Source organism: Oreochromis niloticus, linkage group LG20 (assembly GCF_001858045.2).
Source record: "Oreochromis niloticus isolate F11D_XX linkage group LG20, O_niloticus_UMD_NMBU, whole genome shotgun sequence".
Taxonomy (NCBI): Eukaryota; Metazoa; Chordata; class Actinopteri; order Cichliformes; family Cichlidae; genus Oreochromis; species Oreochromis niloticus.
The window spans coordinates 7075663-7186433 of NC_031984.2; the positions used below are offsets into that span (position 1 = coordinate 7075663).

Consider the following 110771-nt stretch of genomic DNA (forward strand, 5'->3'; position numbering starts at 1 on the left):
TTTAATCTCGCAATACTTCACATATTCTCTGAATAACATGATAATTACTAACAGATGTGCTTGTGGCTTGCTGTTTCTAGTCATTTTGGAAAACATTTATTTGCTTCTTTAGTTCAGTACAAACTGTTTCTGTTTAAATTGATTTTTTTTAAACATCTGGTGGTTAAATCTTATCCTATGTCCAGAACAGAAAATGGAAGAGAAACTGACAAATCAGCAGTGAACATTCACAGCTGGGCGTCACTTGGAAACACCTGCTTGGCCTTCAGAGTTGTCACAAGTAACAAGAAAATAAAGACAGGATATATACACTCATTGAGTGTATCGGCTTCAGTTAATTCAAAATGCAGCTGCGCGTCTTTTAACAGGTACAAGAATCCATGAACACATAACTCCAATTTTAGCCAAACTACATTGGCTCCCTGTTAAATATCGCATAGATTTTAAAATTCTTTTGTTCACTTTTCAAATTCTGAATAATTTAGCGCCCACCTATCTCTCTGACCTACTCCACCTATATAATCCCAACAGAGCGCTTAGATCATCCAATCACTTGCTCCTTGCACAACCTAGGTCTCGAATGAAGTCGAGAAGAGACCGGGCCTTTGCGATCGTGGCACCTAGACTCTGGAATAACCTCCCTGTACATATTCGTATGGCCAAGTCTATCCAGTCTTTTAGATCTCGTCTTAAAACTTATCTGTTTACTTTGGCCTTTGATTCTAACTAGTTGGCTGATTTTAGCTTATTGTGTTGTTACCTATTGTTTGTTGTCCTATTTTATTGTTTGTTTTAATTGTCTTGTGTTTTGACTGACTGTGAAGCACTATGGTCAACACTGTTGTTTTAATATGTGCTATATAAATAAACTTTGATTTGATTTGATTTGATTGAGTGCACTGCCAAAATCATTATGACTGGACATGATTGCAAAGTCTGTGCAGCAGAGACTGGACAGATGTTATAGCTGCTAATAGAAATCCCAGCAAATTTCCAACAGGTGGCAGTGAAACATAACTTAAACTGTCTACTCAAACCGAAGGTAGATTTACTTTCTACCATGTGGTGTTATATGCTTTTGTATGTACTGGACACAAACTACGCAAACTACTTGGTAAATTATCAAAAGGTCTTGTTCATTTGTGACGTTTTAGTCCTGCCATCATGAAGCCCAAATCAAGTCCCTGACCAATGAAAGATCAGCCTCCATCACATCAAAGCAGCGATTCTCTCCGTCCTTTCACCTAGACCACAGCTTTGATCTTTTTAATTAGTGGTGCTGCTTCTCATCTTGGTGATCTTTGGTTTTCAAAACTACACCAACCCAAACAAAGCAGCACCAATAGCACTGTGTGAGGGAGAAGGAGGGTGGGTGTTGTCTTTGGCACACTTTTGATTTGCTGTTTGGGTTTCTCCTCCTACACATATTCTCACATTCACAAATCTCAGATGTTGTTATGCAAAGGAAAGTTGCAAACATGACCACATTCCTCAGTGTGACAAGATATACTGATGAAAGCATAAATTTGCTAATTTCATCTCCATATCTTATGTTGCAGATGTTCAAAAGTATCACAAAAAATACAACCCTGATCGCAAAGAAATTGGAATACTGCGTAAATAAACACAGAGTTCAACGATCTGCAAAGATCATAAACCCATATTTTATTCACAATAAAGTGAAACACAACGTTAAATGTTTAAACTGAAAAAATTAGAAGAACATTTTACTCATTTTGAAGTTTGATGTCGGCAAAAAGGCAGGTCCATGTTTGCCACTGTGTTGATCACACATGGCTTCTGTAAACTTTGTTCATAGACATTGATGTCTGGAAATGTCCCTGATGCCATGCAGAGATTTCCATGACAGAATCATGTCTGTTTTTAATGCAGTGCAACTGGAGGACCCACTGATCATGGGCATGTGATACAGATTTTTGACCTTTTCCCTTGCACACAGAGATTTCCCCAGATTCTCTAAATCTTTTGATGATATTATGTACTGTAGATTATTTGATATTTAAAGTCTTTGCAAGTTTACATTGAGGAACATTATTCTGAAACAATTTCCATCTTCAGATCGTAGCTGCACGAACCTCTGTCTACAAGGAGTGCAGAATTATTAGGCAAATGAGTATTTTGTCCACATCATCCTCTTCATGCATGTTGTCTTACTCCAAGCTGTATAGGCTCGAAAGCCTACTACCAATTAAGCATATTAGGTGATGTGCATCTCTGTAATGAGAAGGGGTGTGGTCTAATGACATCAACACCCTATATCAGGTGTGCATAATTATTAGGCAACTTCCTTTCCTTTGGCAAAATGGGTCAAAAGAAGGACTTGACAGGCTCAGAAAAGTCAAAAATAGTGAGATATCTTGCAGAGGGATGCAGCAGTCTTAAAATTGCAAAGCTTCTGAAGCGTGATCATCGAACAATCAAGCGTTTCATTCAAAATAGTCAACAGGGTCGCAAGAAGCGTGTGGAAAAACCAAGGCGCAAAATAACTGCCCATGAACTGAGAAAAGTCAAGCGTGCAGCTGCCAAGATGCCACTTGCCACCAGTTTGGCCATATTTCAGAGCTGCAACATCACTGGAGTGCCCAAAAGCACAAGGTGTGCAATACTCAGAGACATGGCCAAGGTAAGAAAGGCTGAAAGACGACCACCACTGAACAAGACACACAAGCTGAAACGTCAAGACTGGGCCAAGAAATAAGACAAGACTGATTTTTCTAAGGTTTTATGGACTGATGAAATGAGAGTGAGTCTTGATGGGCCAGATGGATGGGCCCGTGGCTGGATTGGTAAAGGGCAGAGAGCTCCAGTCCGACTCAGACGCCAGCAAGGTGGAGGTGGAGTACTGGTTTGGGCTGGTATCATCAAAGATGAGCTTGTGGGGCCTTTTCGGGTTGAGGATGGAGTCAAGCTCAACTCCCAGTCCTACTGCCAGTTTCTGGAAGACACCTTCTTCAAGCAGTGGTACAGGAAGAAGTCTGCATCCTTCAAGAAAAACATGATTTTCATGCAGGACAATGCTCCATCACACGCGTCCAAGTACTCCACAGCGTGGCTGGCAAGAAAGGGTATAAAAGAAGAAAAACTAATGACACGGCCTCCTTGTTCACCTGATCTGAACCCCATTGAGAACCTGTGGTCCATCATCAAATGTGAGATTTACAAGGAGGGAAAACAGTACACCTCTCTGAACAGTGTCTGGGAGGCTGTGGTTGCTGCTGCACGCAATGTTGATGGTGAACAGATCAAAACACTGACAGAATCCATGGATGGCAGGCTTTTGAGTGTCCTTGCAAAGAAAGGTGGCTATATTGGTCGCTGATTTGTTTTTGTTTGTTTTGAATGTCAGAAATGTATATTTGTGAATGTGGAGATGTTATATTGGTTTCACTGGTAAAAATAAATAATTGAAATGGGTATATATTTGTTTTTTGTTAAGTTGCCTAATAATTATGCACAGTAATAGTCACCTGCACACACAGATATCCCCCTAAAATAGCTAAAACTAAAAACAAACTAAAAACTACTTCCAAAAACATTCAGCTTTGATATTAATGAGTTTTTTGGGTTCAATGAGAACATGGTTGTTGTTCAATAATAAAATTATTCCCCAAAAATACAACTTGCCTAATAATTCTGCACTCCCTGTATTGTTACATCTGAGAACCTTTGATGCTGCCATCAAATTCAAAATAAGCTGTTTTCAATACGATGTCACAGTTTAAACACTTCATAAGTTTTCTATGTTCCACTGTGAAAAGATGTGGGTTCATCAGATTTGTAAATCATTGCCTTCTGCTTTCCCAGGACTGGATGTTCCAAAGAAATTCATCCCACATGCAGACCAAGTAATAAAATGCCCCCCACAGCCCACACTCCTACAGAGAAGACCTACAGAGTCAAGTTCGTGACACTGAAACGACAAAAAGACAGAACAAGAATGGCTTGTTTTGGAAGCGTCTGCTAGTATCGTAGCAGAGACTTCATCTTGTCCTTACCATTGGGTGACATGGACAGACTTGTGGCTTTAGTCACTTCTGGCCATGCCTCAGCTCTGCCTGTGAATAAGGGAAATACCAGAACCCTGAAACTGAAATCTGTAAACTGAACTTAGCCATGTATTTAATTCAGTTAAGTTACAGCTTAATTAACTGCAATTGTCCCAGTGTGATTTATATTGTAAGATAAAGACCTTTCAGTATTAAGAAAGAACCTCACTGATAAGACAGTCAGCTAACATTTTGGTGACTGTAAGAAGGAAAAGCTATTTTTTAACAGAAACCCTAAAAGCAAAATGTGCTATGGACATGACATTACTTGCATGCTGTATTTTACCGTATGTCTGCTTAATATTTCAGAGTTTAAAAAAGGGGGGGAAGGGTTAATATTTATATGTCCATTTTCATCATTGTTTTTTCAGCATCACAAAAATGTCTCTATGTGATCCGATTATTTTTCTGCCATAAAGCAAAGATGTTACATTGTCACTAGTTGGTGTTGTTGCAAATGACCAAATTATGACAAAATTACATAATGTTTTTCTTGAGAAGAGTCTTTGGGCTGAACCAGGCTCAGGGAGGGGCAGCCATCTGCAGTGCAGGGTGAGGGGAAAGTGCAGAGAGGAAAGATAAGTACAAAGAAACCACAAACAACACAGAGACCAAACCCAGTATAGTGATTAACATCAGCTTTATCAGAAAGAAAAGTTTTACGCCTGAGCTTCAAAGTAGAGACAATTTAATGCTGATGAGTGTGTGGTTTGTGCATTTATCTCTGCATGTCAGGATGAGAAAGCTGATTTTTATCAGAGTAAAAAGATAAAAGGCAAACTGCATTGTATACTCACTCTGGCCACTAGAGGTCTCTCTTGCCTTATAGTGGTTCAAGAGCATGTGCGACAGAACGCTTCACAAAAGAAAAAATAAAGAAATCCTCTAATTTTAAAACGCATATTAAAGAAATCAAAGCTGTTTTTAGATGGATTTTTTATAATAATTTTCAGGGTCCAATTTTCAGATGTATTTTCTGGAAATAACTGACAGAAACTTTGATTACTCCTTTGACCGCTAGTGCAGCACAAACTAAGTGCAGGTAAGATATAATGATATAATAAGATATAATTTATAACAAACAGAGAAGTGAAAAAAGTATTCCAAAGAACTGTCAAGACTTTAAAGCATTCAAAACCAGTCTTTCAGGTTTAGAAGCCAGATTACTCATGCATTGCCCTCTCTGTAAATCAAAATATTTTTTAATCGCATTGTGATAAGGAAATGTGACACCGGCTTCTGAACTACCACAATGAAAACAACTCAGTCTGACTACTCCCACGCACCGAGAAAGGTGCGTGCCTGCTATCCGTGAAAGATCTTACTGTCGATGCAGTTCTAGAGAAGACTAGACTGTTTATCTTTCAACTGAAGTCTAACTGAAAAGTAAATTAAACATTTCATTGGAAATGTGTCCTGAACTCCTGCTAAATGTTCATCCAACTGTTCCTCAGTATTGTTTGCTTTAATTACCATTATATTACGTAACATGAGATAAATCCACAGCTCTAAATTATGCTTTACATACAACATACAATCTTTCTGTGTTTCAGACTTCTGCAGCTGCAGCAGATTGTATCTTTCCTCTGACTGAAGTTAGCAACAATTTCAACTAAAAATACGGACTCTGAGTTCCATGCTAGGATGTGGTTGCCTTCATGAATTGAGACCTTGTTCCGTATTTATTTGTTCTGATTTATTTTTAGTAAATGAAACCAGAAATGGATATGCTGTTGGTTTAGGTGAGTCAACAAATGCAGCAGAATATTTTTATTCCATGTTGCTGCAATCAGCTCTCCAAAAACACCCTTCTGAACCCAGGGTCAGATGAAAAAAGTAAGCAGACACAAGGATGATGAGATAGCAGTATATGTAAGTGGTCTTTGTGGAAAAGAGGGAAAATCTAACACCTAAAAATAGGACATAAGACTAAGTCTACAGCCATCCTAGCAACTCTGTGGTGCTTTGAGTGTAATCTGTACATCAGCAACAAAGTGCTAGTGTACTGATGCTGGGTAGACATGTACCTAGCTGCTAGTTTATGTGGTAATTGAATTGGTCATTTAATTCATAGCCGCTGCTATAAATCCTGCCTTACTGAAACTAACCCAGCCACAGTGGGGCCACAAGCCAGTGTACTCCTACTGCCATTCCCAAGATACACAGGTAAGTATGTGTCATGAAGGGTATCCAGCATAAAATCTTTGCTAAATCAAACATGCAAACATCAAATATTTGATTTCAATGCAGGTCGCGAGTTAACAGTGACCATCTCTGGTGCTTTTGGCCGTCAGGGTTTTAATGTTGGCTTAAGACAAAGAAATATGAAAGGCGGAAGGCATGTTAGAGGCATCAAGAGATAAAGAAAGGCGAAAAGCAAGCATCTGGAGATGAGAGTTTATATATATGTAGGCTGGGGAAATAAAACCAGGAAAAGGCGGATTCAGAATATTCAGTTGGCATAGGCAAGAAGAGAACTTGAGTAGAGGTCATCTTGAAAGAAGAGCAGGTGAATAGTGTTGTGGATGAAAAGTCAGACAGTATGAGGAGATTCTGAAGCTGGGGTGACGTTGAATACCTACCAAAAGCTGGATTTCAGGGCAGTTTGAAGAGAGAGAGAGAGAGGAATTTTAGGGTTAGTTTGATGGAGTGGTAGAGACCGTCTTCAGGGGGGAGAGTGGTAATTGGAGCTGATTAACTGGACATGTGTTTGCTGAGGAGGTGGTGAGTAGGTATGATTTAAAGAAAAGAAATGTGGATGGGCAGAGAGAAGTGGATTTTGCAAATAGGATGGAAATGGCTGTGGTGACGAGTTCATGAAGAGTGAGGAACATAAGGTGACGTATAAGAGTGAAGGAATGTACACACAGGCGGATTATATTCTATACCAGAGGTGCAATATGAAAGAGGCAGAAGATTGCAAGGTGGTGTCAGGGGAAGAAAAATGTTTATGCTGGGAAACTAACAGTTAGGCAGGCACAAGTTCTTACGTTTTTAAAAGTTCTTTGGCAACACTAATCACAGAGTACAGAGCTGTGGTTGATGGGAAGCTGGTGGGTCATCTTGAAAGGAACATGAAAGAGGGCAAAAATAATTTTAGGGAACTCAAGCACTAGTTTTAGACATTGCTTTAATATCTCTAACTGATCAAGACGTGTGTCTGTGTCCACCTGTTCTTTGCTTTTCTCAATTTATTTGACAGACTTCAGCCCTTACATGTATAGATTTTCTTCCATGCTTTCTCTGCCTAGGTTCAATATTTTATTCTTATGGGTTGCTTGCTCAACCAGATGAGCTGTAAGGGCATCCTGGTTGTTTAATTTAAGGTCAGTCTTATGGTCTTACTACAGAAAAATTCAGAATCCTGTAAAATGTACCTGGCACATTTTTGGATATATGAGTAAAACTGCTTGGGTGAATTCATTAAAATCTTGAACATGTGCAGAAACGTAACAGAAATCCCTCATTTTTTCCAGAGTAGGGATAGCCCTGAGTCTACACGTGATTCCTGCCATTATATTACTTAACATAGAGCGTTATAATTTCACAAGGAACTGACACACGGAGCTGTGCAGGGCTGTGATTTGTCATTGCACAGACAGTTGTTTCCACCTCTACCCACGCAGTGAAGCAGTCATGATGAGTGGGTGTGGATGTGTGTCTAGACGAGCTGTGCTTTTCTTTTTCCGCTGTGGACACGGCAGTGACCTCGGCCCTGTGTACGTCAGGAAGTGACCTTAGGACCTGACGATGTCCTTATCGTCTGCTATGGGCGTTCCTGTGGCAACTCTGTTCGACTTTCACACATTGTGCTGGAATGCCTGGAATTCAGGTATAATTTTAAGCAAAACCAGCAGCATGAGAAATTCATGTTGGAAGAGTACTGACTATAAGTGTGCGTCTGTGTCCTACGGTGCCTCCTGACATCTGGACTGAATTTATCATATTATCATGTTAAATCATACATCAAAATTCTTTCTCACTGGTATGGTTTTCATTTTGTGGTTTTCAGTTCTGTCTTAGGACATTTTTAGATACTGGTGTGTGGAACTTTGGTAATTACTCTATTTAGTGTCTGGCTAAGTGTCTTGGCAGAATTTAACCATGTGTCAGTTGTTTATTTTGAATAAATGTAGACCCCTTTATTCAATCTAAGTTGTACATTACATCATGTAATAGCTGTGCACGGCACCTGTGGCACTTCCTCTGCAGTTTCACAGAAGGTATTTCAGAGGAAACACATGGACTTGAGGGGTGAAAGGACTTTTATTGCTCTTCACTTCAATAAATGTTTGGGAACATTTTCCATCTGCTTAAATGTTCACCCCTTCATCTTGTCTGTTTCTTTCCTATTGAAAGTTTTATGAAAATACTTTTTCAAGCTGCGCTTTTTGGCTGCTTCTGAGATTCGTACCAGTTAGGCAGTCGTGGCTGGTGGGAACAACTTATGTGGTCTGGAAGTACAACTAGGAAAGAAATCAGGTCTGTGTATTTCATTCATCCATAGTTTATGTGATAGAAAGAGAGCACACACATCTTTCATTTCACCTTCTTCTTTTGTAGCCATAATAGTACACTAAATCTTCCCAATGCTAACCAGAACAGCTGAGTGTCAAGAAAGGTAATAGCCACCTAAAAAACTATTAACGAACCATAAACCAAAAAAAAGGCATTCACTGAAATAAACCACCATCTTCTGAACAAACATATTAGAAACATGTTTTTGACAAATTTATTTTTCACGAGCCCCTGCTCTACATCCTTGAGTTCTCATTCAGTAAATTCGAAATGTGTCCAGAAGTTTTTCAGCATCACTGAAAGACGGTGTTATTGACAATCTGAGGGGAGGTGCACCAGAGCCGAAGGAATCAGACATAACAGAAAAGGCAGTTTGAGGTTTTATTTTGTTTTGGATGGAGGACTGCTCAGTCTGTGACCTCTGCTGGGTGTGGTGGCGATCCTGGAATAATGACTCAGTATAGCTTAGTAAAGTCAACCATGACTAGACAGCAAGTCGGATGTTTTTGCTATTTGTGGAAGTTCCAGCAGTCGAGGCTGATTTGCCCACCTTGTTGAAAGAGTACCTGCAGATCTGGCAGAGCCAAACCTGCCAGTGCAAACTTTCAGTGACTCTAAGAGCCAAAACCTTAGACACCAATTGAAGTGCTCTGCATTTCATTGAATACGTGTCAAATGTTGTTCTGGGAGAAGATTTTAGTATTATTCAGGGCTTTTACAGCACAACCCATGTTTATTCTGAGACACTTAAATCAGTCAGAGGCAGCTAGTTGGCACCACCCAAACCCACAAACTGGCAGAGCTAAATATTGTCTCGGTCAACTGTTGATGGTACAAAAACTTATTTTTGGAAGAAGAACAAATTCAGTGTGCAGTTTATTTACATACACATTTGTTTATTTTAAAACTTGATATTAACATATACATATGTTATTATATTTCCTGATGCTGAATGCTATGTTTTAAGTAAGAAAGAAGACAAAGCGTACATTTGTTCAGAGAGCAAATAAACCTTTTCCACCACATGTTTTCTGAGCTGTTAATTTAGTTATTTAATGGAAATAAACACGTGTAACAGGTTCTATGATGTGTCGTCTACATGGAAAAAGCTGCCAATCAGATATTTAAATTGATTAATTTTCAAGTAAGAATAAAAAAGAATAATGTGGAAGCACTTTTTAACCTTAATGAGTGCAGGGTACTGTCTGATTTCAGACAAATCATGCCCATTGGCTTTCACATGTGTAAATATGATCAAAGAACTTCACAATGTTACAGTATCAGCACAGAGTATCTGCACCACAGACTGAACCTGCCTTGTATTTTGCATTACTTGTATGCTGAGGAATTTTGGGGTTGTTGGACAACTCTCCCTGAACATGTGTTAGACATTTCTGGTTCACAGTGACAGATTTGGTAGAGTGACCGGACTTTCTTTCAGCACACAGATCAATGAATTCTTTAGTAACATTTATAGGACAAATAATATTTTCATTACTTTGCCCTGTAGGTTTTGCATTCATAAATCAACAAGGAATCCAAAAGACTTTCCTGCATACCGTCACATACCAAAACAATATTCACCCAAACTGAATGGGGGTTATTGTGCAGGATTTGGATTTAGGGGTTTCTTCAAAGGAGTTCACTGCGACTGAGAGTGATACTTCACTGTCTGGGACATTTCCAACATCTGTAGGCTTTAGCAAAAAAGGCTCGACAGATTTTTCCAGTCTCAGTTTGAACTGGCAGATATGATTTCACTGTGTCTGATACTGGCTGACTACATCCCTTTCATACATGTTTGATCAAAGAACAAGAATAATGAAGCTTGACCGACAGTCTGTGAACTTGCTGCCCATATTCAGCTTAAACCTCATAATTTTCCTCTACGTTTTATACATGTGTTTATGGCTTCAATATCCACTCTTTTAAAAAATCTCCATTCGCCACAATAACTTATTATACTATCTCAGTATCTGGGATTCACTGAAGAAAACCTCTACTTTTATCTGAGATCTTTGAAGTTGTTCCTTAAACTTGCTGCATGTTACATTCATGCTAGCAGCTATTACAATGCAGTCCTTCCAGGTTTGGTCATTCTTGGAGGGTATGGAAAACACATGGTAGCAGCCAGGAAAGCATAGTTTCAGAGAAAGCTCAGTTTGAGCCCCAGCAGTATGTCCATACTGGCAGGCCACCTGGAGTCCACCTGTAAGCTACACACATTCTTTCCTCTTCTCTATCTTTCTGTCTGTCTCCTTTTATTTATAAGTCATGACTGGATGTCTTTCTTGCCCACCCATATAATGTGAGAAAAAGCTGATGTTGAATCTTAGGAATCCATTCCTAGTGTTCCTCTGACTGAAATGTTTTCTAATGAAAGGCTTGCTTTCTATTTAAGTCATTGGCTTCAGTATTTTTGTTTAGGTCAAGGGACGCTGTGGCTTTGACTGTATTGTTGTTATATTTATGTAACAGTGCGATAAAAGCGAATTATATTTGTAGAATGAAAACAAAACTTCTTGATTCAGACTTAACATTTCAACATCCTAATGAAATTTGGCACACATAGCGATTTCATCCTGATGAATCACTGATTTTCATCTAGCATAACCGTCCAGGCATGTGAGAAATGGGTACTGCTGAATCTTAGTCATCTGTTCCTAGTTTACTTAGACTGAATTCTTTTATAATGATGAATTACTTTCTATTGAAGACTGTCTGGAATCTTTTTGCTATAATTTTACAAATGTGGGCACAACATGAATAATTGTTATAATTTGTGTATTTAATAGTGATAAAAATGTTTATTTATTTAATGTCACTTTTGTAAGATATGTTCTTAACGTTGCTGTAGAAACAGGTCAAAGCCTCTGCTTATCCAGGGAAATATCACCACATCGGCATGAAGCATCAGAGAAAAAAAACTGAAACCAACTTGGTTACTAAACAGTTTTTTAATTGCTTTGGTAATCTGCTGATTTTACTTTTGCTGACATCATGATGTAAAGATTGTGGTTACGAATCATGTCTAACCAGTAACTTGGTGGTTTTGCTTGCTCATGTCCTCTCAGAGTGAATTGTAACACAAGTTATAACCCTAATTAATGGGGAAGTGCCTTAAACCTGGATTCTTTCTAATGGTTTAAAGGGGCAAAACTTCCAGTTTCAAAATAAAATCTTGTTGTACAGATATCTGGAAGGTTCCTAATGAGTTCATGGTCTAAGTCTTATCAGAAATCTTGATGTTTATTTTGTGAATGATAGTACTGTTTAGAGTTAGCAAGGGTGATAAAGGGCTTACCCTGTGATACAGCTTCACTTTAGAGGTCACCATGATGGATCATCTGCCTCCAGCTCTATCTAATCCTCTGCATGGCCTCCTGAATTTTATAAACCTTCTCTGGGATCTTCCTCTTTTCCTCCTGCTTAGCAGCTCTGTAGTCAACATCCTTTGCCTAGTATATCCAGTGTACGTCCTCTGCATATGTCCAAAGCAACTCTTCTTTATCTCTAAACCGCTCGACCTGAGCTGTGCAGCTAAAATGCAAAATGGCTTTTCGTGTTAGGCTGTAAACATATTTATTTCTGCTGAGAGGCTGGGTGTTCTAAAATGGGTGTTTCTAAATATTGGCTCACTGCAGTTTTTATGCAATTCCATATTCATTCATTTGTTAAACTCTGTTATGACCATGTTGGTGTCATTCCTGGAACATGAGACTTAAAATTGCTCAAGTCTCACAGGTGAATCTGACCAAAAGGTTGTTGTGATGTCACAGCTTTGTAAATGAGGAAAAATACTTCATCTAAAACTAGTCTTAAAACTTGTGTTGTGTGTGAGCTGACTTTCCAACACATTTGGGATTTGTTAAAATGTTTATTTTAGTTCAAATCTCTGTGTTTTGTTTGCTTGAATGTAACGAAACTGCAACTGAAAATGAAAATAATATTGAAGAAGAGGAAGTCAACAGCAATCACCGCTGACCTTTTGGTTTGACACAAAGTCCAGTTTCCCAAATGAAATGGAATTGTTTATCCACCACATTCTGACTCTTACACTAACTTTGTTGCTCTTTATATCGCCTCACTAGACATCAGAAAGGTTTTTGGATTTAAAGTGTTTCTGCCCAAAAGTTTTCCAGCTGCTGTGTTTTTCCACAGGTCACAAAGGTATTACATCACATCAACATGATTGCAGTGATGGTCCTGTCCTGACTTTAATTATGATGTTTAAGAACAACACCAACATAGTGATTTCAAATATGCCTCACGTTTCAAGTTCCTGGTTAGTACTTCATGTACTTCGTATTCAACCTAAACTGAATTAGTCTCATCTGCCTCACTTTTCTTTCTGCTGTTTGCCTTCAGGTTCCCATTCATTTTCTCTCACAAGAGATCACAATGATTCAAATTCATGCAAACCTCAGACATGCCACCTTTACACCATGGAAACCACAGCTAAGAGAAGGATTAAGTCTCTTTTAAGTCTGACCCCTCAACATATTTGGGCTTCACAAGCATTTGAGGGATCTGGGAATGAAAAACCGTGAAAATATCTGCTCCATATTCATCCTGTGAAAAGATGAACTATATCTGACTGACCAGCAGATTATGTAAACATAAGCTACATAAATTCTTCTCCACTTAAATCAGAATTGTTACCACAAAAGCCCTGGAAGTTGTTTGACTTGTTGACAACCTTGCTAATGTATTTTTCTCTCCTTAGCTTATGTGAAGCTGTGCAAACTTAGAACCCCGCAAGACTGGAAAGAGAGGGAGGAGAGGAAAAAGAGTGTGTGTATGGAAGTGGAAATGGGCAGCAGGGAGGAGGAATGTAAAACATTTGATACTAGTCCAGTGGCTGTTTACACAGTAGTCAGCCCGTGACATCAGAGTCCAGACTTTATAAATGTCAGGAGGCGCAAGAAGGAGCAGTTAGCAAACAGCTGCACTGGTCACACCACACCGTCACACAGTTCAGTGAGACAGACCGAGCTCCATCAGCAACACAAGCCCCCATGGACCGACAACTGTGTGACTGTGTGATTGCTTTGGCTGTACTGCTGTGTGTGGCTACACAGGTGAGGCCTCCTCCAGCTTATTTACAGTAATTGATTCTGAATGAGACTTTTATCAGAGTATTGTAGGTATGTATTGCTGAATTGTTTGTTTTCTCCCTTCATTGATCAATACATTTCCTTTTTAGAGTATTTGTTAATGTTTTCTGAAAGAAAGAAGGTATTTGGCTTGATTTTATTACAATGATTTGAAATAAAGATGAGATGATTAAAGTCATCCATCAAAAAAAGGTGATTTATTAGACAAGCAAGACTGTTGTTAATATTTTTATTTTTACCTAATTGTTAATGTCTTTTTTGTTTTATCAAATGCCAGAAATTGAAGTGAAATCACAGTTTACTTGTCACCAACTTACTCGTTTTGTCTAGCCAACTGTTAGAAACCAGCAGACATTCAGTGTTATGGTAACATCACAAATACAGACAGAAAACTCTTACAACATAAAAGGTGGGACTACATTTTTTTCCTTGAATATTATGTAAAATATTAATAAAAAGTCCCACCTGTGTGTTTTTTGCAGTTATGTATTAGAAAAGTTGTTGACTGTATTTCTTTACAGTAACTTTGTTGTAAAACCTTGAAGGCTTCTCTTGTAAAGTGAAAGTGGACTTGGCCAGACCTCGCCTGTGTTTTGGCTCCATCAGACACATGTAATTGGAAGCAGTGGTTTGGCTTTACTGTGTTGGATACCGATTCAGCTTCTGAGAATGCTTATAATATTTTCTTTGCTTCTTTTCATAAGGAATGAGAGTAATAATTTTGGTACTGAAATGATCTCAGCATCAGAAGACTGATTTATGATGATTTTCTCTCATCTTTTCAGGTTTTGTCATATTGTCATACCTTCTAACTTATTTTTCTTGCTCCTCCAGGTGCTGTGCCAGTTGTGTGACAGGCCATGCCTTTGCCCCAATCCTGTCGCTCAGTGCCCCACAGGAGTGTCCGTGGTGCTGGATGGCTGCCGGTGTTGCCAGGTGTGTGCCCGGCAACTAGGCGAGTCCTGTACTGAGATGTTTCCCTGTGACAACCTGCGAGGGCTTCAGTGCGACTACAGCGCCAGCCTTCCCGGGTTCCCTGGAGAGTGTGTCAGTGAGTGTCACTTCTAACAAGCAAACACCCAGGCCCATGTCTGTGTGGTTAGGTTATTAGGGTGGAGGACACATAGGGAGGGAGTAGATAGAGCCTCAGCCAGTTTGCATGACTGGGACACACAGACTGACACTTAATGTAAGAGTCTGCTTAGCTGAGTGGATTCAGGACTCCTGCTGACACATTTCCTGTAATGATTACCTATGAGCATGATAAATTGCAGAGACAACACTCCAAATGAAAAACAACTTCACAGTGTCTCACTGAAGAGACTTACTTTCCATAAAGTGATGCAACCACTTGCAGGGACAGCAGCTCCTGTGTCCTCACCTCTCTCTTGTTTTCTTCTGCTTCTTTCACCTAACGTAATCTGTCCATTTCCTGATTAAGTTTCCCACATAAATGTGTAAGCAAAGATGGCTTCTGTGTTTCTAACAGGTCAGAAGGATCTGGGCTGTGAGGTCAATGGGATCTTTTACCAGGAGGGGCAGTCGTTCCAGCCCTCCTGTGACACTTACTGCCACTGCAGGGGGGGCGGGGTGACCTGCGTGCCAGCTTGTCCACTGAATGCTCGTCTTCCCACTCCAGACTGTCCCAACCCACAACACATCCGACTACCTGGGAAATGCTGCAAGGAATGGGTGTGTGAAAACCTTGAAAACACAGTCATTCAGGATGCAATTACAGGTAATGGCTGCATGACTCTCTGATACAGATGTATTTTGATGTTTTACAGGTGGGGAAAAGAGCTAGCCTGACATGTTTAATGATTCCTTTAAATTTTCCTGACATCAGAGCTGGATGTCTACAACATATTTTCCAGTGTCTGGATACTAGTGCCAAACGTATGTTCATGTAGCGCATGAGTCTTAGTTACTCCTCACTGATGATCAATCCATATGTAATATAATCCTTCATTCCTTTTAATGAGCTCTGTTACTGGCGGTCATGTCTGGAAGTTTTTACTGGAGCATTTGTGCATTAAACGGGGTGTGTCAAGCCAAAGGAAAACTCCCAAAATCCAAATATAAACCACATTTTTCTTGGTGAAAACATCCTTTTTCCCCTCAGTCACCATGCTTCCCAGTTTCATAACAACAACCAAAGCTGTGTGACAATTAAACATATGAAGCCATGTCAAGACCTCATTACTTCATTAATGGAGGAGTGTGTGAGCACATGAGATGGGTGTTAGGGAAATGAAGCCAGTCTAAAAACATCTGGAATCCAAACACTGTCTGACTCAAACTAAGTTATGAGAACAGCAAAGGAACATTTTGTTCTTCGATACAAAACCTACTGTGTCATCGTTGAAAATTAGCTGGTTAGACTTCTACATGTTAGTTTTGTGGGCTTTATTTGCACAAAAATGCACTAAATGTAGCTTTAAAATTTAATGTGAGTAAAAAAAGAACCAGAGAGGTGAAAAAGTCCAAACAGCATCTATTTCACTTTACTTTAAAGTAAAGGTTTTCAAACTCTGTTCGGAAGCTGGATTAAGAGGAAGCTATATAAGCAGACTGTTCACCATAAATATGTAAGTACTGAGGTAATGAGAGGAGTGAGCTGCTCAGATTATGAACAGGGAGCGTGATTATTCAGAGCGTGATTATTCAGAAGTTATGAAAAGATCTCCATGAACGTTTTGGCAAACGTGGGGATTTGCCCAACTTAGAAGTAACTTTTGAGTTGGAAGGATTATTGGTCATGGTAAGATTTGACACAAATTTAAATACAAACTTAGAGAGATGGTTTTGATTTTCCCTAAAATATGCCAAACTCATTTGCATCCAGATATCCTGGTTTCAGGACTAAATTCCTGTATGGTGGGCAGGGAATTTTCAGCATTGATGAAGGGATGCAGTCTCAGATTGTTGTTGTTTTAGTTTCGGTGCATTTAGACTTTGATTGTTCTAAAGGTTTGATGCATTTCCAGTATTTGTGTAGCTCAGACTTAAGGTAGTTAGCAATAGGCCACCTCAACGCAGGATCCCACAGTGATTAATCACTTCAGCAAGAGCAGGGATATTCAATTGAAATTTTAAGGAGGTCCACTGAGAAAATTTCCTCAAACAAGGGCCCACAACATCATAAAGTCCCACACTCTAAGTAAGTGCAATATATTTTGAATTATGCTTACAGTTGTACCAATTCCAGTATATAGTCAGAAACTGTCAAACAAAAGAATACAATTCAACAGTATTTCAACAATCTTTATTATTATTTTATTCTAATAATCATATAATACTAAAAAGTTATTTGCTAATTTCAAGCATAATAAGGTTTGCATTCAATAATGAAAAAGAGCTTTTGATAAAGTTGTCTACAAATAAACTGATTTAAAAATAATGAAAGGTGTAGTTTGAGTCCCCGTTCTCTTTTTTCTTCTTAGCTACATTCTACATGTAAATCATCTCTGCTTTACCACTTCTACTCTCAGTTTCCTGTTCTGAGTCACATGTACTCAGGGAGTTGTGTTTTTCCCGTGCTCTGACTAAATGATTTGATTTGCTGAGCAGCATCATGTGATAATTGACTACCGTAAAGGAAAAAGCTCCTCATTGTAATACACTTACTATAAATGGAAAAAAAAGTTGCCCAGAGTAAAATAACAGTGGATTTTGATGGGCACACGAAGAACGGCATCTGTGTCCGTGGTCCACCCACTGGTAAGGCCTTAGGCTCGTGGTGTAATTGTGCAGACTTAGAGTGTGACATACTATGACTATGCATAGATAATTGCAATACTTCATATAGTTTATATGCTAAGAAAACAGGTAATAAGTTTTATTAAAGTAAATGAATAAATAAATACATTTATTGAGGTATTTAAACTTTCATTAAGAAGGTTAATAAGTGCTAAATTTTCACAAAAAGTAGAATTGCATTTGTGTACTTAATGCAACATGAACTTGTACATGAATTTTCCTCTGACTGTACTCATTGGTTTGTGTGGTTTCCCTCCCCACCCAGCAATGAAACCAGATCAATTATGGCCATCTTTGCAGAGGCATCGCCTTCAAGACAGCAAGTTTTCACCTGCCTCCTCTTGTGTAGAGCAGAGCACCCAGTGGAGTGCCTGTTCCCAGAGCTGTGGGGCGGGTGTCTCCACACGGGTTTCTAACCAGAATCCTGCATGCAAACTGCAAATAGAAACTCGCCTGTGTAAGGTGCGACCTTGCCCCACTTTCCAGCCAGCCCCAAGGAAGCCCATGGTGAGTGCTAACAAAAACCACATCCTGTAAATGTGTACGTTTACACGTACTCTCAGGTTTTACCTTTGATTGCAGTTTCACATATTGCTTCTTTCAAAACTGTAACGAGAAAGTTCACTGGGTCACACAAAGTATGTTAAGTTTTCAGAGACATGTCTTCATTTTTAACACAATATCACAAAAGGTAAAAAGACATTTTAAGGCAACTATGAAAACAATGATAAGAACCTGTCTAGTGAAGCGAGATCGATCAACTGCAGATCAGACAACAAACGACGGAGGCTCCAGAAAAGTGCAATCAAACGATGAGTTTATTAACACCGGAGAACAACCATCAGCATATGGCCTGTTTTGCTCTGACAAAAATACACTGGGTTCTGGTTTTATAGCATAGAGGATCACACCCCCACATACACGTCAAATACAGATCAAAAATACATTGTGTACAGTCATTGTTTACAGACAAGGGTACATCTTGTACATCTCTAATAACTATAAACAGACATATAACTTCTCTTTTTAATAACACCTTCCTTTTAAGGTAATAACTTCAAGCTTCAGGGCCTCTAAGGGCTAATAATTGACCCTCGTCCTCAATCACTAAGTAGACAGAATTACAGCAAGTCTCAAATAAGAAGCAGAAGACACTTGGGCCTTCGCTCAGGCCTGCTACTAGATTTATGTGTATTGTAAGCATGCATGCAATTAACCTGCTATGTTCTCATCTTCCCTCAACATGTATCACCTGGACACTCTCACCAGTGAAGCTTAAAACCCTCTTGGATAGAACATCAACACCAAACAAGCACAGATATGCAATGTGTATAAACTGATCATAACTACACCTGTAAATAGAAAGGTCAATGTGATGACAAACATATTCAATGCAATATGAACCCTGTAAACAATATTACTGATAAAATAATACTGTAGAACATGTTATTAATGCATTTATCATAAGGCAGATTATATGATAGCAATAAAGGAATCTCTAAATCCCAACACTAGTTAGACACCCCAACGAAGCAGTGACAGAACAATTCCACTTTTTGTTTCGTTTCTGCAGTCTGCCTTTTGACACACAACGATACTGAAACAGATTTCATCAATCAGATGGGGGAGGGGTTCCTCTAAACGCAGACTACATTAAAAAAATTAAACATTTCAGCGTTAAAAGTACTAAAAGTGACTTTATAAAGTAGTTCCCACTAGTCACTGAAAAACTGTGGGTCCCACTTTCATGCAGCAGAGTGGAGTCGGCCTTCCTGTAAATCTGCAGTCAATGTTTATACTCGTTAACTAAGTGAACTACAACCTTTCACTGACCTTTTTTTTAACCACTGTTTTTACCATCAATTATTTTTAGAGACTTTGAGGCTCTAGAGATTTTTTAGAGGCTTGGTAGGCCTATGTCACTGATGTGCAGATAAAATATAAAAAGAAAGTCATATTGTCATGAAGGTTACCCAAACATCTTGAATCTTTAGCCTTACTGAATCATTACACTGATTACCTGCTTTTTCCTCTTCTCACTGTTGTTTCAGTGGGGACAGAAAGGAAAGTGCAAGGCCAGCTACACGTCACCGGGACCCATTCGGCTAGTTCACCAGGGCTGCTACAGCACTCATGCTTACCGAGTCCGTTACTGCGGTCAGTGCACTGACTCGCGATGCTGCACACCTTACCAAACCAGCACTGCTGAGGTGACCTTCCGATGTCCCACTGGCAGACTGCTGCAACGAGCTGTAATGATGATCCAGTCATGCGCCTGTCATAATAACTGCCCCTATGCACCTTTTACAAATCCTGCTCTGTGGGGATATAGACCCTGATCAGTGTGTAAGAGCACGGACTCACTAAAAATATAGACTTCAGTGACTGTTTCAAGGGCTGCACAAAAAAAGTATCCCCAGGTGGATTGACGTAAACAACGAATGGACACTGAAAGAGAATATTATCATTTTAGAAAACTGTGACTGATTTTGGATGAATATGCCTGCACTTATTTACAGCTTACAACTTCTGGAAAGCATCATTCTGCCAGTTTGTGACTTCATCCGAGAGTCAAAGGAAAGCAAGTAGAAGTGTACAAGAAAGGCAGAAAAGAAACATAAATGTAGGAGAGATAGGGACTGTAATATACATGTATAACTCACAAAGTAAGTTCTAGAAATACTTTTACAAATAACTTTCAGATGTGCACTGATTTGGTTTCTTTTTTCCTCCCAGAATTGTTCAGTACAGTGATTCCCAATAATGTTTCACCTTGGATATGAAAAGTAATTTTTTAAAATGAAAACATCTTGACTTTTCTCAAATCTATAGGCTGAAGTTCAACACTACGTAGATATACTATTATTCAGTTTTGGGTAAATGGGTCAAATTAAACTTACAACTTGAAGACAGTTGACCATGATGTCAACTGGTCATAAAGATACTTTAAAAGACTGATTTTTTATTTCTAACTTGTAACTTATGTCTATAAATTCAACTTTCAGTGATGTAGAAATATGTATTTGTTAAAGACATAACCCAAAGAACGATTACAACTTTTGTAATGACAATTTCTAGATATTCTCTGACGTGAGCAATGCAGCTTTTAACTTTTGAAAGTTTTGTATGTGTGTGTGTGTGTGTGTGACATAATGGGATGACATTGCACTTTCATGTATTAGCCTGATGTAAATAACTGTAAAAAGATGTCTCATGTACAGTGATTTTTTTAAAGTGTGCCCTGTATTTTTACTCCCACTGGATTTTGTGCTTTTTTTTTTGTTTATTTTTTTTTTGTATAAATAGTTACATTGTTCAAACTGTAGCTTTTATTTCTGTCACTTCATCTGTCATGACTTTCTGCTGCTGATAAGCTGTTAAAACTTGCTTGTAGCACACCAAAATACACACTGATATCAACAAGAAAATCATTTTGCAGATTTGTGGATAAATTTAACTTTTAATAACTCTTATTATGATACTGGCTTAATGTGTTACATTCCTTTATTGTTCCTTTAAAGATTTTTTTTCAGTCTCACTTAAAAATACATTCTGACATCTTGTATGCTTAGAAATCTACAGTGTTGTTGTGGGTTCATGAGCAGCACGAGCTGAACATAAAGATACATTTTGAAATGAAAAAAGTGAATGTGATCTCTATTAAAAGTCCAATTATATATATTAATTTGCGGTCTGTGGAGCAGGAGGTACAGTGTTAGTATCTGAAACTAATATTGTATTTGGTTTTGGCATCACTAAGCAAAACAATCTATGGACATGTTTGGCTCAGTATAACTTATAATAGAAAACATGAACCAAACATGAAAATGAAATCACTGAAGATGTTTTATTACACTGCTAGAAATCTAAAATTGAGAAAAGGGTTAAAACTTAAAAAAAAGAAAAAGAATGTTAAACTGGATCATTTTGACGTGCTGCAAAATAACTTAAAAACTGAAAGATTTCAGACTTTATTACATTACAGTTATTACAGTGAATTATTCTTTCTTTGACAGCAAGAGCCTCCGTAATGTAGTGCCAAATCAAACGTGTGGTGGCGCCTTGTAAACAAGAAAGTGACAAAAGTATAATTTTAAAAAGCGTGGTAACTTTCTGGTCCACACTTCCTAACAACTGGTGGCTGTAATGTACCATGGAGTACATGTGGGCCCTGCACTGTGGGGCCCAAATAGATCACCCACTGGACCCTTGATACTGGCTTCAAATGTGGGAATGCATGCTATACTGCGGTTACACTGTGGGCCTCTCTCTGCTTAGTAGGTCTGCCCACAGTGCTACCACACAGGTCCCAAAGGCGATGGGGGAGCACTGTGCTGCTGGGGGAACCCACTACCATTGGGGTAAGGCTGCAACAGTATTAATATGGGCAGTATGTGTTAGAGTAACATCCATGCGAATGATTTTCTGGTTTGTTAATGTAAGTTTTGAAATCTCTTTTACAAGCTAATTGTGTTGTTGTTTTCTGTTCCATAGCAGGCTCATTGTTGCTAAACAGGCAGGACAGAACCACACTGTAGAACAGGCATAAGATAAATGTTGAAAACTCACAGATTCAGACTGTGGAAGCATAGGCTAGAAAACTAGAGCTGAACTTATTTCATTTTTCACTTCTCATATGGCTTTGTCAGGATGAGAGCAAACAAAAGAGTGTTTAAACTTGTGAATACTGTTGCTTCTGCACAGCATGGTTACATTTTCCTGTTTCAGTGAAAGAAGTTACAGCCCACAGATGCAACTCAGGAAGTGTATAAATGTGTGTGTGCTTTGAGCTGTGCAGTGACGGCTCTCACTCATCGAGGAGGAGGAATTGTACCGACTGCTATCAAGGACACAATGAACAACTCTTCTTGCATCAGCTTTGACTTTACAGGAAAATTCCTGCCACCTGTCTACATTTTAGTTTTCATCACTGGCATGGTGGCTAACGGACTGGGATTGAGGTCAGTGCTGCAGAAATGGGAGAAACTGGGGAATGTCTCTGTCTTTGTTTTCAGCCTTGGACTTGCAGACATTTTGTATTTGCTCACACTCCCTTTTCTGATGGTGTACTACTTCAAGGATGATCAATGGATCTTTGGAGAAGCCTTTTGCAAGACAACAAGATTCTTCTTCAACCTGAATTTATACGGCAGCATTGGATTCCTCACCTGTATAAGTGTGTACAGGTACTTGGCTATTGTCCATCCAATGAGGATGATGGGGAGAATAACTGTGACTCATTCTGTGGCTATCTCAGTCATGGTCTGGCTGTTGGTGAGTGTTCAAAGTCTTCCAGACATGTTCTTCCCCAAATCACCCACAAACAATACTAAGAGGTGCTTTGATACAACCTCTGATGAATACGTTGGAGATTACCTGAAATACAGCTTGGGATGGACACTCACTGGTTTTTGCATCCCCCTGTTCATCACCCTCAGCTGCTATGGACATATGATTGCTGTTCTCTGCCGCAATGATAACATTGATGAAGTACTGAAACAAAGAAGCTTAAAGTTGTTATTCATCTTGATTCTTCTGTTCTCTGTTTGTTACATCCCCTATCATATATTAAAAAATCTCAACCTCTTGTCAAGACTAAGCGTAATCAAGGGGACATGTCATAAATGGTCTAATGGAGTCTATATTGGTCATCAGATAAGCCGCGGCCTTGTGTGTCTGAACAGTGCGCTCAATCCTCTAGTTTACCTGCATGTAAGTGAAGATATTTGTTCTCAGCTCAGACAGCTACTCCAACAAGCTCGCCAAGCTATCAGTAGTCTGTACACCTCTAACCAAACTTCAGTCACGGATACTTGAAATGTGCCGATGAACATGATGAGTACGCATCATCTGAGACTCATCTGAGACTTGTGTAAGAAACACAAAACATGGTACTTTTTACTTTCTGGAAAATGCTTGAAAGACGAGTCATTGCATTTGTGATGTAGTAGCATGGTGCCGTGCATGGGAGGTTTGCAGCTGGAATGTGTGAAAAAAAACAGGATATGATACTGCATGCTTCACTGCTGATAGAAGGTTAATGTTAACAGCATGTCACATGTATGTACACATGCTGAAAGTAAAGGTCAGTTTTGATTATGCTGTATTTATTGTATATCTATACTTTGAGCATTTGAATTCAAGCCTCCTCGTTCTTGTTCTGCTGTCTAACTATAATTAAAGATTTTGTCTTTCAAATTTCCCTTATTTTTGATAGTAAGGGCATAGTGGATGCTTTTTTTTGTCTTTTTATTTATTTTTCAGTAACATAAACAGCTTTGTCTAGATCTCATTTTTGTTTTTAATGTACTAACCCTAAACAACACATTTCCAGCAATTGAAGATAAATGTTCCAAATATTTGAGGAAAATCAGCTTTACAAATATTTTTAAAGGTGGTAAATCAATTCAAGAATACAATTCAAGATTGCAAGAATACACAGGATGAGTTTTTGTGAAACAGTGAACCGTAATGTAGACGATTATGATATCCTCTGTAAATGCCACAGGATATCTCATGTAGAATTATTCTAACACCTATATTTATTTTCCTCTCTAAGAAGTGAACGGACAGTTTTTCCGCTGTCACCATGCGAGTATATGTTACGCAGATGTTCGTTTACCACACATAGCCAAGTAAATGCACTCCTAATAAAGGTTTAAAGCCTCTGAGGTTGTTATCAGAAGCACTACTGACATTATACTTTGTCATTAAAGTTGAGATATTCGCAAATGTATTGTAATGTATGGTCATTTGCTTTAAAATAGCAGCATCATGTTTGGAATAAAGAAAATGCTACATTCCAGCAAAGGAACCTCATCAAACATCAGTGGTAAGTAAAAGTGGCAGAATTATGTCTTTCTCAGTCAAAAAGACTCACTATTGATAAAACTATGGCTTTTAGACAAATTTATTAAGGAGATATGGCAACTGAGGCACATAGGAGCATGTAACACCCTGTATAAAAGTGAGTTTAGCATATGAAATGCAGATGCATATTATTATTTATCAGTAAACACTTTGGTTGACAGCAGAGCTACGTTTGTGGTAGTTTTGCACACAATAGTAGCTGCATTTTAAACCATTTATGACCAAAAACATCATTTAACATGAGTCCTAAATATGTCATTGCCTGTGAGTCTTGATGGGTTATTTTGTGATTTCTATTAATGAAATAATGAAATGACATTCTGACTGTTATTGAAAGTTATCAATTTGCTTTTAATTATTATTCGACAGCTTTAGTTTTAATTACTATTGTAGGTTGAGTTTTACTATTCTTTTTATTAATGTTCTTCCTTTTTGAGTTGTGTTAGAATTATTATTCTACTTTGAATTCATTCATATTTTTGTTTTCATGTAGTCTCCATAGTTTTTCTTGTCACTTGGTTTAGCTGTTGTCTCTGTGTTTTTCTACTGTTGCCTGTATTCCCCTGTTGTGTTCATTCCTGTTTTACTTTTGTAGTCATTTATCTCTTGTGTTTGCTGTTTTTGTTGTTGTTTTTCAGTCCATGCAATGGGCATTATTAGCAGATATCAGCCTCATAGATACGGGCCAGTAGGGACCATCTCCACCAGCTAGTTTGTTCTGAAGGTTGTTATCATCCATCCAGATGGAGGATCACTAACAGGATGATGGGAAGACTCCAGAATGAACACTCGCTGGAATCTGGTGGATACGGAAGTGTTTACAGGTAAGACCATTTAAATGGACAGTATTTATAGACTATAAAAAGAGTCAGCAGTGTCAATAGTGTTAATGTGGTTGTGCAGAGTAATAGAGCAAATGCTAATATAATAGCTTTGGGATGCTTATACAGAAAAGCATCTGGACTTCTTTAATTTGCTTGAAGATGTTTCACCTCTCATCCGAGAAGCTTCTTCAGTTCTAGGGTCAAATGGTGGAGAGTCCCAGAGTCCCAGTCCAGCATTTGACCCTAGAACTGAAGAAGCCTCTCGGATGAGAGGTGAAACATCTTCAAGCAAATTAAAGAAGTCCAGATGTTTTTTTTCCCAAGCTCCTTAGACCTTGATGACGGAGAACCTTCACAGACAGCTTTGAGATGCATTTGTAGATAAAAGGTATGTCCCAATTCATAGGCTGCATCATTCGGAGGCCGTGTTTGAAGGCCAATTATGTCACAGCCAGGCGACGAAGGCTGTCCCATTTCAAAGATTCCGACAAATGTGGCCGACAAATGCGTCCTTCATTTCCCTGAATTTGAAGGATGGGTCGAGTGTATCCTTCATGGCTCAACCTATCCCAGAATTCATAGCGCGGCCCAGCAAATTCCAGTCTCCAAAAATAGCGGCAGCTACTTAGTTTCAGCATTACTCTTATTACTGTTTCTGGGTCACAAAATACACTTTTAACATATTTTCAGGCGAGAATGTAGCTGTGTAAACTTCAAATATCTTCTCGATTTATTAAGACATCACATATTTGCAAAAGTGCTTGAACGTTTTCTGAGACGTCTGTTACCGACCAGCTCGATAGCTGGTTATAGTTATAGTTTTCACACAGCTGAATAAATGTCAAACAGAAAACTGAATTAACAGAAGTTTGCTACAGAAGTTTACTAAACTTACTAAACTCCACCGAGACAGCTGGTGATGCAAATCTGAAGGCTAAACTGTCCCATTTCACAGCCTCGCACTTCCAGCCTTCTTGGTCTTCGAAGGACCCGGCCCTCCGACCTATGAATTGGGACATACCTATTATTACGTGTTTTACCATCTTTATGGTGCTAGCTTAACGTTACAGTGTAAACGTTACCTTATATTGTAGTAAAGGAGTTACTGTTTAAACAATGTTAGGACAGAAATATTAACCTCTGTCATGACTAGTTAAGTTACTAGTTAATAAAGTTACCAGTAAAATGATTAATCACTGCCACAGATTCACAGTAAATTTCCCAATTAGCTTCAATGCATCAATAATAAATATGTGCTAGTTCCTGTGCTTCATTTAAACTGTGTGATACTCATGCTGACCCAGGGTCAGTGTAAAGTACAATCCTAGCTGTCTGAATTAAGTCTGGCTCCTTCAATCCTGCATGAGAAAGCATGAGGATGCAGGTTTATTGAGCCTCTTTCCTGCTGGCACACCTGAGAGTCAGCTAGAAACCTACAGTAATGTTTACATCATGCAAAGACTGCCAGACTCTGTAATACTGTAAATGATCAGTGACTTAAGTTAACTCTAAACTTTAAACAGGACCTCTCTATCTGTGTGTGTTTCCTTATAATCAGGATTTCAGTCAAGTTGCATTGAATGTGGGACTTTTCTCTGCTGAAAACAGGTTGAAGATGTCAAGGAGAGTTTTGAAAATGCAAATTTAGCATCATGGTTGATGGTGGTGTGTAAATCCTCTAGTTACCTTCTACACTATGCTTTTGTGACTAATTTATGTTTGTGGTTGTTTAACACAGATTTCAGAAGAGCAAAGAGAAGTACTGTTGCTTCATCTTTAATCCTTTAATGCAGAACTGGATTGGAAATCAAAAGGTCCTCAAAAGCTTTTTCTCCTCCCTGACATTTTCCAGGACAGTATCTGGCAGTTTCATCATCCACAGACGTTTCAGTTATCAGTGTGGGACTGCTGAGTCACTGATTTCATTCATCGGGGAACTCCAGTAAGTAAGAATTCTAAAAATGGGAACCCAGACAGACAAATGCAGAATTGTGACATAAATGTCAATGTGTTAGCTGACATAGGAGGACAGCTACATATACTGTATATGGGGCGCCGTTTGTAAAGTGAAACATGCTGAAATTAACGGCAACATTTTTCCACATTTAGCTCAAAACCTTACAAAAACATGTTTTTTTCAAGTCATTTTTTTTTACAACATTTAGTAAAATATTTGTAACTTTTTATGTTTAAAACACAATTTTAAAACCCCTTGATAATTTAGATCCCAAATTTCTGAGAGAAATAACTGAATTAAAAAAACATGGCAGACCTCAGGTCAGATTTGATTGATAGAGATATATGCATACTTGATGATATTTATGTATCCCAGATAATTGTTTTTTATCTTGTCATGGCCTCTCCGTGAATCGCTACCTTATCGTGGTGGAGGGGTTTGTGTGTCCCAGGGATCCCAGGGGCTATGTTGTCTGGGGGCTTTTGCCCCCTGGTAGGGTCTCCCATGGCAAATTGGTCCTGGGTGAGGGACCAGACAAAGAGCGATTCAGAAGACCCTTATGAAGAGAATATCGAGGGAACAGTTTACCCTGCCCGGGATAGGGTTACCGGGGCCCCGCCCTGGAGCCAGGCCCGGGGAGGGTGCCCGTGGGCGAGCGTCTGGTGGCCGGGCCTTAGTCCATGGGGCCCGGCCGGGCACAGCCCGAAGAGGAGACATGGGCCCATCCTCCCGGAGGCCCACCACCCGCAGGAGGCGCCATAGGGGTCGGGTGCGTTGTGTGCTGGGCGGCGGCCAGGAGCGGAGGCCCTGGCGGACTGATCCCCGGCTGCCAAGACTGGCAATAGGGACATGGAATGTCACCTCTCTGGTGGGGAAGGAGCCTGAGCCTGAGAAGTACCGACTAGATATAGTCGGGCTCACCTCTACGCATGGCTTGGGCTCTGGAACCAGTCTCCTGGAGAGGGGCTGGACTCTGTCTCAGTCTGGAGTTGCCCCTGGTGAGAGACGGCGGGCTGGGGTGGGTATTCTAATATCCCCTCGGCTTGCTGCCGGTATGTTGGGGTTTTTCCCGGTGGATGAGAGTGTTTGTTCCCTGCGCCTTAGGGTCGGGGAACGGGTCCTGACTGTCATCTGCGCTTATGCGCCGAGTGGCAGTTCAGAGTACCCAGCCTTCTTAGAGTCCCTGGGGGGGGGGGGGGGGGGGGGGGGGGGGGGGGTGCTAGAAGGTGCCCCATCTGGAGACTCTGTTGTCCTGCTGGGACACTTCAATGCTCACGTGGGTATCAACAGCGAGACCTGGAGTGGCGTGATTGGGAGGAACGGCCTCCCTGATCTGAATCCGAGTGGTGTTTTGTTATTGGACTTCTGTGCAAATCACAGTTTGGCCATAACGAACACCTTGTTCGAACATAAGAGTGCCCATAAGTGCACGTGGCACCAGGATGCTCTAGGCCGCAGGTCGATGATCGATTTTGTAATCGTATCACCAGACCTGCGACCATATGTTCTGGACACTCGGGTAAAGAGAGGGGCTGAGCTGTCAACTGATCACCACCTGGTGGTGAGTTGGATCAGGTGGCGGGGGAGGACGCTGGACAGACCCGGTGCACCTAAACGTGTAGTGAGGGTGTGCTGGGAACGTCTAGCAGAGGCCCCAGTCCATGAGATCTTCAACGCACACCTCCGGCAGAGCTTCAACAGCATTCCGAGGGAGACTGGGGACATTGAGTCCGAATGGACCATGTTCAGCGTCTCCATCGCCGAAGCTGCTGCAGTGAGCTGCGGCCGCAAGGTGGTTGGTGCCTGCCGTGGTGGTAACCCCCGAACCAAATGGTGGACACCAGAGGTGAAGGGAGCCACCAGGCTGAAGAAGGAGTCCTATCGGGCTTGGTTAGCCTGTGGGACTCCGGAGGCAGCCGACAGGTATCGACAGGCCAAGCGGAATGCGGCTCGGGCAGTGGCTGAAGCAAAAACTCGGGTGTGGGAGGAGTTCGGAGAGGCCATGGAAAAAGGCTTTCGGACTGCCTCGAAGAGATTCTGGCAAACCGTCAGGCGTCTCAGGAGGGGAAAGCGGTGCTCTACCTGCACTGTGTATAGTGCTGGCGGAGCGCTGCTGACGTCGACTGAGAAAATTGTCAGGCGGTGGAAGGAATACTTCGAGGACCTCCTTAATCCCACTGACACGTCTTCCGAGGAGGAAGCAGAGTCTGGGGATGAGGGGAATGACCCGCCAATTTCTGGGGGCAAGGTCACTGAGGCAGTTAAACAACTCCTTGGTGGCAGAGCCCCTGGTGTTGATGAGGTCCACCCCGAGTTCCTGAAGGCTCTGGATGTTGTAGGGCTGTCCTGGTTGACACGCCTCTACAATGTTGCGTGGAGATCAGGGGCAGTACCCCTGGACTGGCAGACCGGGGTGGTGGTCCCCATCTTTGAGAAGGGAGACCGGAGGGTGTGTTCCAACTACAGGGGGATCACACTCCTCAGCCTCCCTGGGAAAGTCTATGCCAGGGTGCTGGAAAGGAGAGTTCGTCTGCTAGTCGAACCTCGGATACAGGAGGAACAATGCGGTTTTTGTCCTGGTCGCGGAACACTGGACCAGCTCTTTATCCTCTCAAGGATACTTGAGGGTGCATGGGAGTTTGCCCAACCAGTCTACATGTGTTTTGTGGACTTGGAGAAGGCATTCGACCGTGTCCCTCGGGGTGTCCTGTGGGAGGTGTTGCGGGAGTATGGGGTGTCTGGCCCATTGCTACGGGCCATTCGATCCCTATACAACCGTTGCAAGAGTTTGGTTCACATTGCCGGCAATAAGTCGGACTCGTTCCCGGTGGGTGATGGGCTCCGCCAGGGCTGCCCTTTGTCACCGGTTCTGTTCATAATTTTTATGGACAGGATTTCTAGGCGCAGCCAAGTGGCGGAGGGCTTTCGCTTCGGTGGCCTCAGAATCTCATCTCTGCTTTTTGCGGATGATGTGGTTCTGTTGGCTTCATCAGGTGAAGGCCTCCAGCTCGCACTGGAACGGTTCGCAGCCGAGTGTGAAGCAGCGGGAATGAGGATCAGCACCTCCAAATCTGAGGCCATGGTTCTCAGCCGGAAAAGGGTGGAGTGCCCACTCCGGGTCGGGGATGAGTTCCTGCCCCAGGTGGAGGAGTTCAAGTATCTCGGGGTCTTCGCAGATACAAGCGGCAGAAATGAGCTTCCTCCGAAGGGTGGCTGGCCTCTCCCTTAGAGATAGGGTGAGAAGCTCGGCTATCCGGGAGGGGCTCAGAGTAGAGCCGCTGCTCCTCCACATCGAAAGGAGCCAGTTGAGGTGGTTCGGGCATCTGACAAGGATGCCTCCTGGGCGCCTCCTGGGTGAGGTGTTCCGGGCATGTCCCACTGGGAGGAGGCCCCGGGGCAGACCCAGGACACGCTGGAGAGATTATATCTCTCGGCTGGCCTGGGAACGCCTTGGTGTTCCCCCGGATAAGCTGGAGGAGGTGGCTGGGGAGAGGGAGGTCTGGGCTTCTCTGCTTAGGCTGCTGCCCCCACGACCCGGCCTCGGATAAAGCGGATGAAGATGGATGGATCTTGTCATGGGAGGCCGACCCCTTCCTCTGAAGATAACTGCAGCCCAAGATAACTAGTGGGGGTATTTGCATACTCATAACCAGTGGGGTAATAACAGCAAGCCAAAAACTGGCAGCCTGCACAGCCACAGATGTGCTAGAAGCTAGAAGAGCTAAAAGCTCTACTTATCAAGAAATTCTTGGAGGAACTTGCTAATCCTAACAGGGGACAGGTGCCCAAATGACATGATATAACCCCACATACACCTGAACCATAATGTGAACCAAGTCATTTAGTTAAAGACAGCATGGGATCAAATGCATCTAACCAGCCACTAGTTCCCACACTGGAGTTCCCTGACACTGAGTGGTTTTTTTTTTTTGTTTGTTTGTTGTTTTAAAATTTATTTTTATTCGATCTTTATTTAACCAGGTAAAAATCTCATTGAGATTAAAAATCTCATTTCCAAGCGAGACCTGGCATCATGGCAGCAAAAGTCAAGAATACTGTCACTTCCATTTTGATGGCAAGAAGAAGAATGCTTCAAAGAAGTTGCGTTCATGGTCTCAGTGAACAGTGTGCCGATCATGGTCACACACTGCATGTGGTTTTAAAATTAATGTCTGTCCACCACAACAACCAATAACTGATCACAAACTTTGAAATATGTGTTGTTGTTGGGAGATGTTGTTAGTGCATGCTAGTGTTTGTTTTTAGAAATTGTTCAGTTCTGTTTTCTACTTTGATGATCACCTACACCCCACAATACTGTTTTCAAAGTGTTGTTTTCAGTTCCTTTCTTTCAACATCTATGAAGTGCCTGTTCATTTTTTATTCAAATTAGTTTGACATAAATGTTAGTGATTCCTTTATGATCTTTTAATGCTTACACTAAACTGTACAGGTCTACATTAGAGACATTTCTGTTACCTATTTCTGAGACTGGGCTGCTTGACTACAATTTGGAAGTGGATGCAAAATCACATGGAGTAGTTTCTTTTTTAATATGATGGACTGAACACAGGAGGTATCCACTTTTGGCAATGCAAAGATTGTTCTGATCCCATTTCTATCTGTATCTACTGTTTCAAGATTTAACTGTCACGGCGGGGTGCGCCGATAAGCTTAGTTTACAGGACCCAGAAGCAGACACTGAAAGGCGGAGTTGCTGGCTGAACAGAAGACGATCCTTTATTTGGATGTTGGCACATGAGAAAAACATGAAGCTATGAAAACTAAGAAAACTGTGAACACTCAGAAAACTAAAGGACTAAGAAACTCAGTGAAAACACTGAGACAAAACTATGAACACTGAGTAAACTATGACGAAACACTGTGGGAACGCAAACAGATGACCTGACCCCAAAACACAGAAAACAGAGGACTTAAATACACACATGAGGTGATCAGGGGAAGTCGAGACACATGAGGAAACAGCTGACAAGGATGAACATAACGATGCACAGGAAATGTAAACTCAAACACCATGACATGAAAACTGGACTTTCAAAATAAACAGAAAAACATGACAAGACAGGCATGACAGCATCAACCAGAAACATGACACAATAAACAACAATGGGAACATTAACACATGGGAACACCACTGACACACATGAACCTAATAACCAGGCAGGGGAAGAGAACCTAAATACAATGAACAAAGAACATACTGGACTCTTACAACATAACACAGGAAACATGATGAGGCAGACCAAACAACATGGGCTTGACACATGAGACATGAAACACAAATGGCAGGTGAGACCAAAGCCCAGGGAAAGGGGAAATGCGGGGATCAATAACAAAACTAAGGCTGAACCACTTAGGGGTTTTACAGGAGCTAGATGAGCTTAACCCAAACGATAAATGACAAAACATGAAGCCTCAAGTTCTAACTAATAATGCAAGAACAAGAACTTAACATATCCCCATACTAAAAACAGAAATACTCAATATATAATGAACTCAAAATGCTGGGTCACAGACCCAGCCATGACAATAACTGAATTTTGCTCAACTATAATTTTCAGGATATGTATGTATTCCAGTTCACATAGAGCGCAGGAATGAAACAGACTTATCAAATGTTCTTTGATTGGGTACACAAGATGAAGTTAATAATTTTCTTACAAATAAAACTATAATGACAAACATGAACAGCTGTGCTTATTTTTGAGACACGAATGTTTGCAAACAACTTTATTTTTCAAATGTGTTAATATTTAGACGGTGTACATTCGTAGGCTGAGCTGTAATGGTGAACCTGAGGTGACGGCCAACAGAAAGTAAATAACAGAAAGAAAGGAAAAACAAAATTGAACAAGTAATGTCTTTACCCTGTGCTGTGTGAAGGCTGTGCACACAATCACCTCATTCACTGTTGTAAACAGTCACTGCTAGCTAACATGACTGACCCTGTCTCTGTGGCTACATCATATCATATATATTTAAGATAAGATCAGATAACTCTTTATTGTCATTGCACAGTCATACATAGTAGAATAGTACAATCAAATTGGAAAACTGTCCCACGTCGGCACTACATACAACACAACACGACACGACACAGTAACTTAACTTAGTAATAAAATGAAGAATAAATGTATGTATATTGCACACTGTTATTATTGCACATTAGTTTTTATTGCACCTTGCTTTTTATAAATATAAGTATTATTATTGTCATTGTTTTTACCCCCCCCAAACAAGTCCAGGGAGGTAGCCAATCAGGTCCGCTGTTTGCACTGATTAGGGCTATTGCCCTGTTGTAAAGCTATCCTTGAGTCTGTTTGTCCAGGACCTCAGCAGCCTGAAACTCCTGCCAGATGGCAGCAGCTTAAAGCTGCTACCAGATGGCAGCAGCTTAAACACCCAGTGTCCTGGGTGTGTACAGTCCCGTAGGATACTGCCTGCCCTCTTGAGACAGCGAGTGCTGTACAGGTCCTTCGGGGAGGGAAGAAGATGTCCAATGATTTTTTGGGCCATATTAATGACCTTCTGTGTGCCATGGTGCAGGTGGAGAACCATACAGAGATACAGTATGTCAGCACACTTTCAAGGGAGCAGCAGTAGAAGACGATCAGAAGCTCCTTCTTCAGGTCCATTTTTCTGAGGATTCTCAGAAAGTGGAGACGCTGTTGGGCCTTCTTTAAAACTGCAGAGGTGTTTCAGCTCCGTTGGAGGTCTGTGCCTATGTGCACACCCAGGAACTTGAAACTGGAGACCCTTTCCACACACTCCCCATTGATGCTGACAGGCTGCAGCCCAGACTTCCTCTTTCTAAAGTTGACTACCAGTTCTTTTGTCTTGGTGGTATTGAGGTCCAAGTTGCTATCTACACACCAATCTGACAGCTTCTGAACTTCAGTTCTGTACGCCGTCTCATCTCCCCAAGAGATAAGCCCCACCACGGTGGTATCATCTGCAAACTTAATGACTGCGTTGTCTGGGTGGGAACTAACACAGTCATGTGTGTACACAGTGTACAGTTGGGGACTCAGTACACAACCTTGAGGAGAGCCGGTGTTAAGGCTGAGGGCTGAGGAAAGATGAGGCCCCACTCCAACCCCCTGTACACAGTCTGACATACTCTGATCCAGCAGCAGGTGGTAGAAGGAAGCCGGATATCCAGCAGTTTAACTATTCACCTGTCCGGGACTATTGTATTGAAAGCAGAGCTAAAGTCAACAAAGAGCAGCCTGGCTCTTAGCCATGTAAACAGCTTTCAAAGATATGACCATAGCTCTCTGCAGCTGTAACAGATTCACTGTTTGCTAATCATGTCATATTTTTGATAGTTATGAGGAAAGACAATGTTTTTAAGGTCATGCTAGGTGGTTACTATTGTGGTTGCTGTGGACAAGGGTGGACGGTGCGTCCGATTCCTGTTGTTAGCTGTCTGCCGTAGGAGAGCTGCGTTCCATTTAGAAGTGGTGACAGTGTGCTGTAACTCGAATTCGTCCAATTTGTCCTTTAAGAAAAGGCCTTTTATAGCTGTGTTATCATGACATGCACACACAGGGACATAAAGCACTTTGCCTCACCATGATAATGCAACTTTACTAAAAGCTTTAAAGTATCTGATTTAAAATAGAAAAATGAAGCAACCAGAGGTTTAATGATAACGACTCAGGGGTCTGTAGTTCACATTTTACAGTCTCTTTGACTATTTGTACATTCATATAATTCACTGAAGTGGATTTTAGAATGCAATTTGCATTTAGACTGTTACTGTCACAAACTGGAAACGTGAGGGAAGTTTGGATCCAAGAGCAGACTGAATTGCATGTATTTACAAGGTTTATATACAGGAGTAATCAACTTAAACTAGCTTGGATATTAACAGAAACTATGAACAGCTGCCATGGCAAACCAGGGGACTGAGAAATGTTCGGGCACGGGGAACACAAGGAGGAATATGCGGGTCAGATGGATCAAGGCTCCAGGGGGTCCAGAGGGGAGAGACACAGTTTACATGACGGGCAGGGCGAGGCGAATGGTGAGCCTGAAATCCTGAGTGTGCAGATAGACCGGAGAACTGGGTGGAAAAGAGACCAGCGCTGCTGATAAGCACAGCAGGAGATGGATCTGGAGAGAACGAACTGGTGGAGAGTGGCAGGCAGTGGTGGAAAGCTGTTTGTGCTTTCCTTTTCTTTTATAAAAGAAAAGGAAAGCATTGTGAGTTAGATTGTGAGTTGTTTAGTATGCTTCTGTACAGGTCATAGTTATATTTGAGTATAATTAATATGCAAAAAACACTAAAACGTTGAATTTGACAGCATTATTAAGTGGATATTTTTCTTCCAGTTTTCTATCATAATTAGAAAACTTAGACTTTGCAATTAAGTGAAAATCTCATAATGTGCCAATTCGATTCTTCATAGCTCCTGCTTTGAAGTACTGAACTTTAAAATTTACTTCATGAAAGATAATAATTCACAGTGCAAACTGTCTGAATAATTCTGACTTTATTATCACTGTATTAATCTGAATCTTTCTCAGATGTGCTGTGAATAAATGCAGCAGCAACTTACCGTGGGAAAGCGTAATTAAAATGAAAACATCTGTGACACATGTGACACATTCTCAGATTAAGAGGACACACATGGAGGATGCATGGTACCTGGTACCAGGTACTATGACCTAATGGAAAACCCATTAGTCGATCCGAGTGGGTACTGATGAAAAACATTAGCAAACAAACATGCTGTCGCTTCTGCACAGCATGGTTACATTTTCCTGTTTTTCAGTGAAAGAAGTGAGTTAGTCATCTCACAGCCCACAGATGCAACTCAGGAAGTGTATAAATGTGTGTGTGCTTTGATCTGTGCAGTGACGGCTCTCACTCATCGAGGAGGAGGAATTGTACCGACTGCTATCAAGGACACAATGAGCAACTCTTCTTGCATCAGCTTTGACTTTACAGGAAAATTCCTGCCACCTGTCTACATTTTAGTTTTCATCACTGGCATGGTGGCTAACGGACTGGGATTGAGGTCAGTGCTGCAGAAATGGGAGAAACTGGGGAATGTCTCTGTCTTTGTTTTCAACCTTGGACTTGCAGACATTTTGTATTTGCTCACACTCCCTTTTCTGATGGTGTACTACTTCAAGGATGATCAATGGATCTTTGGAGAAGCCTTTTGCAAGACAACAAGATTCTTCTTCAACCTGAATTTATACGGCAGCATTGGATTCCTCACCTGTATAAGTGTGTACAGGTACTTGGCTATTGTCCATCCAATGAGGATGATGGGGAGAATAACTGTGACTCATTCTGTGGCTATCTCAGTCATGGTCTGGCTGTTGGTGAGTGTTCAAAGTCTTCCAGACATGTTCTTCCCCAAATCACCCACAAACAATACTAAGAGGTGCTTTGATACAACCTCTAACGAGTATGTTAAAGATTACCTGAAATACAGCTTGGGACGGACACTCACTGGTTTTTGCATCCCCCTGTTCATCACCTTCAGCTGCTATGGACATATGATTGCTGTTCTCTGCCGCAATGATAACATTGATGAAGTACTGAAACAAAGAAGCTTAAAGTTGTTATTCATCTTGATTCTTCTGTTCTCTGTTTGTTACATCCCCTATCATATATTAAAAAATCTCAACCTCTTGTCAAGACTAAGCGTAATCAAGGGGACATGTCATAAATGGTCTAATGGAGTCTATATTGGTCATCAGATAAGCCGCGGCCTTGTGTGTCTGAACAGTGCGCTCAATCCTCTAGTTTACCTGCATGTAAGTGAAGATATTTGTTCTCAGCTCAGACAGCTACTCCAACAAGCTCGCCAAGCTATCAGTAGTCTGTACACCTCTAACCAAACTTCAGTCACGGATACTTGAAATGTGCCGATGAACATGATGAGTACGCATCATCTGAGACTCATCTGAGACTTGTGTAAGAAACACAAAACATGGTACTTTTTACTTAAAAGCTAAAATAATACTTAAAAAATACTTAAAAGACGAGTTATTGCATTTGTGATGTAGTAGCATGGTGCCGTGCATGGGAGGTTTGCAGCTGGAATGTGTGAAAAAAAAACAGGATATGATACTGCATGCTTCACTGCTGATAGAAGGTTAATGTTAACAGCATGTCACATGTATGTACACATGCTGAAAGTAAAGGTCAGTTTTGATAATGCTGTATTTATTGTATATCTATACTTTAAGCATTTGAATTCAAGCCTCCTCGTTCTTGTTTTGCTGTCTAACTATAATTAAAGACTTTTCTTTCAGATTTCCCTTATTTTTGATAGTAAGGGCATAGTGGATGTTTTTTTAAAGTCTGTCTTTTAAAAGTAAAATAAACAGCTTTGTCTAGACCTCATTTATGTTTTTAATGTACTTCCCTTAAAGCCCAACACATTTTCAGCAATTGAAGATAAATGTTCCAAATATTTGAGGAAAATCAGCTTTGCAAATATTTTTAAAGGTGGTAAATCAATTCAAGAATACAATTCAAGATTGCAAGAATACACAGGATGAGTTTTTGTGAAACAGTGAACCGTAATGTAGACGATTATGATATTCTCTGTAAATGCCACAGGATATCTCATGTAGAATTATTCTAACACCTACATTTAATTTCCTCTCTAAGAAGTAAAGGCGCAGTTTTTCCACTCTCACCATACGTGTAAATGTTACACAGATGTTCATTTACCACAGATAGCAAAGTAAATGCACTCCTAATAAAGGTTTAAAGCCTCTGAGGTTTTATCAGAAGCAATACTACTTTAAAGTTGAGATATTCACAAATGTATTATAATTAGCAGGTAATTTGCTTTAAATTAGCAGCATCATGTTTGGAATAAAGAAAATGTTACATTCCAGCAAAGGAACCTCATCAAACATCAGTGGTAAGAAAAATTGGTAGGATTTTGTTTTTCTCAGTCAAAAAGACTCACTATTGATAAAACTACGGCTTTTAGTCAAAATTTTATGGAGATCTGTCATCTGAGGTAAATAAGGGCACAGAAAGAATAATCAGTAAATAAATGAATCAATTTATATGGGTTCTTTTTATTTAGAAGTGTTTATTTATCATTCACACCTCGTTAATAATAACATGTAGGAGAGATTTAAATCTGGTTTTCGCTCATGTCACAGTACAGAAACTTCTTTACTTAAAGTGACTAATGATCTTCTAATCGGAGCTGACTCTGGTCTTCTCAACATTCTCATCCTTTTGGATTTGAGCTTAGCCTTCAACACTATCTTTCACTCTGTCCTTCTAGGCAGACTGTCGTCTCTTGGCATCTCTGACACACCCCTAGCTTGGTTCCAATCATATCTCCTTGACTGCTCCCAGTTTATTCAGCTTAAATCATTTAGCTCTAGTCTATTCCCAGTCACTTCTGGTGTACCCCAAGGTTCATTGTTAGGCTCCCTCTTGGTACCATTTTCCGCAAATTTGATCTTCACTTTCACTGTTTTGCTGATGACATCCAGTTATATCTCTCCTCCAGGCCTGATTCCTCCCTCCAACCTTCTTCCCTTATAGAAGGCCTATCTGAATTAAAATCGTGGTTCAACTCTAATTTTCTAAAGCTTGATGAGGAAAAAAACTGAAATCCTTCCTATTGGCACTAAATCCAACCTTTTGAAGGCAAATCATTTCTCTCTCACTACTGATAACTCCACAGTTTTCCCTTCACCTCAGGTTAAGAGCCTTGGTGTCATCCTAGACAGTTCACTATCCTTTAAATCTCACTCTCACCTGCTCTGCCTATTTCCATCTACGCAACATTAACAGATTACGTCCTTCTCTTTCCACCCAGTCTACTACCATTCTTATCCATAGTCTCGTTACCTCCCGCCTTGACTACTGTAATTCTCTCTTCCGTGGTCTCCCCCAAAAATCCCTTCATAAGCTTCAAGTGGTTCAAAACGCCGCTGCCCGCATTATTACCAGAACCCTCTCCTACCAGCACATCACCCCTGTTCTTAAGGAACTACACTGGCTCCCAGTGAAATTCCAGATAATATACAAACTTCTTCTGCTCACCTTCAAGGCCATTCATAACCGTGCTCCTCCTTACCTTTCTGACCTGTTAAGCACTACCTCTTCTGCTCGCTCACTTTGATCCTCTTCTTCTATCCAGCTTGCTGTGCCTTCTTTCCGCCTCACCACCACGGGAAGCAGAGCTTTTAGCTGCTCTGCTGCAAGGCTGTGGAACGCTCTACCCCCAGATATAAGAAACATTGGTTCTCTCCCCCAGTTTAAATCTCAACTCAAAACCCATCAAATCTGAATATTCACTGTGTTTGTTCATTTTTCTTGTGCTTTTGTTTCTATTGTTCCTCATTTTGTCATTGTTCTATTGTTAAGTGTCCTTGGGTGTCTTGAAAAGTGCTTTATAAATAAAACTTATCATTATTATTATTATCATTATTATTATGTATTGCATGAGAAAGAGCTAAATGCAGATTTCTAGGTGAGTTCAGCAAAAAGTGAAAAAAAGTAGTTCATTTTAAAAAAAAAAACAACCCAACATAAGCAAAGAGTCCATATGCAAAAACTGTCACCACAACAACAACAAAATCCCCCACAAGATATAAATGACTACAAAAATAACAGGAAATGACACAACAGTGGAATACAGGCAACAGTAGAAAAACACAGAGACAACAGCTAAACCAAGTGACAAGAAAAACTATGGAGACTACATGAAAACAAAAACATGAATGAATTCAAAGTAGAATAATAATTCTAACACAACTCAGAGTGGAAGAACATTAATAAAAAGAATAGCAAATAATAATTAAAAGCAAACTGAAAACTTTCAATAACAATCAGAAATCACAAAATAACCCACCAAGACTCACAGGCAATGACATATTTACTTATGTTAAATGATTTTTTAGGTCATAAATGGTTTAATAGAATAGAATAGAACAGTTCTGCAGCACTATATACATATGAACAGTATTAACAGAGAGAAAAAATATATATATAAAATATATAAAATATAAAATGTACAAATATACAAGCCGGTTTTAAAAAAGTAATATGTATTAAATAGTGTTGTGTATATACAGTTGGGTTATTGCACATAGAATTTGGTATTGCACAGTGGTGGTTCATAGAGGAAATGGGAAGAAAAAAACTGGTGGTGTTATCGGTGCATGTGTGAGTTCAGGGTGGTTATGGCTTTGGGGAAGAAACTGTTTTTGAGTCTGTGGGTTTTTGTGCTGATGCACCTGTAGCGCTTCCCTGAGGGAAGCAGGCTGAACATGTTGAAGCCAGGGTGGGAGCTGTCCTTGATGATGTTTGCTGCTCTGCTGAGGCAGCGGGAGGAATAAATGTCCATCAGGGAAGGGAGAGGGCAGCTGATGATCTTTTGTGCTGTCTTGACCACACTCTGAAACCTCGCTCTATCTGCCTTAGTGCAGCTGCCATACCATACTGTGATGCAGTAGGTTAGCAGGCTCTCAATGGACGAGCGGTAGAAGGTCAGCCGCAGGGTTCAGCTTGTACTTCCTGAGGACTCTCAGCCCAGTGGGGAGCCAGTGCTCAGTGTGCGAGTGGAGGAGAGATGAGGGCCGAGTCTTACAGTCTGGGGCCGGTTTGTGAGAAAGTCCTTTATCCAGGCACATGTGAGAGGAGGGAGGCCAAGAGTGACCAGTTTGGTGATGAGGATGTCTGGGATGATTGTATTAAAGGCTGAGCTATAGTCCACGAAGGGCCTTTGGACGTAGCTCTGCCACTGCTCTAGGTGACTCAGCACAGCGTGGAGGGCTGTGGTGATGGCGTCTTCTGTGGATCTGTTTGCGCGGTATGCAAACTGGTGGGGGTCGAATTCTGGGGGGAGGTAATCCTTGATGTGCTGAAGGACTAGTCTTTCAAAGCATTTCATGATTACCGGCGTGAGGGCCACAGGGCGGTAATCATTCAGGCTGGTGATGGGAGACTTCTTCGGCACTGGGATGATTGTGACAGGATGGGATGGCTGCCTGATCCAGTGAGAGGTTGAAGAGTCTGGTGAAGATGAGGGTGAGCTGGTGGGAACATGCTCTTAGTACCTTGCCAGGTACTCCGTCTGGACCGGCCACCTTCCTGGGGTTCACTGCTAGGAGCACACGTCTGACATCGTGCTGCGTTACAGTGAGTGGAGCGGTGCAGGAACCAGGATGAGGATGAGGATGGGAGCAGGGCTGAAGCAGATGAGTGCTGCTGTAGTGGTGTTTCAAAGCGGGTGAAGAAGCTGTTTATTTCCTCTGCCAGCTGCACACTCAGGTTTTCTGTTTTCACAGTGCTGCCTCTGTGGTTTATGATGTCTTGCATTCCCTGCCACACCTCCCGTGTGTTGTTGCTGGACAGGTGGGACTCGATGTTTCTTTTGTGGTCTGACTTAGCTTTTTTAATCCCCCTTTTCAGGTCAGCTCGAGCAGCCCTGTACAGAGCTCTGTCACCTGACCTGAAGGCGGCATCGCGGGCTTTGAGGAGTGAGCGGACCTCGCTGGTCATCCAGGGTTTTTGGTTTGGGAAAACCCAAATGCTTTTGTCCACAGTCACATTTGCAGTACAGAACTTAATGTAATCCAGTACTGATCCTGTGAAAGTTTCTAGGTCCTGGTGTTCAAATATGTCCCAGTCTGTCTGTGTGAAGCACAAAATGCAGCTACTATCGTGTACAAAACAACCACGAACGGAGGTTATTAGATGCCCATCTGTTTAGATCACAAAGCTCTGCTGTCAACCAAAGTGTTTACTGACAAATAACAATATGCATCTGCATTTCATATGCTAAACTCACTTTCACGCAGGGTGTTAGATGCAATAAAAATAACCTTGTAATCCAAGTTATGTGAACATTCAATGTCTAGGACTTGAAAATGTGATCTTTTCTGAAAGTGTTAGTTTAAAAAATGGCTATATTTTGAATGACACAAACAATAATAATACAATAACAAACATGCTTTTGTGTGGTGCATTTCAAGTGATAGAAAGGTAAACAGTATTTGTGCGCTAGCAAGCAAACAGACACAGTTTCACAAGCATGTATACACAAGGTGTTGCTCAATTACTAGGAATCTCTTTCCAGCTTCTCGGTGCTGGGTTGCAAGCAGGGACATGACCGATCACTCTCTGAACTTCTTTCACTTGCCTCATTTGTAATTCTGCCACAGAGGAGTGAGGTTGTACAGACACGCAATGCCTAATAATTGTACTCCTGTTGAATATGACTTTGAACACAAAATTCTACCTTCCATTTACACCGTGGTATTCATTATTGGTCTGGGAGCTAATGGATGGGGGATGAAGTCGATCTTGCAGAAACAGAAGAAAGTTGGAAACAATGTGTTTCTTTTAAACATTGGACTTGCCAATTTTTTGTTCCTTCCAACACTACCATTTTTGTCAGCGTACTATTTTATGAACAGTAATTGGATCTTTGGAGATGCCTTCTGCAAGATCACAAGATTCTGCTTCAACTTGAATTTATACGGCAGCATTGGATTCCTCACCTGTATAAGTGTGGACAGGTATCTGGCTATTGTCCATCCACTGAAAGCGATGGGAATGATCACTGTCCGTAACTCTGTAGCTATTTCAGTCGTGGTTTGGTTGTTGGTGAGTGTTCAAAGTCTTCCAGACATGCTCTACCTCAAAACATCTGCAAGCAACACCACCAATACAAGTGAAACTGCAAAATGCTACCATACCACCTCTACAAAGTATGTCGAGGATTACTTAATATACAGTCTTGGACAGACACTCACTGGGTTTTGCATCCCGTTCTTTATCTTACTCGGCTGCTATGGACATGTGATTTTGGTTCTCTGCCAAAGTAATACCATTGACAAGGAAGTAAAACAAAGAAGCTTAAAGTTGTTATTCATTTTGATTCTTCTCTTCTCAGTTTGTTACATCCCATATCATATTTTTAGGAACCTCAACCTTTATGCAAGAGGATTATTAAAAAAGGAGAAATGCCCTTCATGGAATAATGGAGTCTTCAGTGCTCATCAGATAAGTCGTGGTCTTGTGTGTCTGAATAGTATTTTGAACCCCCTGGTTTACCTCCATATCATGGATATTTCTACTCATTTCAATCAGCTTCTCCGGCGATCTTGTCATATGTTTAATCGTCTGACTGTATCAAGATATGGCAGTGTGCAGGTGACACAGTCTACACAAGACTAGTTCATTGTTGACTTTGATCTCATCATTTACTGCTGTGTGTAAGGGCTACACTGTTCATTTACTGTCCTTATTTTTTCTATTTATTACTTTCTTTTTTATACTTATATTCTATTAGGGCTACATATATATTTTTATTTCTGTGTTTGCCAGGATCATGTTGCACTATGTAGAAAATGTTTTAAATAAACTATGGATTCAGAGGAAACAGCTCCATGTGTCTGTGTTATGACAGGTCTGTGAAAGGAAGCTAATGTCAACAGAGAATAACTAAAGCTGTGACTGAGCAAAGATCAGCAGCCAGTTGCTAATGACATTAGATTTTTGATGTAAATATACTCTTATCCACATTATTCAAATCCATCACAACAGCAGCACTTGTACACTGTAAGATCAGGGCAGAGCACTGGCAGATTATTATCATGATTTAGTTTTTAGTGCAATCATTAACAAGTTGTGGTTAATAGTTAAAACACCCACAAGCAGCCCTGGGTCATTGGTGTATGAGTGTGTGTATACAGATGAAAAGACCTTAAGAGCATAAACTGCTTTGTGGATGGGTTAATGTTAATGTTTTGCAAAAAGACCGCATGAGTCCACACAGTGGGTTCTAGTGAAAGAAAATAACATAAACCATATGAAACACATTTTTTCTTTAAAACAGATACAAAACAAAATATTTTGACAGTATATTTAATTTATTCTCTAACAAAACGTTGCTTTTCTGTTCTGATATTGCATGCAAATGCAGTTCTAATAAATGTTTAAAGATGTCAACTGAAAAATTGCTCAGAACTCTTTGTAATAAATCACTTTGATATTTTTCCCTGACTAATCAACTTAATCACCATATATATATATATATATATATATATATACATATATATATATATATATATATATATATATATATATATATACATATATATAATGTATGAATTACAGTGTTGGTCAACTTACTTGAAAAAAGTAATCAGTTACTAATTACTGATTACTTCCCCCAAAAAGTAATCCCGTTACTTTACTGATTACTTATTTTTAAAAGTAATTAATTACTTAGTTACTTTTTAAAAACACAATTTACAACCTGAATAGGTGATAAAGCGACAGATCTTTCAGCCCAATTCTACTTTTTCTGCATAATCCATCATACAAAATGTAATCAAATGGAAAAATCTCTTTTTAAAACTTGTTTTATTAGTTTTAATCTTTTAACTTTATGCATCAAGCAAAAATTAAATTATATGCAACATTCTCTGACTGGAAGAAATTTGTTTAACATTTAAACCTATTTTCTGCACATTCCAGCACATAAAATAAAATATGTTTTTGTGTTTACACTCACTCTTTCAAATAGATGCAAGTAAAACACAGCAGAAAATAAATAAAGTCAAAGACTAGCGGTCCTGTTGCTCTATTTTCACCTGTAAAGCAGGACTGGGGTAGGCGGAGGTTTACCCTGGTGCAGGTGTGCCATAGCGGTCAGTTGAAGACTCCGCGAGTTTCTCTGTGAATTTCCCATTACAGTCGTAGCGCATTCGGTACTTGCTTGGAAGTTTAGGGGGGGGTTTCGCTGTAAAAAGAAGTTTTCTTCCAACGCACAACGGACACTAATGTTTTTGTCACTTTTTATGGGATCAAACTCAAAATAAGGTCAGTACTTCCACGCTTTAAACGCTGCATGCTCATACTCTCTCCCGCACTCCATATATTATCCATTGTTGATCTGCAGACAGCTGTTGTCACAAACGTCGCACTCGCTTACGTCACTGTCATAAGACATTCTCGCAAAAAACTCACGGTTTTAGTAACGCAGTAACGCAGCGTTCCTACGGGAAAGTAACGGTAATCTAATTACCGTTTTTGCAATGGTAATCCCTTACATTACTCGTTACTTGAAAAAAGTAATCGGATGAATTATTTTATAATGTTATGACTATATAATATACTCAAAAAATATAAAGGTGTAAGTCTGTTCAAACACATTTTTAGAAATATGTTGTCCTCACAGAGGAGACACAATAAATGTGGTGTTATAGATTATGATGACTGTAGATTAAATACAATATAGAATATTTCAATAAGCACAGATCATTCGAAAGAATGAACATGATTTTGACTCCAATGGCGCATCCCGGCAGAATGGAACCCCAGTTTTGAAAGGGATTAGAGCAGGGCCCCCAGGAGCCTAGACACTGGTGGTGGAGATGAAGGTGGCATGAATGGAGCTTGAGAGATGAGAGGTAGAGATTGGGAGGAGGTGGTTTGCACAAAGGCGTCTGTGAAAGAGAAAGAGATTTGCAGGTAGATCTAAAGTATGTGCCATGAATGCTGATTGGCTTGGAGAAGGCAGGGAGAAGATGATTGGACTAGACCAGTGATAACACAAACAGCTTGACAGCGTGGGAAAGTCTGATAAGCTTAGAATTAGGGGGCAGCACCTGGGAGCGGACAGATGTGTGGCCATAGATCTTTCTTATTGAACTTGGGCATAAGCTTCATTTAAAAACCTTAAGCATTACTGATCTACTATCATCTATTACTAATTCAGAATAAGCAACATTGACTCATATGAAACTAATAGTTAAATGGTTAAAAACAGTTCATCATTTTTTATTATGCTAAATATTTTGACAAATATAAAAGTGATAATTTAGAGTTTTTCAGGCATGAAAGAGTACAGCAAAAAAACACAAGGTTGTCAGGATGAAGAAGAAAAGCGAGGCCAGTGAAAAAAAAATGAAACCTAATAATTTTTTATCTGGTCACTACTTCATAACAGCTAAAGTCACTGAAGTCAGTTTCCACCTTTTCTATTGCACACTCCCTCCAACCTCTCCACCACCTGTTTACTGTGGTTTCCCACACATGCCAGCTGATACACCTACAGTCAGGCTATCTCCTCCCCCCTCTTCTTTACCATATAATTTAATCTTGTTCTGTGGAAGAGACCTAAGCTTCCCGTGAACATCTAGTAATACTTGTTCTTCTTGTTGACATTGACTATCCTGCAAATGCATTTGCAACACCTGGTGAATTTTAGGAATCCATGCCTGCCCAGTCTTGCATGCCACCACCAGACAGGCCTGAAATATTATATTTCTGTATTTCTTTGTTTTGGTTTGAGTGTCTTTGTGTACTTTTAGGACTTGTGTGAAAATGTGAGATGTTCATTTTCTGATTTATTGAAAAATATATAAACCCCCCCCAAAACAAAACGCTGCATGCTTTCACATAACAAACAAGGCCCCAAGGCAAGATTAAAATTGCATTGCAGGTGTTGCATTTACTTTAGATGTCAGTCTTATGCTTCAGTGTGCAGGGTTTCAAGCTTGAACATGACGTCTAAATTGTAGAAAAAAATAGGGCGTGTTTTCTTTCACTTTTATGACATATAACTTTCCATGAAGGGGGGAGGTTGTGCAGACTTTTGTTTTAGAAGCACAATGAATATTAGTTCCTGTACTTCAGTCAACTTTAGCTTCCATGAACACAAAATTCTACCTGCCATTTATGCCTTTGTTATCATTGTTGGTCTGGGAGGAAATGGATTGGGACTAAAGTCTCTGCTGCAGAAAAAGAAGAAACTTCGACACATTAATCTGTTCCTTCTGAACCTTGGAGTTGCTAATTTTTTGTTCCTGCTAACACTCCCATTTTTGTCAGCGTACTACTTTATGGACAGTGAATGGATCTTTGGAGATGCCTTCTGCAAGACCACAAGATTCTGCTTCAACCTGAATTTATACGGCAGCATTGGATTCCTCACCTGTATAAGTGTGTACAGGTACCTGGCTATTGTCCATCCAATGAAAGTGATGGGACGGATAACTGTGACTCACTCTGTGGCTATCTCAGTTGTGGTTTGGCTGTTGGTGAGTGCTCAAAGTCTTCCAGACATCTTCTTCTCCAAAAACTCACCAAATGAAACTGAAAAATGCTACCATACCACCTCTGACGAATATGTGGAGGATTATCTGAAATACAGTGTGGGTTGGACATTGACTGGGTTTGTTATACCACTCCTTATTTTACTTGGCTGCTATGGACATGTGACTCTTGTTCTCTGTCATGCAAATACCATTAAGGAGGTGGTGAAAAAACGAGTGTTGAAGTTGTTATTCATCTTGAGCCTTCTCTTCTCGGTTTGTTACATCCCCTATCATATTTTCAAGAACCTCAGCCTTTATTCAAGAGTTTTGTCAAAACAGGGGAAATGTCCAGATTGGAATGAGGGAGTCTTTGGGGCTCACCAGATAAGTCGTGGAATTGTGTGTTTGAACAGTGTTTTGACTCCCCTGGTTTACCTCCATGTAAAGGATTTCCCTACTCGATTCCAACAGCTGCTCCAGCGAACTCGTCAGATCTTTAATTGGCCAAAATCAAGGAGTGGCAGAATCCCTGTGACACAGTCTGATAAAGTTTAACAAGTTTGCCATATGTTAAAAATCCTAAAATGTTTTAAATAACCATTGCATTTAAATAAGCCAGCCCTACACGCATGCATCTTTGTTGTAAATGTAATCGCACTGTATGTAATTTCACTGGTTTTGACTAAGTCAACATTAGCAGCCACTTAATAACAATATTTTATTTCTGATGCAAATATCTTGTGATCCTTGAAATGAACTACTGTGGCATGATTACAGCACCCCCTGCCAAATGCAATAAATAAATAAAATTGGGATACATAAGTAAAGATCCTTTATTTTCCATGTAAAGCATCACGGTAAAATGATGTTACATAGACACCAGTGGCTAGAAGTGGTACATTTTCAAAATAATCTATCAGCCAGTACCTATGACAAACTATCACAACGACAACATTCTTTATAATGTCACATCATAAAAACAGTTAAGGATCTTCACTTCTCATCTCAAGTTGTGTTTGAAGTATAAAGCTGCACCCACACCCCTTGGCTTATTATGAGAGGCCACCAAGACCCTCATAACACTAGAGTTAAACAATAATGTCATTGTCCTACCTTTGTGGCAAAATATGCTGATATGATAATAACTTGTTCTTTATGTAGTGTCTAAATTATAATAGATATATGTTTATTGTATTTTGCTTTATTTTGTATAGCATTTTTTTCTTTTCTTTCCTAAACAAAAAAAATGCTGTAAACAAAGAATGCTTTCAAACATGGAAGTGTTAATCATTTATTTTCATCAATCAACAAAATGCAGTGAATGAACAAAAGAGAACTCTAAAACAAATCAATATTTGGTCTGACCACCCTTTGCCTTCAAAACAGCATATACTTCTAGGTACACTCGCACACAGTTTTTGAAGGAACTCGACTGGTAGGTTGTTCCAATCATCTTGGAGAACTAACCACAGATCTTCTGTGGATGTAGGCTTCCTCACATCCTTCTGTCTCTTCATGTAATCCCAGACACACTCGATGATGTTGAGATCAGGGCTCTGTGGGGGCCATACCATCATTCCCAGTACATCTCTGACTTGCTCACTGTCTACAGCTCAGTCAGACCTCTCAAGGATCAGATTCAGATGTTTTACATGTTCCCAGAAATAGATCTCAGTCTACTAAGAGTGTTTTCAGTCATATGAAATATGTAAACAAATTTAAGTGTGGTAACAGACTAGTGTATTGTTGGCCGAATATTGAGTCTGGTTACAGTCGAAAATTCATAGTAATATGATGAACTTGTTTACTAACCTTGAGGGAGAAAAATAGTTACCTGGCACAACATGATTCATGATCATAGCACAGGGCGAAAAGCTCATTTGCTCCCACCTCATGTGATATTAGGGCGATATTTAGTTTCGCCAGTAGGTGGCAGTGGCGGCTCAGTTATTGTAATTGAAGCCGTCAGTAACTCAGAACTGTTTTGCTGTGTTTCAGCACAATAAACCTCCATGTGCACCTGGATGAACCTTGTCTTCCTTCAGTGTGAAACATCAGCATTAGCAGCCACTTAATAACAATATTTTATTTCTGATGCAAATATCTTGTGATCCTTGAAATGAACTACTGTGGCATGATTACAGCACCCCCTGCCAAATGCAATAAATAAATAAAATTGGGATACATAAGTAAAGATCCTTTAATTTCCATGTAAAGCATCACGGTAAAATGATGTTACATAGACACCAGTGACTAGAAGTGGTACATTTTCAAAATAATCTATCAGCCAGTACCTATGACAAACTATCACAACGACAACATTCTTTATAATGTCACGTCATAAAAACAGTTAAGGATCTTCACTTCTCATCTCAAGTTGTGTTTGAAGTATAAAGCTGCACCCACACCCCTTGGCTTATTATGAGAGGCCATCAAGACCCTCATAACACTAGAGTTAAACAGTAATGTCATTGTCCTACCTTTGTGGCAAAATATGCTGATATGATAATAACTTGTACTTTATGTAGTGTCTACATTATAATAGATATATGTTTATTGTATTTTGCTTTATTTTGTATAGCATTTTTTTCTTTTCTTTCCTAAACAAAAAAAATGCTGTAAACAAAGAATGCTTTCAAACATGGAAGTGTTAATCATTATTTTCATCAATCAACAAAATGCAGTGAATGAACAAAAGAGAACTCTAAAACAAATCAATATTTGGTCTGACCACCCTTTGCCTTCAAAACAGCATATACTTCTAGGTACACTCGCACACAGTTTTTGAAGGAACTCGACTGGTAGGTTGTTCCAATCATCTTGGAGAACTAACCACAGATCTTCTGTGGATGTAGGCTTCCTCACATCCTTCTGTCTCTTCATGTAATCCCAGACACACTCGATGATGTTGAGATCAGGGCTCTGTGGGGGCCATACCATCATTCCCAGTACATCTCTGACTTGCTCACTGTCTACAGCTCAGTCAGACCTCTCAAGGATCAGATTCAGATGTTTTACATGTTCCCAGAAATAGATCTCAGTCTGCTAAGAGTGCTTTCAGTCATTGTGGTTTTGTTCTTTGGAACAAGCTGCCTGCTGACATAAGATTTGTGCGTTTATTCAAAAACAAACTTAAACCCTTTTTATTCACACAGGCCTATCTATACATTATTGGTGATGTGTTCTGATGTTGTTTTATTTTTGTTTTGTTTTACTGTTTTCATTGCTGTAAGGAAGTGTAAAGTCACACATGTTTGTCTTTATTTTCTGAGTTTTATTTATTTAACATATCATAAAATGCTGTTACTTTGTTACTTAAACAACAAAAGACAAAAAAAAAAGTTATCCACAATGATGGATTTTATATTTTTATGTAGTGTTTTTAAAAAGATAAAATAATCAACAGTCTTTGTAAACAAGCAAGAAATTAGATGCATGGGATGTGTTGAAGAAAAAAAAAATGACTTCAGGTTCTTTTTCCTTTTGTTTGGTGTGGTGGTGTGTTTATCAAAATATACCAATATAAGGTGGGTTTACAGACAGAGAGAATGGGTATGAGTAGGTAAACCAGACCAGATCCATCTCCACAAATGTGATTTCTATCAGAAGGTTAGGGTAACAGAGAGTAGTGGAAGGGCTGCTAATTACATACAAAGAACAAAAAGGTAAAAGTTAAAAGGGTTTTGTCACTGATCGTGGGGTACATGGGCATAATTTCCAGAGGGCTTAGGGGGGTTATGACCCCCATAAACTATGAATTATCTTGCATAAATACGCTGTTGATTTTCTTTACTCATTTCAGTTATTACCAGAAAAATAGTTGCATGTTTAATCACCTGGGAATTTACCCAGATTTATTTATTTATTTAGACAGAGATCTGACTCTCCCAGTGTTCAGCACAAAGTTACACCCATGATGGAGTAACAGGCTACAATAACGGGAATAAAGACAAGGTTTACAGAAAGCAAATGTCCACAGGAACAGGAGGCCACATTCCTAAAGTTCAGCCCTATCAAACAAAATCAGACAGTAACGGGAAGACGCAAAGATGTTTATCTCAGATCTGAAACCTGAAACTCAACATTAAGGGCTTCAAGCAACAACACGTACATTTGCTGTTCCTTCACTTCTTTCACTTTTAATTCTGCTACAAAGGAGAGAGGTTGTGTGGACAACATGTCAGGAATACCAACAAATAAAACGTCCTTCTTTCATTCAGACTATGAACATACAACTCTGCCTGCTGTTTACATCTTTGTTTTTATCATTGGTCTGGGAGCTAATGGATGGGCGGTGAGGTCCTTGCTGCAGAAATGGAAAATTCTTGGACACATTAATGTGTTTCTTCTGAACCTTGAAATTGCCAATTTTTTGTTCCTGCCAACACTTCCATTTTTAACAGCCTACTACTTTATGGGGAATAAATGGATCTTTGGAGATGCCTTCTGCAAGATCACAAGATTCTGCTTCAACTTGAATTTATACGGCAGCATTGGATTTCTTACCTGTATAAGTGTGTACAGGTACCTGGCTATTGTCCATCCAATGAGGGTGATGGGAAGAATAACCGTCACTTTCTCTGTAGCTATCTCAGTTGTGGTTTGGCTGTTGGTGAGTGTTCAAAGTCTTCCAGATATGTTCTACCCAAAAACCTCCGCAAACAACACTGATACAAATAAAACTGAAAAATGTCACCATACCACCACTACAAAGTATGTTGAGAATTACCTGAAATACAGTGTGGGTTGGACATTGACTGGGTTTGTTATCCCACTCCTTATCTTACTTGGCTGCTATGGACATGTGACTCTTGTTCTCTGCCGCAAAAATACCATTAATAAGGTGGTGAAACAAAGAAGCTTAAGGTTGTTGTTCATTTTGATTTTGCTCTTCTCGGTTTGTTACATCCCCTATCATATTTTTAAGAACCTCAGCCTTTATTCAAGAGTTTTGATAAAACACAGGATGCGTCCAAAATGGGATGAGGGAGTCTTTGGTGCTCATCAGATCAGTCGTGGTCTTGTGTGTCTGAATAGTGTTTTGAACCCCCTGGTTTACCTCCATGTCATGGATATTCCTGCTCAGCTCCAACAGCTGCTTCAGCGGTTTCGTCAGACATTTACTCGTTTGTTTGTGTCAAACTATGTCAGTGTGCCTGTGGCACAAACTGCAAACACAGCAATATCTTAACAGTAAATAATAACTTTGCATGCAAAAGTAACAGACTATGTTAAAGACTGCTTTATGTACTACAATGTGCTTCATTCCCTTAATTATCACTCGCTTTTTCTGGATAACAGTTTTGGCACAAGTGGTTACACAAATATGTATATATACGTTTATCTATGTTTTTGTTTCCTATTCTATTGCCTTGTATTCTGTGAATGACTAAAAATTGGTGGAATGCATTTATTCTTTTGGTTTAAAACTCATTCTCCTTATCTTGTATGCAAGATGTCAATGTTATTCCTTGTTATTGCTCTGTATTAGCTTCACTAGCTATTAGCGTTTAGCTAATGACGTTATAGATATGAAATAAATGTAATTCAAGCCTTGAAACTTGCATTATTCAAACCCCTTACAACAACAACTTTCACTTTAATGACAGATCAGGACAGAACACTGGAAGATTAGTATAATTTATTTCTTATTTAGTGCTATTACCGTATTTTTCGCACTATAAGGCCCACTTAAAAACCTTTAATTTTTATTTTTAAATCAACAGTGCACCTTATGTATGAATTCTGGTTGTGCTTACTGTCCTCGAACCGATTTTATGTGGTACACGGCGCTCTGTTTTCAAGAACCTCAGCCTTTATTCAAGAGTTTTATCAAAATGGAGGACGAGTCCAGATTGGGATGAGGGAATATTTGGTGCTCATCAGATAAGTTGTGGTCTTGTGTGTCTGATTGTGTTTTCGACTCCCCTGGTTTACCTCCATGTAAAGGATTTCCCTGCTCAGCTCAGGCAGCTGGTCCGGCAGTTTTGTCCGATGTTTAGTTGTCTGAGTTTAAAGACTGCATTATGTATTTCATTTTATATCATTCTTTTAACTATTATTGTCTTTTTTTGAATAACACTTTTGACAAAAAGATCTACATACATACTTTTATACACACACTTCACACTCAAGCTATTGCTGACACACAGTCCAGATGTATATGCAATGTATTTTGTAGTGGCAACCTCTGCTTTGTTTTCCTTTTTGTTATTGGTCAGTTTAAAATCTTGGACACTTCAGAATTGTTGTGAAAAATATTGGCAGCATACATCGTCAGATTTAAAATGATCTTCACTGACCTTATTTGCCATAACTGGTATAAAGGGCTGTTGCTTCATTTGTCCTTTTGTTCATGTTGTAATAACATCCAAATTTCCAGTTTGTACTACATAATCATAGTTCTTGTTAACCTTGAAGTTCCTTTCAAAGATTTAACTTGTTTTTGTTCTGTCATGTGCCAGCTTGTATCTGTGTTCTGTGGAAAACCTTTGGAATTTCTGTCTGCCATATTAGCCACTGAGAAATTTAGGTGGATTCCTCTGATGCACATTTCATGGCCATCATGAATAAACTTTTCAAGATTTACCAGTTATTATCTACTGCATCTAAACTTTGTCATTAATAATTAGCATAGCTCATTACTGGGGACTGCTAAAGAGGTATCATATTATCCTATAAAATAGCCCAATTCTAAAAAAAATTACTATGATAAAGATCATTTGAATCCTTTTTAAATGTACCTGTGCTTAAAGCTAAATCTATCTATAGGGTGTATTGAAAACACTGTATAAAATATGCTGCTTGTTAATAAGTTGAATTCATATTGGTAATCTTATCTTTAGATCTAAAGGACACCTCAAACTTTAGTCTTATTCATGGCTATTATTAGTTGTCTTCTAACAACCAGAAGTCTGTATGATGTTTTTTTTTTAATAGTGCCTAACAAGCCTTGTGCAGTCAAGCTTAACAGTTACTACACGACTGAAACACAAACTTAATGTCCTTTAATAAATATGATGCACATATACACAGGTCCCTCTGAGGCTGCGTCCACACTAATACGTTTTCGTTTGAAAACGCATCGTTTTCTCTCCGTTTTGGCCTCCAGTCCACACTGAGACGGTGTCTTCCCCAAGGAAAAACGCAGCGTTTTGGAAACGCTCTCGAAAACGAATACATTTCAAAATGGAGCTGTCCCGTCGCAGTGTGGACGCTCGAAAATGCAGACTTTCTAAAACAATGACGCATTTTAGTCATGTGATGTAGTCATGTGACCAAATAAACAAAGATAGCGGATCGCATTATACAGCAGTTGTTTTGATTGCTCTCAATTTTTGACAGCACTAAAAAAGATTAATATCAGTTTGTACAAGCTCCAGATTGCTTTTCTTCAAATTCTTTAATTCTCACTCTCAAGCGTTTTTCGGTTGTTTCAATGTGGACGCACAGCTCTGTGAAAACGACTGAAAACGCTAGTGTGGACGCGGAGCGTTTTCAGACGAAAACGGCATTTTCAAATCTATTCGGGCTAGTGTGGACGTAGCCTGAATGGCTGCTGAGATTCTCTCTGCAGAAATGGAAAAATCTTGGACACATCAATGCGTTTCTCCTGAATCTTGGACTTGCCAATTTTGTTTTCTTGCCAACATTTCCATTTTTGGCAGGGTACTACTTTATGAGAAATAAATGGATCTTTGGAGATGCCTTCTACCCAAGATTTTCCTTCAGTTTGAATTTAAATGGCAGCATTGGGTTACATCACCTATCATCAGTGTTGGGCAAGTTACTTTCAAATAGTAATTCAATTATAGTTACTAGTTACTTCTTCAAAAAAGTAACTGAGTTAGTAACTGAGTTACAATATTCTAAAAGTAATTAATTACTTGGAAAAGTAACTATTGCGTTACTTAAAAAAAAAAACAAAGAACGTTTAACCCTCTGGCGTCCAGGGTATAATTGGCCATTTTTTTACTACTCTTGATTTTCTCTCCACATTTTACCTTTAAAAACTATTTGCTTTGCCTTGTTTGGTATCATTCTTTTTAGCGCAACCTCACGTGCCTGAATTTACAGTTATGTTCTCATTTTGTCATACTGTATAACCAGAATTGATCTAAAATCAGACAAAAAACATAAAATCAGAGTAGAAAAAGTTATATTTTTACTGTAACAACCATAAACATGTTTAATGAATCATATTTTATAACTTCAAATGCAAATATTAATTGTCAATTTTAAAATCCTATGCACAAGTTTTGCAAACAACAAAGTTATTTGCATCCATTTACCTTTTACCCTTTTTTTAAATAACCATTTCAAACTATTTACAGAACAATCAGCTGTTCTTCAATAAGATGCCACAAATTATTTGTGCCACTCCAAAAAAATCATTTCTGTCCACTATAAAGGAGAACATCACAGCCTGATACCTGCAGGTCTGACAGCAGCAGGTGTATCACTGCTGTTTCTACCTGGAGACAGCAGTCGCCTCATTGTTCTGACACACAACACAAAACTATCCACAACACTACACACTAACTACACAAGACAACACATTAACTACACACTCCAAACACGCTAAACGTCACAAATCTCACATCTCAAAACTCGCTCTCTCTTTCTCTCTCTCTCTTTTCCTGCTCTCTCTCCCTCTCTCTTTCTCTCTCCCTCTTTCTCTCTCTCCCTCTCTCTTTCTCTCTCTGTCACTCCTAAAACTTCCCCTGTTTTGTTTTGTTTTTTTGCTCATAAGCAGAGAGTGCTTGCTAGCGCTAACGTGGCGAAACTATTGAGGAAAAAACGCCGCGTATATATCGTTTATCATGACTCTGGTTTTACGTGGCCTATCGACACAATTTATAAACTAGCACCTTGTTGCTTTGTCTTTAAGTGGTCATGTGATTGGCTTACCACGACTACTTTATTCTTCCTCAGTCAAACAGCAGCACTCGATTGTGTTGCCTCCTTAGCTCCAGGTGTTGTGCTAGACAGTGATCGTGATTACCGTCCGTGCGGGAGCGCGCAGCTGCTTAAAGCTGTAGCGCCCAGATTACTTACAGCTACTTCCTGCAGCTGATATAAGATGCGGTGAACTGAACACAGCTTCAACTGTTTGTTGAAAAATAGTAACGGACCGCGTTACCTTGTTAGTAACTGTAACGGCGTTGTAACGATAGGAATAGTAATTAGTTAGATTACTCGTTACTGAAAAAAGTAACGCCGTTAGTAACGCCGTTACTTGTAACGCCGTTATTCCCATCACTGCCTATCATATTAATTAATTAATACTGGAAGTAAATAAATGCATAATTTATTAAATGTATGCCTATCAGGTAAGTGTTATGAGAAATGCAAGTGGACTCGGAGAGCAGAAGACACGGAGACACAGAGTTGCGATGAAGGAAATTTATTAACAGTGGAGGGCGAATTTCAGGAAACAGTACAGTCTGTACAGTCACAAGCGAAATAAATCCACAGGCTCTAGTAGGCAGGTGGGCAGGTTTACAGGCACTCCAGAAAGGACAATACTCCGACACTAGAGCTCTGTCAGGCAGCTCCTTACGAACGCTTCTGAGGAAACTGTCTGATGAATGACAGGTGTGCCAGGTTCGGTGAATCGCTGCCCCGCCTACCCTATGCCAAAAAAGAGACACAGACAAAACACCACAAAATTTTAATATATTCAAAAGATAATAACAAGCTGTTCTTGTGAACAAGCAAGGAAATGGCTGCATGAGATTTCGCACACATATGTATCTCAGATCTCAAACTTGTTTCAGCACGCAGGGTCACAACCAGGAAGAACATGTACATCTGGTCTTATTCTTTCCACTTCTTTCACTTTTAATTCCGTCACAGAGGAGAGCAGTTGTGTGGACAGCATGTTAGGAGACAGAATGAATACGACTGAATGGTTTCGTTCAGTCTATGAACATGTAACTCTGCCTACTATTTATACCTTTGTGTTCATCATTGGTCTGGGAGCTAACGTATGGGGACTGAAGTCTCTGCTTCAGAAATGGAAAAATCTTGGACACATTAATGTGTTTCTTCTGAACCTTGGAATTGCCAATTTTTTGTTCCTGCCAACACTTCCATTTTTAACAGCCTACTACTTTATGAGGAATAAATGGATATTTGGAGATGCCTTCTGCAAGATCACAAGATTCTGCTTCAACTTGAATTTATACGGCAGCATTGGATTCCTCACCTGTATAAGTGTGCACAGGTACCTGGCTATTGTCCATCCACTGAAAGTGATGGGAAGGATGACTGTCCATAACTCTGTGGCTATCTCAGTTGTGGTTTGGCTGTTGGTGAGTGCTCAAAGTCTTCCAGACATGCTCTTTCCCAAAAACTCAACAAATAGAACTGAAAAATGTCACCATACCACCACTACAAAGTATGTCGAGAATTACCTGAAATACAGTGTAGGCTGGACTCTCACTGGGTTTGTTATGCCACTCCTTATCTTTCTTGGCTGCTATGGACATGTGACTCTTGTTCTCTGCCACAAAAATACCATTAATAAGGTGGTGAAACAAAGAAGCTTAAAGTTGATGTTCATTTTGATTTTGCTCTTCTCGGTTTGTTACATCCCCTATCATATTTTTAAGAACCTCAGCCTTTATTCACGAGCATTTTTTTTTAAACATGGGAAGTATCCAACATGGGATGAGGGAGTCTTTAGTGCTCATCAGATCAGTCGTGGTCTTGTGTGTCTGAATAGTGTTTTGAACCCCCTGGTTTACCTCCATGTCATGGATATTTCTGCTCAGCTCCAACAGCTGCTTCAGCGGTTTCGTCAGACATTTACTCGTTTGTTTGTGTCAGAATACGGCAGCGTGCCCGTGGAACAAACTGTAAGCACAACAGTGTCTTAACAGTAATTGCGGACCATGACTTTGTCTTTTAGAGTTGAGTGTAAAGACTGCTTTATGCAGGGGCGATTTTAGCCCAAAGATTTCTTACTTTTCCAACAATATTTGCTGCTTGTGTGAGACACTACTAAAAATGTAAAAAGCATACATTACTTGGTTGAGACGTAACATTTTAACAACAAAAGTATAGACCCCCTCCCTCCCAAAATGGTTTGTTCCAGCTCGCCTCTCCCCTACTCTGGCTCTAGCACCCTTGCTGCCAGAGCGATGGTGGCGGAGACGCAGCGGAGCGGAGGTGTAAGTGTCTGGCTTAAAACAGGACATATTAGCTGCATTTAACCTTCAGTTACTCGTTATATAGTTAGGTAGGAGTCAGACCATGTTTCTTTTTAGCTGAAAAACATTACACCCAGGCAACCTGCAGTGTTAAAAATGTGTTTTCCGACGATATTTGCTACCCTACAATCCGTCCTACTCTGTAGTAAAATCAGCGACATTTGACCGTCCTGTTGCTCCCATTGAAATGTATACAGCCTATTTAAAATCTAAAACTTAAAATTGTCCGTAGCCTGCTGTTGTTACCACTGTCCTGTTTGAAATTGAATGAGAGAAGCTGGTTATTTTGTCATATGTGCATGTGCCGATATTAAACCCAGGAGCAACATTCAGGTAAAAGTGTAAGAACAAATGATCCATTAATAAAGGATAATGTTGGATCAGTGTTTCAATATTTATATATTTTATTAGATGTACATGTGGTTTGGTTATTTGCCTTTTGGTTGAAAGTACACTGAGAGAGGACTTTTTTTATTAGTGATCTTAATAATATTTTTTTTTTCATATTAATGTAATTTTTTTTTATCTAATTGAATACAATCTATTTGTGTATGATTGTCAGTCCAAAGAGGGAGAGAGGAGGAAAGAGGGGAACGTGAGGAGAAAGTACAAGGTCAGGAAGAACCAGGTAAGAAAACAGACAGGGAACAGTGACAGGCACAACAGAAACTGTTAAACTGCTTGAGCGAGTTGACAACCAAAAAGTGATAGACAGATTTGCCAACTTCAAGGTGAGGCGACATAGGTTAAAATAAAAGAAAAAAATCTGCAGAGCCATAGTAGTATCTGCAGTAAAGATCTTTTCATACATTGTATACATTGTACCATAGGCAAAGTTGCCTCCATTATTATTATTTTTTTATTAATATTTTGTACATTTGTACATTTCAAGGACTCTATTTTTGGAGTGTATTTTTATATATCTGTATTGTATTATACATACTCATTAAAAGTGAACCTCTGTCCAAAAAATGCACTCAGTTTACTTCTCATTTACTATGAGCATCATTTTCCCCCGTAATTAAGGTTAGGATATGTATTTTTTTTTATTCCAATCCATTCTTCATTTGCAGCATTTAAATAACCTTTATCTGATTTGATGGTTTTGTTACAGACTTTTAAAAAAGTGTTTTGCTTTTCTTTCACAAATGTGGGGATTAAATTGTGTTAAAATGTACAAAACAATGATGTCATGTTTTGTGACAAGGACCCAGGCACAGAGAGACTTGATGAATTTAAGAATCTTATGATTTAATAAAGAAATTTACAGACTTGCACAGAGATGATAAAATTATGATGACTAATAACGGAGATGTAGTTAACAGACGATGAGGACAGGGAGGAACAGGGGTTTAAATGCACCAAGGAGACACTCAGAGGGAACTCAGAACAACTGGAGACATTTAAGGATGCAAGGACTGACAGAGACAGGGAAGAAGTCTCATCGTGACAAGTTTATCTTGCCTGGCTGGGCAGCTCTCTGGGTGCTCAACACCCCCAAAGCTCTGATCGTAGAATCTCCCCTGGCTTTATGTATTATACTGTCTATATACTATCTTATTCTGGATAACAGTTTTAGCTCAAATGGATTTACAAATGTATATAAAAAGCTTTGTCTCTGTGTTTGTTGTTCTTCTGTTGCCTTGCATCGCTGAATACCTGAAATCCAGTAAAATGCATTTTTCTCTTTTGGTTTAAAACACATTGTCCCCTTTTTTGCAAGCAGGATTGTAATCGCTTGTAATCATGATATAATATTGTTGTATTTCTGAAATAAATGTAACTTAATCCTTGAAAATTGTATTATTTAAATCCTTTACAGCAACATTTTTTGTAACATTGAAAATATAAACCACGGAGACATGACTATACATGTGTAGTGGATTGGAGGCAAGACAACAGAAACCTAAAGACTAGATAACAAAGCTAAGGTGATCTTTACAAATGTTAAACAGAGGAATAACTATAGTAACTAACACAAGGAACAGGTTCTTAACCTTAGAATATTTAATAAACCAAACCAAAAGTCCAAACAGAAATGCTGGGTCACAGACCCAGGACCATGACACTATTAATTTAAGCGTAGATCAGGAAAGAGCACTGGCAGATTAGTATCATTTATTTTATGTTTAATGTGATTTTAATCACTGACACAGTTTTCAGGTTACTTTTCTGTAGATTTATTTAGGTTATGTGTACAGCAAAAAAAATTTCCCAGAAAAAACATCTGCTGGACTATTAAGTAGGGATGGGTACCGGTGTCCGGTGCCAAACGGTAGTAACCAGACCGAAAAGCAGCGCACATTTCGGTGCTTTATTTCGGTGCTTTTTTTTCCCTGAGCCAATTCTAGCCAATCATTTTACGTTTCCGAGGATAGTAGGCGGGGCCAGGTACGTACGTTCTTTTAGAGCAGAGCTACAGATTAAAAATGCCCAAGGCTAAGCGGTCAAAAGTCTGGCTGTACTTCACAGCAAAAGATGCAAACTCAGCAGCCTGCAACAAGTGCTTTAAGCTGATACTGTGATACTGTCAAAGGAGGTAACACCTCAAATCTGATGAAACACCTGGCCACGCATAGCGTTTTTTTTTTAAAGCCGAGAAATGCGCCGTGTTTGATAGCTTGCTGCGAGACCTCACACCGAGCACATCTACTGCGGGTGTGGTGCCTGTTATCGGACCTGGAGTTAGCAACATCCCCCCAAAACCCGAAGAGGAGAGTCCTGGCCCCTAGCCCTGCCAGCGTAGCAGAAATGATGACGGATGATGATGGCAGCAGCAGCCGTTCTTCTCTGCGTGAGTAGCTTCATGTTGTTCGTGTGTAATTAACGTTGAGTACGCTAACCACATTATTACATTAATGCATGTAAGGTGAACTAGCAAACACCGTCGTAGTTACATGCGGCTGTCTTCTTGTTTGATGGCAGATACTCCCTTCACCCTGGCCAAAAAGGCTAAAATGACCAAAGAAAAAGTGGAAAACAGTTAAACATGAGAGGTTTTTGGACAAAGTTTGTGTGTTTTCCATTGTTTAAGCACTGCTTCCAGCCAAGAGTGAGACCATATATGCCCTATAGCTGCAGAAAAGGCTAACATTGTTATCTTTTTACCAAAAAAAACAGCTAAACATGAGGTTTTTGGACCAATTTTGTGTTCTCCATTCTTTAAGCACCGGTTTGAGCACCGTTTAAGCACCGGCACCGTTTCAAAAGTACTGGTTTGGCACCGGTATCGGATAAAACCTAAACGATACCCATCCCTACTATTAAGCTTGTATAGCAGTAGAACAGTTTTGGTGGAATTTAATCGAAATTAACTTTTATTTCATGCCTACTTGAAGCCAGCTTGGCAGTGAACATGTGATTCACATTTGATATAAGATACACAGTATTTGGCTTTCAGTTTGCTTGGGAATTCTAATAATGTATAGTGTTTGATATATACTGCTCTATGCAAGCGCGCGCGCACACACACACACACACACACACACACCCTAGATTCATTATTTTATTTATTAAGTCATAACATTTTTTGCACTTTTAAAAAATCCACTGTATTGTGTTTTGTTGTGCCGACGTGGGACAGTTTCCAATTTAGTTGTTCTATTGTACTAAGTATGACTGTGCAATGACAGTAAAGAGTTATCTTATCTAACAAAGTAATTGATGAATTTCCAAATATAATATTTTTTATGTATTTCTCTCCATCTTTCTGAATTTGAAAATATGAAGATGTTTAATTTAATATTTATAAAAAATATATTTAAAGACTTCAATTTAATTTAAAGACTTTTATTTAAAGACAAAATTTTACTTTCACATTCTTTTCTTGTTAATCCCATACTGTACAACTAGTCTGTCAAACAAGTCTGTTCACACTGTCACGGCTCATTCCATTCGCTGTGTGGAGAAAAATAAAGGAGGATCCAACTGCAGGCACTCGTGGAGGTGCAAAGGAGGTTTATTGTAAAATAAAACACAAGTTGAAAACAGCAAACGGAACTAAAGATAATCTGAACTGGGAAAACTAAACTACTAAACACGAACATGAATGAGGGTGAGCAGAGGCATATAGAGGTGGATAGCAGGGAGAACACGCGGATGAAACACGCTAGATTCACAGTTGAAACAAGGGAGGTTAACAGAGGGACCAGCGACTACAACATAAGAAGACACGACTTAAATACACAGAGAAGAACACAGGGAGATAACACAGAGGTGGGGAACACAGCTGGAAGTAATAGACGAGACAAGGGAGGCAAAACTGAATACACTCACATGAGACACAGACCTTCACAATAAAACAGGAAACAAGAAACCACTACACAAAGATGCAGACTAGACACAGAACTGAACATACACTAAATATGAGACACAAGCTAAACATGCAGTAGCTAACATTCTTTAATCAAACACAAAGAACAGAAAAACCAAGCTTGTGGAGAGACTGCATGATCGTGGGGCAGACGGACAGCAGAGTCTCCCGAGCCTAACATGGCTCTCAATTAAATACCTTCTTCAGGAACAAAAGGCAGTACACAGCTGTTTCACACCTTAAGGTTCACACTCTCTTGCTACTGACCAGAGTCCTCGAAGAGACAAAAGATTCTTCCTGTGAAGTTGTCTGCTTCCCCCAACTTCCTTACTAGACCCCCACCATTTGTCTTACTGTATGGGTGTGAAACATGTTAAAAACCAGTAGCACCAAGGCATCATACAATAAAATAATGTGATTAATACATAAATAAAAGAAATTCCTATACATAATCAACAAAGCACAAGAGCATCAGAAAATAATCCATAATGCAAAAAATAAACCAAAACATAAGAACTCAAAATACTGGGTCAAAATGACCCAGAACCGTGACACATTCTAATATATGTTCCAACTATTTCATTCCTTGACAACTCCAATCTTGGAAGTTAATCTTATTAATGTTCTGTAGTACGTCACGGTTGTTCCAGATAAGTGTACGTTTGCATGAGATTAATGAAGTCATTTTTAGAAACATCCACCATGCTTTCAGAGAACTTATGCTTTCACATTTAAACTCAAACCAGAGAGAGACTTTAACCTTTTGTTTCAATCACAAAAATGCTGACAGGTTGGGTCGGCAGTTTTATGATATATATATGCTTTTAGAGAACTTTTGCTTTCACTTTTAAACTCCAACCAGAGGCAGACTTTAACATTTTGTTTCAATCATAAAACTGCCAACAGGTTGGGCGGGCAGTTTTATGATTTTTTATGATGAAATCAAATCAAATCAAATCAAATCACTTTTATTGTCATGTCACATTTGCAGGTACACTGGTACAGTACATGCGAGTGAAATTCTTGTGTGCGAGCTTCACAAGCAACAGAGTTGTGCAAAAATACAATAACATAAAACAAGCAAAATATAAGAATGGCTAAATCTGAAAGTAATAAATATATGTACAATATAAGAGTATATGCATTACTGGATGTGTATACTAAATATGTTTTTCTACGTGTCTGTGTGTGTGTGTGTGTATGTATACATATTTTACAAATTAAATAGAGTAAACAAAATATATAAAATATACAGAGGTTGGCACTTGGATATTGTGCAAAACAGTGGCATTAATGTACAGTGTGGAGTGCATAATGTTGAAGTTCAAGTAGTGAAGGTGAGGTGTCTATGAAGTGTTCAGCAGTCTGATGGCCTGGTGGAAAAAGCTGATGATATATATATTAGGGGTGCAACAATATATGTATCTGTATTGAACTGTTCCATACAGTGTTTTTGGTTCGGCACACATATGTATTGTGCAATACAGAATTTTTAATTTATTTGATCAACTTTTCCTCTGACGATGCTGTCTGTGTTGAGAGCTCAGTGGATCTGCGTTTGACTACTCTGCCTAGGCTGCATTGTCGAGCTCAGATCCACTGAGTGCCCATATGCATTCACTCAAGCTAGCGAGACAGAAGTTAAGCTAGTTGCAACATGGCAACTGCCTCAACGCTACCCAAAATTGAACCTCCTCTACCATTATTGAGATCTGGCATTTGGAACTATTTTGTTTTTCATGTGAAGTATGACCCTGATGGTAAGCGCTTCTTGGACAAAAGTACAACAGTAAGTCGGATGTGCCAGGCAATGCTCAAATACATCGGTGGAAACACAACGAATATGACTGCACATTTACGCCGACGTCACCCTAGTGCAAAGACAAGTGGAAGCAGACAAAAACACCAACAAGCACGCATGCTACAAACTTTACCCGAGTCATTTAGACAGCCGTTAGCACACGATTCTTAGAGGGCAGAAGAAACAGGGCAATTGCTACTTTTATTGCTGTCGGCATGCGACCATTTTCTGTTGTAGAAAACACCGGGTTTCAGGAAAGGTTGAGAGTACTTGAGCCCCGTTACAACTAAGTGCTAGCACTCCAGAAGATGAGTGTGAGGGGAGGTCCATCAGAGAGTGGTTCATTTTAAGGGGCCTGATATGTTTAATATGCTGCTGAGAATATACCCCAGAAGAAGGGTATAGTATATTATTTTGGAAAGAGCCATTTCTCTGTAATAAACTGTCTTTTCCACAAATGAGTGATTTCTCAAGTTAAGAGAAAAATGTATAATTTTAATCAATTACAAATTAAAATAGGCATGAACATTTTTTTTGTATCGAAAAAATATCTAACCGTGACACCAAAGTATTGAACCGAACCGAAGCGTTAATTTTGTGTATCGTTGCACCCCTAATATATATACATCATATATCATTTGCTAAAATTAGATTTACATGTATTAATACTGACTGCTAGCCTTTTAGACAAAGACAAGGACAAAGACAAGGACAAGGACATTCACTATCGGCCTACTGTCAACCTCATGTTTACAGTAGAGTATTTACTTTTAGAAATCACTTATGTCTTAAATTACACACCAGGCTGTGTATGAAATTGTTGGTGTAGTGCATTTCAAGAATCACAGAATCACAGAACGCTAATTCAGTCTGATTCCATAACAGCTAAAACACAGTCACTCTCCGCTAACACCTGAACCACAATGTTTCCGGTTTATTTTTTTATTTTATATATTTTTTTTAATTTATTTAATTTTAAACTTTTATTCTTCTCTCTCTCTCTTTCAGTCTTCTCTTTCATCCCTCCAGCTCACCCTTCTCCTTGTTTGATTTTTTCCCCCTTCTTTCTTGCATGGATCACCCGTTTCCCTATGCAACGACAAACAACATTTCTACATGCTCACACAGCACGATCACGCACACACATATGTGATTAAGGGGAGCACATTCACTACAGCCTCACAGTGCACACAGACATATAGGTCACACAAGCTCATACACTCCTGGTCATATTAGTTAATATGCTCACACATATTCAGACTTATGGAGCCTCTCGCCAACACATTTTTCTTCTTTTTATTTACAAACAAGTGATGTGTTTCCATTCTCTTCACCCGTCTAAGTGTAACACCCAGTGTACATCATTATATCATTACACACACACAAATATGGGCACACTAAGGTTTGTCACATATAATGTAAATGGAGCTGGCATAGGGGAAAGAAATCAGAGATATTTAACCAGCTCAAAAAACTACAGGCAGACATTGTTTTATTACAAGAGACTCACAGAACTGTCACAGGTTTAAACCAACTTAAAACACCTGAGTTTCCTAATGTGTTCACAGCCTGTTACAATTCTAGACAAAGGGGAGTAGCAATTTTAATACATTCCATTCCAAACAAGGCCCCAAAGCAAGATTAAGATTGCATGCATATCTATATGAGGTGTTGCATTTACTTTAGATGTCAGTCTTATGCTTCAATGTGCAGGGTTTCAAGGTTGAAAATGACGTATAAATTGTAAAAAAACAAAATAGGGCGTGTTTTCTTTCACTTTTATGACATATAACTTTCCATGAAGGGGGGAGGTTGTGCAGACTTTTGCTTTAGAAGCACAATGACTAACAGTTCCTGTACTTCAGTCAACTTAAAACTCCATGAACACAAAATTCTACCTGCCATTTATGCCTTTGTTGTCATTGTTGGTCTGGGAGGAAATGGATTGGGATTAAAGTCGATGCTGCAGAAAAAGAAGAAACTTCAACACATTAATCTGTTCCTTCTGAACCTTGGAGTCGCTAATTTTTTGTTCCTGCTAACACTCCCATTTTTGTCAGCGTACTACTTTATGGACAGTAATTGGATCTTTGGAGAAGCCTTCTGCAAGATCGCAAGATTCTCCTTCAACCTGAATTTATACGGCAGCATTGGATTCCTCACCTGTATAAGTGTGTACAGGTACCTGGCTATTGTCCATCCAATGAAAGCGATGGGACGAATAACTGTGACTCACTCTGTGGCTATCTCAGTTGTGGTTTGGCTGTTGGTGAGTGCTCAAAGTCTTCCAGACATCTTCTTCTCCAAAAACTCACCAAATAAAACTGAAAAATGCTACCATACCACCTCTGACGAATATGTGGAGGATTATCTGAAATACAGTGTGGGTTGGACATTGACTGGGTTTGTTATGCCACTCCTTATTTTACTTGGCTGCTATGGACATGTGACTCTTGTTCTCTGTCATGCAAATACCATTAAGGAGGTGGTGAAAAAACGAGTGTTAAAGTTGTTATTCATCTTGAGCCTTCTCTTCTCGGTTTGTTACATCCCCTATCATATTTTCAAGAACCTCAGCCTTTATTCAAGAGTTTTGTCAAAACAGGGGAAATGTCCAGATTGGAATGAGGGAGTCTTTGGGGCTCACCAGATAAGTCGTGGAATTGTGTGTTTGAACAGTGTTTTGACTCCCCTGGTTTATCTCCATCTAAAGGATTTCCCTACACGATTTCAACAGCTGCTCCGGCGAACTCGTCAGATCTTTAATTGGCCAAAATCAAGGAGTGGGAGAATCCCTGTGACACAGTCTGATAAAGTTTAACAAGTTTTCCATATGTTAAAAATCTTAAAAATGTTTTAAATAAACCAGCTCTACACGCATCTTTGTTGTAATTGTAATCGCACTGTATAAAATTTCACTGGTTTTGACTAAGTCAGTGTGGCACCCCTGAGTATTTTGAGCATCAAGAACAAGTCTCAGATGTGTTCCTTATGTGTTCGTGCAAGAGGTTGTCAAAGTGCAGATTGGCTCAGCTTGGTGACCAGACAGGCACCCAATTCCCAGAATTCAGGACATGCTAGATTCCTTTCATGGCAGCTCCTGGTCTGTTCTTGATCAGGGGAAAGCATACCATCAGGGGTTCCTGGACCCTGAAAGTCGTCCCCTGACAGCCTTCATCACACCTTGGGGCATATACCAGTGTAACCGCATACCCTTTGGCCTCAGTTCAGCCCCCGCAGAGTTTCAGCGGAGCATGGAGGACTGTTTAAGGGGCCTGCAGGATGTAATCTGTCAGCCATATTTGGACGACAACCTAGTCCACTCTCCTTCATTTGATACCAATCTTGAACACATCAGAGCCGTCCTACAGAGATACCAAAAACATGGTATCGAACTCAGCCCACAGAAATGTGACATTTTCAAAAGAAAGGTACGTTTCCTTGGTTGGATGGTGTCTGAAGAGGGATATACCATGGACCCAGGGGAAATAGTTTCTGTACAAGCTCTCAGAAATAAACCACCATCCACAGTGGGGGAACTGAGTCGGGTCCTAGGATTCCTGTCCTACTATAGGTCTTATAGTATATGGATAAGGTCTTCAATCACTTTGCTCTGAACTTTGCTTTCCCAGCATGAATACACCATGACATGGGCAGGGAATTTGAGAATCAGATGTTTTCCCAGCTGCAAAAAGTCTGTGGTCTACGAGGCTCTCACACTACCCCATATCATCCACAAGGAAATGGGCAAGTGGAGCGTTTCAACAAAACTTTATTGTCCGTGTTGAGAACTGACCTTGAAAAGGCAGACTGGAAGGAGTCACTGGCAAAAGCAGTGCATGCCTACAACTGGACTCAGAATGAGTCTACAGGATTTTCCCCGTACTATTTCTTGTTTGGCCATACTCCGAGACTTCCTATAGACATCTTGTTCAACTGTCCTTCACAAAAACAGCTACATGTTAAGCTACATGGAGTATGTGTCAAAATGGCAACCCCGAATGAAGGAGGCCTATGAGATTGCATCTATGGCAGCCCAAAAAATAAAGCTTCAAGAGGTAAATAGTATTACAACCGTAGGATCTATGGAGCTCAACATCACCCAGGGAACAGAGTCCTGCTCCACAACCTCAAAGAGCGAGGAGGCCCAGGCAAGCTTCGGTCATGATGGGAGGACACAGTGGATGTGATGGTGAGTCAAAAAAGCCACACAGTACACGGGAACCTGTTGCTTCCATGTGACAGCCTACCTGTAGAAAAAACACACAGATAGGAGCAAAACAAAAGACGTAAAAGCCTAAGACAAAAGGGGGGAGAAGCTCAACAACGTCTACTACAGCAAGACAAGGACATAGAGAGTGAAGATGAGGGTGAGCTTGTGTGAAGGTTTCCACAGCAAAACAGTACCACCAGCATTATCCCTCAAACCCTGAAATCTGAGGTGGGTGAACAACAACTGGGAGAGCCTCAAACAGCTGACTTAGACCCTTTCTTACAGGACAACAGAAACGTAAACGAACCTGAGTTGCACACAGCAGAGCAACATTACAACCAACAGGAGTCACAAGATGAGCAAATATCAGATGAACAACAAGATGAGCAAGGAAACAGTGACTCGAATAGTGAACAAGGGTTGTCACCTGTCCTCAAACACCCCAAGAGAGAGCGACGCCAGCCCAAACTGCTGACATGTGACGTGTTAGGACAACCCACAGTCAGACAAGCTGATATGGACAGTATTAAAATGGGAGCTATTTGCACCCAGGGACTGTGGAGACCTTCGTGGCCTGAAGATATATACCAGGAAGGTGTGAGAGACAGTAATAAGAAACTGATCCAGAATAAAGACATTAACCCTCTGGGGTTGACGGATGCGCCGGCGCGTCAAAATCACATGACCAATTTAGGACGAAACAGCTACAAGATGCAGCGACTCAGAGTCTCCATTTCAACTTGGGTCGAAAGTGCGGACTACAAACTATATACCAGTCTTTAAATTGTGTCGATAGGCCACGTTAAACCAGAGTTATGATAAAAAATACACGCAATGTTTTTTTCTGAACAAAACAGTGATGTTTAGAGCGGGAAGAAACTGTAAAAACTGTGTTTTCTAAGGACAGCGCTAGCAAACACTCTCCGCTAGTGAGTGAAAAAAGAAAAAAACACCCCTTCCCTATTGGTGTTAAAGTGTACCATTGCAACCAATCAAAAAATGATATGACAACATGTGGCACTTGGTTATTTAGGAAGAAGGGGAGGTTTTAGGAGTGACACCGCAAGAGAAAGCGGGCGAGCGAAAGAAAGACTGAGTTTTCACATGTGAGACATTAGTGACGTTTAGTGTGTTTGGAGGCTGTAGTTAGTGTGTTGTGTAGTCAGTGTTTTGTTTTGTGTGTCAGTTATACTAGTGAATGTCACATTTGCTCCAAAAAAGCCACCAAAGGCAGATTCCAGTGTAAACGCTGTCGCCACATGGGAAACAGGACTGATACACCTCCTGTTGTCAGACCAGGTTTAGGCCTGTGGTGTTCTCCTCTGTCTTATAGTGGACACAAACTATTTTTTGGAGTGGCATAAATAATTTGTGTGCCTTCTTATTTGATGCAGCACGCCTGATTGTTCTGTAAATAGTTTTAAATGCTTATATAAAAAACTCCTGAGGCCTTGGCTGCATTTTCAGGTAAATAGTACCATATAACTTTGTTGTTTGCAAAACTTGTGCATAATTTTCAGAAATGTACAATTTCTATTTGCATTTCAAGTTATGAAAATGATTCGTTAAGCATGTTTGTGGTTTTTACAGTAAAAATTATAACTTTTTTCTACTCAGATTTTAAATTTTTTGTCTGAATTTAGATCGATTGTGCTAATATAGTATGTCAAAATGAAAAAATAACTCAAATTTCAGATATTTGAGGTTGTGCTGAAAATAATGATACCAAGGACAGCAAGATAAACAGTTTTTAAAAGTAAAATGTAGAGGTAAAATCAAAAGTAGTCAAAAACGGCCAATTATACTCTGGACCCCAGAGGGTTAACATGAACATTGTGACAAGCAGAATAGAGCAAACACACCACCAAAAGACAATGGACAGAATGGTGTGTGCTAACTTGTCACATGCTGAACATGATGATGATGACCATCTGTAAAAGTGCCTTAATATGTAAACAAATTTAAGTGTGGTAACAGACTAGTGTATTGTTTGCCGAATATTGAGTCTGGTTACAGTCGAAAATTCATAGTAATATGATGAACTTGTTTACTAACCTTGAGGGAGAAAAATTACTTGGCACAACATGATTCATGATTAGCTCCTACTACGAGTTTTAATTTGCTGAATGTAACATAGTGTGGGAAATGTTTCATTGAACAGATGTCAGAAGTATGTGTAACCATAATTGTTACTCAGGGATAGGTATACTAGTAGTACAAAAGAAATATACTGATAACAGCAAACATGTGAAAAAAGTTTGGGAAAAATAGAATCTTTTTTTTCTCACATCAATTTTTTGTTTTTGTTGTTACAATAGTTTGCATCATAGCACCGAGCCAAAAGCTCATTTGCTCCCACCTGATGTGATATTAGGGCGATATTTAGTTTTGCCAGTAGGTGGCAGTGGCGGCTCAGACAAACGGGTGACTGGCAAAATAATCCCTGACAAAAGTAACGCAGGCCAGTTATTGTAATGGAAGCCGTCAGTAACACAGAACTGTTTTGCTGTGTTTCAGCACAATAAACCTCCATGTGCACCTGGATGAACCTTGTCTTCCTTCAGTGTGAAACATCAACATTAGCAGCCACTTAATAACAATATTTTATTTCTGATGCAAATATCTTGTGATCCTTGAAATGAACTACTGTGGCATGATTACAGCACCCCCTGCCAAATGCAATAAATAAATAAAATTGGGATACATAAGTAAAGTAAATGCTGGGTCAAAATGACTTCAGGTCCTTTTTCCTTTTGTTTGGTGTGGTGGTGTGTTTATCAAAATATATCACGGGGTACAGGAGTGTAATTTCCAGAGGGGTTAGGGGGGTTATGACCACCACACCCCCCCCAAAAAACTTATGAATTATCTTGCATAAATAGGCTGTTGATTTTCTTTACTCATTTCAGTTATTACCAGAAAAATAGTTGCATCACCTGGGACAATCACCTGGGAATTTACCCCCCCCCCATGATGGAGTAACAGGCTACAATAAAAGGAATAAAGATAAGGTTTATTGAAAGCAAATGGCCACAGGAACAGGAGGCCCCATTCCAAAGGTTCAGCCCTATCAAACAAACTCAGACAGTTATGGGATGATGTAAAAAGGTTTATCTCTGCTCTGAAACCGGAAACTCAACATTTAGGACTTCAAGCAACAACAGGTGCATTTGGTGTTCTCTCACTTCTTTCACTTTTAATTCTGCTACAAAGGAGAGAGGTTGTGTGGACAACATGTCAGGAATACCAACAAATAAAACATCCTTCTTTCGTTCATACTATGAACATATAACTCTGCCTGTTGTTTACACCTTTGTTTTTATCATTGGTCTGGGAGCTAACGGATGGGCGGTGAGGTCCTTGCTACAGAAATGGAAAATTCTTGGACACATTAATGTGTTTCTTCTGAACCTTGGAATTGCCAATTTTTTGTTCCTGCCAAGTCTCCCATTTTTGTCAGCATACTATTTTATGAGGAATAAATGGATCTTTGGAGATGCCTTCTGCAAGGTCACGAGATTCTGCTTCAACTTGAATTTATACGGCAGCATTGGATTTCTCACCTGTATAAGTGTGTACAGGTACCTGGCTATTGTCCATCCAATGAGGGTGATGGGAAGAATAACCGTCACTCTCTCTGTAGCTATCTCAGTCATGGTTTGGCTGTTGGTGAGTGTTCAGAGTCTTCCAGATATGTTCTACCCAAAAACCTCCGCAAACAACACTGATACAAATAAAACTGAAAAATGTCACCATACCACCACTACAAAGTATGTCGAGAATTACCTGAAATACAGTGTGGGTTGGACATTGACTGGGTTTGTTATGCCACTCCTTATCTTACTTGGCTGCTATGGACATGTGACTCTTGTTCTCTGCCGCAAAAATACCATTAATAAGGTGGTGAAACAAAGAAGCTTAAGGTTGTTGTTCATTTTGATTTTGCTCTTCTCGGTTTGTTACATCCCCTATCATATTTTTAAGAACCTCAGCCTTTATTCAAGAGTTTTGATAAAACACAGGATGCGTCCAAAATGGGATAAGGGAGTCTTTTGTGCTCATCAGATCAGTCGTGGTCTTGTGTGTCTGAATAGTGTTTTGAACCCCCTGGTTTACCTCCATGTCATGGATATTCCTGCTCAGCTCCAACAGCTGCTTCAGCGGTTTCGTCAGACATTTACTCGTTTGTTTGTGTCAAACTATGTCAGTGTGCCTGTGGCACAAACTGCAAACACAGCAATATCTTAACAGTAAATAATGACTTTGCATGCAATAGTAACTAAGTTAAAGACTGCTTTATGTACTACAATGTGCTTCATTCTCTTAAATATCACTCGCTTTTTCTGGATAACAGTTTTGGCACAAGTGGTTAGACAAATATGTATATATACGTTTATCTATGTTTTTGTTTCCTATTCTATTGCCTTGTGTTCTGTGAATGACTAAAAGCTGGTGGAATGCATTTACTCTTTTGGTTTAAAACTCATTCTCCTTATCTTGTATGCAAGATGTCAATGTTATTCCTTGTTATTGCTCTGTATTAGCTTCACTAGCTATTAGTGTTTAGCTAATGATGTTATAGATCTGAAATAATTGTAATTTAAATCCTTGAAACTTGCATCATTCAAACCCCTTACAACAACAGCTTTCACTTTAATGATAGATCAGGACAGAACACTGGCAGATTAGTATAATTTATTTCATATTTAGTGCTATTACTGTATTTTTCGCACTTTTCAAGAAACTCAGCCTTTATTCAAGAGTTTTGTCAAAACGGCTGACGAGTCCAGATTGGGATGAGGGAGTTTTTGGTGCTCATCAGATAAGTCGTGGTCTTGTGTGTCTGAATAGTGTTTTACCTCCCCTGGTTTACCTCCTTGTAAAAGATTTCCCTGCTCAGCTCAGGCAGTCTTGTCAGATGTTTAGTTGTCTGACTCTGTCAAGCAGTAGCATCATGCCTTTGGCACAAATTACACAAATTACGCTTTCTCAATCACAGCTGAGTTTAAAGACTGCATTATGTATTTCATTTTATATCATTCTTTTAACTATTATTCTCTTTTTTTGAATAACACTTTTGACAAAAAGTAAAAAGTATACACACACGTCACACTCAAGCTATTGCTGACACAGAGTCCAGATGTATATGCAATGTATTTTGTAGTGGCAACCTCTGCTTTGTTTTCTTTTTTGTTATTGGTCAGTTTAAAATCTTAGACACTTCAGAATTGTTGTGCAAAATATTGGCAGCATACATCGTCAGATTTAAAACGACCTTCATTGACCTTATTTGCCATAGCTGGTATAAAGGGCTATTGCCTCATTTGTCCTTTTGTTCATCGCCAGATTGTTTCATCATCTTCTGCTGTAATAACATCCAAACTTCCAGTTTGTACTACATAATCATAGTTCTTGTTAACCTTTAAGTTCCTGTCAAAGATTTAACTTGTTTTTGTTCTGTCATGTGTAGCTTTGTGTTCTGTAGAAAACCTTTGGATATAGCCACTGTGAAATTTAGGTGGATTCCTCTGATGCACATTTCATGCCCATCATGAATAAACTTTTCAATATTTAACAGTTATTATCTACTGGGTCTAAGCTTTGTCATTAATAATTAGCATAGCTCATTACTGGGGACTGCTAAAGAGGTATCATATTATCCTATAAAATAGCTGTTGAAGTGATTTTGATAGAAGTTGTCATTGTTGTGCTTAAAACTGTAAACCTTGTCCTGAACTGCATGTTCAGATATTTTTTTGTCCATCCCCTACATCTAGGATGGTGGGGGAAGCTACTAGCTAGTTTTTAACTGCAGGCACATTTTATGTAAGATTCTGGTTTGCTTATGTGGTAAGGAATGTTTACTTCCTCCTTTTATGGGCTCACCTATGCTTGGATATGGTGGACCATTAAAGAGGTTAAGCCATATACAGGGGTAAGGGGAGATGACCCTTTTATGACCACCAGGAAGTCACGTATAGAAACACACACACACAGTGTCTTAGCTTTTACGACAAACCATATGGGTTTTACAATGAGGTGTTTGTGTAACTATTGTCACTGAATAAAAGGCTGTGAGGGGACGCTGATTTTTTGGAGTTGGCTCGGATCAGGTGAGGAGCATTCAGCTCCAAGATCCTGATCCGACCTGCTTCCCTTGCAAGTCAAAATGGATTTAGCCCTAATTGTCTTGCTTCGTTCATGGGGATGTCTCTGAGCTAGCGAGGCTTGCGAGTGCAGACCTAACAATAGCCTAGTTTTTAAAAAATTATTATGATAAAGATCATTTTGATTTTTTCTTCAGTGTACCTCAGCTCAAAGCTAAATCTATCTATAGGCTGTATTGAAAACACTGTATAAAGTATGCACTTTGTAAATAAGTTGAACACAATCGTGATATATTATTTGGAAATACATATTGGTAGATAAAAAGTACCGTAATTTTCGGGCTATAAGCCGCTATTTTTTGCACAAGCTTTGAACCCTGCGGCTTTTAGTCAGGTGCAGCTTTTCTATGGATTATCCATGATTTGTGTGATATCGTAAGAGGATTTGTTTTGGTTGTTCCGCTGTTGTACGGCACTACGTTGCCTGGCGGAAGGGCAAGTGATCAGACACACAGTATCGGGGTGCAAGAGTGGTATGTTGGTCACATGTCCGTCTGCCAGGCAACGTAGTGCCGTACGAAGTAGCGCGAAAAACAAACTTGATTAGCAAGAGCAAGAGGAGTATTACAGGAGCAAAGGAAGCTTTCATTCACAAACCCTCAGTATGGCAAACAAAAGAAATGCATATGATGCAGCTTTTAAATTAAAGGCAGTCGATTTGGCTCTCAGTGAGGGAAATAGAGCTGCTGCACGTACCCTTGGTATAAACGAATCAATGGCGTGACGAACTGGCTCAGTCCAAAAGGACGAAAAAAGCTTTCAGAGGAAATAAGAGCAGATGGCCCAAACTTGAAGACTGTATTGAAGAATGGGTGAACACACAGAGAGCAAACGGTCGAGGTGTTTCAACTGTGCAGATCCGACTGAAAGCCAAAACAGTCGCCAACGAAATGAAGATAGTAAATTTCAGAGGTGGGCCATCCTGATGTCACAGATTCATGAAACGAAAAGGACTGTCCATCAGGGCGCGGGCGACTGTGTGTCAGCAACTTCCTCCCGACTACGCAGAGAAAATAACAAACTTCCGCGAATTCACACTAAGAAAGATAAACGAATATTCCATCGGACCGGACGAGATCATAAACATGGATAAAGTGCCGTTGACGTTTGACCTGCCCCTCACTAGAACTGTTAACAAGCAAGGTGAATCAACCATCATGGTAAGAACCACTGGCCATGAGAGAACGAATTTCACTTGTGTGCTGGGCTGCACAGCATCAGGGTTTAAACTTCCGCCAATGGTGATTTTTAAGCGGATGTCTATGCCAAGAGAAGAGATCCCGAGCGGCATCTCTGTTAAAGTCAACAAGAAAGGGTGGATGATGGACAGCGTAATAAAGGAGTGGCTGCAAGAGTGCTATGGGACGTGACCTGGAGGATTCTTTCGCCAAAAAAAAGCGTTGCTTGTTTTGGACAGCATGAGGGCCCATGTCACAGATTCTGTGAAAGCAGCCATTAAGAGCACAAACTTGATTCCAGCTGTGATTCCTGGAGGCACAACGAAGCACCTGCAGCCACTCGACATCAGTGTGAATCGTGCATTCAAAGTAGCACTACGCGTTCAGTGGGAGGCGTGGATGACGAGCGGCGATAAATCATTCACCAAAACTTGGTCGCATGCGAAAAGCAAGTTTTGCCCAAGTCTGCCAGTGGATTCTGACAGCATGGAGAAGTGTGAAAACACCCACGATCACCAACGGATTTTGAAGGGCTGGACTGCTGTGTGATGGAGAGAAGGACACCGCCACGGCCCTTCAGAGGGTGTTCGACTCTGACACTGACAACGAGGATTTCTTTGGTTTTGAAAGCAACAACGAAGGAGAGAAGCAGAGAGTGGATGATGAAGCCATCCGGAGCCTGTTCGTTTCCGACACTGGAGAAGAGGTCTTTGGTGGTTTTAGTGCACAGGAAGAAGAGAAAGATGGTGGTGAATGACTGACTTTTCTTCTTGTTAAAGCCGCGTTACTGCACCTGAGCCTAAAAGGTAGGCCGAATCTATTTTTCTGGTGTGCTGTAGGTTATTGTTAAACACTACATTTGTTACTCGTTTATAAAGCACAGTACATATTTCGTACTTGTAATTACCGGTACTTGTACGTATACGTAAAAAGTTATGCAAATATGTACCGGTAACTTGTTTTTCAAAATATTAATAAAAGGGATGTGTTCCCAAACAGCCATCTCTTTCCTGACAATCCCCTTTGTGCATATTCTCTTACATATGGTAAGTAAACATTAAAACACCTGCGGCTTTTAGTCAGGTGCGGCTAATGTATGCACAAAACAGGAGTTTCCCCTGATTTTAGCTTGTGATGCTAATATTCAGATGCGCTTTGTAGTCCGGAAAATACGGTAATTAATCTTATCTTTAGATCTAAAGGACACCTCCCAGACTTTAGTCTTAATCGTGGCTATTGTTAGTTGTCTTCTAACAATCAGTGAATAATTAATTAATTAATACTTGAAGTAAATAAATGCATAGTTTATTAAATGGTGCTTATCAGGTAAGTGTTATGAGAAATGCGAGTGGACTCAGAGAGGAGAACACACGGAGACACAGAGTTGCGATGAAGGAACTTCATTAACAGTGGAGGGCGAATTTCAGAAACAATGTATTTGCAACAGAATGTAAATGGGAACGTGGAGCAAGGACGTCCGGGGAAGAAACACACACTAGTAACGCACTCGATCTAAGGGAAGAGGAACATGAGAATTAAGAGGGTCTTGCCCAAAACCAAGAACAAACATAAACCAGAATTTACCGAGAGAGTTGTAGACCTTACTTGGTACTGTCTGCCCAAACCTCTGTAAGGAGACGAACCAGACAAGGCTACACAGAGAAACAGAGAGGCGAAAATCCTGGGGAGGAAACAAAACTCCGTACAGTCACAAGCTCCAGTAAGCAACCGGGCAGGTTTACAGGCACTCCAGAAAGGACAATACTCCGACACTAGAGCTCTGTCGTGCAGCTCCTTACAAACGCTTCTGAAGAAAGTGTCTAAAGAATGACAGGTGTGTGCCAGGTTCGGTGAATTGCTACACACGCCTACCTATGCCTAAAAGAAGACACAGAAAAACACCACACTATTGGGTTTATTCAAACAAACCCCGCTGAAACAGAGACCAACCAACTGCAAACAAAGCAAGACAACACAGCGCTCTTTGTTGCTGGCAAGGGAAGTCCGGCCAGGGTCTTAGAATTATCCATCTTTCACCTGAACTCAGCCAGCTTCGAACCTGACTTCCCTTATGGCTCCTTTTATTAATAAAAAGCAGTTACACACAGTTCAGTTAACCACACAACAGTTAAGGCAAGCATATATGAGCAAGTGTGTCTGTGTGTGTGTGTGTGTGTGTGTGTGTGTGTGTGTGTGTGTGTGCACCATCTCCTGTCGCACCATACATGGCGCGACCTCTTCTCAAGTCGCTCTATACAAAAACAGAAGTTAGAAGTGTTTAAAAACAGGAACAGGAACTTGTGGTTTTTAATAATATGATTGAAACTTGTAGCAATTAGACAGCTTCCTACATCTTATGTAGGCAACCTAATATGGAAGAGACATTTAATCAAAACACATACAAGCAATTGTTATATATATCTTAGCACAAATGACAATCTAAAAAAATCAACTCTAACACACACAATTTTATTATTTTCAAAAGATAATAACAAGCTTTTCCTGTGAACAAGCAAGGAAATGGATGCATGAGATTTTGCACACGTTTCTCAGAACTTGCTTGTGACCCTGGGTCACAAGCAGGAAGAACATGTACATCTGGTCTTATTTTTTCACTTTTACTTCCACCACAGAGGAGAGCAGTCTGGACAAAATGTTAGGAGACAGAAGGAATATGACTGAATGGTTTCGTTCAGTCTATGAACATGTAACTCTGCCTGCTATTTATACCTTTGTGTTCATCATTGGTCTGGGAGCTAATGTATGGGGACTGAAGTCTCTGCTTCAGAAATGGAAAAATCTTGGACACATTAATGTGTTCCTTCTGAACCTTGGAATTGCCAATTTTTTGTTCCTGCCAACACTTCCATTTTTAACAGCCTACTACTTTATGGGGAATAAATGGATCTTTGGAGAAGTCTTCTGCAAGATCACAAGATTCTGCTTCAACTTGAATTTATACGGAAGCATTGGATTCCTCACCTGTATAAGTGTGCACAGGTACCTGGCTATTGTCCATGCAGTGAAAGCGAAGGGAAGGATGACTGTCCGTAACTCTGTGGCTATCTCAGTTTTGATTTGGCTGTTGGTGAGTGCTCAAAGTCTTCCAGACATGCTCTTTCCCAAAAACTCAACAAATAGAACTGAAAAATGTCACCATACCACCACTACAAAGTATGTCGAGAATTACCTGAAATACAGTGTAGGCTGGACTCTCACTGGGTTTGTTATGCCACTCCTTATCTTTCTTGGCTGCTATGGACATGTGACTCTTGTTCTCTGCCGCAAAAATACCATTAATAAGGTGGTGAAACAAAGAAGCTTAAGGTTGTTGTTCATTTTGATTTTGCTCTTCTCGGTTTGTTACATCCCCTATCATATTTTTAAGAACCTCAGCCTTTATTCACGAGTATTTTTTTTTAAACATGGGAAGTATCCAACATGGGATGAGGGAGTCTTTTGTGCTCATCAGATCAGTCGTGGTCTTGTGTGTCTGAATAGTGTTTTGAACCCCCTGGTTTACCTCCATGTCATGGATATTCCTGCTCAGCTCCAACAGCTGCTTCAGCGGTTTCGTCAGACATTTACTCGTTTGTTTGTGTCAAACTATGTCAGTGTGCCTGTGGCACAAACTGCAAACACAGCAATATCTTAACAGTAAGTAATGACTTTGCATGCAAAAGTAACTGACTGTGTTAAAGACTGCTTTATGTACTACAATGTGCTCCATTCACTTAATTATCACTCGCTTTTTCTGGATAACAGTTTTGGCACAAGTGGTTAGACAAATGTGTATATATATGTTTATCTATGTTTTTGTTTCCTATTCTATTGCCTTGTATTCTGTGAATGACTAAAAGCTGGTGGAATGCATTTACTCTTTTGGTTTAAAACTCATTCTCCTTATCTTGTATGCAAGATGTCAATGTTATTCCTTGTTATTGCTCTGTATTAGCTTCACTAGCTATTAGCGTTTAGCTAATGATGTTATAGATCTGAAATAAATGTAATTTAATCCTTGAAAATTGCATTATTCAAACCCCTTACAACAACAACTTTCACTTTAATGATAGATCAGGACAGAGCTCTGGCAGATTAGTATAATTTATTTCATATTAAGTGCTATTACCACATTTTTCACACTTTTCAAGAAACTCAGCCTTTATTCAAGAGTTTTGTCAAAACGGCGGATGAGTCCAGATTGGGAGTTTTTGGTGCTCATCAGATAAGTCGTGGTCTTGTGTGTCTGAATTATGTTTTTGACTCCCCTGGTTTACCAGGGGATTTCCCTGCTCAGCTCAGGCAGCTGGTCCGGAAGTCTTGTCAGATGTTTAGTTGTCTGACTCTGTCAAGCAGTAGCATCATGCCTTTGGCACAAATTACACAAGTGTAAAAAGATTTTGACATTAAGTATTGACTTTGGCTTTCTCAGTCACAGCTGAGTTTAAAGACTGCATTATGTATTTCATTTTATATCATTGTTTTTACTATTATTCTCTTTTTTTGAATAACACTTTTGAAAAAAAGGTCTATGTACATACTTTTATACACACACTTCACACTCAATCTACCTTCAAGCCTGTAAAGTTTATTGTGTTTATTGCTGACACAGTCCAGATGTATATGCAATGTATTTTGTAGTGGCAACCTCTGTTTTGTTTTACTTTTTTTTTATTGGTCAGTTTAAAATTAAAGACCTTAATTTAATTTAAAGACTTTTATTCAAAGACAAAATTTACTTTCACATTCTTTTCTTGTTAATCCGATACTGTACAACTAGTCTGTCAAACGGAATAAAATCTCTTCATTCTAATATATGTTCCAAGTATTTCATTTCTTGACAACTCTAATCTTCTGTAGTACGTCACGGTTGTTCCAGATAACTGTACGTTTGCATGAGATTATTGAAGTCATTTTTAGAAACTTCCACCATGCTTTCAGGGAACTTTTGCTTTCAGATTTAAACTCCAACCAGAGGGAGACTTTAACATTTTACATATACATATACATATACACAAATATGTATATATTTATATATATATATATATATATATATATAAATATATATATGTACAAAAACAAAAAAAACACCCAGCACGCCCCTGCGGGCGGTTTATCCTTCAAACTCGGGTCCTCTACCAGAGGCCTGGGAGCTTGAGGGTCCTGCGCAGTATCTTAGCTGTTCCCAGGACTGCGCTCTTCTGGACAGAGATGTCCGATGTTGTTCCCGGGATCTGCTGGAGCCACTCGCCTAGCTTGGGAGTCACCGCACCTAGTGCTCCAATTACCTTCACCCTCCACATCCTCTCGAGCTCTTCTCTGAGCCCTTGGTATTTCTCCAGCTTCTCGTGTTCCTTCTTCCTGATATTGCTGTCATTCGGAACCGCTACATCGATCACTACAGCCGTCTTCTCCTGTTTGTCTACCACCACTATGTCCGGTTGGTTAGCCACCACCATTTTGTCCGTCTGCATCTGGAAGTCCCACAGGATCTTAGCTCGGTCATTCTCCACCACCCTTGGGGGCATCTCCCATTTTGACCTCGGGACTTCCAAGTTATACTCGGCACAGATGTTCCTGTACACTATGCCGGCCACTTGGTTATGGCGTTCCATGTATGCCTTGCCTGCTAGCATCTTGCACCCTGCTGTTATGTGCTGGATTGTCTCTGGGGCATCTTTACACAGCCTGCACCTGGGGTCTTGCCTGGTGTGATAGACCCCAGCCTCTATGGATCTTGTACTCAGAGCTTGTTCTTGTGCTGCCATGATTAGTGCTTCTGTGCTGTCTTTCAGTCCAGCTTTGTCCAGCCACTGGTAGGATTTCTGGATATCAGCCACCTCCTCTATCTGCCGGTGGTACATACCGTGCAGGGGCCTGTCCTTCCATGATGGTGCCTCGTCTCCCTGCTGGGGGTAATAGGCTGGCCAAAGGAGGAGATATATATATATATATATATATATATATCTCATTTGCTAAAATGAAATTTACATGTGTTAATACTTACTGCTAGCCTTTTAGACAACGACAAGGACAAAGACAAGGACAGGGGCATTCACTACTGTCAACCTCATGTTTATAGTGGAGTATTTACTCTTAGAAATCACTTATTTCGTAAATTACACACCAGGGTGTGTATGTAGTGCATTTCAAGAATTACAGAATGATAAACAGCATTTGTACTCAAACAAGGAAGAAGTGTAGAGATTAAATCCATCTGTGCATGGGGCATTGTTTCTACATAAGTACAGCTGCCAATCAAAGCTGTGATCATGATGTTGCACCGCGGTTTTACAGCACAGGTTATGACTACGACAACTACATTAAAGAACCGAGCTGTGATCCTGTGGGAATTCCAGGTACAGACTGACAAACTGGTGATGGCTAACCAACCGGACATAGAAAATGACCATGACCCTCATTTACAAAACTGTGTTACAGTCAGTTTTGTAAGCAGTTGATAATAAACCTTTACTTCAATGCAGAAATATTGAAAGTAAGAATTCATACAAATAAGAGTGGACTAAACGTTAACCCTTTTCCAGTAGTGAAAAACTAAAAAAAAAATGTTTGTTGGTTTGTTTGCCTTTGGTTGTCTAACTAAGAGTAATCAGGGAGATTTTAGTGCTTAAGCTTAACCAGTCAACATGAAACTAACCAGTCTCAAGAAACAAAAGTGAAACAAAATCAAACACAGGGTGTGGACTGTTATGGTAGGGACTAATTCAATAGTTCATGCAGCACCCTCTGGTGGTCGCGCCGTGTGTGTTGGTTGTTGCAGCTTGGCAATAAACAGTCACCAAGTTAAGACAGAGCTGTCCCAGTCTCGTTAATGTTGCCGTTATTATAAACCCGAGATCTACCAAAACATGATGTCAGAAGTACTCTGGAGGGAGGAAGAATGTCAAGAAAACGAAAGCTTTCTCACCGGAGCGGACTTGTACTTGCCCTGCAAGTTTGAATTAAAAGCTACAGTAAGAGCCTAGCTAACAAATTAGCAAACGCTAACTAGCATCTCGTGACTAGCAGCATGGCAGCCGTGCCGACAGCCTTCCAAGTATCACCGCCGCCGAAGTTCGACTTTTCAAAGCCAGAAGAGTGGCCGAAATGGATCCGTTGCTTTGAGAGGTTCAGGATAGCATCCGGACTCAAGGTACAATCAGACGAAAACCAGGTTAACACTCTGATATATACAATGGGCGATGAAGACGTGATCACTTCGTTGAACCTGACCGAAGAGGAGGCGAGTGAGTACCACACTCTCAAAGACAAACTTGAGGCACACTTTAAGGTCAGAAGAAATGTTATCTTTGAACGTGCTAAGTTCAACCAAAGGCAGCAAGAAGCGGGAGAGACTGCAGATGGATTTATTACATCCCTATATGCCTTGGCTGAGCATTGTGGCTACGGGGCACTGCACAGTGAAATGATAAGAGACAGACTGGTTGTCGGAATAAGAGACAAGAGGCTCTCGGAGCAACTGCAAATGGACGCAGAGCTCACGTTAGATAAAGCAGTGATACGGATTCGTCAAAGTAAGCTTGTTAAGAAGCAACAGGATCTTCTTAAAAACAACTTCAAGCAGGAAAATCCTTGTAACGCGGATGTCATTAAAGCAAAAATAAAACACTTCAAACCAAGAAAAACTGTGCCACAAAACACAGAGAGGAATGTGAAAAGCCAATGCAACCAATGTGGAAAGACACCCTTTCACAGCAGGAACCTGTGCCCAGCCAAAGAGGTATTCTGCAATCAGTGTAAAAAGAAAGGTCACTATGCAAGAGTGTGCAGGTCTGGGGCAGTGGGAGAAATATGTGCAGCAGGTGGTGACAGTGAAGAAAGGGAGGTGGCATTTTTGGGAACAGTAGCATCAGAGAGAACTGAGAATGCGTGGATGACTGAAATAAAAGTTAACAATGTAGACTGCTGGCTCAAAATTGACACAGGAGCGGACGTAACCGTCTTGCCTGAAAAAGAGTACAACGCTCTAGCACAAAAACCACAGCTGCAACCCACAGATCTGAAACTGTATGGGGCGAGAATGTCTCCACTAGCAGTTAGAGGGAAATTTATAGCTAACCTGAGCACTCCAAGCAAAACTACAATACAGCCTGTGTATGTAGTAGCAGACCTGACACAAGGGTTACTTAGCCGCCCAGCAAGTGTAGCACTTGGTTTAGTGGCCAGAGTAGAAGCAGTGTCGCTCACTTTGGTAGAGGCAGTAAAGCAGCAGTTTCCAAAACTATTCAGTGGGTTAGGCCAAATGAAGGGGGAATACAAAATTGAGCTGAAAGCAGACGCTAAGCCATTTGCCCTGTCAACCCCAAGAAGGGTCCCGCTTCCCCTGTTGCCCAAAGTCAAAAGAGAGCTTGCTCGTATGGAAGAGTTAGGAGTAATCTCCAGAATAGAGCAGCCTACTGACTGGTGTGCAGGAATGCTTCCAGCACCCAAACCAAACAGAGATGAAGTGCGTGTGTGCGTTGACTTGACCAAACTGAACAATTCTGTGAAAAGAGAAAGACACATGTTGCCTTCAGTTGAGCACACCCTAGGACAGCTAGAGGGCGCAAAGTTGTTCTCAAAACTTGATGCTAACTCAGGGTTTTGACAAATACCTTTGTCCAAGCAGTCAGCTCTTTTCACAACCTTCATTGCCCCATTTGGAATGTATTGTTTCAATAGACTCTGTTTCGACATATCCTCAGCCCCTGAGCATTTTCAAAAGCGAATGTCTCAGCTTTTGGAGGGGATGCACGACAAGAGACTAGTCGCAGTCCTTGAGCGGCTCACAAAAGCAGGTGTGACATTGGAAAGTGAGAAATGTGAGTTTGGAAAAACCTCAATCAAGTTCCTCGGACAAATCATTGACAGTACAGGAGTCAAAGCAGGCCCAGAAAAAGTGAAAGCGGTCAGCAACATGGAGGCACCCACTGATGTAGGTGGAGTGAGACGATTCCTGGGAATGGTTAATCATCTAGGCAAGTACCTTCCCCACCTAGCAGAAAAAACACAGCCATTGACAGAACTACTCAGTACCAAAAACATGTGGTGTTGGAGTGAGGCTCAACAAACAGCGTTTGACAGCATTAAGTCAGAACTGAGTAAAGTACCAAACTTGGCACTCTACAGTCCCAAAGCACAAACAACAGTATCAGCTGATGCATCCTCCTATGGACTGGGAGCAGTGCTACTTCAGAAACAAGAGGATGACACAACGAAACCAGTGGCCTTCGCTTCAAGAGCATTAACCCCCACAGAACAAAGGTATGCTCAAATGGAGAAGGAAGCATTAGCCATAACCTGGGCATGCGAGCGATTCTCTGATTTTCTTATAGGCATTGAGTTCCATGTTGAGACAGATTACAAGCCTTTAGTACGGTGGCCCCTAGAGACAAAGCACGTACAAACTCCAAAACACATGCAAACTCCAAAACACTTGCAAAATCCAAAACACTTGCAAACTCCAAAACACTTGCAAAATCCAAAACACTTGCAAACTCCAAAACACTTGCAAAATCCAAAACACATGCAAACTCCAAATCACAACGGAAGTGCTCCAGGACGCTAGGGGCAGTGTTGAGCTCGATTTGCAAAATAAACGGCAAGTTTGTCTGTATGGGACGGTCTAGTCTCCGTCTCGCTTCCCAGGTTGCCTAGCAACCACGATACTAACCGCTGGAAACGTGTCATACAACTTTGTTTGACAGAAATGAAGGAGAACATATTTTGTTCATTTGTTTGTTTGTTTCTACAAGAGCTTTGTGTGATTTGATAAGTATCTGAGGCTGAGACCACAGGACAGTAAAACACGATTTTTGGGCTTCATTTCTGTACTGAACAGTCATTTAAGATTAGTTAGTAAATAACAATTAGCTAATGTTGTTCATGAGACTAAAGTCATCTCACTGTGGTAATGTAAATATAATATGGCCAATATTATAGTTATTATATTAATCATCATAAGTTATTACAGCAGTGAACATGAACTCTGTGTCAAATACTGAGCTTCAGTACAGATTCTAGTTGCAGTTATCTATATGTCTTATCACCTTAAATCTTCACTCAAAGAGAAGTATCTTTGACAGTGCATATATAGGTGTATCATATATAAGAGACAAATGTTGTTCCTTCAGTATGTTGGCATTGCTAAATTTAGCTCATTGCTTACATATATTTATAAAAAGAAAATGTACAAACTGTGATAACTGTTTCTGATAGAATGAAGATCAGACTGATATATGAAATATTCCTTTATTGGGTGAGAAAATCAGACCATGTCATAACTGCTTTAAGTCATACAGAATAGATATCAGAGCCTTAAACAGGCTGACTTCTGCTAAATGGGTCAAACTGGGCAGAAAGTATACAAACACATAACATCTTTATAGAATATGATGTAACACTATAGATCAACTTACCTCAGAATATATAAAGCATATAAACAGTTACAGCAATATGATGCAACAAACACAGCAGTGCTACTAATCCAAAATACTCAAAGCTTCATAGAACTGAAACAAACATTTATCTTTAGCTCCATTCTGCTGCTGATACATACTTTAGGTTTCTGAATATGAAACTTGTTGCTGCCTTTCATAGTGTGTAACTTGAAGGCCCTGAGTACTTTCTCCCACACTGAAAACACTGGGATGATCACATTATTTGAACATTACCTAATAAGACTGATTCAGGACAGACAATTAGTGATGTTAAACTTTTCTAGCAGTCCTTCACAAACAGGGAACAGTCTGTCTATTCTCTCCATCTGTCAGCTGCTGCTGGCTCTTCCTCCTCCTCTTCCTCACACACTGCTGAGTTTGTCCTGGTGGATCATCAGGGGTGCAAAGCCTCACAGATGATGTGCAGCAGTGGGTCCCTCAGTCTGTCCTCACTCTGGACACTTGCAGTTGTCACACATGGAAATCAAATGTGTGATAAGCTGCAGGATTCAAACACAAGTGTAACTTATAAACACATGTTCATACTTTTATTCCACAATCAGAGAGAAAGAAACAGAGAGAGAGTGCAGGACAGACAGACAGGTGACAGTCTCAGGTGTACACACTGCTACAAAACAGCACAAGAGAAGGAGGATTTAGTGTTTGTGTTATTACGAGTGCTAAACAAGAAGAGTTCCCAGATGGTGCAGTGGACACATGTGTGACTCCTGTGATTAAAGCATCTTTCTTTCAGCTTAACGAGTGAACCGTCAGCTCGTTCAAACACACGTTAAAGTCCGTTTGGCTCGACACCACCGAACAGAGGCAGCAATATAACATAGCTAACATTAACAGTGCAGTGAATCCTGCTTGTGCCGTCATATTCAGGACTGCAAACCGAGCAGCATCACTGACTTTCAGCTTGTTGTGTTTGTGGATATATGACTGACTTTAACACTAGAATTACTGAGCCTTTTTTCCCTGGTGCAAGTCCCTACTACTAGATTTACTGGCCTGCGCAGATTTGCGTAAATTCCCCCCGACCTTAACACCTCTTGGCACCCCGCTGAGATTTTCACAGGTCGTCAGCTCCATTGTTCTCCTGCTTTTGTTGTGCAAACACACCCTCCCCCAACCCCTAACCATGAGAGATTCAAGTTTTTCCTTCCCTGCAAGGCTGCTTTCCTTCCTTACCTGCCTGCATGCCTGTCCATAAACATATATACACAGAGTTGTACATATATTTATATATTTATATAGCCACACCTTATATAATATGCATAAAGTCTAGTTATACACACAGACACATCTATATCATATATACACACACACACACACACACATATATATATATATATATATATATATATGTATATATATATGTATATATATGTATATATATATATATATGTGTGTGTGTGTGTATATGATATAGATGTGTCTGTGTGTATAACTATGTATGTGTGTGTATAACTATGTATATATATATATATATATATATATATATATATATATATATAATATGTATATATATATAAAATGTTTGTATAGTGCACTTTCTATACCTTGCTCTGTCCACTTTTTTGCAATGACAATGCAGATTTTCCACTTGTGGGACAAATAAATGCAGATTTGCTGTGTGTGTGTGTGTGTGTGTGTGTGTGTGTGTGTGTGTGTGTGTGTGTGTGTGTGTGCGCAACATTGGCATTTGTTTACTCAGATCCAAGGCAGGCCAAACCTCTGTGTTACAACCTAGATACAAAAGAAAGACATTCACAATATATGGGTACACAAGTCTGTTTTATTTCAAAGTGTTTCAAACTTTACAGCGTTTGCAGACCCAGTGTCCATCATCCCTGCATTTGGCACAGGTGAATTTCTTACATGTTGCACAGGTAAATCTGCTACGATTCCTGTTGCAGCTCTCTTGCACCTGGCACTGCGTTGTCTTTACAGTCCCTGGCACAGCAGCTGCAGCAGCCTGCCTCTGTGCTAAGATTTCCTTGTGCTGCATGAATCGGCAACGAAGTTGCTGAGCTAGAAGACGCAGAAACAATCTTCTTTTGCCTGTCCACCCTGTACATGCCTTGTACAAAATGTAGGCATTCACTGCCGCCAGGTCCAGCATATTGTAGAAAACCGCTACTGGCCACCTGCGTGTTGCTGATCTTACAGAATACATCCGTGCCATTTGGTCCAACACGTCTACACCACACTGTAAAAGCAGAGCGAGAGAGTCATGAGTATATGTTTTTTTCTATAGGCCTGTATAGCACACATCAGAAAACATTGTAGCACTGGTGTAAAATTGTACACACATTCACATACCTTCATGTGGTTGTAGTCTGTGATCGTGTTGGGTTTCCTCTTTCTGCCGTCACCGATCGTCACGTCTTGGTGCATGGAACTTAGAACACACACAGTCTTGTTTTTTTTAGGTGCATAAATTGTCAAGGACACACTGCCACTTCTAAGCACTGAAGTGGAGAATACCTCTCGCTTTGCAGTATCTTTTGCAAGTTGAGGAAGTTCACGCCGGACGTTATTCACTGTGCCCAGTAATGTTGTTTTGCGCTGCAGCAGTCTGTGCGACAGTGACAGTGAAGTAAAGAAATTGTCCGTTGTGACATTTCTTCCATCATCCAAAAACGGCTCCATCAGTTTCATGACCACGTTCTCTGCCAGCCTCTCTCCCTTCTGACGACTGGGGTCCTTTCCCAAGTAAGGAGATGCACTGCAGACATATTTGGTGTCCAAATCCGTGGCCATCCAGAACTTGATCCCAAATTTGTCTGGCTTGGTTGCAATATACTGGGTGAATGGACAACGAACCTTGGTAGGGAACAGCTGTTCATCTATGGTCATGTGTTCCCCTGGAGTGAAACTCTTAGCACAGTTCTCGTTGAAGCGTGTCCAGATGTCGGAGATCGCTGCAAATTTGTCTGTTTTCACCCGTTCTGCCCGCGTGTCCCTGTCATCAAATCGAAGGTGTTGCATAATTGAAATGAATCTATCTCGGGGCATTGTCTCCTTGATTAGTAGCACCAGAAAACTTTCTGACCAGCAATCCACAATGGCACCAACAGGACACATGATTGCTCTTACAAACAGGATTGAAATGAATGCCATAAGTTCATGAACTTAAAGCATAAAGTCTAGTTATACACACAGACACATCTATATCATATATATATATATATATTTATATATATATATATATATATATATATATATATATATCATATATATATATATATATATATATATATATCATATATATATATATAAAACACCCAGCACGCCCCTGCGGGCGGTTTATCCTTCAAGCTCGGGTCCTCTACCAGAGGCCTGGGAGCTTGAGGGTCCTGCGCAGTATCTTAGCTGTTCCCAGGACTGCGCTCTTCTGGACAGAGATGTCCGATGTTGTTCCCGGGATCTGCTGGAGCCACTCGCCTAGCTTGGGAGTCACCGCACCTAGTGCTCCGATTACCACGGGGACCACCGTTACCTTCACCCTCCACATCCTCTCGAGCTCTTCTCTGAGCCCTTGGTATTTCTCCAGCTTCTCGTGTTCCTTCTTCCTGATATTGCTGTCATTCGGAACCGCTACATCGATCACTACAGCCGTCTTCTTCTGTTTGTCTACCACCACTATGTCCGGTTGGTTAGCCACCACTATTTTGTCCGTCTGCATCTGGAAGTCCCACAGGATCTTAGCTCGGTCATTCTCCATCACCCTTGGGGGCATCTCCCATTTTGACCTTGGGACTTCCAGGTTATACTCGGCACAGATGTTCCTGTACACTATGCCGGCCACTTGGTTATGGCGTTCCATGTATGCCTTGCCTGCTAGCATCTTGCACCCTGCTGTTATGTGCTGGATTGTCTCTGGGGCATCTTTACACAGCCTGCACCTGGGGTCTTGCCTGGTGTGATAGACCCCAGCCTCTATGGATCTTGTACTCAGAGCTTGTTCTTGTGCTGCCATGATTAGTGCCTCTGTGCTGTCTTTCAGTCCAGCTTTGTCCAGCCACTGGTAGGATTTCTGTATATCAGCCACCTCCTCTATCTGCCGGTGGTACATACCGTGCAGGGGCCTGTCCTTCCATGATGGTTCCTCGCCTTCCTCCTCTTTCTTGGGTTTCTGCTGCCTGAGGTATTCACTGAGCACACTGTCAGTTGGGGCCATCTTCGTGATGTATTCGTGGATGTTTCTTGTCTCATCCTGGACTGTGGTGCTGACACTCACCAGTCCCCGGCCCCCTTCCTTCCGCTTAGCGTACAGCCTCAGGGTGCTGGACTTGGGGTGAAACCCTCCATGCATGGTAAGGAGCTTTCTTGTCTTGATGTCAGTGGCTTCTATCTCCTCTTTTGGCCAGCCTATTACCCCAGCAGGGTACCTGATCACGGGCAGGGCGTAGGTGTTGATGGCCCGGATCTTGTTCTTACCGTTCAGCTGACTCCTCAGGACTTGCCTGACCCTCTGCAGGTACTTGGTGGTTGCAGCTTTCCTAGCGGCCTCTTCATCGTTCCCATTCGCCTGTGGGATCCCCAGGTACTTGTAACTGTCCTCTATGTCTGCAATGTTGCCTTCTGGTAGTTCAGTCCCCTCAGTTCTGACTACCTTCCCTCTCTTTGTTACCATCCGACTACACTTCTCCAGCCCGAATGACATTCCAATGTCATTGCTGTATATCCTGGTAGTGTGTATCAGTGAATCGATGTCTCGTTCACTCTTGGCATACAGCTTGATGTCATCCATGTACAGGAGGTGGCTGACAACCGCTCCGTTCCGTAGTCGGTATCCGTAGCCAGTCTTGTTAATGATCTCACTGAGGGGGTTCAGGCCTATGCAGAACAGCAGTGGGGACAGAGCATCTCCTTGGTAGATCCCGCACTTGATGGTGACTTGTGCTATGGGCTTGGAGTTGGCCTCTAGTGTTGTGTGCCACATTCCCATTGAGTTCCTGATGAAGGCTCTTAGGGTACTGTTGATCTTGTACAATTCTAGGCATTCCAGTATCCAGCTGTGGGGCATTGAGTCATAGGCCTTCTTGTAATCAATCCAGGCTGTGCACAGGTTGGTCAGTCTGGTCTTGCAGTCTCGGCTGACTGTTCTGTCTACCAGTAGCTGGTGTTTTGCGCCTCTGGTATTCTTGCCAATCCCTTTCTGTGCCCCGCTCATGTATTGACCCATGTGCCTGTTCATCTTAGCCGATATGATGCCTGACAGGAGCTTCCATGTAGTACTGAGGCAGGTTATTGGTCGGTAGTTGGATGGGACCGGTCCCTTCTTGGGGTCCTTGGGGATCAGGACCGTCCGACCTTCGGTTAGCCATTCCGGGTGTCTCTCGTTAACTAGCAGCTGGTTCATTTGTGCTGCCAGACGCTCGTGGAGTGCAGTCAGCTTCTTCAGCCAGTAGGCGTGAACCATGTCGGGCCCTGGTGCTGTCCAACTCTTCATACTGGAGACCCTTTCTTGGATGTCTGCCACTGTGATGGTTACTGGACCCTGTTCAGGGAGGTCGCTATGGTCTGCCCTCAGATCCACTAGCCACTGAGCATTGCCGTTATGGGTTGCGTCCTTCTCCCATATGCTCTTCCAGTATTGCTCCGTCTCCAGCCTTGGTGGTGCTGTTCTGTTATTGTTCCCTTGCCACTGAGAGTACACCTTTGCTGGTTCTGTGGAGAACAGCTGGTTTATTCTCCTGCCTTCTATCTCTCTGGTGTACCTCCTCAAGCGGCTGGCCAAGGCTGTGAGTCTTTGCTTGGCAGTTTCCAAGGCCTCAGGTATGGACAGCTTGCTGTATTTCTTATGCACCTTCTTTGTCGCGCCTTTCTGCAACTCCGTTAATTGGCTAACCTCCCTTCGTGCTACTTTGATCTTGCCCTCTAGCCTCCTTCTCCATGGAGGGTACTGCCCCTTGTGGCTGTTCAACTTGTAGCCAAGCATCTCACTGATCACTGCTGCCGTAGTGTAGATCAGCTTGTTAGTGTCGGTAATCGTGGTTGTAGGTATCATCCGTAGTGCTGCATTAACATCATCTAGCAGACCTTCTGAGGGTACTTCACGTAATCTTGGTAACCGGCTAGGGGGGTCCAGGTTTCAAGCTTGGCCATGATCCTATCTTTCAGGTCAGTTCCTCTCGCACTCTACGATCCTTCTCCTATCGCACTTGGGGCTATGTACCCAATCTCGGGTGGGGGTGATGATATCTCCCCCCTGACCTGAATAGGATGAGGGACCTATGGATATATATGTATATATATATATATATATATATATATATGTGTGTATGTGTGTGTATGTATATATATATATACATACACACACACACACACACACACACACACACACACGTAGATAGATAGATATGTGTGTGTGTGTGTGTGTGTGTGTGTGTGTATACATACACCAATATTTTTGAATACACATGTCCATATTTATGTTTCCAGATTGTTTGTATAGTGCACTTTCTATACTGTGCTTTGTCCACTTTTTTGCAATGACAATGCAGATTTTCCACTTGTGGGACAAATAAATGCAGATTTGCTGTGTGTGTGTGTGTGTGTGTGTGTGTGTGTGTGTGTGTGTGTGTGTGTGTGTGTGTTTGTGCAACATTGGCATTTGTTTACTTAGATCCAAGGCAGGCCAAACCTCTGTGTTACAACCTACATACAAAAGACAGACATTCACAATATATGGGTACACAAGTCTGTTTTATTTCAAAGTCTTTCAAACTTTGAAACGAACCTTGGTAGGGAACAGCTGTTCTCTACCAAGCATTTCTTGCAGCTGGCAACAACGGTCGTGCATTCAGTATAGTTGTGACTTCCGCAAAAAATGTGGTCAAAATCTCATGAGTAAGTTGAAGCATTTCTATCAGGCATTTCTGAAAGTTGTAACACAGAGGTTTGGCCTGCCTTGGATCTGAGCAACTCTGAGTGAGCAAATGCAAATGTGCCAGGCCTCAAGGACAATGGGTGGTTTGCACAACAAAAGCTGTAGGAGAAACAAGCTGACGACCTGTGAAAATCTCAGCAGGGGTGCTTAACACCTCGGGACTTGCACCAGAAAATAAAAAAGCCAGTAATTCTAGGGGGTATTGGGTTTAGGGAAGTTACGCAAATTTGCGCAGGATAGTAAACCTAGTGTTAATTATCCATAAAATCATCACATTCTCTGTAAGATTAAAGTCAACTATTGAACGGCGTATATTTTAAAGTAAAGGCTTTAAACCCAAGTTAGTACAAACATCGCTAATGTCACTTAACTTTGCTGACATGTGGCCAACAGTAATGTTTTAATGTTCTTCATTATAAAAACATTTGCGCATAAATAAGTGACATAATATTCAGTACTTACTTCTGAAAGTTTACTCTTTGGCGGCTCCGCTTCCTCCGTTTTTTTTTCGGCAAAATTATCCACACCACCGCCGCGCTATGAAATCTGGGATATGTTGGGCCATGAAGGCAACACCGACCCATCCTTAAAATTCAGGGAAATTAAGGACGCATTTGAGGGCCGCATTTCGAGCAGCCTTTGAATTGGGACAGCCTTTGGCCTTAAAATGCGGCCTTTAAGGCTGCAGACCCTGAATTGGGATAGAGCCCAAATCCGGTCATTGGTACTTCCTGGCTTGTGTAGTTACTAGGTAACAAAAGCTCAACACTGCCCCTAGCGTCCTGGAGCACTTCCGTTGTGTTTTGGAGTTTGCATGTGTTTTGGAGTTTGCAAGTGTTTTGGAGTTTGCAAGTGTTTTGAAGTTTGCAAGTGTTTTAGATTTTGCAAGTGTTTTGGAGTTTGCAAGTGTTTTGGAGTTTGCAAGTGTTTTAGATTTTGCATGTGTTTTGGAGTTTGCAAGTGTTTTGGAGTTTGCAAGTGTTTTAGATTTTGCAAGTGTTTTGGAGTTTGCAAGTGTTTTGGAGTTTGCAAGTGTTTTGGAGTTTGCAAGTGTTTTGGAGTTTGCATGTGTTTTGGAGTTTGCATGTGCTTTGGAGTTTGTACGTGCTTTGTCTCTAGGGGCCACCGTACTTTAGTACCACTTTTAGGCTCCAATAACTTAGACGAACTGCGACCACGAGTACAAAGACTGAGAATGAGATTAATGAGATACTGTTTCACCATCTCACATGTCCCGGGCAAACACATAGCAACTGCAGACGTGCTGTCCAGAGCACCAGAAAGGACGGTTTGTGACGAGACATTAAGAGACGAAATAGACCTGTATACACATCAGGTGATTTCAGGCCTTCCTGCAACAGAGGAGAGACTACAACAAATAAGAGAGCAGCAAGACAAAGACGAAACACTAAAACAAATCAAACTCTACCACAAAAATGGCTGGCCGGACAAACTCAAAATACCAGGTCCATGTTTCCCATACCACCAACATGCAGGGGACCTGACTGTTGAAAATGAACTTGAAAAGGTATGCGCATAGTTATTCCAAAGACATTACAAAAGGATGTTTTGACATGATTGCACACAGGTCACCAGGGCATTGTAAAGTCCAGGGAACGAGCCAAGCAGTTGGTATGGTGTCCAGGACTGAGCTCTCAACTACAACAGCTGGCAGCAGAATGTGAGACGTGCAAAGTTGAGACAGCAACCCAGAGAAACACTCATGCCAACCGAGTTTCCTACACGGCCGTGGGAGTTAGTTGGTGATGATCTTTTTGACTGGAGTAACAGCCAGTATTTGGTTGCAGTGGACTATTTCTCAAGATACTTAGAAATAGCTAAGCTGTCCTCTACCACATCAGCAGCAGTGATTGACCACTTAAAGTCCATATTCGCATGCCACTTCCAGCCCGAGATTCCCTCAGAGCAATGGTGAGGCTAAAAGAGCAGTGAGAACAGTAAAGAGCCTTCTACAGAAAGAAGGAGACTCATATCTCGCTCTCATGGCATATCGCGCCACACCACTTGCCAATGGACATAGCCCTGCAGAGCTTCTGATGGGGAGGAAACTTCGTACCACAGTCCCCATACTTCCATCCTGCCTCAACCCAGGCTGGACAAACATCACTAAACTGAGCGAGAGAGAAAGGAAGGAGAGAGAAAAACAGTGGAAATGGTACAACAACAGACACAGAGCACAAGACCTCACTGGACTACACCCAGGAGATCAAGTTTGGATCACAGACATAAAAACAAATGGAACTATATCAGGCAGAGCAGATACACCACGGTCTTACCTTGTTGAGACCCCAGGGGGCTTCTACGTCGAAACAGGAGCCATCTCATCACACTTAAAGGTACCAAGACTGAACCAGCTGAACAACAAATCCCTGTCCTGCCAGAGAACAGCAGCAGGCCCGGTTGCAAACCAGGCTCAGCAGTCTCTTATACCACCAACTAACCAGACTACTGAAAGAAGATATCCTACAAGAGACAAAAACCCACCGAGGTACATTAAGGACTTTGATTTAGGTAGAAGGTACTCTCGAGCACCTGAGTGACCAGCATGGGGCAGAATAATCCCCCCACTCAGTTGAAGGACCGGGTTGTCTACACCACGTTCATAGGTAGAACAAGTTCACACAGTTTAAAAAATTAAATAATAGCTATAAATAAAGGTAATAAATGTTGGTTACAGATTTGAGTTAATGTAACAGCCTTGAAATATCCAGCAACTAGTTAAGCGGTAGTGATTTCAGTTTTGACATAAAAGTGAATTCATAGAGAAAACATTATAGTTTATAATGTACTCAGAAGGGGGGATGTTATGGTAGTGCTTAAGCTTAACCTGTCAACATGAAACTAACCAGTCTCAAGAAACAAAAGTGAAACAAAATCAAACACAGGGTGTGGACTGTTATGGTAGGGACTAATTCAATGGTTCATGCAGCACCCTCTGGTGGTTGCGCCGTGTGTGTTGGTTGTTGCAGCTTGGCAATAAACAGTCACCACGTTAAGACAGAGCTGTCCCAGTCTCGTTAATATAAACCCGGGTAAACAGGCTGCACATGTGAATTTGTCACTGTTTTTTCCTCCTTCTCTTTTTCGTTGTGTTTCTCTCCCAAGTGGGTTTTAGAGTAGGGTCACCTTTTAAAACTGTTTGTTTTTTATGCTGGGTTTGTTTTTATTTTCAACGGGCTGGTGCAATATTAGTCGGGGCTACGTGCAATCCCTGAGCTGGGCTCTTACCTTAGGGGAATTAGGTCTTTTAGAGGTGCTCTGTGTGGATTTGCAGTGAACAAGTTTTAAAAGTGATTTTAGTGCCACCAATTATTGCCTGGACTAAAACACTTAGTGCATGCGATAAGTGTTCTGTTGGGCTCGTATTTATTTGGGGTGGATTTGTTTCTTTTAAAGTAACGAGCACCTGGGACCACTGGGGTAGAGCAAGCCCTCAGGTGATAGTTGCATTGCTGGCAGGTTGCACCAATAAAACTATATTGTGGTCATTTGTGACTTTTTCTATTTTGATGTTTTAGGCCTATTGCAAACCCCTTGTGTTTTCTTTTAAAATAATAAATTTTAACATATCTGACTGATATTGACCCTCTTGTCCCGTTTATTCTGGGCTCGTTCCTGTAAGAGCTTTGGGCCTGAAAGTTTGCCCAAGTAGTATAGAGGCCCTTAGTGAATACTCAGTGGCTTTTACTCGCTACATGAAGACATTACTAGATGTGCTGTGATACAAGTGAAGAATAAGTTGTGTACATGGGGATTGAGAAGGGATATTTTACTGTTATTTTATCATTGCATCAGAATCATATAATAAGCATTGCATTAAAGCATTTATTGAAGCTATTGACATTACATTAACGTTTGTATTACAGTGATTGTTATAACCTCATGTTAATCTTCTATTTACAGGTGTTGGTATAATCATATAATCTTTCATTGCAGGTGTAACCATGATCATCTTTATACATATTGCCGCTTGGTGCTTATTATGGAGTTGTGCTCACGTCAGTAAGGGTTAAAAGCTACAGTCAGCGGGATGTCTGGCTGATCTATTGAGTGAAGTGACGTAGAGCGTAGAAGGCCGCACATGCTTACAAAACACATATACCATGTTATTCATCATGATCCTTTATTCATTTATATTCTTTTTATTAAGCTTTGAGTAGTGGCATTTGATTAGAACATTTATTCAACATATTACATGTATGGTTTCAGTTAGGTTATTGCACACATGAAGAGTTGGCCTCTGTCCTTATAGACAGAGTAAATGCTGAGGTCGAGGCACACACGCACACACACAAACAGTAGTTAAACTCATGTGTAGGGGAGAGTTCAAATATTTAAATAACAATCTGCAAAGCCTTGTAGCTGTTTGATTTTGCTTGCAGGAGAGACAGTTTGTTCCAGGGGATAAGCATTGTTAGAAGATTACCGGGAAGGCCTCGGGAAGAAGAAGATGTTCTTTTAATGTGTTAAAAGTTGTCAACATTGATTGTATTGTACCTACTTTACGCATGAGGGGGCGTTCCAATACCCTGATGGTCATAAAAACTATTGTTGTGTGGTTTTCGGTGAGAGATCTGGCGCTGTCTACGGACAGTGTCCCATCTCCCACACGTGTGCATTAAAATCATCGTTTGACTTGACCCGGCCAGACCAGTGTTGTTATTTTGGTTTTCCTCCTGTATCCATCCCCAATATTTTGAACCCGTGACAGGATACACAGTTGTGTTGATATTGATGGATCGGCTGCGGTCCATCTGATAAGTTAATGCTGGGTGCACTGAGACAAACTGTTTTTAAATCTTCACTGGCTGCAGTGATATACATGTGCTGAAGATTACTGGACCCGGCGAGGTCCATATGATGAAGTTCTTGGGCAGATAAATGACAGAAACAGTTTCTGAATTTTGAGGAGAATTCTGAAGCACTGAGGTTGAATTTTCTCTGTGCTTGGTGCACTGTGTGGACTTATATCAGAGTTATAAGTCCAAAGGTTATGACCTGGAGGTCATTCATTGTGTTTAAAGAAGAACAGGAATTAGAAAAGGATATTTAATGTCATATTTTGAAATAACTGCCAGCTAGCAACGTCCCTCTCACCGGTAGGCTAAGTTATTTTTAGCCAATTACAAGTTGAATCTGGTAGTTGGGATTGTTGGCTAAGATACTGTCATTAAGACGCGGCACAACTGTGTCTATGCGAGCTAATATGCGATGTGCACTGCTGGCCCGGCCATTTATTTTTTAATACACCTTCTCAGATTAATTTACTGCGTGTCGTGCCCAGGGCTGTACTGGGACAAAAAATCGGCCTAGGCATTTTGACTAGAGACCAGCCCACCAGGTATTATAGGAAAAGCCATAGTCTTTGAATGAAAACAAACGCTGTTGTGACCATGATGTACACTGTCTTGTTGGTATATGTATGATTTCTATACATTTTATATCAGATAAAAACTTTGGTTGTAAGATTCAGATAATTATTTATTAAAAGCTAGACATTTTAAATAAAAATAAGAAAGAAAATTATTTCTTTGTCCCCCCCTTTCCCTGTTAATGCCCTACCTGGCCCCCTGGCAAAACTTTGCTAGACCCGCCCCTGCACAGTTACCAGCTGTCAGCTACGTAAAAAACGATCCTGGTGTTATTTGTCTCTCAGAAACAGTTCATAACTTCCCTTCAACTTATTCTTGTCACCTAAAAGGTAAACCTGTTTCTCCATCACCTGTCCACCTCTGATGATTCAGTAAAGACATCTCCTGGTTTCTTCTTCATGTTTCCCTCTCCCCAGATATCTTTTACGGCTGTGGCTCCAGCAAACATCAGCTGATACTAGAAATTAATATTAAATAAATTCTAACAACACCTGATCAATCTTAAACGTGCTGCTGTTGTTTAGCGCAGCAGTCCCCAACCTTTTTTGCGCCACGGACTGGTTTATGCCCGACAATATTTTCACGGACTGGCCTTTAAGGTGTTGCGGATAAATACAACAAAATAAAACTAGTACCAGTACCGAAAAAAAGATTTATTCATAACACACGTGAAAAGACCCAGGAAAACCGAGTTAACGATAAAAATGATAACAAAATAACGCTGAAAACCGATAAAAACCCTGAAAACCATACATTTCACACCTGAGCCTCAACTCTCGCGGCCTGGTACCAAGCGACTCACCGACCGGTACCGGTCCGAGGCCCGGAGGTTGGGGACCGCTGGTTTAGCGCGACATCTGCTGGTTTCCTCTTTCTGGTGCAAAGTGGGAGATAAACAAGAGAGACGGGACTAGCATCAGAAAAGCCGATCAGCTGATCATTGATCCATTTCATGATTGAAGTAGCAACAGGAGAGGGAGCGGAGAGAATGAGAGAAGAAGGGGCAGCTGACAGCGTACAGACGCAGAATAACTCCTGCTTTGTGTCTTTTTTTCATTGTAGCTGAAGTCCGGGACAAACTGCGTTCCTTTTCAGCTCAATACGAAACGTGTAATATTTTCACTGAATACGGGATGATTCCATTTTTTACGGGACGGTTGGCAATTCATAAGTAACCTTATGAATAAAATAAATTTCACTATCAGTAACATCATAGCACCTGCTCAGCTGTATGGAAACTCCGTCATGCTAGCTAGAACGCAGTACGAGTTATTGTAACTGACTGTAAAAAGTCAGCACAACGAAAATAAACTACACCTAAACTTGGTTTATATCTGACCCCTGACTCGGGTCTCTCCTCCTCCTGCCTCCCCTTTCCCTCATCCACCTCCTGGCCTCTGTGGAAGCTCCGCCATAGCCATCACCAAACAACAAGTTATTTTTACACATCAGCCAGCATCTGGCCAATCCACCACCTTTCATTATTTATACCATTACAAAAACAACAACAACAACAAAAACAAACCAACAACAACAACAACAAAAAAACATCGGCCCATAAAAATGAAAAATCACCATTGGGCAAACCGGGCAAATACCTGGTATGCCCGATGGCCAGTTCAGCTATGGTCGTGCCATCAGTTAACCCTTCGCGTGCCAGCTGTGGCACACGTGCCCAGGGTTGCCGACCCCTGGTCTACTGACTCTTAGCACTGCACCTGGCGCTCCAGTTACCACTGGAGCGCTTTATGCAGGTCTCTGTAATTAGATTATCTCTCACCAGTCACTGCTGTGTCACAGGTGAAGAAGTAATCATTCAATACTTTTAATTTTATATTACTCTTTGTAATGTATATAATTCTGAAAAAGGTATTTCTACATAATGAGTACTTTTGGATCTGTATCTCCTTTTTTTACCACTAGAGGGCTTTATAAACCTTAATCTTGGTCACTGCAAAACACATATTTATGTGTGCCTATGCCAAGAGGCACACATATTACTATTCGTCGGATTTATTATTATGTGTGCCTATGACAAGAGGCACACATATTACTATTCGTCGGATTTATTATTATTATTATTATTCTTCAGTTTCCGCCTGAAATTTTGCAGCGAAACTCGCCCCGCAGTTTTGAGACAAGCTTCATATATGTTACCTCATTTTGTGCGGCTGGATCAGGAATGGTGTGCTATGACTTTTGGTGTTTATAACTATTATAGTTTTTTAAATATTAATATTTTAGTGAAAATTTTCCCGCGCTTCTCTGCCAAACAGTTTTGAAAATAGGGTTACATATGTTAGATCATTTTGTGCGGCTGGAGCTGGACTAGTATGGTATACACTTTTGGTGTTTATGACTTTTATAGTTTTTGAAATATTTAGATTTTAGTGCAAATTTAGGCCAATTTCCATAGAAACAGACTTTATTTGTGGTGGGTTGGCTCTCTCTAGTGGTATACCGGGAGTAGTACGGCTGAAAATCTGTATGCTTGTTACAAAACTCCATATCCCATAATTCATAGCACCCCTCTGCCGAGTTAAACAATGGCGGACACCACTTCGTTTTATATGTCTTTTATTCGTGTTTCTAGGTCACAAAATACACTTTTAAGATATTTTCAGGCGAGAATGTAGGTGTGTAAACTTCAAATATCTGCTCGTTTTATCAAGACATCCCATATTAGCGACAATTCTCTTAAGTGTTGCTGATAGCCGGCTAGCTAGCTAGCGCCGCTAGCTTAGCTAGCTAGCGCCCCTTCGTGAAAAACCACCCAGGCTTGGCTGATAGTGAGGTGGCTAAAATTTGTTTAATCGCCTGATCGCTCGGCAAGGGTCTGTCTTAGCTGGACTTATTTTTCGTTTATATGGGCCGATGATGCTGGTCGATGTGGAAAAAATAACTGAGTTGTTTGGTGGTGGAGCTACAACAGAGGGCAGCTATCCACCGGTGTGTGACAGAAAGGACATGCCGCGAACGAGACATACAAGGCGGTGAGGCTACCGCCGATCGTCCGGTGTTTGCTAACGCGGAGGTCAATCGTGGATCAGGGAAAGCGAAGGCAGGAGCGTGAGGTGAACTGAATTTCAGGTAAGAAGTTATGACCTGCACTCTATTTGGGTCAGATATAAACCGAGTTTAGGTGTAGTTTATTTAGCAACAGTTCTCTTACGTGTTGCTGATAGCCGGCTGGCTAGCTAGCTAGCGCCGCTAGCTTAGCTAGCTAGCGCGGCTAGCGACCCTTCGTGAAAAACCACCCAGGCTTGGCTGATAGTGAGGTGGCTAAAATTTGTTTAATCGCCTGATCGCTCGGCAAGGGTCTGTCTTAGCTGGACTTATTTTTCGTTTATATGGGCCGATGATGCTGGTCGATGTGGAAAAAATAACTGAGTTGTTTGGTGGTGGAGCTACAACAGAGGGCAGCTATCCACCGGTGTGTGACAGAAAGGACATGCCGCCAACGAGACATATGAGGCCGGGCAGGCGATTGCTAACGTGGTGGTCAATCATGGATCAGGGAAAGCGAAGGCAGGAGCGTGAGGTGAACTGAATTTCAGGTAACAAGTTATGAACTGCACTCTATTTGGGTCAGATATAAACCGAGTTTAGGTGTAGTTTATTTTCGTTGTGCTGACTTTTTACAATCGTACTGCGTGCTAGCTAGCGCGACGGGAGTTTATATACAGCTGTGTGCGCGCTAAGTTACTGACGTTGGACTTTATTTTATTCATAATGGTTAGTTCGTAGAGTTGCCGTACAAACGGAATCGTGCCACATTCAGAGAAAATATTACGATTTATTCTGTCGTTACGAAGCCTCCCCTGTCATTCTCTCGCCTGTTGAAACTTCAGTCATGAAACTGATCAATGATCGGCTTTTCTCTCTTGTTTGTTTATCGCGCTAAACAACAGCAGCACGTTTAAGCTTGATCAGCTGTTGTTAGAATTCATTTGCTTTTAATTTCTAGTATCAGCTGATGTTTGCTGCAGCCACAGCTGTAAAAACGGCTGTTCCAAACCAGATATCCTTACTGAATCATCAGAGCTGAACAGGTGATGGAGAAACAGGTTTACCCTTAGGTGACATGAATGAGTTGAAGGGAAGTTATGAACTGTTTCTGAGACAAACACCAAGCTCATTTTTTTGTGTAGCTGACAGCTGGTAACTGTGCAGGGGCGGATCTAGCAAAGCTTTTGCCAGGGGGCCAGGTAGGGCATTAACAGAGAAAGGTGGACACAAAGATATACTTTTCTTTCTTACTCTCATACAGGGAGTGCAGAATTATTAGGCAAGTTGTATTTTTGAGGAATAATTTTATTATTGAACAACAACCATGTTCTCAATGAACCCAAAAAACTCATTAATATCAAAGCTGAAAGTTTTTGGAAGTAGTTTATAGTTTTAGCTATTTTAGGGGGATATCTGTGTGTGCAGGTGACTATTACTGTGCATAATTATTAGGCAACTTAACAAAAAACAAATATATACCCATTTCAATTATTTATTTTTACCAGTGAAACCAATATAACATCTCCACATTCACAAATATACATTTCTGACATTCAAAAACAAAAACAAAACAAATCAGCGACCAATATAGCCACCTTTCTTTGCAAGGACACTCAAAAGCCTGCCATCCATGGATCCTGTCAGTGTTTTGATCTGTTCACCATCAACATTGCGTGCAGCAGCAACCACAGCCTCCCAGACACTGTTCAGAGAGGTGTACTGTTTTCCCTCCTTGTAAATCTCACATTTGATGATGGACCACAGGTTCTCAATGGGGTTCAGATCAGGTGAACAAGGAGGCCATGTCATTAGTTTTTCTTCTTTTATACCCTTTCTTGCCAGCCACGCTGTGGAGTACTTGGACGTGTGTGATGGAGCATTGTCCTGCATGAAAATCATGTTTTTCTTGAAGGATGCAGACTTCTTCCTGTACCACTGCTTGAAGAAGGTGTCTTCCAGAAACTGGCAGTAGGACTGGGAGTTGAGCTTGACTCCATCCTCAACCCGAAAAGGCCCCACAAGCTCATCTTTGATGATACCAGCCCAAACCAGTACTCCACCTCCACCTTGCTGGCGTCTGAGTGGGACTGGAGCTCTCTGCCCTTTACCAATCCAGCCACGGGCCCATCCATCTGGCCCATCAAGACTCACTCTCATTTCATCAGTCCATAAAACCTTAGAAAAATCAGTCTTGAGATATTTCTTGGCCCAGTCTTGACGTTTCAGCTTGTGTGTCTTGTTCAGTGGTGGTCGTCTTTCAGCCTTTCTTACCTTGGCCATGTCTCTGAGTATTGCACACCTTGTGCTTTTGGGCACTCCAGTGATGTTGCAGCTCTGAAATATGGCCAAACTGGTGGCAAGTGGCATCTTGGCAGCTGCACGCTTGACTTTTCTCAGTTCATGGGCAGTTATTTTGCGCCTTGGTTTTTCCACACGCTTCTTGCGACCCTGTTGACTATTTTGAATGAAACGCTTGATTGTTCGATGATCACGCTTCAGAAGCTTTGCAATTTTAAGACTGCTGCATCCCTCTGCAAGATATCTCACTATTTTTGACTTTTCTGAGCCTGTCAAGTCCTTCTTTTGACCCATTTTGCCAAAGGAAAGGAAGTTGCCTAATAATTATGCACACCTGATATAGGGTGTTGATGTCATTAGACCACACCCCTTCTCATTACAGAGATGCACATCACCTAATATGCTTAATTGGTAGTAGGCTTTCGAGCCTATACAGCTTGGAGTAAGACAACATGCATGGAGAGGATGATGTGGACAAAATACTCATTTGCCTAATAATTCTGCACTCCCTGTAAACAGCAAGCTCCTTTTTTTGTGTAGCTGACAGCTGGTAACTGTGCAGGGCCGGATCTAGCAAAGCTTTTGCCAGGGGGCCAGGTAGGCCATTAACAGAGAAAGGTGGACACAAAGATATACTTTTCTTTCTTACTCTCATATAAAATATTTAGCTTTTATTAAATAGTTATCTGAATCTTACAACCAAAGTTTGTATAATAATACACAAGATTGGCTGTAGACCATTGCTCATCATTCAGAACACTGTGTAAAAATAACAAAAGACAAAAAGTGAATGCGAAAGTGCATAAATATTTATTTTACGTGTTTGATGTGTGTGGCGGGGCTTGGTCTGCAGTGCCGCTGCAGGGGAGGTGGACCCACCTGAGCGGCATCTGCAATCACGCCTCTCGGGCGTTGTCTGTGCTCTCTCGGCTGTTTTTTGGGTGTGTGTAAGTTGAAAAGCTACAGCCGGTTGTGTGGGTACACCAACCATGTGTGAAAAGTGGTCCATAACGTAATGCTTCAAAGCGTGTTCATGCAAACATTGTCGGGTCTGCCGTGCTACAATGGGGACTTCTGCTCATGAACCTGTGTGCACAGCGTCTGCAAATCGGGGCTGTACAAAGCAACTTCATCTTTACACAAAACTGTAAGCTGTCATCTGTGAAGTGTGAGCGGTGTTTGTTTTTACCATAGTTCATGGTGGAGAATGGCTGCTCTTCTGAGTTTTGCCCTAAGCAGCCGTAAGAATGGCAAACTACACAGATTAGCAGCGGCATAGGCACACATAAAATTTCTTCAGAAATTTTCGCTTTCTAGTTATTATGTGTGCCTATGCCAAGAGGCACACATATTACTATTCCTCGGATTTATTATTGTGTGGATGCTTTATGCATCCACACTATTGAGTTCCTGTTTCTCTTTATTCTTTATACTTTATTATTGTGTGGATGCTTTAAGCATCCACACTATTGAGTTCCTGTTTCTCTTTATTCTTTATACTTTATTATTATTATTCTAGTTGCCACTTTTTCACTTTTTTTGGCACTTAACTACTTCCACAATTTTCAGCCGATTTTCACCGTTCAAATTTTAAACTATTCTGCTATTTCTGCTAATGATCGCTATATCTTTTGGTGTTTATTACTGTTATACTTTTTAAAATATTCTACTTTTTTCCTTTAATTTGTCCCATTGAAATGAATGGGAAACTTCTGCAATTCTGCTAAATTTTGCTTGTTTTTGAAACTTAACTACTTTTTCCTACTTTCACGTAGAACAACCATTCAAACTTTAAAATGTTCTCAAATTATTGGGCTATTCAGGAATAAATCAGATTTTTCAAATCTTTTACCGTTTTATTTTTATGCCTCTTAAAGTTTTGAGTTGGAAAATTGTGATTTTTCACAAAATACATGCGTTGTTATGGTTGCTATGCACTTGGCTTCCAGTGTGCCACTGTAGGTTTCGCAGTCTTCTCTTCATGTCCGAACAACTTCTTGCTACTTGCTCAATTTTCACTCAACTTCCACACATTATACATCAAAACGTAGGTATTTTTGCTGGCTTTCCGAAAATGTCACCATCATTGTTGTGAGACTTATAGAATTTTGGCAAATCTCCTCAGAGCAACACAAAGTCTGAAAACTCTCCATAGAAAGTCAATGGAGAGTTTGTTCAAAATCACCGCTTGATTTCTGTAATGAGAGGCATATTCGAATCGTCATATCTCCTTAACGAAGCGAAGTTAAAACATGAGGCTTGTCCCAGTATATCTTCAGACACTCCTGACGCTCACAATTCAAGAATTTTTTTCTCACCTATTACCGTTCTGAGATGAGTTACACTTGTTTGAGCGTAGGAAATTCGTCCTTCGCTCAGATTTCTTCAGATTTCAAACTCTGGAAATGAACCACTTTTTTCTCTCGTCATAACTTTTTGTTGGATTTCCACAGAGACCTGAAAATTTCCATGATTGTTCACCAAAGCCTGCTGTCTCTTACGGTGAAAGAATGATATCAATACTCCAAATAGATTTAGAGTTAGAAAGCGTTGTTTGAGGGCAAGTCAAGGCAGTTTTTGCTTTGCTCTACTCAGTTATGGTGCATTAGAAGTCAAATATCTTTAATAATTCATATTTTAATGATACATTGTCAACACTTTAAGATTCCCCCATCTCTTCTGAACAAAACGGTGTAAGAATGACCGTTCTAGCCCCTATAGTTAGGAAATTATGGTCATTTGTTTGAGGGGAGTCGTCATTATGAGAAATAGACTGCAAAAATCCTGTGTCTCTCTGTGCTGCATGCACCTGTTTTGGCGGGAAAAAGTGCACAGCCTCTCTGATTGGTGGATTTAAATTCAGCAGCTCCCAGGCTGCTTGACTGAGCTAGAAACTTACTTCTCTCTCCCTGTGTGTGTGTGTGTGTGTGTGTGTGTGTGTGTGTGTGTGTGACAGAGAGAGAGAAAGAGAGGGCGAGACAGAGTTTTTATGGGAGCATCTTATTGTATGATTTAAATTCAATATATTTAGACTGGTTGACTGAATTTGATCCTGTGTGTGTCTCTCTGTGCATGTGTGTTTCCATATGTTTCCATATTTCTGATTGTGTGACTGTTACACTTTTTTTGCTCAGTTTTTTTTTCATTTAACAAGTACATTTGAAGGACCCTTAGCATGTTCAGCATTTTTTCAGCTGTCCATTTTGCTTTTCCAGTTTTTCTGTTTAAGTTATTACTATTGTGCTGAATCATACTATTTCTGCTATTTTATAAGATTTGTGCTAAATATAGTATTTCTACCCAGTATAGTATTTCTGATTAATTATAGTTTTTCTACCAAATCATATTACAGTATTTTTGCTTTTTATACCATTTTTATAGGATTTTTATATTGCTTAATATAGTATTTCTGCTTTTTATAGGATTTGTGCTTAATATAGTATTTCTGCTTTTTATAGGATTTGTGCTTAATACAGTATTTCTGCTAAATGTAGTATTTATGCTTAATCACACTATTACTATATATTTCTGCCAGCTTCCCAGCCAGCCAATCATATCTGAGGTCTGCAGTTTCTTCTCTCGTCATATCTCAGCGACGGATGTACAAAGAGTAATGAAAATCGCAGTCAAAGTACACCAAAGTCCGCTGATTCACCCAGTACAAGAATTATGCTCCTAGTCCACCTAGTTTTGGAGTTACACGATGTTTTGTAACTCCAAAAAATGGCGCTCTTTGCCTCACACCGCGATCTAATTCTGACTGCTCATCACCCTGTTTCCCAAGTGCTCACTGTCTTTCCCAGTGGCGCAGCTGGTAATGACACAGGTCTGCAACCCAAAAGTCGTGGGTTCAACTCCACCTTGGACAACATGTTTTTTGCCCTACAAATTAATACACTATCACAGACCACTAATTCATATTCATCATTTATTACAATTCTCAAAACTTTTTACCAGCTTTTCTAATATGGACCTCACATTCTTCTTAACACTCCATGGCACAAATACTCTTCCCTTTAGGCTCTGTGAATGTGTGTGTGTATCAATATTTCTCCCATTTTAAAGTATTACTCCTCCATAATTGGATTTCTCTAAATCAAAGTACTTTTACTACATCTTAGTACTTCTGCTCAATCATAGTATTTCTGCTAAATCATGGTTTTTGTGCCCAGTCATCAGAATCATGTTTATTGGCCAAGTATATGTGCATACAAATACAAGGAATTTGGTTCCGGTAGATGGTGGCTCTCGAGCACAGCAATGTAAATCTCACACACACACACACACACACACACACACACACACACACACACACACCCACACACACACGTATCTATATATACATTGCACATGCATACACATACATACACAAAGCTGTGTAAACCAACTATAAATAACTAATCTAAACGTATATACATAAAATACAGAAATGAAATGAGGTGGAATGAATACTACAGAATGTACATAAGGTGCAGTTGCAGTCTGGCAGTGGGAGCAGTGTGACAGTTCAACTGTTTAGAAGGGAGATGGTGAGGGGAAAGAAACTGTTCCTGTGTCGGGTGGTCCTGGTCTGCAGGCTTCTGTACCGTCTGCCAGAGGGCAGCAGATCAAAAAGTCTGTGTCCAGGGTGTGAGGGGTCTGTGATGATTTTCCCTGCCCGTTTCCTGAGAGGTACAGATCCTGGATGGAGGGCAGGGGGGCGCCGATGATCCTTTCTGCTGCCCGTACAGTCCGCTGCAGTCTGCACCTGTCCTGTTTAGTGGCTGCACCATACCAGACTGTGATGGAGGAGCACAGGACAGACTCAATGACTGCAGTGTAGAGCTGGATCAGCAGCTCCTGTGGAAGACTGTACTTCCCCAGTTGTCTCAGGAAGTACATCCTCTGCTGGGTCTTTTTGAGGATGGAGTTGATGTTGGTCTCCCACTTCAGGTCCTGGGAGATGGTGGTACCCAGCAACTTGAAGATCTCCACAGTCGACACAGGGCTGTCTGATATGATGAGGGGGGCAGAGTTGAGGGATGTCTCCTGAAGTCCACTGTCATCTCTACAGTTTTAAGAGTGTTCAGCTCCAGATTGTGCTGACTGCACCAGAGTACCAGCCGCTCAACTCATCATAACATTTGTGTTATGTTATAGTATTACTACTAAGTGGAGAAATTTCTAAAATGTTACAGTATATGTGCTGATTACAGTATTTCTGCCAAATATAGTATTTCTGATTAATTATAGTTTTTCTACCAAATCATATTACAGTATTTTTGCTTTTTATAGGATTTTTATAGGATATTTATATTGCTTAATATAGTATTTTTGCTTTTTATACGATTTGTGCTTAATACAGTATTTCTGCTAAATGTAGTATTTATGCTTAATCATACTATTTCTATATATTTTGCCAGGTCCTCTGTGAGGACTGAGACATTCAAATGTACATATCAGGGCCTGCATGGCTTCCCAGCCAGCCAATCATATCTGAAGTCTGCCGTTTCTTCTCTCGTCATATCTCAGCGACGGATGTACAAAGAGCAATGAAAATCGCAGTCAAAGTACACCAAAGTCCGCTGATTCACCCAGTACAAGAATTATGCTTCTAGTCCACCTAGTTTTTGAGTTACATGACGTTTTATAACTCCAAAAAACGGCGCTCTTTGCCTCTCACCGCGATCTAATTCTGACTGCTCATCACCCTGTTCCCCAAGGGCTCACTGTGTTTCCCAGTGGCGCAGCTGGTAATGACACAGCTCTACAACAAAAAGGTCGCAGGTTCAACTCCACCTCGGACAACACGTTTTTTGCCCTACAAATTAATACACTATCACAGACCACTAATTCATATTCATCATTTATTACAATTCTCAAAACTTTTTACCAGCTTTTCTAATATGGACCTCACATTCTTCTTAACACTCCATGGCACAAATACTCTTCCCTTTAGGCTCTGTGAATGTGTGTGTGTATCAATATTCTCCCATTTTAAAGTATTACTCCTCCATAATTGGATTTCTCTTAAATCAAAGTACTTTTACTACATCTTAGTACTTCTGCTCATCATAGTATTTCTGCTAAATCATAGTATTTTGCCAAATCATGGTTTTTGTGCCAAATCATCAGAATCGTGTTTATTGGCCAAGTATATGTGCAGACAAATACAAGGAATTTGGTTCCGGTAGATGGTGGCTCTCGAGCACAGCAATGTAAATCTCACACACACACACACACACACACACACACACACACACACACACACACACACACGTATCTATATATACATTACACATGCATACACATACATACACAAAGCTGTGTAAACCAACTATAAATAACTAATCTAAACGTATATACATAAAATACAGAAATGAAATGAGGTGGAATGAATACTACAGAATGTACATAAGGTGCAGTTGCAGTCTGGCAGTGGGAGCAGTGTGACAGTTCAACTGTTTAGAAGGGAGATGGTGAGGGGAAAGAAACTGTTCCTGTGTCGGGTGGTCCTGGTCTGCAGGCTTCTGTACCGTCTGCCAGAGGGCAGCAGATCAAAAAGTCTGTGTCCAGGGTGTGAGGGGTCTGTGATGATTTTCCCTGCCCGTTTCCTGAGAGTACAGATCCTGGATGGAGGGCAGGGGGGCGCCGATGATCCTTCTGCTGCC

The 110771-nt window shown here is 40.6% G+C and overlaps 8 protein-coding genes and 1 long non-coding RNA gene across 12 annotated transcripts; 8 read left to right on the forward strand and 1 right to left on the reverse strand.

The window, feature by feature from the left end:
* The first annotated feature begins 4947 nt into the window (after positions 1–4947).
* ccn5 (cellular communication network factor 5) lies at positions 4948–21096 on the forward strand. 3 transcript variants are annotated; one of them, XM_025901310.1, is made up of 7 exons: positions 4948–5109; positions 5289–5361; positions 13312–13666; positions 14537–14753; positions 15192–15440; positions 17727–17968; positions 19513–21096. In XM_025901310.1, exons 3-7 carry the CDS (start codon positions 13604–13606, stop codon positions 19798–19800), a joined length of 1059 nt encoding a protein of 352 aa, XP_025757095.1. In that variant the 5' UTR covers positions 4948–5109; positions 5289–5361; positions 13312–13603; the 3' UTR covers positions 19801–21096. The 3 variants fall into 3 exon arrangements, with proteins under 3 accessions (XP_025757095.1, XP_019204812.1, XP_013120713.1); XM_019349267.2 differs by lacking the exon at positions 5289–5361; XM_013265259.3 differs by lacking the exons at positions 4948–5109; positions 5289–5361 and adding an exon at positions 12806–13198.
* Positions 21097–22243: 1147 nt separating this feature from the next.
* Positions 22244–37502, forward strand: si:dkey-78k11.9 (P2Y purinoceptor 1). Its single transcript, XM_025901864.1, has 2 exons — positions 22244–23349; positions 37087–37502. The coding sequence occupies exon 1, from the start codon at positions 22316–22318 to the stop codon at positions 23276–23278; it is 963 nt and encodes a 320-aa protein (XP_025757649.1). The 5' UTR covers positions 22244–22315; the 3' UTR covers positions 23279–23349; positions 37087–37502.
* On the forward strand, positions 23348–37498 carry LOC100710807 (P2Y purinoceptor 1). The gene is made up of 4 exons (XM_025901863.1): positions 23348–24293; positions 24970–25155; positions 27008–27097; positions 35997–37498. Coding segments are annotated over exons 3-4 (1020 nt in total). The 5' UTR covers positions 23348–24293; positions 24970–25155; positions 27008–27096; the 3' UTR covers positions 37016–37498.
* A 3876-nt stretch (positions 37503–41378) lies between the features above and the next one.
* LOC100710537 (P2Y purinoceptor 1) lies at positions 41379–43594 on the forward strand. The gene has a single exon (XM_003457067.4). The coding sequence runs from the start codon at positions 42330–42332 to the stop codon at positions 43320–43322; it is 993 nt and encodes a 330-aa protein (XP_003457115.1). The 5' UTR covers positions 41379–42329; the 3' UTR covers positions 43323–43594.
* Positions 43595–45243: 1649 nt separating this feature from the next.
* On the forward strand, positions 45244–48904 carry LOC100710277 (P2Y purinoceptor 1). Its single transcript, XM_005477926.4, has one exon. The coding sequence runs from the start codon at positions 46724–46726 to the stop codon at positions 47744–47746; it is 1023 nt and encodes a 340-aa protein (XP_005477983.1). The 5' UTR covers positions 45244–46723; the 3' UTR covers positions 47747–48904.
* A 2197-nt stretch (positions 48905–51101) lies between these two features.
* LOC100710012 (P2Y purinoceptor 1-like) lies at positions 51102–58277 on the forward strand. Its single transcript, XM_005477927.4, has 2 exons — positions 51102–52209; positions 57902–58277. Exons 1-2 carry the CDS (start codon positions 51369–51371, stop codon positions 58072–58074), a joined length of 1014 nt encoding a protein of 337 aa, XP_005477984.2. The 5' UTR covers positions 51102–51368; the 3' UTR covers positions 58075–58277.
* Positions 58278–65040: 6763 nt separating this feature from the next.
* LOC109196255 (P2Y purinoceptor 1-like) lies at positions 65041–69586 on the forward strand. The gene has a single exon (XM_019350148.2). It carries the CDS (start codon positions 66319–66321, stop codon positions 67339–67341), a length of 1023 nt encoding a protein of 340 aa, XP_019205693.1. The 5' UTR covers positions 65041–66318; the 3' UTR covers positions 67342–69586.
* An 899-nt stretch (positions 69587–70485) lies between these two features.
* Positions 70486–80996, forward strand: LOC106097765 (P2Y purinoceptor 1-like). Of its 2 annotated transcripts, XM_019350147.2 has the most exons (2): positions 70486–72808; positions 79561–80996. In XM_019350147.2, exons 1-2 carry the CDS (start codon positions 71968–71970, stop codon positions 79731–79733), a joined length of 1014 nt encoding a protein of 337 aa, XP_019205692.1. In that variant the 5' UTR covers positions 70486–71967; the 3' UTR covers positions 79734–80996. The 2 variants fall into 2 exon arrangements, with proteins under 2 accessions (XP_019205692.1, XP_019205691.1); XM_019350146.2 differs by lacking the exon at positions 70486–72808 and having other exon boundaries at positions 78327–80996.
* A 5989-nt stretch (positions 80997–86985) lies between these two features.
* Positions 86986–94050, reverse strand: LOC112843335 (uncharacterized). The gene is made up of 2 exons (XR_003215634.1): positions 93884–94050; positions 86986–87017 (listed from the first exon to the last, which is right to left on the reverse strand). It is a non-coding gene; the product is annotated as an uncharacterized LOC112843335 (long non-coding RNA).
* Between the last annotated feature and the right edge of the window lie 16721 nt (positions 94051–110771).

Bases quoted from the DNA above. Each gene is read 5' to 3' on its own strand.
- LOC100710277 (XM_005477926.4), top strand. From the start codon at position 46,724: ATGAAGGGGGGAGGTTGTGCAGACTTTTGTTTTAGAAGCACAATGAAT.
- LOC100710537 (XM_003457067.4), top strand. From the start codon at position 42,330: ATGCCTAATAATTGTACTCCTGTTGAATATGACTTTGAACACAAAATT.
- LOC109196255 (XM_019350148.2), top strand. From the start codon at position 66,319: ATGAAGGGGGGAGGTTGTGCAGACTTTTGCTTTAGAAGCACAATGACT.
- LOC100710012 (XM_005477927.4), top strand. From the start codon at position 51,369: ATGTCAGGAATACCAACAAATAAAACGTCCTTCTTTCATTCAGACTAT. The intron at 52,210-57,901 runs GTCTTGTGTGTC...AGATCAGTCGTG, and splicing joins TGCTCATCAGATCAGTCGTG to GTCTTGTGTGTCTGAATAGT.
- ccn5 (XM_025901310.1), top strand. From the start codon at position 13,604: ATGGACCGACAACTGTGTGACTGTGTGATTGCTTTGGCTGTACTGCTG. The intron at 13,667-14,536 runs GTGAGGCCTCCT...TTGCTCCTCCAG, and splicing joins TGCTGTGTGTGGCTACACAG to GTGCTGTGCCAGTTGTGTGA. The intron at 14,754-15,191 runs GTGAGTGTCACT...TGTTTCTAACAG, and splicing joins GTTCCCTGGAGAGTGTGTCA to GTCAGAAGGATCTGGGCTGT.
- LOC106097765 (XM_019350146.2), top strand. From the start codon at position 78,669: ATGTACATCTGGTCTTATTTTTTCACTTTTACTTCCACCACAGAGGAG.
- si:dkey-78k11.9 (XM_025901864.1), top strand. From the start codon at position 22,316: ATGAACAACTCTTCTTGCATCAGCTTTGACTTTACAGGAAAATTCCTG.